A 136,231-nucleotide genomic window follows, 5' to 3' on the forward strand; every position below is an offset into this window, starting at 1 on the left:
AGATATTGGAAGATAAGCCCCTCTTCTCTCTAGCCTGACCTTTCCTTTCTAGTAATTCCATCCAGTTATTGCTCTTAAACATATTTTAACCCTTTTCTTGAGTAGTCAGTGAAGATGGGTTCACCTCTACTTTTGTGTCTTGTTTTGTTACTCATGGTATGATTTGTATTTTCCATGAAGCTATACTGTACCTTAAACCTATTATGTTTTCTTGACATCTTGCACAATGCTGCAAGGGATTCAGGTCGTAAGGGGTGACAGATCTTTTTTTACTTCCTCTTGAAGCATCTGCCATAGTAGCAAATATTTGTAAACAACATGGTAATTCATTAGTACTGCCTTGCAAAACTGTTGTGAAAACATAGCAGCCAAGACGCATACATCTACATCCTCCTGGGCTGATGTAGGAAGTGTTACTCCTTTGCCAAAAACATTACTTACCTAGGGTGGTAAAGTTTTGCAAGACTTTGTTAATAAGACTTACAAATGATTAACTTTTTTGTATTCTTGAATATGGGGTGATGTGGACGACAGATACTGTGTGTGTGGTACACCATGTGCTCATGGAGCACAGTGATGGAAACGGTACAAAGACCTAAATTGAATGTGTATAATACATTGGCAAATGGTTTTTTATTCTTCTTCAGGATGAAGAAATAATTCCACGTCTTAGGTTTTTTTTAAATAGAAAAGGAAAGCATTTAAATTCTTACGTTTAGGGCACAAAAGTAAAAATCTTGATTAAGCATATAATTCTTGCAGTATAAAAAGTTTATCTATAAACATTAATTTTTCCCATTTATCTTTGTACCAGCAATTCCGGTCCTTCTTAAGAATGTTCTGCTTTTAAAGACTATGTTGGGGGTTAACCTGGTGTAAGGGTTAAAAGGTCTGTGCCTTCTTATTTAACATCCATTATTAAAACACAATATAAGCTCACAGTTATAGAAGCATTTGTAGTACTGTAAAGTACACAAACTTACAACCATTGCTTCACTGCATGAAATATAGTCTGATTACTAGTGATGAAATATTGTAAGAATGAATTGCCAAGCTTATGAATGTTTTGAGACTTGATTTTTTTTTTTTTTTTTTACGGTCTTCTCTTGGGCTGGTCCTGAGAGTGTACACAGTAAGTCTGTATTGTTGGTTTGTAGATGCTAATGAAAGCTAGACTTCTGATCTCTTTTTCGTTTGTATGGTTATAGTACATACTCTGCAAACGAGTTGGCATATTGTAAACTGCTTTGTTTCAGCTTAATCATTCATAATAAACTTTTATAATGTAACAACATACAAAATCACTACCAATGTGATGTATTGTGCAAAAAAGGTGTAAACATTTTATTAATAAAATGTTTTTATAAATGCGCTGGCTTGGTTTCAACAGTTTCCCTAGCTAAGTCCTCAAAAATATTGTTATATCTCAGTATGTACAGCATAGTGTGTAGGAAGAAGGTTGTAGGAAATACCCCAAGGAAAATGTGAGTACAAGTAATACTTCAAACATATAATTTTTAAAAACAATGCTACTACACCTACCATCATCCATCTAAAAGTTGAATCTTTGTTGCAGGTGCACACACCAGCAACACAAAACAAACTTGCATAAAAAGAGAATGAGTAATAACAAAGACAGGAAATGCAGCATCTGTCTTTAATGCTTCCTTTCACTTGCAGCCTAGCCTCTGAGAAAACATAGACCATCAGTGTTTTATCAGCCACTCCAAGACCTGGCAAACATTTACTAGTCTCAGGCTGTTTCATGCATTGCTTTTAGCTTGCTTTTCTAGTTGCAGGCTCACAGAAGTGTTAAACAGCTGGTATTATTTTGATTGGGTAAACCAGAACTTTTGTTAAACTGCAGTTTTTAAAAAAAAACAATGGTTTTGTATCATATCTTTAAAAAAAAAAAGAGAGAGGCATTTATTAGTCAAATGTTACCTAATGAAACTGTATATTTATGCCCAGGTCTTCAGTGTATGTACAAGAACATAGATTAAACCTGTCAATTCAACATAACATGCAGTAGGCTCTAACCAGATCAAACTTGTCTTTGGCCTGTGCAGACACCCATGTCTCATTCCCTCCTGACTGGGAGTTTTAAGGCTGCACAGTTCCTTGTCTTTTGCTGTTATATCCCCAGCAAGTTGGTCTGCTTAAAAGGCCAGTGCCTGTGTTTTGCTCACTCCAAGGGCTAGAACTAGTGTATTGCCAGCTGTTACAAGTTACCAGACAAGCTCTAAGCAAGCACATGTTTTCTTTAGGTTAAAAGCATAGCTTTTTAAAAATGTTTTCTGTGTTGTTACTATATGCATGCTAAAAGCTCAGCAGAGGTTGCTCATCAGTCTTATGGGGCCCTAGTAGGCTAAAGTCTTTCCTTCTGCAAGGTTTGGGAGTCCCTCCCTTGGGCAGAAAGTCCTGTCTGCTAGATTAGGATGAAGATCCCCGAGTCTGTTTAAACTCAGGCTATTTATCCAAAAGTCCTTTTTCGGCGGAGGGGGGGGGGGGTCTCTTGGTGGCTGGAGCATTCAGTTTGAACTAAAGTATGTGAATCTCTCTGGGAGGTGATACCTCTCTGGCAGTATTACAATCTGTGTGACCTGCCTTAATCACTACCCATTGTGTTTGGTTCCTGGCAGAGGTGTGGCAGCCCTCTCCCAAATGGTAGGACACAAAAATACATAACCTGTTCATTTATTACAATGGAACCCAAAATACTTAAATTTAATTCAGTAATGTCTTCTAAGGATATGGCAGGAAGTTGCCATGTCTGTCATAGTGACAAAGCCATGTGCCGCTGCTGTTGTGAGGTCATGCCAGCATCATGCAGCTTCTGCAAATTGTGTATGTAGTGAGTGTACTTCATCTTGATGTTTTGAGCAAGGATCACTCCTGTCCCCACCTGCTGATATAGAGGGGGAAAAATGGGCTGCAGGTGTTTGCCCAAGCCTCCATCTATCTAAGCCAGAAAGAGAAGAGGCAGTGAAGCTGACTGAAGACTATTCCTCTTACTCTCTCCACACAGCTGTTACCACTGAGAAGCAAAAAGGAGGCGGTTCCTCCACATTGATAAAGGGTGGTGCAACATCCTCATTAGCCCCAGAGGTCACATGCTGGAAAAGGCCACCAACCTAATTAACAGGCTCCTCCTTTTTCCTACAAAGGGAACTGCTATAGGCCATGACTTGAGCAACTTCCACATCCTGTATAGTCCTAGCAATGGAAGAAGAAAGGAAGTGAGAATAGGGAGGCCTACTATATTTACTCATGTCCCCTTCCTGTCTGAGCATGTCAGATGCCTGCTTGCAGCTGACACTTTTTCCCTTTGCTTGTTGGGAATCTCATCCCTCTGACTTGGTTGGCTTGATGCCGTTAGTCAGTTACTGATCCTGCTGCTGCTTATGTGCACCACTAGGTCAAAGAGTAGTTGATTAAAGCTGAACTCAGGGAAGATGGAGGTGATGCTGGTAAGAAAAAAGAAACCTTAAAGAACTGCCTCCACTAACAATAGCATCTGCCCTCCGCTTTCCCCTCTTAGTGTATCAAGCCAAGCTCTCAAAATATCTTCTGCCCTATACCTACCTAGGAACTTACTTTTAGCCAAACTTGGTTAGTGTGGGATGCTCGAATTTTAATTAAAAGGTCTGTTGCAATGTACTTCCAGTTTGAGGATTACGGTCAGTGTAACATTATACAAAACTGTCAGTACAGTCTGCATAGGCTCATTTATAAATTTATATAGAAGATGGAAATGAAACCCTCTCCTTAGTTACTACCTGGTACTAATGCCATAAGCATGCAGTATTCCCCTTCTAGCTTTTGATACTACACGTTAGGATGTTTATCCAACAGCAGACTTCACAAAGGCAAGACATTTTGGAGAAAAAATAGTCTATTAATGATAATGCTATTTCACTTTGTTTCAAGATCTTTATTTTGTCAAAATATATACTTCAGCATCTTTCTATCAAGGAGCGGGGTTGCAGTTGACTTGGGAAATGGATACTGGTATGTCTTGCCACAGGAGCAATAGAAAAACTTGTTTAATGCATAATGCTCTGCTCCTCTCCTACTGCCGTCATTTAAGGTATTTCTTTGGTCATGTGTATTGTTTTCAGACGTCAATGTGCTTGCAAAAATGTATGGCTAGAGCCAAATGTTCAGTGTTCAATATGAAGATAGTGACAAGAAAAATAGTATGCCCCCAAAACCACATCTTTGCGCCTGGAAGTTCAATAACTACATGCAAACAGCCTGATTTGTGCACACAACTTGTGAAGACGCAGCTTCCCCAACACAGATCAAGTCTAACTCACCATTTAAGGTACACAGTTTTATTAGTTAGAAGCTTCTACAGAAATAATTCCAGCACACAACTCCAGAAGTTTATAGTCATAGAAGGGTATTCCTCCATACTGCCATACCTCTACCTTAACAATTTGCGACAATCTGCCCGGCAACAAGTTACCATATAGTCCTACCATTACTGGATTGCTAAAAAATTCAGAGTTGAGCCTGTAGATGGTTTTGGTGTATGCCCAACTCCGTAAATTTGATCCGTACAGTGCTAAACATACATTAATCACTTGTAACAAAAGTCTGACAAACTATGTTCACATTAGGTTCCTAATTTTCACTTTCATGACTAGAATTTTTACATGCTTAAACATTTCATCCTGGAGGCGAATATAGATGAGTCCTCCACAACCAAGCATATGAGTCAGGCTGGAAGATGCCAGTCACACTGCATTCAGTAGAATAATGCAACTCTACAAATCTTTTGGATCTCTAAATGTTTTTACACATCCTTGGCTTCTCAGGCACAAGATCTTTGAAAAGGTATAAGCAGCATATTGAATGCTTGCTTATTTATTTACTTTGGGTAAATATATTTTTTTCTATACAGACAATTTTTAGGACACTTGGAAGCCTAAGACTGTCCTCTGACCTGCTCTGAATCCTGATACTATTTGATTAAAACCAAGCTCTGTACCTGTCTGCAAGCTTTCTGCTGACTGCTCTTTATGGTTATGGATTGACCCTATTAAGCTGGATGTCAATCTGTTCATGAAAATAAACAAAATAACATAAGAGGTTATCAGAACTGAAGAAGGCAAACTTCAGAGCATCATAAAATTATAATATGGAGAATGAGTGGCCTAAAGAAGTTATGTACTTTCTGGAGTAATAAACATATGAAATGTCCCCTTGTTTCAAATCTGAATGAAAGTTGCTTGATAATTTTGTTTTATGGTGGTTCAGTAAATTAAACCTGCCAAGGGGCCGTAACAGTTGGCCAGAGTGTCTCTGATTCCTAGCCAGTTGAATGGAAGCAAGGGACAGTCCAGGCACAAAAGAAGAAAAAATAAAAAGAAACCCATGCAATTCACCTTGTGGTATTATTTGACCATTTTCCTCCAATATAGAAAAAGAATTTGGGCACAATACTACTTCCTATTAAAGTCAATGGTAAAACTCCCTGACATCATGGTGCAGGTCAGTTTTGCCCATAATCAGTTGTCACTTACGCTATATAATATGTAAAATTAAATGCCATAATATTAAAAAACCAACCAAGATGAAAGATGCCTCATAGCAAACAAGAACAGGTTCTGAGTATCCAAAGAAAGACCAGGTCAGAGCAGCTGAAATGCAGCAACAACTATGGACAAGAGCAACTGAAATGTTGATATGTGGTAAAAATACTGCAGACATGTACTTGTACAGATTTCTTCAGGGTGCAGGTCATAATATAACCATTCCACTTAGAGATGCCAATTTTTTTTTACAGAACAAGAAACAATGGTCTCAAGTTGAAGTGGGGGAGGTCTAGGTTGGATAGTAGGGAAATGCTATTTCACTAGGAGGGTAGTGAAGCACTGGAATAGGTCACCTAGGGAGGTGGTGGAATCTCCATCCTTCAAGGTTTTGAAGGCCCAGCTTGACAAAAGCCCTGGCTGGGATGATTTAGTTGGTGTTGGTCCTGCTTTGAGCAGGGGATTGGACTAGATGACCTCCTGAGGTCTCTTTCAACCCTAGTATTCTACGATTCTATGTTGCCAAAGACTAGAGCCTTGTCAATGCAAACTTCAGGTCCTCTTAGCTCTGTATACATTATTCGCATGTGTCTGGATGAAAGTATTCATATTATATATAGTTATAAAATCTGTGTGTAATATACATTTCTCTTTTACATACTAAACAGATGGTGTTTGTATCAATGTGATAATTGCAGAGCATTGTGAAAAGATGAATTTAATCACCTTTTTCTGCCTATTAATCTAGTTAATTGGGACTTTAACACACCAACAGCCACCCCTTTTAAAAGTCAACCTGCCTCAAGATTTTCTCATTCTTGCAAATGGGAATCCCCCCACCTCCAAATTATACCTCTCCAAGGCCTAGGATAGGCAAAATTCAGCTCTGAATGAATGACAGTTTTTCTGTACAGTAGGTAAAATGTCAGAGTATTATAGACTATAATCTTTGCTGCTATTCCAAACTCCAACTTGATTAAACTGTTATACTGTACCATCATATATTCTGTATATGCCACATCTGTTACCAAAAAACTATTTTAGCAATGTTTTAAAGTTTTTAGAAATTGTATTAGAATTTTTTTAATTACCTGATGCATAAAGCCAGGTGCTTTAGTTACTCTGAGTCAAATTAGTATAAGGCTCAGAGAGCCTTAAAACACTAAAAATTATATAAAACTGCTTTTCCTATACATAAAAATCTCAGTATATTTTAGTCCATTCCAGGGGTAGATGTGAGTACAGGGCTCCATTGGAAAATCAGAATTTCTACTTTTCTGTGGTCTAAAAATCCAGTCTCCAGATTTATAGAGTCATGTGCTATGAGACTTTAAACTCATGATGTTATGTATAGAAAAGTTATTAACATATCTTTAATGCCTTGGACTGGGGTAATTTTGCAGACTCAAAATTCCACATTTAGAGTCAGGAGAAGGAATCATTTCTTTATCCCTTTGATTATTTTTTTTAATGATTATTATTTAAAGCTGTTCAAGAAAATGGAATGTTTGACTAAATCCTGGGGAAACAGATTAGGCAAAATACAGGTGAGGTGGTCAAAGGTGCACAATTCATTTATCATTGTGGCTCTGCAATTTATCATAAAGATACCATCTCCACCTGTAAACAAGAACCTTTCATTGCTCCTCATAATTACCTACCATACTCAGGGAACTCATTGCATAAATAAGAGTGTTTCTACAGCCCAGGTCTACAGAATCAGGTTCTAAACAAACAGGATAAAATAAAGCTACCATGAGATGATGAAGGTAAATACTTTTTCTCATCTCAGTACTACAGGAAAGAACGGAGAGTCTATTATAAATTGCATTTTCTACCCTTTTCCATATGTCATTTAAGTATTGCTTGTTGTTGGCTGGGCTTTTTCCTTTTTAAGACTAAATTTTTTTGAGCTATTTCTAGAGGCAAGTGAACACCTTACAATTCAGAATAAATACTCTTGGCCATGTGGAAGACTAATTCTTGTATCTAACCAGAATTCCCTGCTTCAGGCTGCACCCAAGTTCTGCACGTGCTATTCAAAGACTGTGCACTTAGCCTGCTGCATGCTTTACCTAGGCTCTGCACCCAACCTGCGATGTGATTTACTCAAGCATTTCACATTATCCTGGGCCAGGTTCGAGCTCTGTGAAGTTCCCACAAACTGTGCCCTGCAGACTATTCTCAAGGTATATGTCAAGTCCAGCACCTGTTTCAGCCAGGCTGAACCCTTCCTGGTCTGTGATATTCCCAGGATGCATGTCTAGCTGTCACGGAGTCCCCAGGCGGTGCTTAGGAACTGCTCCCCACAAAACCAGTCAGGACTTTGGGAAGCCTCCTCTCCCTTGGAGCAGACTGTCTTCAGGGCAAGAAGCTCACACGACTTCACCTTCCTGGGTCTGACCTTGGAGCACTCAGTATCTTTTGCCCCTCCATGCACTTCCCACAGCGAGTCTGCCCAGGAGGGGTCCTGGGGAAGCCAGGGGGTCCTGCACCCCCACTTCACAGTCAGACGTGACTGTTAGCCAGCCAGTAAAACAGAGGTTTATTAGATGACAGGAACACGGTCTAAAACAGAGCTTGTAGGTACAGAGAACAGGACTCCTCAGCTGGGTCTATTCTGGGGCCCAGCGAGCCAGACAACCCCATCTGCACTCACTTCCCATCCTCAGCCAGCACCAAAGGGAAACCCCCTCCAGCCCCTCCTTCTCTGCGGAGCTCCTTTCCCAGGCCAGGAGGTTACCTGACCTTTGTTCCCCCCCACCTTTAGCATCCCCTTGCAGGGGGGAAGGGCCCGGGCTGTTCGTTGCCAGGAGACAGAGTGTTGGCCAGAAACTGAGGCACCCACACATTATTCAGAGGAAACGTTAAAAACAGTTCCACTTCGTCACAGTAGCCTATTCCGTACTGCTCCCGGACTGTTATATTATGCACCTACCTAAATACTACTTTAAACTATGCATCTCTACTACTGCATCATATTCATATTCCCAGGCTCTGTTACCATCTGGCCATGCTGCGCCCTGGCTTAGCACTCAGCTCAGCATTCACTAGTCCTGTGGTCTGCATCATCCTAACCCCACAACCAGACAAGACCAGCCATTGGCCAGTGCTCTCAGCACCAGAATTTGGCATCCTTACTGCTACTAAGTAGCACTTTCCAAGTAGTTCAATTTAAATACATGGGGCTGCTTGCAGAGAGAGCTACAGGAGTAAGGGTGGCAGAATCCAGCCCTGGGGCTCTGTAGCCAGCCCAGCCTAGCCCTGGGTCCACCAGAATTACCTGTTGCCTTCACAACATGCTCCTCCTAAGCAGTGTACTCAGTCTGGTGCATGCTCTGCTCTGGCCCTGCCCTCCCCATTCCCCCCTGCTCAGTGTGGAGCTGACCTGGCCCTGTCTTGCGCACTCCCCTTCTCCAGAGCCAGATTAACACAGGGGCTTTAAGGGCTGCAGCCTCAGGCTAAGGGAGCCCTCTGCAAAAATAAATCCATAATATACTGGAGCACCCATGGGGAAAAATTAGCAGGTGCGTCACATCCACCTTGCCACCTCTTCCCATGTCCCTGCTCCTCCCTCTCAGTGCTTCCCCACCACCACCAAACAGCTGTTTGGCGGCACTTAGGACTTTCCTGGAGGGAGGGGGAGGAGCGGGGATGCAGCACGCTCAGGGGAGGAGGCAGAGAAGAGGCAGGGCCGGGGCAGAGACTTGGGGGAAGGGGGTGGAATGGAGGTGGGGCAAGGGCAGGGCCAGGGGTTGAGCACCTACCTGGCAGAGGTGAAGTCAGCACCTATGGCTTTCACATCTCTGCAGCCCCTGGTGGGTGGGGAAAGAGGCTCCACATGCTGCCCCCGTTCCCAGCACCATCTCTGCAGTTCCCATTGGCCAGGAACCAGGCAATGGGAGCTGTGGAGGCAGTGCTTGCAGGCACGGACAGTGCATGGAGACATGCTGTCCCCACTCCCCCCAGGGACACACAAACTTGCCAGCAGCTGTCAGCTTCCAGGAGTAGCTTAGGTTTATAGAAGGCAGGGAACCTGCCTGAGTCCTGCTGTACCATTGGAGCCTGCACGTCACACACCCTCCTGCACCCCAACCCCCTGGCCCAGATCAGAATCCCCTTTTGGATAGCTCAGTGATTAGAGCACTGGCCTGCTAAACCCAGAGTTGTGAGTTCAATCCTTGAAGGGACCATTTAGGGAACAAGGGTAAAAAAAATAAAATAAAAAAACTATCTGGGGATTTGTCCTGCTTTGAGCAGGGGGTTGCACCAGATGACCTCCTGAGGTCCCTTCTAACCCTGAGATTCTATGATTCTACACCCCTCTCACGGCCCACACCCATCACCCTCTCCAGCACCAAAACTCCCTCCCAGAAATTAATATAACAGCTGTTCTAAGGTAAGAAGTAGGCTATTTTGAATTAATTTAATTCTATATGTTTTAAGACAACTATAACCACAGACCAGCTTTATATTAATTAAAAGGCAAGGTTAGTATAACGTTAATAGCCCCAATGCCATAATTGTGATAATTTTGTCTTAAATTAGGGGAAAAAAAACTTCTACATGGGGGTCCTGCAAAATCTAATAGCCCTGGGCCCACAGGAGAGTTAATCCTGCTCTGGGTTCTTGCTCCATGTAGCACCCTGGCCCTGCCTTGCGCGCTGCGCCTGTGCCCTGGCTGGCCTTGCCTTGCGCGCTCCCTTTCCCTGCCCCGCGGGCACTGAGCCCTAGCCCTGCTCTGCGCGCTCCTCTCGCCGCTCTGCGCCCTTGCACTTCCTTGCGCGCCTTCTCCCTGCCCCGCGAGCACTGCGCTCTAGCCCCACTCCTTGGTCCCGCCCTGCCCCTGCCTGGCTTGCGCGCTCCCCTCCCGACGCTGCGCCCTGGCCCCACTCCGCCGGGCCGGGCCGGGCCGCTCTGCGCCGCGCGCGGAGGCTGTTTGCTGGGCCGGCTGGAGGGAGACGTCAGCCGCAGCCTCTCTCTGGGCCTCTCCGTGCTGCATTATCCCCGCCTCCTTCCCTGCGAGGGGAGCGTGTGCGAGCCGGGAGCCTCCTCACCGCGCAGCCGCCGCCTGACGCCCCCACCCCGCCTAGAGGCGCCGCCGCTCCCCTCCCGCCAGCCCGCCGGTTACCCGCGGCTCGGGGGTTATTAAACCCGCCGGGCGCCTCGCAGCTGCCCCCCCCCTCCCGGTGCCGCCGTGAACATGGCGAAAGTGGAGCAGGTCCTGAGCCTCGAACCGCAGCACGAGCTGAAATTCAAAGGTGAGGGGTGGCCGCGGGCCCGGCGCTCGCTGGCCGCTGCCAGGCGCTGGGCTCCGGCAGCCATTTTCCGGGGGCTGGCGCTCGGCTCCCGCGGCTCAAGTGTCCTTTGCAGGCCCTGCCCCGCAGCCCCACCGCTCTGCGGCCCTCCCGCCGCTCCCTGGGGGGGCAGGCGGCCGGGGGGCGCTGGGTGCTTCCGTCCGCCCCTAGGTCTGGACCCCCAGTGCTCTGCTCCGGCCTCGCCCCAGTCCCTGGGCACCAGACATGCCGGGAGCCCTGAAACTGCGAGACCACAAAGGGGGGGCAGGGGTGTGAAATGCTCCTTATTTTTCTGTGGGGTGTTTCCTGGGAAGGAGGGGGTGTCTTGTAATTTGTGTGTGTGTGTAACAGACACAATCGCGTAGCCTCAAGCTTCAGATTTCTCATCTTCCGCCTCCCACACCAGAGAAGCACTACATTGAAATAATCTGACCTTGCATGTCGCCTCGGTGTTATCATTAGTACAGGATGGGAAACACCCCTTCTTATCTCCTTCTGTGTGTGATTGCTCTCTGCCTTGAGTTTGTCTCGTAGTGGGTGTAATTCAGTATGACTATATATGTATGTTTGTGTTTATAATATATATAGTCTTTTATGTGAGCTGTATCCTGACATACTCCTACGGATTACATAATCTGATCGTGGTTTTAATCACTAGCTCTCTGACTGTTGTGATTTTTAGAGGTGTAGTCAAAGAATAAGAATATTTTCAGCTGAGATAGAAGCCACCACCTGGCGTAAGTAGATGGTTTTGTGGCTCCTATTTCCTGGAGCAGTTTTACAGCTATCTGAACGCTGTCAGAATTGCATGTAGCTGGTGGATACAGGGCCCTGGAACATGTGGAATGGATTTCAGTTTGTGTATGAAAGAAAATCTGGGATTTCTGGCCTTGAATCTGGCAATAGTTTTTTGTTTTTCTTTTCATTATTTTATAAGCTTCTAAGACAAACACATTCCTAATAATGTTTGGGATTTCATTTGAAAGAAGAACCCTCTTGTGAAGAGATTAACTTTATTTGCTCTTAAATTATGTTACAACCGTCCAGTCCATCAAGTTGTAACAGTCTACTTAGATTACATATCAACATTAATAAAATTTGCTTCTAGTAGAAATAAAAATATCTCCCCTTACGAAAGTATAATGCTAATATTTAGCAAATATTCGTCTAAACTTCAGTGTTATAGTAGTGATCATTTTATGTTAAAATATTAATTGCATCTTGATTGAAAGCTGCAGTTTAACTTTAAACATGGCTAAAATAACATCCCTATATATTTGTGTTATCTTGGTCATTAATAAATATCTCAAATATGTTAAACAGTTATTTAAAAGAACAAAAATATAGCAATAAATATGGTATGGAGTGAATGGTTTTTATTTTGTTGCAAATTAAGGTAGTTACATGTTGCCAAGGCAACAGTAATGAGTTAAACAAAATTTAGAAGCAAACTATTGCAGTATAATATAGTAATATAAAAATAAAAATTCATGTTTTAGCCAGTAATTTCCGTTCCAAAATTATTTCCATCAGACTTAAAAATCAGAATCTGAATGTGTGATGGACAAAAGTACTGACCTTTTAATTAGCATTGAGTTGTGAATGAAACATAATCATTATTTGTTGGGTGGCAGGGTTGTACTTTGTTTCTCTTTCACAAAACACAATCCATTTTAACAACTGCCAAGATCTGCTGGGATAGAGAGATGAACCAGTTGTTAATCAAATAACGCACAGCCTCAAGATCAGGGCTAAACTGTCAGCATCAGTGAAATTGTCGACTGCTCACTAGAATTTTTTTTTTTTTTTTAACAGCCATATGACAGGAAAAGTAATTTGTAAAGGACAGTGATTTCTGCACTTTGACATACCGTAGCATTTTGACAGGGGAAACAAACCATGCAAATGTCAAGTGACAATTTTCAGATATTAAATGACTTGATTTAAACTTGTGCTTAAACATCTACACTAGAACAAGATTTATTATAATGTATCTTTGGTGTGCAAAGATTCAATTATTAGTAATTTTTAGCCAGTTTCCCTGGGGAAAATACCACAGACTTGTTCAGAAAAGTCATATTTGAAGTAATCAGGAAGTTTATTCTGTTCTGGTTAGTGCTGATGTGACTTTTTTTATACCTATAAATGTGTCAGACATTATGTTTTTCAGGTACCCTTATTTTAGAAGGGATATTTTGCATCATATTAGTAGATAAGAATTGCTGAGAGATTTCAATAGCAGAAGACACTCCATTCCTTTCTATCATTGTGTGCTGCCATGGTGCTCTTCCCTGGAAGATCTCGGAGAACGTTGTAGACACTAGTGATGTCAGTGAAGGATTGGGATCTAAGTTCCATAATGCATGTGTTGGATGCGGAGGTATAAAGATCCCAGCACTGAAATGAGGAGTGTGGTGGCACCTTAAAGACTAACAGATTTATTTGGGCATAAGCTTTCATGGGTAAAAAACCTCACTTCAGCTGCATGGAGCCAGTTCAGAGTTGAAAACAGTAGTGAAGTCTCCAGCTCTAAAATTATTATACTGTTCTGTTACTTAGATGATTACCACCTTGAAGAATATATCCAGAGGTGGGGAGCATGCTGAGCTGTAGTATAATGTTGAGAGAAAGTCTTCCTTGGCATAGACAAAAGAGGGGTTGCTGCCAGCTCCTCATTTTCAGGTTGCCTAACACCGTCCATTATAAGAGATTTTTTTTGTATGCCATTTTTGAAAATCTCTTACACCTCCATTGTTTGCAGCAGACCTTTGAAATTCTGCTATGGTATTAGATCTCTTATTTGTCCCAGGACATGCTGTTCAGGTGTTACTAAAATCTAATCTGTTTGAAAAAATCACCATTCTTTTTCCCTCGCTTGCCATGGCAGGCTGTCAAAATAAGTGAATGTCAACTTTCTAATGCCAAGCACCCTCCACTACCAAGCTGGAACCACATACTAAGCTGGAAACTTATCTAGAGAGGGAGAAGATGGAGAGTGAGAGCAAGACCAGGTTCTCCACTCCCAACCCAGCACATGGCTACAGCAAACTATTCCTTCCACATCCCCCAGCATCACTTGGAGTAGGAGCCTGAACCCCATGTGAAGAAAGAGCCAGTCAGGCTGCCATACCCACAACCCCTTGTTAACTGCCTTCTGCTGTTGCCGGCCAATGTAGTTAGTCCTATAGCTCAAGTGGTAGAAGTTCTTGCTGAAGGTTCAGAGTTCAAACCCTAATGATGTATGATGGAGAGAATTGTTACAATTGTATTGTGTGGGTGAGTGTCTATATAGTTCCTTGTAAAAACTAGGAAATTAAATGTGTAAACTGTTTAAAAGAACATTATTTAGGTTGCATACTCAAGCACTTGAAACATTTTGATGGTTTTTAATTACGCAGTCATACTGTTTTCTCCACAGGACTCCTGCCTCATTGAGTGTACAGTATGGATCCCCAAGGGGACAAAATTAAAATTGTTTAGATACCTTATTGAAAACTAGTCTTAGAGACATGATTGGTCTGTTAATGCCAGCAAATACAATTTCATTAGGAAGTAACCATTTTAGGACTTAGCTTATTTTAAATATAATTGTAATGCTGTTGCTTCGTGTTCAGGTTGGGGGGATGTAAGGAAGCGTTCTTTAATAAAATACAGTAGAGTCTGAGAAGTTGCTAAGATAAAATGGCCTGGATTGAGCAGATTGAGCAGATGAGATGTCTTGCATCAGCTTTCTTAGAGGTTAGCCACAGGTAGGCCCTGAGTTGTGAATCAGCAGCGTGCTGTGGTGCTCCCCAGTTGGCAAATAGCAATACTGCCAAATGCTTGAGTTTAGCAACTTGGAAGACAGACTAATAAGAATTACTTCCAACTGGACATGCTGTTTTCTGTTCCCAGTGCGCAAGCACCCGCTTCTGCATATATATTTTATAACTTCATTTTCTGAAAAGAGCAGAAAAATAACCCTGGAATGAGGTGTACCCTTTACTTTTCCTGTTTAATCAAGAATGCTGCTTTGTCATTGGCTTGAGGCTTGGTAGTGTTTTTTGCAAGCTATCATCTGTCATTGGTTCAGATTTACCCTAAATCTCTTAAACCTGAAAGTGGATGTCTGATGCTTATTGTAGTTTGTGCTCTAGGTTTCTCAGTCCAGTTGCTTGTAGTCATCTTTGTCTACTTCACGCAGCTCATCAGCATAATTGACTCCATCACTGTCAGTCTCAGCAGAGAGGCTAAGGACTGAATAGGTCATGGAGATGAAACTATCCTGTCTCCTCTACATGTGGTTTCTATACTCCAAGTTCTAAGCGTGCTATTGTTAAGGGTTCTTAGGTAAGAACAATGCACATTTCCAAAATGTTGTATCTATTTCGTGGCTAAATGGGGATTTCCTGTGTTGTCACTGGAATGGGCACTGATCTGTGTACACAGAAATCATTTTAAAAATCTTCTTAAAATTGCCCTTTGAGATATGAATAAAGAACAAAACTGAAAACGCATATAGTGCTTTCTTTAAACTCTTAGAAACCATGAGCCTTTCCGGATTCATGAATAATGGCAGTCTGTACTAGGATTTCTCTACTCTCATCTATTTGAAGACTACTGTCTGAATAGCTATCCACTATTTTGTTGGAAAACTTATCAGTTCACATTTCACTTTAATTATGTAACTGTTAATCAAAGTAAATGGTTTTGTACTCTCAGCAAAACATTAATTTCTTCTTGCTCATTTGAGTTTGATTATTATAAAAACCTAATACAGTATCTAAAGAACAGCTAAACTTCCTAAATTTATACAAATCTCAACACACAACCCAAATATGAAACAAAATTAATCATTTTCCTAGCAACACTTAAATATTTATAGTTTGTTACAGTAGCTCTTTTTGCAATGCAAATAAAATCAATAACTAAATGTTTTTTACGGTAGAGCAGACATGCTGTGTAACTCCTTGAATTATACTGATTTTAAGTGCATCATTAGTATTATCTTTATAATTACCCGATCACTTTTAATCAGTTGTAACTTTATGGAAAATTAACATCACTTTTAAAAAAAAAAAAATCCTGAAGATAAAGATTGTAACTTACTTTATATCCCCTAACAGGATTCCTTCAACTTTCCATCTTTTTGGTTATGGATGTGTTAGTAACAACTGCATAGGTGAGAATGAGTGTGTGTCAATATAGAGACTAGTTAGCACAGTTTTACCATTTTGAGTCAGCTGTGTCTTGCTGTGTTTTTTTATGATTCCATGATCTAAGATTGGATTTTGAGTTGTTTTTCGAAGCAGTCTAAGAGATGTAGCCACATCTTCTATTAATTTTCATTGAAGATATATCTAAATCCCCTAGACTATTTGGAAAATCTTAACCAAGGTCTGTCTGCATTGCATACATGAAAACTAAGCCTTTATGGCTTGTGTTAGGGACCGTAGAATCATGCTGTACTGTATGATTCCTTAGGAATGGCTGCTGAAATACTTCCCTTATGGGAAGGGGAAACAGTTAGTGGTATATGGCACCTTTATACTAACTGTACTGCATCTGCTCTAGTAGTTGTACTGGTGTAATTATGTCAGGGTTGGGAAATCACTTTCCTAACCACTGATTACACTGGTTAAACTGTGAATCAGGCAAACTTGCTATACCTAATTTGTCTAAAGAGCACTAGTTTTAAACCGAAGTGCTTGTAAAAGTCTTAAAATGGTTTGGTCTAACTTGGTTTATTTGCCTTCTCAGTTACTATGGATTAAATCATGCAGCCTTCCATAGGGCAGAAGTCCCACTAACTTCAATAAAAATTTTGTTTGCATAGGGACTGCAAGATGTAGCCCTATCGCGTCTAAACGCTGGTAAAATGTTAGACTTCATACTCAGAACCATTAGTCAAAGGGGATCATAACTAGAGGCATTCTAAATATTTGTGCACAAAATATCATAGTTCTTTGGATTATGTTGAATTCTTCATAATCTGTTTTTTTTAAATAGTAATTTTAGGCCTTCTAGTTGCAAAGTAGTGGTTTATTTTCCTCTGTAAATCAGTGCATTTCTGTCTCATTTTGCAGCCGTATGAATTAAAGACGTATCAATGGTGGTCATGTGAACTCTTGATTCATATAAATTGATATGTTTTCAGAAGAATATAAAGCCAAATTCTACAGGCAGAATTTTGTTCCAAATTATCGTTTTAATGGTAATAAAACTTAGTGTAAACACTTGCTTTGAATAACTGAAGATGTAATATTGGTCTGCTGAGTTTCTCTTCGTTTTGAGGAGCCTGTAATCTCTTGGAAGACTGCAATGGAAAGTACATCTCTTAACCATTTCAAAAAGATGTAGGCATTTCTTCGTCAAGTCTAATGACCATTTTAAGTGTCAATTTAATTTTGCACAAAACTAGGTAATATTGCATCTCAGTATTTGTGCATGGGAGTTTTTTGGTTTGGGAGCTGGTAGTATTTCCTCTAAATGTAGTTTTCGCCAAGCTGGAGACAATGCAGGAATCAAATGACCCTTGCTAATTATGTCCACATCTTACTGTAACACTCGTTTTCTAATATCTCATTACCATATCAGTATTATTAGCTCACTGCAGGAAGAAAACACAAGTATTGAAAGAACCTGCCCAGTTAGTACAATAACTAACTTTTTTTTTTGTCAGTGCAGTTGGTTGTTTTTGAAAGCTTAATTGGATTAGGTTTTAAGCAGTTTTGTTGTGTCATAACTGTTGGCCAGGACTAATTTCATCTGTTGTTTATAGAGAAACAGGATGCTTCATAGAGAAACTCCCCAAACCCCTACTGTAAGCCAGATTCTTTTGTCTCTAATTAAGCACAACTCCCATTGACATAAACGGACATTTTTGCTAGATTAAGGACCTCTGTATTAGGCCTTTCTTTTTTTTTAGTGAAGAATGAACTCCAGCACGGTAGACAATTCTCATTGCTAGTACCACTTCTTTGAGACCTTTCTTTCCTTCATATCTCTCCACTGAGTGCCAGTGACAGAAGAGAGCCTGTGCTTCTGCATATGTGCAACAGTACATAAGCACAATTATCCAATTTAAGGGCAAGGCTTAAAATAAGTCTCTACAGCCTTGTGTTTTTCCCTCAACATTTGTTCAATATACAAATCTATTATAGGCCACTGCTTTACATGCCAAGGTGGAAATTTCTTGTGTGCATAAGGGACACAGGATTTTTTTTTTTTAATGTGACTGGACTAATTGTTGAGTTTGAAAACTTGGCCTGTTAGGCAGCCTTTTATAGAAAGGGGTTTATGTAATAAATCTGCAGCAGCTGTCTTGTGTTTACTGCCACTCAAAATGTTCTCCCGGTGTGACAGAGCATGACTACTTCCATATTTAATTAAAAATGGGTTTAAGACTGGATAGGAAAGAAGTGACTGAGGTTTTATGCTAACAAAAAATCATGCTCCACCATACAAAGCTGAGTAAGTTTCTCCTGTCATCGAACGTCAAAATATTGCTTTCTCCAAACACCTTTTCTAATATTTCAAAAACTGGCTCTGCTGCTTCCTGCAGTACTTTATCTCATATTATAGTAACTACTCTATGAAATGCTAAATGCCATAGTTCTTCTTTGAGCTGTAAACAAAGTCCCTCTTACATGGTGCTATGGATTAAAAATGCTGTGTTTCTGAACAATTTAATCTTGTTTTCTTGTTCAGTTTCCACAGTAGGGGTTAGAGAATTAGGGAAGGAGAGGTGGGATATGCTTGTATGCCTGGTGATCCAACAGTTATTTCCAATGCAGTTTGTAAGATTCTGAGAGTGTGGGACCTACAATGGAGGGAAATCTTGTCTTCTGCAAATAGTTTTAAGACCTAGCACGAGTCGCTTGAGCTCACTGAAAGCATGATTATCCCAGAGTCATATTAACTGGCTACACAATTCAGGAAAATGAAGGCTTTATAAAATGTCTTTTTGCTGCTTATTTATACCATGTGACTTTATACCGTTTTTCCAAATGTTTGTTCTGCTAAAGTTGAGCATGCCTTATTTTCTCTGTTTTACCTCCCATCTATTCCCAGTTTGGGGCATAAGAAGCAATAATAAAGTAAGAGAGTTTGTATGCAAACAATTGATTAACTTTAATTATTTTGGGAGAAAAGTTTAATTTTATAACCATAGTGAGGCTATAGGTACCTGCACTTACCAATTACAAACTAAACTAGATTCTGATCACTGCAGACGAAATCCTGCACTCCTGACTCATGGAGAAATTCAAATTACATCTATGGGAGTTGCTTTCATGTAAGGACTGCAGAATACTTTCCACCTCACTATCTTGAATTTTATGCTATGATTGCTCTGAAAAATAATTTTAGGGTTTTCTCTGCCTTTATTAGGCTCTCTGGTTACTCCTGCATGCTGTTCTTTATTTTTGTTTTTTTCCATCACATCCTGAAAACATCACTAATAATACAGCTCTCTAAGAGTTCAACAACAGAGCCATAGCTTCCACTGCTTGCAGAGCACAGGATTGATCTCCATTTTTAGGTCCTGAATATATTAAGAGCAGAAGTTATTTTATAATCTGCTCAATGTGCAGCCAGTCTGTGTGTATCCTGAAACCTTTAATTTTCCATCCACTGTTATTTTTATTCAGGTACTTAAAATTATACATAAATTGCATCTTTGAATCTCTTCCAATTCAGTAACGACCTTGTAGATATAAATTACATGTATAATGTATATGAACACATACAATTTGACTTGTATATAGAAAGTGAATACATTAGAACTAGATAATGAGAAGAAAATTATTCTCCATTTATTATAAAGCTGTCATGTTAATGATGATGTTGCTGTTTGTTACAGTGGCCACACATTTGATAGGGTCTTTATGGTATAAATAGATAAGGGTTATAGCGGAATGATAATGCACATTTCTTTAAATTACCATGTTGCTGTAACCTTTGTCCATTTTCTGTTCATAGTAACTGCTACTCTTCCTCCCTCCTCCAATATTTAATACATTCAGTGTTCTGAAATAGAGATTTCTGGGTAGATGGAGCTTGCATGGCCAGAAAAAAATTACTTCAGAAGAAATGTAAGAAGAAAGTATGCCCACCAAACCATGAAATTTACTCTTGGAGGAATTCTGTGCATCTGTGGGCACACAGAATTCATCTGTCCCGCATAATTTTGTATCTTCCCACATAAAATACATTTTGCCCAAGAAGTGCTGCAGTTTTGCCTTTTGCCCACCAGAGGCCATTATGGTACCAAAAGGCAGAACTGCAGTACTTCTGTTTCAGAATGTCTTTTTGGGTGGGGGGGAGAATTCTATGCCTGGTGCAGCAGAATTCCCTGAGGAGTAGACGTTCATCACAGTACCCTGCCCACGAAGCCAGGTTAGGACAGAGTGGGGCACATAGGACTCCTGGGGGGGGGGGGGTCACAGACTGGAGTTTAGAATGGCTAGTGGGGGGGATGGAACACTGGAGCATGGACTCAGGAACTAGTGGGGTGACAAGGGATATGGGAGGAGGGCTGCAGAGACCCATGAGGGTGGGAGGGTGCAGGGACAGGGGCAGATGTGTCTGACTGAATAGGGGAGACTTGAGGTCAGCCAGGGTCTGTATGAGGGAGGCTTCTCAACTCCCTAACAATTCCACCCCTTGCCCCCCCTCCCAAAAAAAACCCTTCACACCCAGCACCCTCCAGGATCACTCCTAGGCTCCCTCCCTCTCCATCAGCTCCTCCGTTACCCCTGACTCCCCCATGCCTTTGCACTGCTTCTGACAGGTGCAGGAAATATAGTTCTGTATTGTAATTTAAATGAATGATTCAAAGTTCTGTATTATGCATAGTAAGGAATCTATTTGTATAAAAAAAAAATACCAGATTGGTTTGGTTTTTTTCAGTGATCTATATTGTTACAGACATACTTGCTGACAGATATTTTGAAATAAATTACCGAAATAAATTACTGGTATGATTATATTGTGGAGTTTTGACAAAATATGCAGAATTTTCAAATATTGTGTGCAGAATTCCCTCAGGAGTAACACTAATACCACTAAGGCTTTTTAGAAAACAACTCCTGAAATATAATTTTTTGGTGCTCTAAGTCTTGTGCTGACTTCAGTGTACAGATAGCAGCATGAGGAGTGCCATTGCAGGCTCCTCCAGCCTTTGTGCTTCTCTTTGCTGTTGGAAGGACTACTTCCATACATAAGGGTGTGCTTAATTCTCTGTAGCCATTCAGTCTCTGATCACTGAGACTTAACAACAAGGTTGTATGGTGTGTTTTGAGATGCGGATATTTGGAATAGGACTGAGAACACAAATTTATTTCAGAGCTACTGAACATGTTTTAGCAACTACTGCATTGGGTCAGTACTGAAAGTCACATGTCCATAGCCCAGGATTGGCACTTCTCTAATAAATCTTAGAAGTTGTGTTGGTGAGGTGGAGAATAGCTGCAAGATGGAGCAGGTAACAAGTTGATATAACCGTAAAGACAGATTAGATAGCAAATGAAAATGCAGAAACAGTTGTCTAAACATAATTTTACAAGCAGATAGTCAGGAAAATAAATATTTGTCGTAGCAAATTCTCTTTTGGACTGAAGCTTCTAGAAACTTTATTTTAAATTGAATGTACTATCAACATTATACCTTATGTGGCTGAACTCCATCCCAACATCACCACTCCACCCAGACTAAACAAATAGGGCTTGATTTTTAAGTCCTAAGCATCTTGAACTCCAGTAAAAGTTGACATCTGAGAAAAACAGGTCCATAAGCACCTTTAATATGATCTTCACTGTCTGTGCCCTATGAACATTGTACGGTATATAAATCTCTTAGAACAGTGGTTCTCAACCAGGGGTCCAGGGCCCACTGGGGGGCTGTGAGCCGATTTCAGGGGATCTGCCATACTGGGCTGGCATTAGACTTGCTGGGGCCCAGGGCAGAAAGCCTAAGCCCCATGGCCTGGGGCTGAAGCCCCGGGCTCCAAGCCTCACTGCCTGGGGCTAAAGCCGAACCCTGAACAAATTAGCTTCGCGGGGCCCCTGGCAGTTGCCCTGCTTATTACCTCCTATGCTGGTCCTGGCTTTTATATGCGGAAAAAACATTGTTGTGACACAGATGGGCCATGGAGTTTTTGTAGCCTGTGGTGGTGGGGGCTCAGAAAGAGAGAGGTTGAGAACCTCTGTCTTAGAAGATTCATCCTACTTCATTTTGCTGTAAAGGGTTTTTTTAATATTTTTGGATGAAAAATATGTTTTCTGTAAATACCATTTTCTTTTCAAGTACAGGTAGGGTATTGGGAAGTTGTGTGGAAGGTTTTTTCTGTTCAAGATTATTTTATTCTGGTGAGTTTTTTTTTTTTTTTCCTTTTTCAATTGGAAAAATAGAAAAGTTCTATTTTGCTCCCATTATTGTTCTGACACACACATCCCCTTTCTTCTACTATAAAGCATAACTTAGTAAATGTTTATTCCATGCATCAAAAATATGATGTAATTCATTTGGAACCCAATTCTAAAAGAATGCTTACCTTTAAAAACCATGTCTAGAAGCAAAATCCGGCAAAATGTGCTGTCAATCCTTTTGTTTACTTCATCATTCATAGACAAAGCATGTTTTTAAGTTTAAGACACAAGAAAAAATATTTGCTCAAATTATTTTCTGTTTGTTGTTTAAAATTTCTAAAACTACTTAATACAACATGTTTGAATGTAATAAACTCTAAAGAAGTCAGATTGGAACAAGTAAGTGAAAATCTCATGAAAAATATTTCAGTGTTGAAGGACATGCTCATCTGTCTCTGCTGGCAAGCTTGAGTGTGACCTCACTCTTTACAGTTTTTACAACTGTGAAGTCAAACAGTTAATGATACTAAGGATATAGAAGATGATAAAGGAGCTTGCCTATTCATATACTGAAAATATTCTTTCAATATCTTAGTCATGTTTCTTTCCTTCCCCTGCCCCCATTGTGCGTGAGGCATATTCTTGGCAAAAATAGATTGTGCCAAAACAGGCAGGAGAAGGAAGGACAATGATTAATCCATCCAAACTGAATAATTTATAAACTATGAACAGCGTTACAAGTTTGGCATCTGGATCTCATAATTATGTTGGGTTTTTATACATTTCTCTTTCCTGTTGACTCTTCTTTTAATTTAAAAATTATGCAATTTTTAAACATTTTTATTCCCTGTCTTATTCCCTCGTCAGTATTTTGACATGATTAGTGCCTGTCAGTGTAACACTTTGCTTTTCCAATAGCTCTTTCCTCAAGATTACTTCAGCTGGGGATGGGAATGGGGAAGGGAAGAGAACAGGTTTTCACCAGACTGAGTTTTTCAAAGAGCTCCCATTTAAAATCTGGGTACTTGTTCATATGCCACTGATGGTGCACATGTGCCCTGTGCGCTCAAGTTAGAATTTATTTGGCCAGCGGTATGTGTTAGGATTTATGGGTATGTTTTTACTACAGAGTTAGCTCAGGAGAGGCTACCACTGGAGTAGTATCCCCACTACAAACCCCTATCTGTGCCAGGCAATTCATAGGAGCAATTTTAGATTCAACCAGCAAGGGCTTACCTGCTTCAAGAAAGATTCAGCAATATAGGATTAGTCAATCAACTGCATCAACAGCATCAAATCTCCATGAGAACTTGCCCTGGGCTTCTAGGCCGTATAGCTTTCTGCTCTGATGTAATTCAGCATACCAGACTTCATTTTCACTGCCTGCAAGAGTGATTGAAGTCATATATCAGCCCATCAGACATCACCTAGAGAAGAAAGTGCAGGTCCCACAGAAAGTCCTATAATTTTAGATTGGTAGAAGGCTCCTGAAAAAGTTTGTGAGGGAGTCCCCTTCTCTCCACCATTACATCCTAACAATAACAAATGCCTCCAATCCAAGGTGCTGGGGTTTCATCTGAACCACTTACAGACACAAGGTTATGTACAAGCCCAAGTGTACATAAACACTCTGGAATTGAGAGTAATTAGTCATGCTTGCATAGCATTGCTTCAGGCTCTCAGAGGATAATCTGTTCAGATCTTGATGACACCACAGCAATGTTTTACATAACCACACTGGGAGGAACAAGATCCACCCCTCTTTGCCAGGAAGCTGTGCATCTGTGAAACTGGTGTAAATCTAAGTAGTCTTCACTTAACAGGACTACAGAACGTTCGGGCTGATCACCTCAGGCAGTTTACGAGCAGTCATGAATGGGCAGTAAAGAATGCCGTCAAGGATTATCCAAGAAATATTTGTCAGGGTCAGTCCTCCATAGATCTGTTGTTCATTGTTGCAAACAGGAAATGTTCCAAATTCTGCTCCAGAGGAGGTCAAGGCCAAGGGCCTCTGTCAGATGCATTCCAGATTCCCTGGTCTCCAAGTCTGATATGTGCTTAGCCTCCAATTTTTTTTAAATCTAAGAATAATTAGAAAACTCAGCAAGACTTGGACAAAATGAAAGTCCTGGCACAAGCCAGGCTAAAGCAGTTTTAGTTCTTGGATCTAATGAATCTATCAGTTTGGCCCCCAATTCAGCTACTTCAACGGAACCTGATGTCACAAAGGGAGGGCCAGAGCCAACTTCCCTACTCCTTACAGGTTGCTGATAGTTGTCAGTGCTAGAGAGAAGCTGCTCACCAGAAATCTAGAATATCCTTGTAAGTGTAGAAAGGACTCTACCAGGACTATCTACTTTGCCAAATGGAAAAGGTTTATCATCTGGGCCATTCAGCAACTACAGCGTTCTTTATAGACTCGGATCCCTAGGCATACTGCTTATCATTAAAGAGATCAGGACGGGTCATAAATTCCTTAGAATCTGCTCACAAGTCATTTCAAGCTAATCCTCCAGTTCAAAGGCACTGTGTTCTCTCATCCAATAGTACTAGGTTCCTAAAGGGCCTTATCAGGGTTTATCCCCTAATAAGATGACCTATAGCCCCATGCCTCTAAGCATATTAATGGGGTTGATCGGACCACCCTTTGAGCCCCTATCATCATGCTGCTTTCTTTTTCACCGGTCCATCAAAACAATGTGGTTGGTAGCAATAATATTTGCCTAAAGGGTGGGAGAGACTCATATCCTTATGTCAAGACTGCCTTACCCTGTCTGTATAGAATACAGTATAACTTTGGATAACAAGTTGCAATTAAATCTCAGAATACCTTCCGACTTCCATCTAAATCAAGTAATTCACCACCTTCTCTTCCCCAAGTCTCACTAGAAAAGCGTAAACTAAGCTACATACTCTGGAAGTGCATAAAACACTGTCATTTGATCTAGGTCGGACTAAGCCGGTGGTGGTGGCGGTGGTATTATTTGTTTGCCTTAACATAGTGCCCAGGCACAGTGGTCATGGACTAGGACCTCATTGTGCTAGGTGCTGTACAAAGAGAACAAAAAAGCCACTGCCCCCAAGAGCTATCTTGTAGACTATTTGTAGTTTACACAGAAGGGATGAAAAGGCAACACATTTCACCTCAGACTTTCTTTGTGGATTACTGACTACATTAGACTGTGCTGTGAATATTAGCTAATTGGAAGCCTGTTCCACCAGGGCTCAGGCAGCCTCAGTAGCTTCTTTGAGAAGTGTGCCGTAGTAGAAATACATAGGTACCTGCTTCAGTACACGCATTTGCCTGTCATCACTTCTCCAGTGTAGAAGCTCCACAGTCTGGTGCTCATTCTGCTTTTCTGTGTTTTGCATGACTGCACTCCACATGGAGTAAGTTAATGGCTGGCTTTCGGCCTGCTGGGCCAGATCTTTGTGAAGTATCTATTTCCAGTGGTAGTATATACTTTTCAAAGGTAGTGAAAGAACTGCCTAGCCATAGCAGGAATTGGGAGGAGAAAGCAAGGTAGCAAAGATGTGAAGAGAATAAACCAGAGGTGAATAGGTCAGAAGTGGGTGATGCAGGCATACAGATCTGCCTAATTTTTAAAAAATTAATCTTCAAATTCAGAATAAGAGGGCTGCTTTCAACCAAGTACTTCTGAAATATGTATATAAAGAACAGATACTCTCAGCATCTCATTCCTCAACTACTTAGATTTAAAAAGTTGCTGATGCTTGCTTAATTACAAATTAAGCCACATGATAATTAAAATGTGGAATGTAGTGCTTTTAAAACATTCATCTTCACAAGATTCCCTGTGATTAGGTAAGTATTGTACTAACTTTTACAGGCAGAGAAATTTTAAGGGCACGAACCTGCTCCTGTTTAAATTGGTGTCAGCTCCCATTGATTTTAATCACAAGGCCAAGTCTTTAAGTGAACTATCTAAGGGCAAGTTAACACTACAGCGGGGATCGAGGCTTTGAGGTCGATCCATCAGCGCTCGATTTAGCAGGTCTAGTAAAGACCTGTCAGATCGACTATAGATCACTCTCTGGTCGACCTCTGTACTCTAACCCGATGAGAAGAGTAAGGTAAGCAAATAGGAGATTTTTCTCCTGTTGACCCGCCCTGGTGTAGACCCTGCGATAACTCGACCTAAGATATGTCGACTCAAGCTACGTTATTCACATAGCTGGAGTTGCATAGCATAGGTCAGCTTACTGCGGTAGTGTAGACATAGCCTAAGGATAGACAGCAAGACAGTGGTAGAGCTTTGATTGGAACTCAGGACTTCCTGACTCCCAGCCATGTTCTTGTTGTTCTAGACCATGCTGTCTCACTTGACATTTCAGCTTATTTCATTTTAAAGCTTATTCTTAAAGGACATAATAAACTTGAAAGCTAATCAAATCTTAAAAGAAAAAAATAAAGTAACAAGTGCTATACCTGTCACTGAGCCCTCCTGCCAATCTTTGTGGTTTTACAATCAACCATTTTTTATATATATATATATATATATATATATATATATAAAATAAAAAAAAAAATGGTTGATTGTAAAACCACAAAGATTGGTATATTATATAAATATAATCTCTTATTTCTGTGAGAAGATGCACACAAACTAAAAGAGGGAAAGTAGTATGCAAGGGAAAGAGAGTAACGGACTCCAAGATCTGTGAAATGCATAGTAAACAAACTGAGAAAATAGGCTTTATCTAGTCTTCTTCCAGTTAAATTAATCATAGGTGTTACTATTTATAACAGGTTTTAAAATATTCAGATAGAAGTGTGATTGTGTTTTTGTTTTGGGTTTTTCCCTTTAAGCTGAGGCTGTCCCTATAAAACTCTTATGGGAGGATAAGTCAAGCTGCCGCCCATGCTGCTGTGGTCACACTTCTGTTTATAAAAAGAACAGGAGTACTTGTGGCACCTTAGAGACTAACAAATTTATTTCAGCATGAGCTTTCGTGAGCTACAGCTCACTTCTTCAGATGCATAGAATGGAACACACAGACAGGAGATATTTATACATACAGAGAACATGAAAAGGTGGAAGTATTCATACTAACAGGAAGAGTCTAATCAATTGAGATGAGCTATCATCAGCAGGAGAAAAAAAACTTTTGAAGTGATAATTAAGATGACCCATAGAAGGTGTGAGGAGAACTTAACATAGGGAAATAGATTGTTAGTGTAATGACCCAACCATTCCCAGTCTCTGTTTAAGCCTGAGTTATTTGTATCTAATTTGCATATTAATTCAAGTTCAGCAGTCTCTCTTTGAAGTCTGTTTGCAGTTTTTTTGTTGCCAAATTGCCACCTTCAAGTCTGTCACTGAGTGGTTAGAGAGGTTGAAGTGCTCTCCCACTGGTTTTTGAATGTTATGTTTCCTGATGTCAGATTTGTGTCCATTTTATTCTTTTGCATAGAGACTGTCCGGTTTGGCCAATGTACATGGCAGAGGGGCATTGCTGGCACCTGATGGCATATATCACGTTGTTAGATGTGCAGGTGAACGAGCCCCTGATGACGTGGCTGATGTGATTAGGTCCTATGATGGTGTCACTTGAATAGATATGTGGACAGAGCTGGCATCGGGCTTTGTTGCAAGGATAGGTTCCTGGGTTAGTGTTTGTTGTATGGCGTGCGGTTGCTGTTGAGTATTTGCTTCAGGTTGGGAGGCTGTCTATAAGCAAGGACTGGCCTGTCTCCCAAGATCTGTGAGAGTGAGGGATCACCTTTAAGGATAGATTGTAGATCTTTGATGTTGCGCTGGAGAGGTTTTAGTTGGGGGCTGTAGGTGATGGCTAGTGGCGTTCTGTTGTTTTCTTTGTTGGGCCTGTCCTGTAGTAGGTGGCTTCTGGATACTCTTCTGACTCTGTCAATCTGTTTTTTCACTTCAGCAGGTGGGTATTGTAGTTTTAAGAATGCTTGATAGAGATCTTGTAGGTGTTTATCTCTGCCTCTGTCTGAGGGATTGAGACTGGGAATGGTTGGGTCATTACACTATTTGAATCTATTTCCCTAGTTCTCCTCACACCTTCTATGGGTCATCTTAATTATCACTTCAAAAGTTTTTTTTTCTCCTGCTGATGATAGCTCATCTCAATTGATTAGACTCTTCCTGTTGGTATGCATACTTCCACCTTTTCATGTTCTCTGTATGTATAAATATCTCCTTCAGATGCATAGAATGGAACACACAGAAGTGAGCTGTAGCTTATGAAAGCTCATGCTGAAATACATTTGTTAGTCCCTAAGGTGCCACAAGTACTCCTGTTCTTTTTGCGGATACAGACTAACAGGGCTGCTACTCTGAAACCTGACTTCTGTTTATAGCTCAAGTAGAACTAGCTCCTGTATTGCCTGAGTTGGAAATCTCACCTCCCAGTTGCAGTGTAGACATACAAGTGAGAAGTTTCACTGACTGCAAGTACATGAGTAGTCAGTCCCATTTTTGCAGTTAGACATGTGCTTAAGTACCTTGCTGAATCAGGGCTAGAGAACAGAAGTGATTAAAGATGTTAGTATGGGGTATGTGTACATAGAACCGGCGCTAGGGGTTTGAGCACCCTAGGCGGACGGCAATTTCGCCGTCCTGCAGCTCCAGTGGAGCTGCCGCAGTGGTGCCTGCGGAGGGTCTGGTGCCGGTGGAGCTGCCGCAGTGGTGCCTGCGGGCAGTCCACCGGAGCTGCCCAAGGAGCCGATCGTCCGCAGGCACGACTGCGGCAGCTCCACCGGAGCCGCGGACCAGCAGACCCTCCGCAGGCACCACTGCGGCAGCGCCACCAGAGCTGTCTGCCGCCCCCTCTGGCAAAATGCCGCCCACCAATTATTCTGGCGCCCTAGACGATTGCCTAGGCTGCCTAAATGGTAGCGCCGGCCCTGTGTGTACACTATTAGCTGGGGGTGTGATTCCCAGCTTGAGGAGATACCCTTTATCAAGCTAATGAACTAAAAATAATGCCGCTGTAGCAACACGAGTACTAGAAGGAGTTAACTGCCTTGAGACAGTAGATACATCCTTGGAGCAGCTAGCCCCTCCCACCACTTGTGCTTCCGCAGCTATACTATTTTTAGCACACTGGTTTGATGGCTATCCCGTCCCCAGCTCAAAGTGTAGGCATACCCTATATGTGAGGATTGTTTGCTTTTTTCCCCCAGTGTAAGGGGCTTTGACTAGGATACAATAATTTCATAAAGGGCACACAAATAGAAGCCATCTGAGTGAAATGACAATGTGGTAATGTATTTGCCATGATAATTGGCGATGGAATAGCACGTGTACTGCACTATTCGGCAAACTGATATTAGCCCATAGCTCGCTATCATGAATTTGTGTGCTGCATTTGTAGGATAGCAAGTCTTTATTAAATGTTAAATAGTTGACATAATAGTCTCTTGACTTAATTCTCAACCACTTTTTCTTACTGAAATAATCATCTTATGAATTGCAAAATGCTACAGTGTAGAATGATACTTTTAGATAAGATTGATATCACACTGGTGTTTCAGTAGGAAACGGAGCGTGGCAAATTGAGATAATGCAGTGATCTTCAAATGTGAAGGGTTGCATGCATAGCTTCTGGGTGGAAAGCCACAGAAACAGTTTTAAAATAACTGGTGGGAAAATATGTTGGAGTACATATGAAAGTCAGATACCTCCTGGTCCTTGGTAATATACGCTTGTGACCTGAGATACAAACTAGGTGGTACTGGGTTTTTTTAAACTTCGCTAGATACTGCATGCACATACCAGTTGCCTGTTTGTATTAATACAAATCAGCTCTTTTCTAACTGGCTGAAGAAATTCAAAGGACCCCAGCAGAACATTCCAAACTTTTCACCACCAAATTCAGCTTGTTACATTCTTCCTTTTAGATAGCTTGCATGACAGCCCCATATCAGATTACGTACAGACAGATTTTCCATTTTTTTCATGGTGTTTAAAGAATAGAAAAAGCTTCCTAGTTTTAGAAATAAATTTCATGGGGGGGCGGCATTCTGTGAGTATACTTAGACTTGCTGGGTAATTTATAGAAGTAGAATCTAATTTTTCTGGAAATAATGCCAGTAACCATGAATGTTTTTTGTCATTTGTCTGAATCTTTTGATAAACCAGGCCAGATTTTTAGTAGAGCTCAGTTTTCAGTAGCTCCCATCTAGGCACTTAAGAGTTTGTCTTCCCTGCAGAGTTGACTCAGGCTCTTATTATGTTGTTGCCCCTAGCCTAGCTCCTGTTCTCCTAAACAAAACTCTCACCTAAATATGGTGGTACTTTTCACCCTAACTAGCTAGCCTGCCTTGGGATAGAGGCTGAAGCCCAAATGCTGCTTATGCTTGGGCTAGTGACCGACTCACTTGGCAGTGAGAACACAGGCATGCTTGCATGCTGATAGTCCTTGGGTGCCTTTTGACAGTTTCTCTCCTCTCCCCCTCCCACCAGCCCCCGTGTGCCCAGTACACACACACCCCACAACTCGCTGGGAAAAAATCTGAGGGGCTTACTGGAGCCCTGAGAACCGTGGGGCAATCCCCCAGAAGTCCTAGAGATACATGAGTGAGTGCAGCACCAGTGTGGATGCAATTAAGTGGACACATTCAAGTTTAGTTTTGCACTGTGGCTGCTTGCAGCCTGGCTAGTCAAACATAAGTACCAGTTGCCCAAGTTTAACGCTGCAGTAAAGTCATAACCTGAATGGCCAGATTTTCAGAAGTGCTCAGCACCCAGAAATTTCTGTTTAGAGTATTAAACAGTACATTTCCCCGTCAGGTACTAAGGTGCCTAACTGAGTGCTGAGCTCCTTTGAAAATCTGTCCCCAAAATCTATTTCAGAATTTGTTCTATTGCTCCCAACTATAACCCCTTGTCTCTGTTTTCAAAGTGGGGGCTGGAATCATGGACTCTATTCCAATGGGGAAGGCTAAGGGAATTTAGTGGTTACACATATGACTGAGTAGAGCCAGAATTTGGTGCATTGAGGGACTGCTTCATGTCATGAAACTTGTGTGTCCAGCCCTAAATTCCACTGGCTTCCCCTTTTGCTGCCATCTTGCATAGCAAATACACGTCTAATGTGCTGTTCACGGAGCACGCAGAACTGATGCTATATTGACGTTGGAGGGTGTATTGTATTTTTCTTTTTAAACTACACCTCTACCTCAATATAACGCTGTCCTTGGGAGCCAAAAAATCTAACTGCGTTGTAGATGAAACCGCATTATATTGAACTTGCTTTGATCCGCCAGAGTGCGCAGCCCCTTCACCCCGGAGCACTGCTTTACCGTGTTATATCCGAATTCATGTTATATCAGACCGTGTTATATCAGGGTAGAGGTGTATTTGCGTCAAGGACATTGGCTTTAAGCCTGTAGGATTTTTACAACACTATCATACATCACCTTAAAAGACCAGTTTTGTAGGAGGTGAGGTGAGCCCATAATTTAATCTGTTAATTATTTCAAGCTGAAGGTGCTGTGGTCTGGAACAAGTCCCATCTTCCTGAAGGAGCAGCAGTTATATAAAGAAACATAACATTTAAAAAAAAAAAGTACTAAAACAAATGATCACTTCTGTATCTGGTTGAAAATCTATTTAGTCTCCTTTTTTGGGAGTTTCTTCATATTTTACAGTTCAAAATATGAGGAAAATTTGCCTACTGCAGTGTTAAATGTTCATGCCCATTTGGCTTTTATTCTCTAGGATTTTTGGTAATTCCCTCCGATGATTATGCACCAAGTTTTCTTGTTTTGTAGCCTTTGTCAGAAGCCAGTTAATCATTTAATGTTTTCACGTCTATAATTGTCTTGGTCCGTTAATATGAAGAACAGAGAAATGAGTGCAGTAGCACACTAGCTAGTATTTGGACAGACAGCCATCTATAGCTCTGATCCAATTAGAAATCCATAGTGTGTCCTTTGAATAACATGCTTTCACTGGGACACCCTGGTTGAATCTTGTACTAACCACTCTTATAAGTCTTCCTTTCCTTTTAATATGAGCAGTATTCACTTTTTTGTCAATTAGACAGTTTTAAGATTTCTTAATGGTTGACTTTCCTTCTAAAACAAACTTTCTCTTCCATACAGCCTAGAATAAAGTGGGTCAAACTCTCTGCTCTTATATCTGTGAACATCCAAAATAACTCTTACTTCAGTATTTACTTCACAATTACAACAGTGTAAGACAGCGAAATTCAGCTGCTAAGTTTTCATGATGTACCAATTATGCTTCCTTGTAGTTTATTAGTCATTAAAGGTAAAGCACAACTATTGATATGCATTCAAGAATAACATGGGTCAGATTTTCAGAGGCCTCAACCCATCCTCAGTTCTGTATGCACAGTTAATTGTAGATGCTGCTAATGGAAGCTGAATATCTAACTATATCAGTGGTTCTCAAACTTTTGTACTGGTGACCCCTTTCACACAGCAACCCTCTGAGTGCGACCCTCATCATAAATTAAAAAACACTTTTTTTTTGTATATTTAACACAATTATAAATGCTGGAGGCAAAATGGGGTTTGGGTGGAGGCTGACAGCTCGTGACCTCCCATATAATAACCTTGCAACCCTTTGAGGGGTCCTGACCCCCAGTTTGAGAACCTCTGAACTATATGATTTGTAGATACAAATTTAAAGTCTGTTTAAACTCAAAGTTTAGAGAGTATTTTTAATATAATTTAAAATCATTGCTGTGTTCTGCAGGTCCTTTCACCGATGTTGTCACCACAAACCTGAAACTTGGTAATCCTACAGACAGAAATGTGTGCTTCAAAGTGAAAACTACGGCACCACGCAGATACTGCGTAAGGCCTAACAGTGGAATTATTGATGCAGGAACATCAATTAATGTTTCCGGTAAGTCATTCAAAATGGCTTGTTTTGTAATTGAAGCTGGTCTAATCAAATCAGTGATTATTTTCAGAACACTGTGTGAACTTAATATATACTGGGAAAGTGGAGAGACAAGCAAGCAGGAGAGCATGATTTCATATTTATTTTATCTCCATGAAAAACAAACTGTTTCATAAACCTCTACTTATTGCTGGTGGCATAATTTTTAAAGCTTTTATATTTTGATAAAAGCAAAAACAAATCAATGTAAACAATGCAGATAATTACTTTCAGAATCACCTGTTTTGTACTCTAAGGGTATGGCTACACTTGCGCGGCAGCGCTTTGAAGTTTCCAGTGTGGTCGCAGCGCCAGCGCTGGGAGAGAGCTCTCCTAGCGCTGCACGTACTCCACATCCTCTACGGGTGTAGCTTGCCGCGCTGGGAGCCGCGCTCCCAGCGCTGCGGCACTGTTTACACTGAGGCTTTACAGCGCTGTATCTTGCAGCGCTCTGGAGGGTGTGTTTTTTCACACCTCTGAGCGCGAAAGTTGCAGCGCTGTAAAGCGCTAGTGTAGCCATGGCCTGAAAATGCAATGTGTGCTTTGGCACAAAAAAAAAAACTTTACATTGTAAGGGGGAAAGCGTAACTGATTTATTCACTTGTCTGTTTATTGGGAAGTGATAGCTGAATTTTTAACTTGTATAAATCCTCAGAAGTTTGGTAACTGAATTATAGCAATCATAAAAAGACAAAGCAGACTGGTATGCTGTAAGTTTACGGAGCTGAATATATTTCCCACTGAAATTGGAGGGTTTTGTAACTATTTAATTATACCACTGCAACCCAGAGAAAAATTTGGCCCTTCAAGATAAATGTGTAACTTTAAATTACATCTCTCTGACTATTTTGCTAACGTTTGCAGATGTATTGGAACAGTCAGATAATATTCCATAAACCCAGTGTCACAATAGTAGTGGAGAATTTGACTTAATCTCTCTTTCAGTTTTGTGGATTTCACACCAATCATTGCTCCTTTTTTGAAGCTTTTATCCTTTAAGAGGGGCATAATTGTACCAGTCTCTTAGATTTCAATGGCGGTTTCATTCCTGGAATGAGGAATATGTAGCTGTGACTTAGCAATAAAATATTAACCCTATTTATACATGGTAGTATAGTCTTCAGTGCTTATAAAAATATATGGAAATACTTATTGAATCAGTTCTACTAAGTCAGTTTTTAGTGACTGTTTATTTGAAATAACTTTAAAACATGCATGGGTTTTTCATGCAGTTTTTTATATCTGAGTTTTGTATGCTTTGACTCAGAATTGCATGTCCTAATTGTAATGGCTGCAAATTGGGTAGTTAAATTCCAAGTTTTTTCAGGTGATTACATGTATATTCCACCTCAGGGTCGGGGGGGGGGGGAGGGTGCGTGCGTGTGTGCGCGTGCCAAGTGCACAGTTGTTGGAGATTTATCCCTCAGTGGGACCTGTCAGGGAGGCACATGCACCATCATCTGTCTTGTGCCACCACGCAAAGGCGTAAAGGACAGAGTTGCCATGACTCCTCTCAGTTCCTTCTTATTGCCCTTAACGGTTGTTGAAACATGTCTTGGTGTTGCACTTTTTTCTTATTTGTGTATAGTTGGTAGTGTTTTAGTAGTTTAGACTCTTCGTTAGTAATAGACATAAGTTTTCCTTTAAAGTGTATTTTGAACACTTTTTGGTTCCTGTTGCTGGGTACCTTGAACTCCGGGTTTCAAGCCTTGCAATTCTTGCAAGAAACTGATACCAGTGAGCGACCTGCTGGTTGCCTGAGGTGTCTCAGGGAGTCTCATATCAGGAATCTGTGTTAAATGCTCAGAATCTGGGAGTTTGAGAACATTGGCACCAAAGTCCAGGAAGCTTCTGGGCAAGAACACAAGAGTGCACTCAGGGCCAAGGTACTCTCCGAGGCAGTCATCTGCTTAAAAGAGACCATCAGCTCCAGTGCTGGCACCATGGAGACTAGCCCCTGAAGTGGCTCCATTTCGTTCAGTGGTATGGGAGACTATGCTGGAGGCTTATGCAGCAGCATGGTATAAGAACGGCCATACTGGATCATACCAGTGGTCTGTCTAGCCTAGTATCCTGTCTTCTGACAGTGACCAATGCCATGTGCTTCAGAGGTAGTGAACAGAGCAGGTAATCAAGTGATCCATCCCCTGTCATTCATTCTGGCAAACAGAGGCTAGGGACACTCAGTGCATGGTGTTGCATGGATCTAGTGAGTCTGAGCACTGGCTTTGCCAGCTATCCAAGATACTTCTCACTCAGTACTGGCACCTGCTGTAACTGTGTCATCCCAGTGCGCAGTATCGTGAGTTCCTCTGGTTCGCTGCATCCCTCTTTGTGTGGTGCCAATCATGATCTCACTGGGACTGCCATCACCAGGCTCCGGACATCAGTCTGTGGCATCAATGGCAACAGTCCTCCCTTCTTGGTCAGAAGTTGACTCCAACCTGTCGCTGATGTGCCATGAACATCACTTTTCCCTTTCCACTACCTACCATCCTCGGTATCCTCTGGAGGCTTTGTCTTGGCCCTCAAGGAGCGACCTGTGTCTGGGAAGAAATTGGACTCTGAGGCCTTATCCATGGCAATTTGAACTCCTTGGGGGTTTCCACCTGCATCCAAATAGTCTCCACATCCTCCCTGCTCTGCTTTATAAAGTAGGCACCAACACACACCAGATGCAGCAGGAGACCTCGCTCAGTACCGGGCTCAATACTGAGTGGGATGTAATTGCTCTGGTGGATCTACCTTTAGAGGAATCAATGGGGCTCCACAGCACTTGCCTTCGATCTCCTCCTCTTCATCACCCATGAAGCAGTGGTGTCAGAAGGTTCCTCATCTCCCTTAAAGGACTACAGGGCTCAGCAGTACTATTAAAGAGGGTGGCTTCTGGTCTGAATATCCAGGTGGGAGGGGTTGGAGAAAGGTCTCTCAAGCTAGTCAACATCTTAGTTTCTTAGGAACCATCTAGAGCTGAGCTTCATTAATTGGGAGCAGTCTGAAGTCCATCAAGGTGCTATGGCAGACACAGTCTTTCTTCACCCCCATCCCACAGCAAAAAGTTCTAAGGACAGATATCCTGTCCCCTCACAGGGATTTGAACATTGTTACACCCACCGTCCAGGGTCATTGTTGGTCTCAGCTGCCAATGAGAGAGAACGCCAAGGTTAGCAGGAAGGAACGGAAAGGATGCAAAGAAGCTGGATCTCTTTGGCAGAAAACTTTATTTGCCAGTGAGTCTGCAGTTTAGGATTGCTAACCAGCAGTATTTGCTCGGTCTCTATATAGCCTCTTGGACAATACATTTAAATTTAAAGACAAATTGCTAGAGGATACAAGTCAGGAATTTCTCGCCCTGGTGCTTGAGGGTAAAGTGATGGCCAAAACCTCCCTTCAGGCTGGTTTGAACACTGCTGACTTTGTATCTGCAGCCCAGGCATCGACCATTATTCAGCTCACATGGTTATGGCTCCAGTCATCAGGTAGTCTTCAAGAAGTCCAACAGACTATACAGTATCTGCCTCTTGAGATGTCATCACTCTTCTCTGAGCAGACCGATGACAAGCTGCATAGCCTAAAGGACTCCAGGGTCATACTCAAATCTTTGGGCATTTACACACCTGCACCAAAGAGGAAGCAGTTCTGTCCTCATCAGCCTCACTGGTATCCTGTTTTCACGCCTTGTCACCAAAACCTAGCCAGGAAAAAGAACAGAAATTATAAGCGAAAACCACCTCTACCCCCTTTATCCAATAGCGCCTGATTCACCCAGACAGCCTGAGAGTTGTAAGCAAACATTTTGTTGTTTGTCAAAGACAGCCTACCAATTTCTGGAGTGCCAGCTTCTCTATCCCACCAGTTTACAAACTGACTATCCCACTACCTAAGTGCTCAGTCCTACATCACTACAGATCAGTGCGTGGTGGAATTGGGACTACACCCTTCATTTTCTTTCTTTCCCCCTTCCCACCCCTGTTTTCCATCCGTTTTCAGGGACCATTGTCATGAGGACGTTCTCCTTTGGGGGGGTGCTATCTCTACTTCAGTAAGGATGATAGAGGAAGTTTCTCAATTATACAAGGGGAAGGGTTTCCTTCCCAATATTTCCTGACCCCAAAAGCAAAAGGAGGTCTCAGACCCATACTAGACCTGTGATAGTTCAAACATCTGAACAAAGTAGTTTTGCATGGTCATGCTGGCTTCCATTATCTGGTATACGGCCCTCAGCTTAAAAGACACATTTCTGTGTGGCAATACATCAGAGCCACAGGAAATTCCTCAGGTTTCTGGTAAATAAGACCCACTACCAGTTTACAGTACTGCAGTTCGGCCTATCTGCAGCTCCATGGGTATTCACATAGTGTATAGTAGTGCTGGCAGCATTCCTGAGGAAGTCAGGAATTCAAGTGTTTCCTACTTGGATGACTGGCTAGTGAGAGGCCAATCTGAGGCTCAGAAGCTGCCCTTTATGTCAATCATCCAATCCACCTTAGATGCACTAGGGTTGCTCATCAACATGGAGAAGTCAATCCTGTCACTTATATAAAATAAAGTTGATAGGAGCAGTCTTGGACTCTGTGGAAGCCAATGCCTTTGTTCCACATATAAGATTGCAGATGATGCTTGCCGTTGTGTTAGACCTGAAGGTCCATCCTACCGTGAGGAGTATAGACTTGCCTCAGGCATCTGGGGTATATGGGCTCAGACACTTATGTAGTTCAGCTTGCCAGGTGCCATTTTCAGGAGCTGCAAGAGTAGCTGGCATCTGTGTACTCTCTGTAGAAATGATGGTTTGGATGCCTTCTGAAATCTTGGCCTCTCTAGACTGGTGGACAGATCCTTCAAGGGTGGAGTGGGAGGTCCATTTGCTCCTTCTCAGTCAGCTTTATGGGTTTAACTGGGGCACTTAAATGCCTCTGAGCCGGATTTGCTTTCACACTGAAATTCACATCATGATGGTGATAAACTCAATCCTAAAATGCCTACCCCAAATTAACAACGTATTTTTAAACTATGCCTGATAAATCTGAAGAACGCTTAAGTATTTCTTTCCTGTGACAAGTACCATTTGAGGTTAAGGAAGCAGGATTCTGGGATTACAAATGTTAGTTCATTTCCTTAGAAAAGCTATAGTGACCTTTCAGCTGTAAGCTTTTTTTATTACTATTTAATAATGGCCCATTTGCACTCCAGCGTTTTTCAAAAAGAGCTGTGCATCCCTTTTGTTCATGGTAGTTTCCTTAAAGCACAAAACCTGGAGGGGGACTGCACACAAAAAGTAGCACAGCCACCTTGGCTCTGGTGTCCAAAGGGTAATACAAAAAGACCATGTCAGAGGGTCTGCATATTGAAAGGGGTGTGCAAGAGAAGATTGAGGGAGGAGGGGGCAAGTGATGAATAGTAGGTTTCCAACAATTTTTGGGTAAGTGCACCAGGTACTGCTATATGTAGAACTATAGTAGCAGCCATGGAAGTAGTATGTTGTGCTCTGGTACCACGCTGGGGTGGGTTGAGGGAAAGGATTTAAAATATCCCCAACTCGTGCTGAAAAGCAGATTTCCGTAAATTGCATAGCAAGTTGCCTGTGTTTTAGCCTGTTGGGAGAAGCCTGTGTAGAATTTACTGCTGCTAGTCACCATCTTGCCAAGTGTTGGTTTAGTTGCAATATGTGAACTAAGCACCAAATGTGGCAAACCCGTTTCCATCCTGCCTTAATACTTGAAATAGGGCCTAAACAGTGTGAACTGCACTAAGTAAGGTCAGCATGCAGTCAGGTGATTAATCACTGGAACAATTCACGAAGAGTTATGGTAGATTCACAGTCATTGGCCATTTGTAAATCAAGAGTGGATGTTTTTCAAAAAGATATGCTGTAGTTCAACAAGAATTACTTGAGGGAAGTTAGGTGGCCTGTGTTATGTAGAAGGGCAAACTAGATGATTAGTAATCCCTTCTGGCCTTATATTCAGACCCTCATGTCTGGAACTTTCCATCTACACAGATCCAGTTTACAGACTCGGGGCCTGAAATATGAAGTTTGGAGAAGAAAAGGCCAATCGGTGCTATGCTGTTTGAATCTTGCATTCTGGTTTTCATGATCTTGCCTACATTAACTCGCCCCTCCCCCCATATTTTCCAAAATATGCAATTAAAGTAGTTTAATTCTCAAAACCACTTCTTGGGCATGCTGTCTAATTGTCAAACACGCAGCAGTTTAAAAAGCAGGATTTGAATTGATATTCTGAACCATGTTTGTTCATGGATCAAGAGAAGTAACAAAACTTTAGGTCCATCAAAAATACTTCTGCTTCTTGCAGCATGTTACTGGGGTTAGCACTTTTAACCTTCACCAAATTTTGATTTCATGAAAATGTAAGTAATTATTGCAACACTTGTAGTGAGGTGGCGGATCTACTGATTTGCTACCACACAAAATAAATTAGAGGCTATGGGGAGGGTTGCATATATATTTTACTTTAGTATAATTTTGCTCAGCACTGATACTTGTCAGTAGCTATATCAAATAGCATATATTCAATTTGTTAAATGTGCAAAAAAAAATCATATATTAGTGTCCTAAGATCTAAGAAGTAAAAATAGCTTTCTGAAGCAAGGTATTTTCAGTCTTGTAATTTAAATCATATATAAGGCATAAAACAGCACTTTGGATTCTCCAAAACCTAATAAGAAAATATTGGAGTATAACGGTTTGGATGATAACTTCCAGCCAATAAAACTAAAAGGACTGTATTTACAATCTCTGCTCCATCCTCCTGAGTTTCTGCTGACTAGGTTTAACGTGGCCATTTGGTTGCACTAGAGTGGCATTGCATTTCATTTTTTAAAGGATCCATGCCAAAGTCTAACTGCATAAAGATTTTGGACAAGTTGTTGTTGTTGTAGTTTATCAGAAAATTACTATCTGAAGCTGAAATTGGGGCTGTTGTATCTTCCCAATGCTACCACTTGTCTTCCATTAAAACAGTACAATATGGTTTGAAGTGTCTCGTAGGAATGTAAGCTTATAAGCGGATAACTCTCTTTTCTCAGATAAGAGAATCCAGTCATATATTATCACTATATTCTGCTTTACTTGAGCTCGCATGATAGCTCCCTTAAAACACACCTACAATGGTTGAAAATCAAGCTTTCCATTCTCCAACAGCGTGGCAAATCTCCAACCTCTAGAGGCTGTTTTATGTGTATTTCAGAGCACTACTTAAATACCAGAACATTTTTAAGCATTCCCATCCCTATCAGCACATCTTAACTACAATTCCAGGCTTGTAGCCCAGATTTTTTTTAAAAAGCTGAGTACATAAATGTACATACAGTGTGTCTGATTATGACAATTGAGTGCAAATGACCATCAGCAGCTATTTGCATTACGAGTGGACTGACTTTTGGTCTTAACTACTGTGTGTGTGTGTGTGTGTGTGTGTGTTTTTGAGTTTGTGTTGCTTCTTTGACAGAGACTTTCTTCCTTCTGGTTTTGTAACTGCCTGGAGTGTGCAATCTGTAAAAGATGCACATGAAGATATGGGGTTCAGTTGCTGTCAAAATTTGAAAATTTCACCAGATGCTGATATGCGGCAAGGAGTGGGGGTTGGGGAGGGGTTTACAATCTGGCATATGCAAAGTTTGCTACATAATTCCTGTCAGTATAATTTTCACGTATTGATCTGAAAGAACAAGTATAACAACACTTACACCATCAAACCTTCTCTAGAATCTTGCTGTTATGAAGCAGTGAATTAAATTCAGAACAGCAATCTGTTTGGCATTCAAAACAGATTCAAAGTTGTACCTTGGGGAAATAATTACTTTTAAATGAGCTTATAGCTGCACTGAACTAAGCAAACTGATATGAACCACAGGCCTACAGAATTTTTTCCATAAATGGATAAGTATTAAACTACCCAGTTAGTCCTCACCCACTATAGAGATTCAAGCAGCAGAGAAGACAGCTGAGCAACAATGGAGGAAGTACTGATCTTAATTACCACGCTTCTTAAGTCTGTTACACGTTGTGTAGTATTGAAACAAATGCTGTCACAGTTCGTTTTCATTTTGACCAACATTTTAAAAAATGTTTTCAACTTCACTGCATCTCAATCATTTTAAATTTAGCACTTCATATAAGAAGATTTCAGTGTCTAGCTCATTCTACCATTTTTAAAAGGCACACAGTTGCTAATGGCAAGAGACTCTGTGTGTTGTATTTGTGTGTAAGAATGTGATGGCATAGTCCTCTTAAGAAAACAGATTGGTTTGGCTGGTTTTACTCTAAAGTAAGGGACATCCTTGGACATAGCTTTCTTGTAACAAAACCTTTAGATATCCAGTGTATAGCTTTATGTGCATATATCAGTTGTTAACTGAAAGTTCTTTCCTGTAGTTCGTCTAATAAGCAGCTCATAATTTTTTTTAACTGTGCTAGTAGATCAGAGTACACTTAAATCTGGGACTCTGCATGAACTAAATGATGGGGTAAGAGAGACTTTTTGGTCGTAAAATGTACCTTCTGAAATTTTACATGGGCTATCTTTTAGTCAGGTTAATAATTGTAATTGTGGCATTATACAAGTTTAGTTTTGGATTGCAGTTTGTAACTTGGAGCTGTCTGCACCATCTAGTTACATGTATTCATATTCAAACTTGGTTTTGCTTTTGAAATTGAATGTGGTATTTTAATTGACCAATGGACTGCAATCAAAATATAGTTGTTAGCAGTCTCTCCAAGATAATCTGAGACTCACAATACAATTTGCAACAACAGAGGTGTTCCCAGATGACTTCTGTGATTAAAAATTGTGTCAGTAATTGAAGCACAGGGATTCCCCTCTGTTAATCACTCTTAGAAGGGAATTTTCTGTTTTTTAAAAAAAACACAAAAAAAGACGACTCCTGAGTTCCTTCGCCACCCTAATCCTCACCACCTTCCAACTCACGGAAAGGTGATTTGACAGGTAGTGACCTCTTCCTGGATGGAACTAGTGGGAGTTGGTCACATCCTTTCTGTGGGCCTCTTCCCATAATGTTCTGCATGTCTACAAACTTAAGCCTGATATACACTACAAAGTAAAGTCGCCACAAAGCAGTTTACATCAACCTAGTTGTGCATGTGTCTGCACTTAAACTTATGTCCCACCACTGTATGTACCCTGTTACACTGACATATTTACACAGTCTGCCCAAGCAGTGTTCAGCTGCAGTTGAAATGCCTAATTCAGTGCAGTGCATGAGTAGATACTGTGTTGCTTATGTTGACCTTGTCTTCCAGCAGTTGTCCTGCAGTGCCACACACTGACCACTCTGTTCATCATTGTGAACTCCACTGCCCTGGGTCATGGAGACCGGAAGCCCCTCTCCCCTTTAAAGCCCTGCAAATTTTTGAATTTTGTTTTCCTGATTGCCCTACTTAGCAAGTGAACCTAGCAGGTCTCCATTGTTGAGTGAAACGGCCCAGCTGACCATGCTGGCAGCATGATCCAGACACTCTCCTCCCTGGAGTAGACAGGAGATAACTGAATCTCTTGGGCCTGGGGTTGAAGAGGCTGTGTGGGCACAGCTCTAGCCAGCTGTAAAAATGTAGACCCCTACGAGCAGATTGCTCAGGGGATGCAGGAAAAGGGGTACAGCAGGGACCAGCAGCAGTGCACGTGAAAGCCGAGGGGCTACGATGGGCATTCCAGAAGGCCAGGGAGGCCAACAGTTGATCCAGTGCCAAGCCACAGACCTGCCACATTTACAAAGAGCTGCATGCTGTACTGGACAGAGACATCACCTCCATCCCCCCACAGCATTTGTGGATACCTTCTGAGGAGCTCAAGTCATAGGCCCCTGCCATGAACAGTAAGGAGAAGGTGGTGGTGGATAAGGAAGAGGATGACCATGGGAGACAGCTGACTGGGGAGTCCAGCTGTGCAGCAAGCCTGTTTATGACTCCACTGCAGTCCAGCCAGTACCGCCAGTTGAGCACAGGCAAATCCGGGTCAGGGGAAGGAACGTCGGGTAAGTGGTATAGATAAACTTTCAATTACAGGGATGGCATCTCCAAAGTAACAGGACATATCTTTTGACTTTTCCTTAATTTACTCGCTCCTAGAAGAGGTAGTGATACAAGCAGTAGAGGTAGAGCTTCTATCTGCTTTTCATTCCCCTCTAGTGTTGGGTGCAGGGAGGGCAGGGGGAAGGAGATGTGGAGCAGTTTGGTTATGTACACAGGGATGTTTCCTAAATCCTTTTGAGCGATCTCGATGAAACTTTCACAGAGGTACCTGCAATCCTCTGCCAAAAGTTTCTCGAGAGATCTGCCTTATTTCCATCTCCACAATAGAACACTTTCCCACGCCACTCATCGATAACTTTAGCAGGCACCATTCCAGTACACAGGCTAGCAGCATCTGGGCCTAGGTGGCTTTGGGACACTGGCAGCACCTATGCTCTCCCTGTGTTTGTTACCCTCAGGAGTGAGATGTCAGATAAAATCGCCACTACATGTGGGAAATGGTGCCATTATTCAGTGTCATTGCCTCATACTCAGTTTCAAGCAACTAAGCAATTCGTTCTTCATTTTGTCAATCCCCAGCAGGCCATAATCCCTTCTCTCTCTCACTCTCACACTCACACACACCCCATGGCTGGTGCTGTGACTGGCACCATACACAAGCAAAAGCAGAGGTGAGAGTGTAGTGCTTAACACTTGAGGGGAACAAGGGTGAGTGAGTTCAGCATTTTAAGTTTCACTTTCTGTAATGAATACACTGACAATAGTACCTCAGTGTGTGTTTTATCTGCAACTGCTGCCCCGGCATCCTTCATGACTTTCCCCCTCCACTCCCACAGAACACTCAAGCCAGATAAGGAGAAGAAAGAAGAGGACTCAGGATGACACATTCAGTAAGATCCTTCAAGCCAATGCTGCATCAGACTGTGAGCACAGGGCCTGGAGGATGAACATGGCGGCCAGCTTGAAGAAGGAAAAAATAGAGAGGAGAGAGGCCCAGGAATCCCAGCAGGAAAAAGGGAGGGAGTCGCATCAGGATGCAGTGGAGCTCTTCAGCCAGCAAACAGATGCTGCAGATTTTGTTGAACTTGTAGGTCCACCAGTCCTGGGCTCACCTCCCTCTGCAGCCCCTTGAGAACTCGGTATCAGAACCTCCCTATACCGTTCCCCCAACTTTCCACATGGCATTTGGGGTTGCTGCACTATTCTTACCACTCAACAGCGGAGAACATTAGACATTCACAGCTTCGCATATACTGACCTGTGAAAGCCACAGTTGGTGTATATGTAGCTGAAATGGATGTGATTGTTTAGTTTTTAATGTATTTGTTTTAAAATTGCATTTTTTTTGCACTTATTTGTTAAAGAATAAACTTCTATTTGGAACATAATTCATCTTTATTAGTTCATAATGGATGCTGCTGAATGCTCAGTAGTTCTGAAAGCAGTCAATTACCTGTTGTTTCACACTCACACAACTCATAGGATCAGTCACAAATAAAATTAATAGATGCACTGACAATGTTATATTCCTACATGTACAGCAATCACTACACAATTCCTACCAGGCCACACACGAGCAGGGCCAGATAGTGCATACACCACCACCACACATTACTCTGGCTCACTGTTAACATGGTTTTCCAAAGACTCCCTGAGCTGTGTAGCTCCATGTCGAGCTCTTCTAATAGCCCTTGTGTCTGGCTGTTCAAATTCAGCAGACAGCTGTGCTGCCTGTGCCCTCTCTCCCAGAAGAAACGTTCCCTTTTTGCTTCACAGATATCATGGAGGACACAGCAGGCAGTTAATGCCATTAGGATACTTTTCTCACTGAGGTCCAATCTTGTGAGTAGACAACACCAGTAGTCAAATTATTCCTTGGTGCTGTCATGGTGGCCAGTGTACAGCTTCATGAGCCAGGGAGCAAGGGATAGGCTGGGTCTCTGCCAGGATCACTACTGGCATTCCAACATTACCAATGGTAATCTGCCTGTCAGAAAGAAAGTCCATGCTTGTAGCTTTCTGAACTGTTCTGTGTTCTTAAAGATGTTAGTGTCATGCACCTTCTCAGACCAGCCTACATTGATGTCACTGAAAGAATCCCTGGTCCACCAATGCTTGTACTGTGTGTAACCATAGAAAAGTAGCTCTTTCTGTTAATATACTCAGTGGTAAGGTGGTCTGGTACCCGAACAGTGATATGGGTGCCATCTGTTGCTCCACCACAGTTTGGGAACCCCATTGCTGCAAAGCCATCCCCTATGTCCTACACATTGCTGAGAGTCAGTCCTGCATAGCAGAAGGCAATTTAATGGCCCCGCACACTTGCGTGACAGTGGCCCCCACAGTGAATTTCCGGGTTCCAAATTGATTCCTGACTGACCAGGAACAATCTAGCATTGCAAGTTTCCAGAGTCGCCAGTTACTTCTCCAATATCAGTTCAGCTCTCATTTTGGTGTCCCTGCGCTGGAGTGCTGGGGCAAGCTCAGCACACAGATCCAGGACTATGGTCTTGTGCATCTGAAAGTTCTGCAGCTGCTACTCATCGTCCCAAACCTGCATTACAATGCAATCCCACCAGTCAGTGCTTGTGTCTGGGGACAGAAGGAGTACTCCCCAATCTGCAGCTGCTGCATGAATACCACTATCAACCTTGAATTGGTTTTGCCATGTCTCACAGCAATCTGTCCTCCAAGGAATCGTCATGTTTCCCACTCATTCGATGGTTCTTGCAGCTCTGCAAATACTGCAAGATTGTGTACCCTGTGCTTACAACGCTCATGACAGCTTGTGCAGATTCCATGCTTCTTTCTCAGATGGTAGACAATGAGGAGGGGCATATGGGTTCGTGGAATTTTGAAAAAGCATGAAAATTATGGGATGCAGATACTATTACTAGATGGAGACAGTTGCAAATTGGGAAGTTGACCCCACCATGCATCCCTGCCTGTTTCTACCCCATCATGCATTGCCAAAACTTCCCAAGTCAGTGCACTGGATGGTGGCAAGTTGCATAGTGGTCTACCTATGGTGTACAACACTGCATCAGCACAAGCACTCCTAGTGAATATGCACGTCACCAGCTCAAGGACCCAAATATGCATGCTCACAAACAATATACTAACTGTGATGGCTGTTTGCTGATGTAACTTGAGTTTTTGACATATGTTTGTAGTGTAGACATAACCTTGTTCTTGTCATTGGCCTCTCAGCCCTTTTGAAAGACACTCACCCGACAGTGGTGGGTGCCATTCCAAGAGCCTAGAGATATGATGTACCATAAATTAGAAGGCTGGAGTGCTTAGTGTGATGAGCATTCTGCATTCATGTTACTCCTAGGTTCATGGAGCCATGATGCCTGAAAAATAGTTTGAGTACCTATTGCCTTACTTCCTGAGAGCTGCTTATAAAAGATTAAGAACAAAGGGCTTTTTTTCATATGTGCACAAAGAAAGGTATCTTAAGCCATAGCTGCATCTAGGAAAACATCTGTCATAGATCTTAATTAGGAAGGCAGAATATGAGTACTGGATTATTCTAGCAGATTAAAATTTTAATGCAAGGGGGAGGATGGGCAGATATGGTCCTCATTCTCCACAATCAATTCTCAAATACATTAATTTCGGCATTATAATGTAATTCTAACTCCACTTATTACGAAGTTGATTAAGCCTTTCTGTAGTTTTGGGGAAGATTGTGCTATAAATTACAGCAAATTAAAATGTGTATAACATTTTTAATGTGAAACATCTCTGCTGTAAAATACCATCCTGAGACTTCTGAGCATTCCAAAGAGAACCTACATCTTTAAACTTTAATCTCAACCTCTAAAATAGCCTTATGTCTTAGTCTGGCTCTGTGCAGTTTTCTTTTAGACTCATTAGCAATACGGTGTATGAGTAATCAGAATGCACGGTCATTACTTTGTTCTAGATGCTCTTTTCCACATCTTTCCCCCTCCCGTATATAAAACATAGATTCTCCTGCTGTGTACAAACTACTATCATTCTTCTTCTGGGGTTTTGTACAGAAAGTTGCTGTGATTCTTAAATGTAAATTTTTGTTTGAGGAGTCTGAACTTTCACAAATTATTGATTTAATTTTGAATTTAGAATCTCAGCCAGATCTATGCAGTGTGTTTCAGCATAAGGGCATGCAACTTAGAATCCAGTTTAACCTAGTATATTATTTAAGATACCATATAGTCATGGGGAATCATTAGTGATTCTAATGTAACTTTTTTTTTTTTTTTTTTTTTTTGCAGTGATGCTACAACCTTTCGATTACGACCCTAACGAGAAAAGTAAACACAAGTTTATGGTACAGTCTATGTTTGCTCCAGCTGATACTTCAGATATGGAAGCAGTAGTAAGTATTGAAACTAATTTATAGAGACTGTCCTTTATTTGTATAGTTTTATAAAGAGAGAACATCTTAAAGAGAAACAATCAAATTTTTCTAGCATTGCTTGTAGGTTGACTTAATGAACTTCATGGTTTTCCCGATGACTCTAAAGGGTGATGATCTCTACTCTCATTCCCATGTTTCTTGTGCTAGAAGTCTCAGCATTGCAGAGTTGGATGGTGCACTATGGGGAGAGTTGCCTTCCTCAGAAACAGATGATAGCTGCTCTGTCAGTGGTAGGACACCAGGCTGGATCCAAATTTTAAAAAAGGGGTGAGGAGGGAGCCCACAAGGCTAATGGTCTGATTTTTGTTTTGCATCTCCTGTGCTCTATGAAACATTTCCCTCAAGTCGCAGTCTCTCAATCCTCCTTAATGTATACTAGGACTCCCCTAGACCAGCCTCCATCTTTTCAGTGGGAACCAGGATCTTTCCTAGTATTGTAGAGTTTTCTTTATCCTTTCCCTTGTTTGTTTGCCCATATGTGGTCCTTACCCCAGAGATCTTAAAGTACAGCATTAAATGGGTTATAAATGAGGAAAACAGAGGTAGGTAGAGGCTGGGGTGAGGAAAGACGAAGGATATAGCAATTAAATTGTTGACTACTTTAAGGAAGCTTGGAAAGAAGCAAAGCAAGCAGCACTGACTGTTAAAGACTCACCGGTATTCTTGTCTCTCCACTGATGGCACTTCCTATAATAGTAAGAGTCTTGCTGTTGAATCCTTCTCCACCCTTGCTTTTATTACTTTAAACATTTGACAGGTGAAAAACCCTAAAAGTAGCCTATGTACTTTTTGTTGAAAACATATTTCCTTGCACAAACTCCTAGCTATTTAACATAGTTTTTGTGCAGTATACTTTTTCACTAACCACCTGCTTTTAAACTCTTGTCCATTTAAATTAAGCTTATTTCATATAAACTCATCTATGAAAAAATGCATCTGAAGGGACAGCATGAGCACAAGTCTTTCTTTCTTTAAGAAAAGGAGGATTTTTGTAAATATCTCCTTAGTTGAGCCTTTTTTTTAAACTAGTACACTTTTTAAAAATTATGTAAAAATAAATGGTAGGTACACATCCCATCTTGTTACACATTTGATTTCATGATAAAGTAAACTGTTAAAATAAAAAAAAACCCTATAAGATACTTATTGTTCTTCTTCGAGTGATTGCTCACATCCATTCCAGTTAGGTGTGCGCGCTGCGCGTGCACGTTCGTCGGAAACTTTTTACCCTAGCAACTCCAGTGGGCCGGCAGGTCGCCCCCTGGAGTGGCGCCGCCATGGCGCCCAATATATATCCCTGCCGGCCCGCCCGCTCCTCAGTTCCTTCTTACCGCCGTGTCGTTCGTTGGAACTGTGGAGCGCGGCATAGCTGTCCTCCACGTCCCTAGCTCTCCTCGTTATCTCTCGATTATCTCTAGTACTATTATAGTTGTTAATTAGATTGTTAAGTGTAGATAATAGTAGTTAAGTTAAGTAAGTTGTAAATAGTTCTTCGCCGGGGGCTTAGCCCTTCCGGCACCGGGCTCATGCCCTGGTTCGCCGGCTTCAAGCAGTGTGCGGCCTGCAAGAAGCCTATGCCCACCAGCGACCCCCCACGACGCGTGCCAGAAGTGCCTGGGGAATCGCACAGATCGGACAAGTGCCGCATCTGCAAGGCTTTTAAGCCAAGAACAAAGAAGGAGAGGGATCAAAGACTCCGAACTCTCCTTATGGAAGGCGGCACTTGACCCGGCGGCTTCGCAGGCCGTGATATCGGGGCCGGCACCGGATCGCGCCGGCACCGGAAAAGACTCCCCAGCACCGACCTTCTCCGGCACCGGGGACAGAGCCGAGGCCGTCGAAGTCTGCTACTCCGGCCAGGCAGACCCGACTGGAGCGCCCGGCCTCAATATCGGCTGCGGCGCCGCCGGCACCGTCGACTCCGGGCCCGGCGGGTCCGTCGAGTCCGGTGCCGCCAAGCTCCCCCATAAGATCTGGGGTTGAGATAGTGGGTCCCATCCACACCGGAGACCTTCGCCTCGGCTCGGGACCTCATAGCTCTGACTGAGTCCACTCAGCTGCCTCCCCCGGTACCGTCCGGTGCGGGTCGTGTCCAGAGGCAAGCCCATGATGTCGGCACCGTCTCGGACTCACGCTCACGATCCAGGTCCCGACGCCACGGGTCGCTCCAGATCCCGACGCCGCTCGCAGTCCCGGCACCGCTCCCCTCGGCGGTACCGGTCGCACTCGCGGCGCCGGTCGACATCAAGACGATCGCGGTCGGACCTCCAGCCGCCGATACCGGCACCGCGACTCCAGGAGCCAGTCCCGGCGTTACTCGCCGCACCGGTCGACCTCCCGGCACCGAGCTGGTGGCAGGTCCCGGTCCCGGTCGACCTCCCGGCACCGAGCTGGTGGCAGGTCCCGATCCCGGCACCGAAGCGGCGCCCGGTACCGGTCCAGATCCCGGCACCATGACAGAAACCGGTCCCGGTCCCGATCCCGGCACCGATATGACTCCCCGGCACCGGTCCCCGGCACTGAGGACGTTCGTCCGTGCCGACCCGCGCAGACCCTTACCATCCAGGGTCAGCCCCACCATGGCCCTCTAGACAGCCGTCCGTATCTTCCCAAACGGACAGTGGGTATGCGCTGGGCACCGACCGGCAGGCGGCGCTGTTTAGCGATCCGCCACAACAAGACCAAGGCCCGCAGCAATGGGGATTCTGGACACCCTGGGCATACCATCAGGCCCAGGGCCCCCAACAGCTCCCTGCTAGGCTGGCGACGGCGGAGCGCAGAGCACCAGAAGCCTCATTATCTCGCCCCCCTCCCTCCCCGGATGGGGAGGAAGGGTCCAAGCAACAAGACTCCGCTTTGGCTCCTGAGGCAGAAGCGAGGCCGAAGGAGACCCGCCGTTAGACACTCTCTTGCCGGGGGTCTCCTCATCCTCATCCCCGGATGAAGCGGTGGCTGGTACCTCCTCCAACAGCCCCCCCCCCGCTGGATCTCAGGGCGCACCAAGACCTCCTCAGGGCGAGTAGCTCAAAATCTGAGTCTGCAAGCCGAGGAGGTCTCGGAAATAGAGGATCCAATCGTCACCATCCTCTCAGCAGATGCTCCCACCAGGGTCGCCCTACCCTTCATAAGAACCATCCAGGCCAACGCCAACACCATCTGGCAGTCTCCGGCCTCCATCCCTCCTACTGCGAAGGGCGTCGAGAGGAAGTACATGGCCCCTTCCAAAGGCTATGAGTACCTCCATGTGCACCCGACACCGTGTTCCCTGGTGGTTCAATCGGTGAACGATAAAGAGCGTCATGGGCAGGAGGCTCCAGCCCCCAAATCCAGAGAGGCCAGGCGAATGGACCTCCTCGGCCGTAAGGTGTTCTCGGCTGGGGCGCTGCAGCTCAGGGTCTCCAACCAGCAAGCCCTGCTGAGCAGATACGCCTTCAACTCCTGGGTGGCAGCAGACAAATTCAAGGAGCTGCTGCCACAAGACGCTCGCCAAGAGTTTGCAGCCATCTTGGATGAAGGCAAGAAGGGTTGCACGCACGTCCTTGCAAGCCTCCTTGGACGCTGCAGACTCGGCTGCCCGTACCCTCGCGGCGGGGAGTAACAATGCGTCACATCTCCTGGCTGCAGGTTTCTGGCCTTCCCGCCGGAGCTCCAGCATACCATACAGGGACCTCCCTTTCGAAGGCCAGGGCCTGTTCTCTGAAAAGACAGACCCCAGGCTCAAGAGCCTGAAAGATAACCGAGTCATTATGCGGTCCCTCGGGATGCACACACCCGGGGACGCAACGCAGACCCTTCCGGCCGCAGCAACAACAACAGCGCAGGCCGTATTCCCCAATTCCGCCAGCGGCAGGACCTTAACAGGCGCCGCGGCAGGAATGGAAGGCGCAGGCATTCGGGGAACCAAGGGGGGCAGAACCAAGGCTCCTCTAAGCCTCCGCCTGGACCTAAGGCCTTCATTTTGAAGGTGCGCCGAGGGCGCAGTAACAGTTTCCCCCATGGATCCTTCCCCCCCGTTTTCCAACCGCCTTTCGTTTTCCTCCCGGCGTGGTCCCAAATAACATCGGACCGCTGGGTCTTAAGCACGGTGCAGACGGGGATACCGCCTGCAGTTTGTTTCATTTCCTCCTTCCCCGCCCCCCTTCCTCGTCCCTCTTCAGGGACCCCTCTCACGAGCAATTCCTTCGACAGGAGGTGCAGACGCTCCTCAGCAAAGGAGCTATAGAGGCGGTTCCGGAAAACGAGAAAGGCAAGGGGTTTTATTCCCGCTACTTTCTGATCCCCAAGGCCAAGGGGGGCCTCAGGCCTATCCTCGACCTGCGAGAGCTCAACAAATACCTGGTGAAGTTGAAGTTCCGCATGGTATCCCTGGGGACCATTATCCCATCCCTGGATCCGGGAGACTGGTACGCCGCCCTCGACATGCAGGACGCGTATTTTCACATTGCCATTTGGCCACACCACAGACGTTTCCTCCGCTTCGTGGTGGGCCCCCTTCATTATCAATTTGCAGTCCTTCCATTTGGCCTGTCCACGGCCCCGAGAGTGTTTACAAAATGCATGGCAGTTGTTGTAGCGCATCTTCGGCGCAATCGTATCCACGTGTTTCCTTATCTGGACGATTGGTTGATTCGGGGCACGTCGGAACAACAAGTCTGCAGCCATGTCCGCGTGATCACCGGCATGTTCGCCACTCTGGGCCTCTTGATAAACACGGACAAGTCCACCCTGATTCCCACACAGAGGGTGGAATTCGTCGGGGCCGTCCTGGACGCCACTGTGGGCAGGGCCTTGCTGCCATTGCAGCGGTTCCAGGCCTTGTCGGCGATCGTTCAACGACTGCGGACAGCCCCCTTGACGTCAGTGCGGACATGTCTAACCCTGTTAGGCCACATGGCGGCTTGCACCTTTGTGACCGGTTACGCTCGGCTCCGCATGAGGCCCCTCCAGTTGTGGCTCATCAGTCATTACAGGCCGTCAAGACAGCCGCTAGACATGTTAATCACAATCCCCCAGAGGGTGTTAGATTCTCTCGGCTGGTGGCTAGACTAGTCCGTGTTATGTGCGGGTCTCCCTTTCCACCCACCTCAGCCCTCGGTGTCCCTAACAACGGATGCCTCGGATCTAGGCTGGGGGGCCCACCTAGGGACCCTGAGGACGCAGGGCCTGTGGTCCCAGGAGGAGGTGGGGTTACACATCAACATGCGGGAGTTGAGAGCGGTCCGCCTTGCTTGTCAAACGTTCTGTCATCAGCTTCAGGGTCGCTGTGTCGCGGTGTTCACCGACAACACGACGACCATGTATTATATCAACAAGCAAGGAGGCACCAGATCCTCCTCCTGTGCCACGAGGCAATGCGACTCTGGGACTTTTGTGTAGCCCACTCCATTCACCTCATAGCTTCCTTCCTCCCCGGAGTACGGAACACGCTGGCGGATCGATTGAGCAGATCCTTCCTGTCGCACGAGTGGTCCCTTCGCCCGGACGTCGCCCTCTCCATCTTCCGGAGGTGGGGTTATCCCCGGGTGGACCTCTTCGCGTCCAAGGGGAACAGGAAGTGCCAAGCGTTCTGCTCCTTTCAGGGCAGGGAGCCCGGGGTCGATAGCGGATGCCTTCCTTATTCAGTGGTCGACCCACCTGTACTATGCGTTTCCCCCGTTCCCTCTGGTCCACAGGGTCCTTCTGAAGGTGCGCAGGGACAGGGCTCACGTGATCATGGTAGCCCCGGCATGGCCCAGACAGCACTGGTACCCCATGCTGCTGGACCTGACCATAGCCGACCCAGTTCCCCTGCCCCTTCATCCGGACCTGATTACCCAGGAGCACGGGACCCTCTGTCACCCGGACCTGCAGTCGCTGCACCTAGCGGCGTGGCTCCTGCGTGGCTGACTGGCTCCGAGCTGCGCTGCTCCACGCCGGTGAGGGAGGTGCTCTTGGGCAGCAGGAAGCCGTCCACGAGAGCGACATATTCGGCCAAGTGGAAGCGTTTCTCCTGTTGGTGCGTGGAGAGAAATCTCCGCCCTATGGAAGTTTCGGTGGCCGACATCCTAGACTACATTTGGTCCCTCAAACAGCAAGGTCTGGCCATATCGTCGTTGCGAGTCCACCTGGCAGCTATCTCCACCTTTCACCCGGGTGCGGATGGTCGCTCTGTTTTTTCTCACCCAACGGTGTCTAGATTCCTTAAGGGGCTGGAACGTTTATACCCTAACGTCCGTCCCCCTGCTCCAACCTGGGATCTTAACCTGGTGTTGTCCCGGCTCATGGGACCCCCCTTTGAGCCGTTAGCTACTTGCTCCCTGCTTTACCTATCTTGGAAGACTGCCTTTCTAGTAGCTATCACCTCAGCTAGACGGGTGTCGGAACTCCGGGCTCTTGTGGTAGACCCCCCATATACGGTCTTCCACAAAGATAAGGTGCAGCTGAGACCACACCCTGCCTTTCTCCCCAAGGTGGTCTCAGCCTTCCACGTCAACCAAGAGATATTCCTCCCGGTTTTTTTCCCGAAACCTCACTCCTCAGGCGGGGAGCAGCAGCTCCACTCGCTTGATGTCCGTAGGGCTCTCGCGTTCTACGTGGAGAGGACCAAGCCCTTCCGCAAATCCCCCCAGCTTTTCGTGGCGGTAGCGGACCGCATGAAAGGGCTTCCTATCTCCTCCCAGAGGTTATCCTCTTGGGTAACGTCCTGCATCAGGACCTGTTATGACTTGGCCCATGTCCCTACGGGCCGTGTGACTGCGCATTCTACCAGGGCGCAGGCGTCGTCGCTGGCTTTCCTCGCCCGTGTGCCCATCCAGGAAATCTGTCGGGCAGCGACCTGGTCATCGGTCCACACCTTTGCTTCCCACTACGCCCTGGTCCAGCAGTCAAGAGAGGATGCGGCCTTCGGAACTGCAGTGCTCCATGCCGCGACTTCTCACTCCGACCCCACCGCCTAGGTATGGCTTGGGATTCACCTAACTGGAATGGATGTGAGCAATCACTCGAAGAAGAAAAGACGGTTACTCACCTTTGTAACTGTTGTTCTTCGAGATGTGTTGCTCACATCCATTCCACACCCGCCCTCCTTCCCCACTGTCGGAGTCGCCGGCAAGAAGGAACTGAGGAGCGGGCGGGCCGGCAGGGATATATATTGGGCGCCATGGCGGCGCCACTCCAGGGGGAAACCTGCCGGCCCACTGGAGTTGCTAGGGTAAAAAGTTTCCGACGAACGTGCACGCGCGGCGCGCACACCTAACTGGAATGGATGTGAGCAACACATCTCGAAGAACAACAGTTACAAAGGTGAGTAACCGTCTTATTCTCTTCGCTTGCAGCAGTGGTTTTGCTAGCTAAACGAGAGCATGCTCATTGTACTAGGGTTTTTGTAGTGGTTCCATTGAAGAGAACTACTCCCTTTTCTATATTATTTGAGAAACTGATGTCTCTTTTCCCATCCTCTGTTTCTGTGAGGGTATGGTGAGTTTGCAGTGCAGACAGGCTAGCTCTTTTGCCAAGTAGAAATCGCATAGTAGAAGAGAACAAATGTGTGTAGTTCTATGAAGATAACTAGGTTGATCTTAGATTGTCTTTATTGGACTGGCCAGAAAACCATACAGATGACTTACTGTCACATAATCTTACTCGTGTCTACAATGTCGTCCTCTTGGATGGTTTCACAGGCTCTAAACCTTTAAGCATGCCAGAACTCATGCTTCCACAGGAAGTCATTGAAGCCCCTTAGTTTAGCACGTTTTAGAAGGCTGCTAGATGAAACAATAGCCTCTACCTGGTTAGAAACATTCCTGCTTTGGCAGAGAGATTTACTAGTCAAATTTTTGTGCACTATTTTATATCATCAGAAATATATCTCCACACCATGGAGCCTATAGGGGTGTTTCAGTTTTCCAGAACTCTCCAGGCCAACATAATTTTTTCTTCCTGCAGTACTCCCTCAGTCCTTCAGTATGTTACCACAATACATATCTTCCTATTCTGGATAAACAGATGACAGATTTCAAGAGTTCTCTAAAGCTTTCAACACTTCACAGCCAGCCAACAATTTCAAAAGAGAATCCTGATTTCAGCAACAGAAAAGTGACAGAACAATTCAGCTATCTACCTGGGTCAAATCCTTACTCAGACTGTATGTGTGTGGGCCACAATCTGCAGGTGTTGAGATGTGCTGATTATCTAAAACAGAGGTGGGCAAACTGTGGCCCGCAGGACCACCCTGCCCGGCCCCTGAGCTCCCGGCCAGGGAGGCTAGCCCCAGGCCCCTCCCCTGCTGTCCTCCCCTCCCCACAGCCACGCTGCCAGCACTCTGGGCGGCAGGCTGCACGCTCACACATGGCAGCAAGCCTGGGCGGCGCGCCTCCAGATAGCATGCTGCTCTGAGCAGCATGGTAAGGGGGTTGGGGGGTTGGATATGGGGCAGGCGGTCCTGGGGGGCAGTCGGGACAGGGAACGGGGCAGTTAGATGGGGCAGCAGTTTAGGAAGAGGTGGGGTGGAATGGGGACTGGATAGGAGGTGGGGTCCCAGGGCCTGTGAGGGGGCAGGGGTATGGATAGGGGTCGGGGCAGTCAGGGGACAGGGAGCAGGGGTGGTTGGATGGGGGTGGGGGTCCCAAGGAGTAGGAGGGTGGGGGAGAGGTTCTGAGAGGGGCAGTCAGGGGGCAGAAAGTGGGAGGGGTTGGATGAGGGCACAGCCCTCCCTACCCAGCCCTCCCTACAGTTTCGCATCCCGATGTGGCCCTTGGGCCAAAAACTTTGCCCACCACTAACAAAAATATATTAAAGGAGAAAAATGTACACACACACGTACACACACACAATTATGGACCTTCCTAGCTAGAAAGTATTCTTGTAAGCCAGCCACTTCAGTTATAGGTTATCATTTGTATCAGGCAAGAACTTCTGATTTGTAACCCTGTACATAAAATGTTGCGGAAGTGTATTGTTAGTCTGCTTAGATGGTATAAGGGCTGTATCACCTATGCACAACTGAATACATTGGACTTCAGCAGGTAACTAACAAATATGTATGAACATGTGTGATTGAGTTCACTTACCAGAATGACAGTGCCTCCTGCTGGCTGTCTCAAGGATTAGTTCTCAACCTGCATGCCCTCTTCTGTAGATGCTGTGTTTCCTGGGCTGAGACAGGTCCTTTTCATGAGTCAGTCCTCCAGCCATGTCACTATCTGCGTTTTTCCCCCTTCCCAGGGGAGGAAGGATTTCCCAGTTCTATATTGCAGCCACTTCCCCAGTGGCAAGCCGGGGAGGCAGGGCAGGGGGAGGCTCAGGCCCAGGCGCTACTCTGGGTTGCGGATCCTGTGGGATAGCAGCATCCTGCTTCCTTTCCTTAACTTCTCTGCCAGAGCTGGATCAATTCTCTGGGCCACTTCCCCAAGGCACTAGCAGCTTCTTCACTCTGTTCTGAGGGCTTCCAGCCAGGAGCACCTGCTTTGCTTCCCTCTTTCTGTGCCAGCAACTGCTTTGTACAATGTGCTACTTTCCTGCTGCCAGCTAGGAACACCAGCCTCGCTCCTCAGGCTCCCTGCATCAACTGACTGTCTCCTGCCCTGCAGCTCCTTTTTATGTAAGCCTGCTGGGCCCTGATTGACTGCTCCATGTGGCCTCTCAACAATTGGTTGCTCCCTGCACAGCCTCCCTAGGTTGCTTTTAATCCCTTCCCTTCTGCTGTGGTGTGAATACCCCCATCACAACATGAATTTGAATTTACCAGTGAACAATGGGAAATCGGTTCTTATTTTGAGGAAATGGACACAGTTCTAAAAGGGATTTGAACACCCCGTTTGAAATAAACTAGAAAACAAATCACTGATATTGTTAATAAATTATTGTTCAATCCGTACAGCCTGTGCATTGGTTAAGAATGCTAACCTTCCTGAATTGGATTATTAGTTTTGTTTTTGGTAACTTCGCCTTTCTTTTGAGCCTTCTCCTTGCATCTCTTGTGTTTAATCTAGACGGTAGATATCCCTGAGAAGTAGGGTGACCAGACGTCCTGATAAAATCGGGACCATCCCAATTTTTAGGCGTTTGTCCCGCGTCCCGATCAATGTTTGGTCGGGACACAATTCATCCCGATTATTTTGCACTCCTGTGCTCCTTTTTCTTTTTCTTTTCTTTTCTTGTTCCGCCAGTGGGACTCCAGTTTTTTTTGTTCTCTCTCTCTCTCTCTCTGCCAGCGGGACTCCGTTTGTTTTTTTTTCTTTCTTGCTTTTTTTTTGCTTTGCTGGCGGGACTCTCTCCCCCCTCCACCTGCCCCCCCATGTGTCCTGATATTTTCTTCATCTCATCTGGTCACCCTACTGAGAAGTGTTTGTGCGTCTTACCCTCTAGAGCAAATTAGTTTATTACAGATAGCTTTAATTTTTATACAAATTCTCAATATAAATTTCTGAATGCCATGAATTTTTACACCACCTCTAGAGAGTCATATTTTGTACCTTCCTATCCCTTTCAGGATAGTTTTAACAAGTATCTTAAGAATTATATGCTTGGCGGAGTGGAAGTAAAACACTTGTTGTTGTTGAAAGCCTTGATATGATAAACACCCTGTACCTTTATACCAAGTGTGTTTTTTCTGAACCAGACAGTGCAACAAGGAATCAAATTACATTACCTTTTTCATAAGCCTCATTGTGACTATGTTGTTGTTTTTAAATTTTTAGTGGAAAGAAGCAAAACCAGAAGAACTCATGGATTCTAAACTTAGATGTGTATTTGAGCTACCAGCAGAAAATGATAAACCTGTGAGTATTTTCAACAATGTGGTGGGCAATTTAACTTAATACCACAGCTAGAACATATAAAAATGCATGTTCATACAGATCAACCCTATAACATCCCCTTTAGGGAAAAAACACACTAATTAGAATCTTCATGCTGCGTAATCCAACTAGAGGTTAATTTGCACAACAGAAGTGCAGCAAAACTACGAAAATTATTTCTCAATGGATTTGGGGTTTGTCTTTGTTCCTTAATGAAAGATGGCATTTAAAAAAAAAAAAAAAAAAAAAAAAGGCCTTGTTAAAGGTGCTGTTTGATATCCCAGAAGTCCTCGGTTTATCCCCAGAGAGGATACAACACAAGCATCAGCAGTACAAGCTTCCATTTGTTGCCCTTCCAGTTTACCTTCTTCGTGATCTGATGGGGTTTCCTGAGAGTGAAATGGTGTTTTAAAAGTAGAAGGCTAGCAAGGGGTCAAGTGCAAAGATGGCAGTTGTGGCATGGGATCCCTGCTGGTTAGGAGCTGAGCTGTGTTGTTTCCTGTTGGGGCAGAGAAGATAACTGATTAATTCATGATGGAAATAAGTGTCCTCAGATGATAAATTAAGATCTGCCTATAATGTGTATCTAGTGCATTCACCTCATGTACAGGAAGCACAAGAGCAGACTGTTCTCCCTTGCATTCAAGCTTGTGCAATTACAATTATGTATCTGTAACAAGCCATACAATTGGCCCGCCTTCTGTGGTCACTTTTATACCTCTTTCTGTTCATCTGTGGACCAGACTTGTAATATTCTGCATGTGCAGACCCCACATTGTGCACATTCACACTGGGATTTATGTGCACATGTGTCAGGCCGATGCACTTTTGTGTGCACACTCTTTGGGAGCTGAGAGAAATATGGTCCTGTATTTATGTGAAACATGCAACCTGATATGTCTGAACATCACTCATGAAGTTGCAGTTTTGGTTTTTCTTTAATCCCTAAAACTCATTAGGACAAAATAGACCTTAAGTAGCAACAAGATCCTATTCTTTATTCTTATAACCTGTATTCCTTGTGACAAGGCTTTTACCAGTATGTGTGCCAAAGTTCAGAATATGCAAGAAGTTCAAAGGGAAGGGTGTGGGAAGAAATCCCTGAGATCCTTCTGTCCAGGCTTGTATTTGGAATGGCGAATAGGGAGTTGTTTCTTCACCTACATCTTTATTACAAATGAGTGGTGTTTAAAATATCAACTCCTGTTCTCTAAACTTGCTTGAAGGGTGGTTTCCCGCTTCTACGCTACAGAAGTATAGGAGGAGGGTAGAGAAGTGGTGGCCAGCTGAGGGTAGTGAGGGTGTTCAGCAGGGTAAAGAGGTGGCTTCCTGACAATGAGCCAGGTGCAGCTTGGGCAGAGATGCTGCCCCAGTTCCTCAGCATGTATAGGAAGCAGCCATTTGCTATTCTGTGCTCTCCATGCTTCCCTTCTGCTCAAACTCATGGTGGCACTAATGCCTCCTGAACAGGTTCTGTTAGTGAATTGGGGCAGTGGGGGAGGGAGAGCAAACAGCAAATCAAACATGAGTGTCCCAGCCCCCTCACCCTCATTGTGAGAGACAGAGGCCTGGTCTAGGGATCTCCCTGTCTGTGGTTTGCTGCTCTTGCTCTGACTTTTGCCCTAAACCAGGAAGCGGAGATAAAGCCTGCAGAAAAGAAAACTTAAGATTTTTTTTAAGATAGGCACAGTTCAGGGATGCAGAGTAGTTTGTTCTCTCAATATAAGGTGTGGTTTTTTCTTTTTTTTTAATATCACCCTAAGATCACTGTCCTTTTTTTGACAGCAAGATATAGAAATAAATAAAATTATATCCGCAACTGCAAAGACAGAATCCTCTGTAATGTCTAAATCAATAAGTTCTTCCTTGGATGACACTGAAGTTAAGAAAGTAATGGAAGATTATAAGAGGCTTCAAGTAGAAGTTCAGAGGTTACGGGAGGAGAGTAAACAGTTTAAGGTAAAGATCTTTCTTTTGAGTTCTGCCCATTTGAGTTTGAAGCCCTCTTTGTGGGTGGGAGTGGTTGCATGGGCCATGGTACTTAAATATTAGTTACACATGTAAGGAGAACACAAATTCTTATCTGCAAATTTAGTTTTTGCAATCAAAATGAAGTACATAAATCCATGCACTCTTGGGGCATGGACTGAAGTCTGAAGCATACAGCCTGGCAAAGTGAAATGACAGTGACCCAAAATGATTCATTCTCTTCTCCCCTCTTTTGTAGAAGGAATTTAGAGCAGAATTTTTAAAAGCAGTCCGCATTGGGCAAAGTCTGCTTCCATCTACATCAGTTGGGAGCTTTACCACTGAGTTCAGCCTGAGCAGAGTTAGGCCAATACTGAGCACTTTTGGAAATCCCTCTTATAATGTCCAAAGCTATTACAACGCATACTCTAAACTGTTAGCCAAAGTGCAAGAGGACTGCTGGTTTGTGCCTTGACCAGCCCAGCAATATGAAAGCTCAGTATATAAGAACCACTTGTCACTGTTTTGAAGTACTTTTTTTAAATCAGTTTTTAATTGCTCTCTAGATCTAGGCCTAGAAGTAGCTATAAAGCTAAAAATGGTAATATGGGGCACAGCTACATTGAAAGAGATTGTATGTTCATCCTGCTTTAATATTCGTTTAAGTGTGAAATAAATCTTTACCATTTAAAATGTTTTGTTTTTCCTCCATTTTTATGTCTCTTAAAGCATGCTAGATGCTGGTTTAGTCTATCATTATGATCTCACTTTGCCCAGGTCTCATAAGATGACTGTCTGAAATGCCATGTGATTTTCAAAAAAATCTTTCTTAAATACATTTCTCATAGAAATGTACACTTAAAGCTAAGTGTGCTTCATACTATGGACTGTTCATACTGCTATGCTGAGCCTTTCTTTTAAGTTATTTCAATTATAAGGGGAAAGCTTGATCTGATTTTTGCTTTAACCAAAGACCTATGAAGAATAACTAAAGATTGAAGCCAAAATTGGAGGATAATGTGCAGTGTGGCAGGCCAGGGTTACATGGGTCAGAACTTGGTTTGTTCATTTATTTTCCTTTTATGGATCTGGACTGTCCACCTCTAGCAGTAAATCCATATTCTTCAGTACAGCATATTGAAGGCTCGCAGCAAACATTTGCAAAGTGTTCTGTTACAATCTTGTAGAGCATTTTGAAACCTTAGTACATATTCTTAGTCCTCGCGTTCACCAAGCCTTCATAATAGTTTTCTCTCTGCATTTTCTTTTTTTTAAGATGAACATAGATCCATATTGTCAATTATATAACTAGTATTAGGCCTGCCTTCCGAAAATCCCTTCAGAAATGTCTGCTTTTGCAGCAGTACAGCAACAGTTATTTGTACCTCAGTATAACAGATTATACTATGTGCCAGATCTTCCAACATACAGTAGATGCACAGCTGTGTGCAGAGTAGCTCCTACTTAACCTAATTGTGCATGCAAATGGGGTGTCTAACTTGTCTGAGAATCTGGCCTTCAGTGCCTAAGACATGAACTATAAAATCTTTAACTATCTGTGACCTGCTTCGTTTGGCAAATAGTAAGTGGTATAAGACTCTAGTTTTAAAAAAAAAACCAAAACTCCACAGCTCCTAAGGAGCAGTGCTGCAGACTGAACGTCTTGTTGGAATGAGCAAATGCTAAAAACATAAGTCAAAAGTAAGGAAATGGCTAACTTGCCCTGTGAATTTTTGAAGTTTTAGGAATTTTATTTTAATTTTAAAAAAAAGCTTAATTTTATTTTCCCAAACTTGATTCTACTTCCATGTTGCAACTATTTGACACTCACGCCTTTTGTAATTCCATGTACAGTGTTAGAGATATTCAGCTACAGCCTAACACCAGCCTTCTGATAATTGAATGGTATGGGCACAAAGGGGTTGCTTTATCCACCCCTGAATACAGTCTTTCTGACATGTTAACAGCCTGTAGCACTGGTACACAACTGTTTAAGTCAGGAAGCAATGAATACTGTATCCAATTAAAATTAAAGCTCCTTCATCAGCAGCTGTAATATAGGTATCTCATCCAATCACTAACCTGACTCTTCTTAGATCAAGAGCGCTGATAAGATTGTAGGACAATGTGTGCCAGTAATTCCCAGTAGTATCAGTGAGATGTCATTTAATATTACCATGTATATGAAAAGTAAAAATGGAAATACTTTGCTCAAGTACCTGAGAAAAATTGCTACTTCGTAATTCAAGGCTATTCCATTTGTGATTGGCATCTTCATAAGAACAAGATAGTGTTCAAATGTGCACAACTTGTATGCACAGTACTGAAAATCAGGCCCTCAAAGTTGCTGTCCCCCTGTACATATATATTTGTGAGATACTTCTTGAATGAATTAATTTTTATTTTTTTAATCCACATTCAAATGGACTGCTAGGAATAGAATGGAGACGAGTTGTCATACTTCTTCTGCATCAAAATTGCACGCCTTTCCAAAGAAATTCATCTAATAGGCTTAATTAACAATAGGGTCTTGGGGTTTGGGGTTTTTTTTGTTTGTTCGTTCGTTCGGTGTGTTTTTTGTATGCAGCTTTTTTTGGTCAAAACTAATCATTAGGATTCCTTCCTGTAGGAAGAAGATGGTCTGCGGATGAGGAAGGCTCCCCAGACAAACAACCCAATATCTGCATCTGCTGTCAAGGAGGAAGGGCTCAGCACTAGACTACTTGCTCTGGTGGTTTTGTTCTTTATCATTGGTGTAATTATAGGAAAAATAGCCTTGTAGAGGCAGCATGCTGAGGATTGTAAATTGGCTTGATGGTTCTGCCATATCATTGGATTAAATTTATTCATAACAATGTTTTAAAAAAATTAATGTATGACATCTCACAGGTCTTGCCTTTAAATTACCCTGCACAAATATAACATAATGTAATCCTCTTGAAAGTTTAAAATGTACAATGAGTGAATGAATGAAAAAGAATGTTCTTTATTAAGGGATGAGGAAAAAATCATGAGTTAACACTACAATGGCATATTGTAAATGTCATTTTAAACATTCTTAGACCTTGGTACATGTTGCTGTCCCCCTGTCCATTTTAAAAAACAAACAAACAATTATTCTTCCACTGCTGGAGCTGGCCCTTTTGGATGTTTGGAGCTGGGTTAGGCAGGAGAGGTTGATAACTTCTGTAAAATACGTTGATCCACCATTCTGCTCATAAAGTTAACAGTTTGTCAGTGTCTTCAACTCTGTGCAAATTAACAATCTATTGGCACTTAAATTAATAGAAGCTGAAAAGAATTGTATGTGGCAGCGCTGAATGTGCTAGGCATCATTAAGAGGCATATATTGACTGGTATGACACCCATTTGGAATAAAGGTCAATGCCTTGTTCTCTTAAAGGGACCAAGCTACATTGCTGTTGGTTCATTTAGTTGAATTGAAATGTTATTCAGAGATGTTTAATGCATATTTAACTTATTTAATGTATTTCATCTCATGTTTCCTTATTGTCACATATTGACTAATACTATGGTATAAAAAGGCACCTGTTCTAAAACCAGTGGATAGAACTAAAAAATTACTGCTGTAGTGATGCGAGATTCTTCTGCCTCCTCATGTTTTGGGCACTATGTAATTGTTAAAGTTTTGATCACTTAAACACTGGGGAAACAGCAGTCAGGAAACTGTTTTTTGTATGTAAATAAATAAGTCTATCTAGCAAAACAATTAGTAGTAAACTAGTTCTATGCCGTAAAAAGACCAATCCTGTTTGACTATGTAGCATCTTAAAAAAAAAAAAATTAAATAAAGCCCAGAGATCAAAGTTCAATTAGTTACTTTTGTCAAAGTCAATTAATTTTTTTTAAAGGACCTGCAGTTAGTCACTTTGATGGAGCTTATGTACGGCATCAGGAAGTTGCTAGCCTTACCTCAACGCTGTTTCCTCCAGCCCCATTTTAGTCTCCAGCACCAATCTCCAGAGAAGCACATTTGATGGAATACTGATGTTTAGAATAACCACATTGTCAGTCTGTTTATTTACTAGGTATCCTCTGCTGTTTTTCAGACTCCCATGATTGGAGTCAGTAGTCAGTAAGCCTGAGAATTTATGCGAAGTGACACTCTAAGGCAGTAATATTAGTAATAGTGATAATACTATTAATAGTAATGTTACTATAAGTCAGTAATAATAATAGTACTAACTATAAGGCATATATCTTCACTATATTCAAGCATGATATGTAGATGACCTATTCTTTTCAGCCAACTACTCATATAATCTTAGTTGGATTCCAGTTTCAGAAGCCATCAGGGTAAGATGTGCAATAGATTGAAACTTAGTCACACACCTCTGACTCCTGAAGCACTTAAAAAGATGGCTTCCCTTTCTATTTCTTCATTATTCCTAAATCAGGCTGGGGGAGAGGAGGAGGGGAGGGAGTGTTTGGATTGGTAGATTTTTGCTGCCATCTACTTTTCCACCCTTGCCGCCATAATCAAAATGCTAATGGATATTTACTTATCTATCAAATGGTTGCCTCTGCCCTACATCGTGCAGATGAGCAGAATTTTCCAGTGCTACCCTTGCAGGTCAAGTAAAATCCCAACATGTCCTCTGCGTATGTATGTGTTTCTGTGGAGACTTCTTGCAGAATAGCCGACAAAAACAAGAAGAGGTGCATCTTCAGACAGGATATGAAGATAGACCAGAGTCAAATCTGTTCCATATGGTAGGGGCAAAGCAATTATAGTCTCCATTTTTTGCATGAGTGCAAGACGGGTTGGAAACAGTGCAAAGGAAGAAGGTAGGTAGTAGTGAGATCAGCAAGGTAGGATGGGGCATGATTGTACAAGGATTTAAAAAGCTACAGCTTTGCTCTTTAGGGACTAATAACTAATGGAAGCCTTCTGAAACTCTTCAACTTCTGTTAACCAAATGACCGATCAACATAGGAAGCATTCTGAAAGGGAGAGTTGTCTTTTAAAAGACATAGGATAAATATGATGCCTGAAGGATTCACTTTCATGGCTTTGTAGGATGTATCGGGAAGAACCTGGACTAAAGAGCGACTGAAGGCAAATGTTTGGGTGGCTGTGGCCATTGGAACATTGTGGCTCTTCTAAAAGCAGAGGCAGCTTCACAAGTGCAATTTTAAACACAAGCCGGCATTGCAGGGTAACGATGGAGGATAAGCGTTAATGTTGGCCTGTTTTGTTGGGGGTCGGACGAGTTGTATTTTTTTGGCTTTTTTTTTTTTTTTTTTGGCTGGTGCACTGAGCAACTGTCACGCACCTTATCGACCAACATTGACTTTGCTGGCACAGATGATTTATGGCTAAAGAAGAAAGCCAGAAGTGTGCGTTGGTATCCTCAGGCCGTAGCTTGTTTAATGGCCATGCCTCTGAATGTCTCTGAAAACTTAACATTTTAAACAATTTATGAGTGAAGTTGCTTTTGTTAGTTTTTGTGTTACCGTAGCACCTAAGGGACCCCAAACAAAGATACCCCTATTGTACTAGGCACTGTACAAAGACAATCCCTACCTTGAGGCGTTTACAATCTAAGTCGCTAGCTAGCTAGCTATTGATCCATCAGAACTGGCTGCTATGATCATACGGGTGTGTTCCATGGTACTACCTGAGCCATGGTATCACTCTGTTCTGTAAGCGCCTTAAATAACTCGTTACTATTAGAACTTGGAATTTAACAAAACTCTGAAGTGTCTCATATCCTGCCTGACAGCGGCCTAACAAACAGAAGCCTGGAAATGTCTAGTGTAGGCCCCAAGTCCTTCAAAAAATTAGTCCAAGCAAAGGATAGCCAGTGTCAATTGAATTCTTATTACCCGCTTGTTGGACAGAAAGCTACTGTATTCCCACCTACTGGAGACAAGAAATCTCACAACATTTCAAAAAGACTGGTATTCTTTTGCAAATGCGCAGTGTTCCCTTTTTCCACCCTCTTTGAAGAAAACACTCTATATACACCTGTATTTACTGGTACAAGATCTCTGATAGAGCTATCTTTCAGGTAAGAGACCCATTATGGAAATAAGTCCTTAAACTGCTTGGACATTTATGAAGCTTTCATGTACTTTTATGCCATCTGAAGAAATGCTTCATCAGAGTTGTAGAAAGTGAAGTATTCTGATGTCTAGGAGATGTATAAAATTAAAAATATAGAGGACAGCAGGAAAGGACATGTAAGACTAAGGATGCAATGGAAAGACTCTGAAGAGAAGTTTGAAGAGGACTGGAACTGCAGGACCTATGAACCCATGCCTTGAACGTGAAGGAGTGGCAAATAATTGTGGGCAGCTCTGAGCCTGTGTAAATGAGAAAAGGAGTGAATGTGTAACTTTTTATTATATAAAAACTATGCAGAGCATGAAGTTTATAAATCACGTTCATAGTGTATATACCTGTAATTTCACACTCATGATATAACACCCAGGTGTGAGCAAACTACTGCTTAATCTCTGTGTCTGTGGAATCCACACACTAAAAATTAACCATCCACTATTCTTGGTTTTAAAATAATCCCTTAGAATGCCTCACTCCCATGGAGGTTTTGCTATTAATTTCAGTGGAAGCAGGAAAAGTGTCTAATCAGAATTTTCACTTTGTAGAACTTGAGAATATGTTTCCCCTTTAGACACAAGCTTTAAATTTACTTGCAAGGAAGCTAACATATCTTTCCGTGAAGTCTGTGGAATGCAAATAAATAAAAGGAACTTTTTCCTATTTTCACACTGAAGCCCATGTTTTCAAATGAGGGGATTCCATGCATAAATTATCAGAATTGTCTTTGTGTTGGCAGTCCCCTAATTTACACACACACCTATAGCAATTGCATATGCAGGTTAAGCACCAAACTTTTGTGTGCATGTTTTCACATATGGAATGATTTTTAATTGATGACCTGTGTCATTAGGGAACAAGGTAGTGCTCAGTACGTAACAGGGATTGGTATACCATAATGTAGTTCCCTAAAAACATGAAATTTTATGTAAGATGCCTGCTAATAGTATTCAATGTTAGTTCACTTTCTCTGAAGTGCTGCCGGTGGAGTACAATTTGAAATCCATTCTGCAAATTGTTAGTGTCTCCTCACCAGTACACTATAAAGGGATTATATCTTCTGTGCTCATACACCTGAATTATTATAAAAATCTTGCCTTGGCAGCTAACAAATATATATACAGTTGTACATGTTTGTATCTGCATACTTAACAATGGCATTTTACAATCTTAAAATGTTTAATATTGCAATTCTTAATACAAGAAAGCCAAGGGAATTCAGAACAGTGGCTTAATTTTTGTAGTTATCACTCCTCTTTCAGGAAATATGTTAATGTTCTTTTGTCCCTCTTAACTGGACATCATTCCTAATTCTTAGGCACAATAGACAAATTTCAAGACAGTGTTTTCAGCCTTCAAAGCTACTTATTTTGCTTATTGCAGTGTCATGAAGCTTGTCCTGAGGACTGTTGTTTGTATTGGCTGTACGTATGCACTCTTTGATTTTGAAGAATATATAAAACATTCTGAACGTCCATGTTCGTAGTGACTCCGTTAACAGCAATGCCACTTCACAGCAGCAGTATAGAACTGGAGAGCTGTTTTTCCACTCTAATTCAACACAAGTTTGCAGCTATTATTGAAAATCTCTGGTGGCCAGTTTGAGAGAGAAGTGGTAAATTGTGTTCATTTTCAGGTAACGGGTGCAAGGACTGCATTCCAGAAAACGTGAAGGGGAGACTTCGACATGCCCAGCTGATGCAGGTGCACAGTTATACATTAAAATAACTGGATGCATTTCTATGTGCAATTTTTGAGTTGTGTGCACAATTCCAGTACAAATAAGGCAGGCCTGAAGCAGCTAAGCTTTAAAGTATGGGATATCTGCATGCCTTTAAGAAACATTATTAGACTTCTACACTGTTCATAGGTCCCTTAATTTTTAAACTCTGGCAGCGATAAGCAGAAAGCACAAACAGCAATTTGGAGTATACATTTCACTTTCAGATACAAGTGCTGTATCGTGCATGGTGAGAAATGTATCCCACTCTACCATCATGCTGTGCTGGGGAGAACGGGCTTACAGCAATTCCTTGATTTTTTTATTTTTTTTTAATTTTAAATTGGCCCATTTTAAGATAGGAGCTTTTATTTTGTTACAGAAGTACTATTACAAAGAGCTTCTATTATGATTTGTGAAGGAGATGAGTCCACTGCATGTGGAAGCTGTTGTGGCTTATTATGCAATAACATAATTATATGTGCTTCTCTAAAAATGTAATTTTACTCATTAGAAAATGTTCATAGAAATCCATCAGGCACTTCATAGAAACAAGTGACTTTAACAACATGCTGTGCCTGATCGTTCATGTAGCTTGAAACATAGCCATACTAAAGATTGACTAGATTAAAAGATGACAATGGAATACAACACTAGCATAAATAATCTCCTGCTGCTAAATAGAGTTATAGATCCTTTGACCATGTCTGATTAAGATTACTTTGTATTATACCCACAGATTGATGTCTACTTAATCACTTGCTCTAAGGGATGTTGGTACAGAAGTGACACTGTTCAGTGTACCATTACTGACTTGTGTTTTGATTAGCTGTAAAGAACAAAGTAACTGTGTGCTTTAGCCACCCAGAGTAGCTTAATCATAAAACTGCTGCTTTATGAATAGGCTGATTTTATTATTGGGTGAAGCTAGGGGTTCTAGTACCTCTAAGTAACAGCCACCCAGGAATCTATTACATGATATAAACCATTTCACCATTGCTGTAGTCATTCATTTGCAAACTAACTGCAGTTATTGTGCATAGATCATTAACTCCACCATACTCTGCCATTTACTGTGATCTTGCTTCCTGTATAAACTACCTGCAAATGTTCACTTGGAAAATAAATTTTGATGTAAATCTGTTGTCCCCAATCCTGACCAAAGCTTACACTTAAGCTTCTGTTTTGCGATAAATTTATCAAATGTAATCCTGAATCCAGGAATGCAAAACAGGCTGTTCTTTCCTTGAAACAAATTATGCTTTTTCATCTTGTATTGTCATCTACTGCTGTCAGACCCCCCAAACAGGAAAATGAAGGAAGTTAAAAGGAATTAATTTTTTTGAATGAATTACAGCTACATACCAGAAGCAGACATTGTGCATCTGGTATCTCTGTTTACAACTCGAAATAAACACATTTCATTCTTATTTATGGAGTTAAATTTCTTGGCTATATGATCCTCCAACTTTCATCCTTGGCTATGAAAACTCAAGAATGATCTCCTTATTGTATAGTCTTCACTTTAGAATTGAAGGCTATACACAAAACTCCATTAAAAGAACATTAATGTTGCAAAGTCAAGCACTCCAAACATAGGAAATGCCAGAATTTTGGTTGCCAGGCAAGATAAGGGCCACATTGTGTACGAACAATTAGTGAGAGAGAGTCCCTACCCCAAAGATCTTACAGTCAAAACAGCCAAAAGACTGACAAACAGTGAGAGGCAAAACAGATAGATGAAGTGATTGTTCAGCAGGGACATAAGGGAGCCAGGAATAAGAACTGAGGTCATAGGTTCCAGGTTTGTTTACTTAACGGTTTTTTGGTAGCTGATTTTTATTTGAGAATTGTGGAGGAATGCTAAGACTAAAAAACATATCCCAACACGATTTTAAAATGAAAGGCATAAAGATAGTTGACAGAAAACTACTTGTTTTTAATTGGACTGGTGAGGAAGAAGCAACAGAGCCCAGTTTAAAAACTTCTTGTCCAAGTTTCAACCCAGCCTGTTTTCACATACCACTGGAAAAGCAGGAATTTAGAAAAGCAACTTTTAATAAATATCTTCTGCTGTTAAAATAAGAAGGCATGAACAGTTTCATACTAACCAATGTTAATACAGACAGTAACTAATAATGCATGAGGAATAAAAAATGCACGTATACCTTTTTTAAAAAAAGCTGAGATGTACAAAGAATTTTAACATGAAAAGTTTTTAAACAGGGTTGACTTTTCAGAGACACAAAAGTCCACTCTTATGGACTTTCATTCTGTGCCTAAATGCCCTTTGAAATGTCCTGACTCTCCGAAACGCTTGCTTGGTTATTCTTTTTAAAACAGTTGAAAGCAGCTGTTTAAGAAAAAGGAATCCAGTAGTTAGTTGTCATTGTTCTTTTCCATGTAAGACTGCTTTTTCTAACACTTGCCGTATTTACTGTACTCAATGTGGGGGAGTTCTATTTTGGATTTCATTATGACAGCTAGAGATATTGATTAGCAAGTGCTGAATAAATTGCATCCAAAAGTCCTAAATGTTGGCTAAGGCAATACCTGGTTGATCATTTTGAATAAATTTGGGAATACAAGGGATATTCCAGAAGCCTGGAAAAGGGATACAGTTGAGCCAATATTCAAAAAAGACAGGCAAGATGACATGAGTAACTCTTGATTGATTAGTCTGACATCTGTCCTGGGCAAAATAATGGAAAAGCTGATACAGGATTCAGTTAAAGAATTAAATGATAGAAATAGAAATTAATGCCATCCAACAAAGTTTTTTTATGGAAAATAGAATTTGTCAAACAAAATAGAATTAACTCTTTGAGATTACAGACTTGGTAGATAAAAAACCTCTATAGATGTAATACAATTAGATTCTTGTAAAGTGTTTGACTTAATACTGCATGACATTCTGAGCTTAAAAAATAAGCACTCTACAATATCACTAAAGCATATGTTAAATGGATAACAAGCTAATCAAAAGAGCTTTCAGTAGTTGGCAATGGTGAATTATCACATGAGGGAGTTTCTAGTGGTATTCAACAGGGATGAATACTAGACCCAAAGCTGGTTAATATTTTCATCTGTCAGTTGGAAGTAAATATAAAATCACTGCTGCTAACAGATAAGTGACACACAGTTTGGCAGACTGGTAAATGAAGTTGAGGACAGGGCAGACATACAGAGCCATCCGAGTTGCTTGGTAATCTGGGCCCATTCAGACAAAATATTTTAATACAGCCATACCTACCCATGGGTAACTGTATCCTGGAAGACAAATTCTGAAAAAGATGCAAGAGTTGTAGTGATCAAGCAACTGAACGTAAGCCTCCAGTGTAATGTTGTAGCACAAAGGTTTTAATGCTATCTTTGGATGTAGAAACAAGGAAGTAGTGAGTAGGCATATGGAAGAGATTAACCACTGTATAGAGCATTTATGAGGTGGATGCTGAATTACTGTGTGCAGTTCTGTCCATATTTTTAAACAGATTTTGAAAAAAGGAGTGGATGCACAAGAGCCACATCTGAGGATGGGAGAAAATACCTTAGCGTTAGGAATTTAAAGAGTTCTATCTGTTTAGCTCATCTTAAAAAGAGAGCATACAGTGTGTAAATACATTTGCAGGGAGAAAATACTGGGTGTTAGGACACTGTGTGATAGCTGAAAAGGCATAAGAAGTATCAATGGCTGAAAGCTGAAGTCAAACAAATTCCAAATAGAATTTAAGTACATTTGTTCCAATGGTTAATCACCCTCACTCGTAAAACTAACTGCCAAGAGAAGTGGATTCTCCATCTCTTCAAATCAAGTCTAGATTCCTTTCTGGAGGATATACTTTAGCCACATACAAGTTATTAGGCTCAATACAGTGGTGAAATTTAGTTGTGTGTGATATACAAGAGGTCACATGAGATAATCTGTGAATTTATTATTTCATTCAAACTTAAGGCCTGATTCTGCAAGCCTCTCCTAAATAGTCACTCTTGATTTGCAGTAAACTACAGAATAGTTTGGGAATGGCTTTCCAAAAACTATATCGAACACAAGTTTTTTTCCCTTTATGCAGAAATCTTTGTGTCTCCACCCCTCTTCCCTTTGTTAAAAGTTTCTTAAGGAAAAGAGTTGTGAAAAGGTTCCTGCCTGGGTTTTGGTAGGGAAAGGGGTAACGCCTCTCTCCAAACAGCCAATAAGCGTCATCACTGCTGCTGTTGTTAAGTGGATCGGGATGTACTCTCCACAGGAATGCTGCTGAACTTTGTTGGCAGTGACTCCCCGGAGGGTGAGGTGGATAAGCCTACAGGAATAGAATTGGAAGTGCTCCTAGTATAAACATTTCACTAATTTGTTTATGTACCAGATTCCTTTAGTGCCTTTGTATGCGATAGTACCATGTTTACTTTCGTAGCTTTGTCATATAATTGCAGTCTTGCCACCATGCTTGAGACTGACCGTCTAGGTTTTTATGCTACACCCATTGCTCTAGTCTCTGAACACATGGTCAAGTCTGATTAACAGTGTACATAGTGACAGTATTATGCAAGTTGCATTATGTAAATATCTGTGCCTGCACCTGGTGGTATTTGCATACAAAATTCATTGATGACACTGGGCCTGACTTTAGCACTTCCCTGAGTAGCTCAGGCTATGACTTCACCAAATCTCACCATCAAAACAATATCAGACGTGAGCAGTGCTTGAAAAGGAGGCTACCAAAGAAATCCCTGGCTGTTGCAGAAGGTGGCAGTTGTGGTGATGAAAGTAGCGGTCCTCTTTCCTCTAAGCCATTAGTGAATTGGTGCATGGGCGGGTTCTGTTTGAGATGCGAGAGAATAAAAACTTGGGCGTGTGTGTCTAATTGTTAGCTACATCATCCTGGGTCTCATGGATCAGTTACTTGAGTTGCAAACTTGAACTGTGTTATTGGGGAAAAAAAGGTTTCATGAACTGAGACAAACCTAAAAAGTCTAATCCTTAAACCACAAGAAAAGTAGCATTGTCATTTTTAGGGGGTATCAAAATAACAATTTCTCTTTTGATCTGATGGAGTGGTTGAGCAGACTGCAAACTCTCCATTGCACCCAAGAGAAAAGTATAGGAAATTTGATTAACAGTCATTGCACTGTAGCTCACACAGTTCCTTTTTAAACATATGCATTTGACCTTGGATACTTGTACATAGCAGGCATGAAAACCCAGTAATCTTCAAACAGAGAAAGCATTTTCAAAGGTATTTATGTATATGATATTTTCTGTGGCAGGTATGTGATAACATGCTGAAAATCATTTGTATCACTGTTAGATGAGAATCTTATTAAATGTGTATGTGTTAAAAACCCAGAAATTGTCCATGGGGTTGTCTACCAGAGGTCAACCAGAAAAAAATTATCTAAAGGTGTGAATTTTAAATGGATTAGTTTAGTAGTAGTAAATCCTTGTGTGGATGCTGTTGTTCAGAATTAAAGTGGTTTTAATGTGATTTATCTTAATTCATTTTGGAAGTGAATTAAACTAAACATATTAAAGCCAATTTAATTCTGAATGCGGATGTTCACAGTGGGGTTTAATTAATCCACTTCAGATATACTTTGTTAATTAGGATTCATTTTCCTGGATAGCCCTGTGTAAACAAGCCCTAAGTACAGCTTCAGTTTTGTACATACAGCATTAAGTGTAGCTATTGCATAGTTTGGTTAAAAAATATCCTTTTCAGATCAAATATGTAGGATTAGGTGAAGAGGATTTAACTATCACAAGGTGTCTTCAACTTAAGTGTCCTCTTAGCTGCAGTAGGCTAGGGAGTATAATTCCATACCTTGCTCGCTTTGTAGGCAGAAATTCATAGAATATCAGGGTTGGAAGGGACTTCAGGAGCTCATCTAGTCTAACCCCCTGCTCAAAGCAGAACCAATCCCCAACTAAATCATCCCAGCCAGGGCTTTGTCAAGCCTGACCTTAAAAACCTCTAAGGAAGGTGATACCTCTCTAGATAACCCATTCCAGTGCTTCACCACCCTCTTAGTGAAAAAGTGTTTAGATATTAGGAAAAAATCTCCCACACTGCAATTTGAGACCATTACTCCTTGTTCTGTCATCTGGTAACACTGAGAACAGTCTAGATCCATCCTCTTTGGAACCCCCTTTCAGGTAGTTGAAAGCAGCTATCAAACCCCCCTCACTCGTCTCTTCTGCAGACTAAATAATCCCAGTCTCTAAGCTTCTCATAACTCATGTGCTCCAGACCCCTAATAATTTTTGGTGCCAGGACTTGACTGTGGTGTCTGATTATAGTCTCTCGTCTGCACCCCTCACATTTAATTTACCTGAGTCAAGTTTATCAGATGTTATCCTTGCACTTGTGTGGTATTTTTATGTTTGAGATCTAATCCAGAGTTGGATTGATGACCCTTGTTCAGGGAATGTGCCAACAAACACACGCAGGATTGTGCCAAAGTGGAGGCAGAGGTAACACAGGGTTGGTATAGTGTTTTTTTGCACCTATGTGTGTGTCCGACCTGGTGAGTGCTCCAGTCATAAATCATCTGGTTATGTCTCAGAACATTTGGGCTAAGTGATAACACAGAGAGGTGGAACAGAGTGAATCCAACCCTTATGAAGTCAGTGTAATATGACAGGGGCAAAGTAGTAACAAAAAAGTGGGGAGGGGGCAGGGTCACTTGTATCTCACCCATTGTTAGCTTATGAACAGAAGTGGACTAGGACCATCACAGCCCAGAGCCTGGGAAAGCTAACACACACATACACACAAGAAGAAAGTAGAGTTTGCAAATTGTAGGTTGCAAGGATGGCATCAAGCCTGCCACGAAGAGCCCTTCCTGAATTCAAGGAAGAGAGATTGACAGAGGGTGTGTGGGGTATGAGTTTCTGTGACTGAGCCAAAGCCAGCTACCTGAACTTACGGAAGTAGGGGGGAAATCAGTTTCAGAGAGACTGAGCCCTCAATGCTTTGGTAATTTGACTTTTGTGTGAATAGAGCCCTCAGTTACATCCTAGCAATGCTGAAAGCTAGAATCAGCAGTTCTAATTTAACACGTCTTTTTTGTATTGCTAAATTATCTGACAATGTGCAATGGATCCATGTCACTACATTAGATTTATGCCTAATGAAGGTCAGTTAGGAAGTATACGCATAGTACACATCATGCATAATCAGGCATGTTATGCAGGGAAAACCTCTTGCTTTGTCCATTTTTTTTAATGTGTACAGAATCTAAGCAAAGCTGATTCCAGATGTGCTTATCTAAAGAGGATATAAAATTGTCTTAGCACCCAGTGTCTGAATTCTGTGCTGCACAGCTGGAGTCATCTAGTCCCATCTTAAAAACTGCATTGCCATAAGTGATGATAAAAATGCCATAGGCAAAGGTTTTAGTGCTTCATTCCCATTATTATCCTCTTTTCCCAGGTAGCGTGGACTGATGTGTTTAGAAAAGACGCCGGTAGCCCCGACACACTGAATAAGTGGTGCCTGGTATGAGGTGGGCCGCTTCTCCGGTCTGTCAGGGCTGGATCCGTCTGTGGGCCTTTCGCCAATGAACAGCAAGCTGCGATCTTTCATGTCTTGCTCCATTTTAAAGAGTTCATATTCTGTGTGGGGCAGCTTGATGCCCAAAGCCAGACACCCATTGGTCAGCGTTATATCCTGCTCCAGCCCGGCACTCCAGAAGCCTGTCTCCCCGCAGGTCCCTGGCTCTGAGGAGTTTAGCATGGTCACTGTTACCTGATCTATTGCTGTAACCCGAGCATGGGTCACTTTAAATGCCAGCTCTGTGCCTCCTCTCACTATAAAGGATGGGACACCCTTGGTGTAGTGCCCAGATGCATAGATGGTAAAAGTAGGCTGCTTGCAGAGTGGGTCAGAGTAGTGATAATAGTACCCTTCCCAGGTGCGATTGGTGCCATGAAATATGAAGTACCTGGTAAGAAAAAGCACAGCTGGCCGGATTTCACAGTGAGCACTCACCCACCTGCCACTTAACTGCATCGGCAGCTCGGCTTTAGCTGGTAGTATAGGTGGATGGTGCTCATCAGATCTGTATATAATCCCACAAGCAGGGCAAGGATGCACATGATGCTGTTGGAGGCAAACAAACAAAAAGTAAGTGAAAAATATTACATTGCAAACCCCCATTCAAAATATCTAAACAATAATAGGCCAATCTCCATCCCTGGTGCAACTTCACTGAGGTCCTGGAGGCTGCATCAGGGATGAATTTGGCCCAATGGGTCCAAGCAGTTAAGTAAGGTAAAGGGCTGCCTCGATCCCCTGCCCTTCTAGGGAAAAACAAGAAGGGCCAAATTCTGCCTTTGGAGATGAGCACCTGGCTCTTCTCGAAGGCCAGGGGGAGCCGTGTGCATACACCTCAGGGCAGCAGTTGGTCCAAGAGGAGTGCTGCAAGCAGGACAAGGGATGCACTTCTGGAATGCCCTGGTTTTCTTTCACTACAAGATTTGTGTGACTATTTGAGAGGTTAGGATCAGGGCACAAATGCTGATGTTTTGCTCCCACAGTACCATGTGCTTAGTGAAAAGGCCTGGACCTAAAGAAAATGCCACCAGTTAAGGTTATTTAGGCAGTCTCTGGTGCTGCTGGGAGTTGTCAAATAGGCTAGTACATTTTTATATCCATTCAGATGGTGCCAGAAAAGCCAATGCACTGCTGAGACCCTCAGAAGGAGGGCTAAGAAATGGTGCTGCATCTCCTAGAAGAGTCCATGAAACCCAGCATCAAAACTTAAACTCTGTGAAAAGCATGGATCCAACCAACATGCGTTTAATTTTGAAGGCCCTGCAGGATGCCTGAGCATTGCCCAAAGCTCTACATCAAACCAATCCTGTGTCCATTCTAATTCTCTAAGAGCTTTGTGCAAAGTTGAAAGCTTTTCCTATATTTCATATGGAAAAGTGTCAGTTCATGGTGACTTTTTTTTTTAAATATGTATAACATTTGATCATTTTCTGAAATTCTAGATAATCTAACTTTGCATGGAACAAGATTACATAACTCAGGTAACAGAGTGGGTAATTTACATGCATGTTGATTGGAGTCTACTGTAATTTAGTCATTTTCAGCTTGCTTTACTGCTACTGTCACACTAACGAGTGCTGACAGTACACAGTACATTATTGCTAAATAATCCCAGAAGTTGGCAAATATATATATTCTCTGAAGACAAGAAATTCTTTGATAATGGAGGTAATTTGGGGGAGAGTGGGTTTCTTAAAAACAGTTATAGATTTAAGGAAGTAAGAGTAGTATTTCCCTATAGCAGGTTAAAAAATAGCTCCTAGCTGTCAGGACCAGGATGTAGGTAGCCAGGCCTATTGGTCTGCATAAGGCAGCGGGGCAGGTTCCCACACTAGCCATGATTCAGAACCAGGAGGTCAGGTCAGGAATCAAGAGTCAGACTAGGAACCAGGAGTGCAGGGTCAGTAGACAAGCCAGAGGTCAGAAAACCAAGAGATCAGAAGACAGGAATAGATAGCACTGGGTGAGCAGACCAAAGCAGGGTACACCCCAATTGTACAGACTTCCTGCTCCTCCTTCTGTCTTAAGTAGGAGGAGCAAGCCAATCAGGTGTGCTGTTTTTCCACCAATCAGGGCTTACGGTAGAGTCTTTCAGCTGAGTTAGACTTCAAGGAATCCTGGTTCTAGCTGGTAATAGTAAAGTGTCAGGTGAAGGGTTGGCACATGATTAACACCCACCTCAGGCATCTCCTAGACCTGGGTTTGAGACCTGCAGGTCATGACATCAGCAAAGTTGAATGAATCGCTTGCTAGTGCAGGCTAACGTTGCATGTTAGTTAATTAAAAGAGAAGGCTGTGTCCAACAAAATTAATATTGTGAAGCCAACAATCTTACTTGTTTAAACCAGTCACATGAAGTTATTTCTAATGTATGGTAGCTTCTAATTATCCCCAAGTGGTGACATCATGTGCTGGGGAGCTTTACAGAGCTGTTTGCTGATTAATTACAGCACTATCTTTAAAAAAAATGAGAACTTGTGGTATATTTAAATTCAATTAATTTGCAAACTGGACACCATTAAATTAGGCTTGAATAAAGACTGGGAGTGGATGAGTCATTACACAAACTAAAAACTATTTCCCCATGCTAATTTTTCCCCTACTGTTACTCACACCTTCTTGTCAACTGTTTGAAATGGGCCATCCTGATTATCACTACAAATGTTTTTTTCTCCTGCTGATAATATCCCACCTTAATTGATTAGTTTTGTTAGAGTTGATATGGCAACCCCCATATTTTCATGTTCTCTGTGTATGTGTCTTCCTACTGTATTTTCCACTGCATGCATCTGATGAAGTGGGTTTTAGCCCATGAAAGCTTATGCCCAAATAAATGTTAGTCTCTAAGGTGCCACAAGGACTCCTCGTTCTTTTTGCTGATACAGACTAACACGGCTACCACTCTGAAACCTAGCACTATATTTAGAGAGTGAATTTCAGTATCTTAGGTTTGTTTTAAATTAACGTTTAAAATTGTGTATCTTTACCCTCTGGTTTAGATAACACCCAGCTTTATACCAATCCAAGCATGTTACTTGGCGGTTTGTCATTTTGTGTTTTTCTTTTTCTCTCTTAAATTCCAGTTGTTGCAGTATCACAAGGGTGGAAACCTTCTCCCAAAAGAAGCATTTTATGAGAGTTAGTCCTGTTCCAGCTGGTAATGTTCACAAGTGGCTTTTTTGCCCTATCTCGCTGCTCAATCTCATTTAGTTATCATTTAGATAAATAATACCGTTTTTTCCCCTGGAAATAAACCAAGCTACTGGCGAAAAATAAAAATAAATCAGGGCTGCTGTATAATATTATTTATGTTGAAGTAAAGTGATTTCTGTAGAATAACATAATTGTATTCAGGGCAATTTCCCCTGCTAATGGCATTATATTGTGGAATAATGATTTAATGGAAGATGCTTGTTTCCTCATTCCTCTTTCAACCTGAAGGACAGGACAAAGAAATAAGATGAGGGATGCAAGACAAATAACAGCACACAGAGCTTATAATGATCTGGGACTTTTCATCTCAGGACAGGATCTGAGTCTGCATTTCTAGTGCAAACATAGCGGGCAAAGGAAATCTATTAGCTCCATGCGCCAGCTGTGGAGGACTGATCCCTCTATTATGTTTTCTTTGCTGCTTAGTCCAGGCTAGCTACAAGGCCACATGCTTAGTAAGGGGAAGAGTCAGATTCACGTACAACTGTGCACCTTGCACAAGACACAATTTTGTCTTTTCTAAACCAGGCTCTCTGCCCATCACCTCTGTCTGTATCATTATAATACTGAGGTGACCTATTGCAGGTGGGGTAAATAATTTAAGAACCTCACTTTATACGGGCTGCAGACAGACATGCATCAAAAAACAGGGGACACCGGGGAAGCTGGGCTTCCATTTTTTAATGTGACCCAGGAGTAAGTGATGTTCTTACCACAGCACTCTGCAAAGGGCGTTGATACCCTGTTGGTCGATAATGGAGTCTCTCAGACCACTTGGTGTGAATGTCCCCTAGGTACAGCTCCTCCACCGTCCTGCTGCCGTTCGGCTGAGTTTGCAGTGGGGGCTCGTAATGCTTCTCCACCCGCACCAGGCTGAGTTCATGCATGGCAAAGCCCAGGGCTGTGGTGCAATCTCGCCCCTCCTTGGCACTCAGCACCTCGTAGAGGACTCCGGGAGCCCAGGACCGTCCAGGTGGAAAGAATCCACTGCAGTCCCCTCCTGACGTCTGATTGATCCGGGCAGAAATCTCCTGCATGGCCTTCTGGCTGTGGAAAACAATACCCACTTTGTGCAGGTGGTAGTCTGCCTCAGTTGCCCCTCGGGTGATCCAGGAGGCCTGGCGCAGCCTGAGCTTGCCTTTGATGACCAAGGAATAGGACGGATTGTGGCAGGAGGGGTCCCAGTAGTAGAACTGATAAGCCTTGAACAAGCGGTTGTAGTAAAACAGGTAGGATCTGGTGAGAAACTCCGGTCCCGGACGTACCTCACAGCTAAGAGCAGAGAAGAGATTGGTGGTAGAATCTTTAGTCACGTATCAAGTGGAAGAGCTGGGGTTTGAATTCCTGCCTGACTTTTTGCACAGAAAAATTAATGGCTCATTAATTTCTGTTGACCCCAGGATGAGAGGGTCTCACCTTTGCATTGCTCCCTTCCCCATTAACTCCAAGGCCCCACATCTTACCCCAGTGACACAATTATTCCTGCAATGGTGATTTTTATTTCACTGCACCCTGAGCAAAGAGATATTAAAAAAATACAGCCACTAACAAATCAGAGTTTCTTTGCACAGAAGAACTCTGTGGAGCATCACCCCATCCTATCCCCAGGGCATATTGCCATAAGACTAAGGGGAGGGGAGAATCTCAATCCATTGCTCCTTACCCTCACCCAAGTGGTATTAAATAGAAGTGGTTTCACAAATGATCCAGTAGTGTTTCCTCTGTTAGGTGGCACAGAGCAATGGGGCAACTCAGTACCATGTGAATGCCAGAGACTTGCCAATAAGGGACCACATAAGAAAGAGCATCACCCCACGTCCATCATCACAAGGTAGTGATGGAGTTGTCCACCACAGCGAGGGTGGAGGTCCAGTGGGGAGGTTTGTGAATGAGATTCAATGGGTAGCCTAAGCAGTTTGTATTAAAGTTCCTCACTGAGTCCCATCTAGAGACAGGAAAGTCAGACCCATGTCTGCCAATGCCCATGATTTTGTCAGGATATTTGATGTTATTCTTACAGCCCCCAACTCCTGGCATCATGTGATTGCATGAGAATCCCACCTTTCATTTAAAAAAAATAAGTAAGTGTCTACGCTCATGGCTGCTGAGAAAAGCTTGAAAACGTGAACCTTCAAGGCTTAAATACCAGAAGGCAAATAAAAAGAAAGCCTTTGTTATTAATGAGAATCTTATGCTCATTTGAAGACGGACTCCTGATTTTTCAACACTTGGGGTTAGTAATAATGAGACTCCTACAGCAGAATCCACATTGCAGGGATGGGTGCATCTCCTTTTCATTGCCCTTGTTAGGATAAACACAGAGACCATGGCTGGAAGAGAATGCAGAGCTAATGCTGCCTGCAAGACTCCATTTTGGGGCAGGTGAAAGGGGCTGATTAGCCAAAACCAATCAGGGGTGGGGCTAAGAGACTATAAAGTTGGTCTCTCTGCCTGTGCTATCACTCCAGTTGGGAGCTCATACTATTTACAAGCCTGTTCTAGCTGTGAGGGGGGGGGGCGGGTGTTTACTATCTAGTTCAGGTGCTTACTTCAGGCTGTATGTGTAGCACTACTCAGAAGCTCACTTGCCAGTGGAAGTTTGCTGTGGTTCAGATGCTTGCTCTGGCCTGGGAGATTAATAATTCAGGAGTTTATGCCAATCCCCAGAACTCAGCCCAATCTCAGAAGTTTAGTTTAGGAGTTTGGCCTGGGCTAGGATTTAGGGGCGATAATTTCAGCAAGATGCCCCTTTGCCATTAAATGGGAGTCTGTTTTTCATGAAGCTGCTAATGAAAATGTTTGTGAGGTAAACTAGCATGCTTCCTGTGAGATAAACTAGCATGCTTCCTGTGAGATCTTAAACTGAAAATCCCTTATTTTCTTACCCTTTCGCTGCACCTATGAGTTTATGACCCACTGTTCATCTCCTGGTCGTAGTGAGAGGTGCACTGGAGCCTGTTCCATTGTGTACAATAGAAGCTGGTAGTCAGAACTGTGCCTTTGCCAAAGTCCGTTCACATAAGGACGTTGTAAATAATGTGTAGGCAGTGGCGTGTTTTAAAGATGTGCTGCTGTGTTTTCAAACCTCAGCCTGTGTATTGTGCGTGCCCTCAGCCCAGAGGGCATTGATGGGGCAATGTCTGCAGCTTTGGTATGGCACACATGGCAAATTAAGAAAGAGATGGAGGAAGTCCTAGAGGGAGTATTTGGATCTGGATTTAGAGCACATCCCAAATTGATAATATCAAGGATTTTGATTTGGCCCCTTAATTTGGTAATGGGCTATCTGCGAATGGTAGCTCTGGGAGTGCATTTCGAACCACCCCAAAATTAAAGGATATTCAGCTCTTTAATTTGGGGCCTTCTTCCAGCCACAAACAATACATGACCCTTTCCCCACGAAGGAAAATCACCAACAGCAGGCACACTCTACAGTTTAACAGTGTGTGCCCATCAGTGCACCATGATGATGCTATTTAGTAAGGTGACCGCACCCTGTTGGCAGAGTCTAGCAAAGAGGCAAGACGTACAATCTGCAAACTCCTCTGGGCTACTGGGATCCTTACCCTGTAGAAATCCAGTGACCTTCCAGCCGGGGAGGCAGAAGAGCTGAAATTCTAGCGCTGTCCTGTAGGTGGCGCAGTTGGTACTGGCACTGTGGCTCCCAGAGCAGTTTTCCAGTGCTGTGCTGCTGAGCCTGAGACACAGGCACGTCCCATAGCTTCTTGCCAGATGCACAGGCTTAAAATGAGACAGATGTTTTCAGAACACAGATGCAGTCGCTTCTGCACTTTACAATTAAATGGGTTAGTTTGACTAAAGATTTTTTTTTTTTTAAAGACCAAATGGGACCTGCCTGTTCCAGGAATTGCTCTTCAATGGGTCACACCAGGCCTTTCTGGTGCATTCTTTGGTCCTTTTGCTAAGTTTCTGGACAGGGTGCTTTAGCTCCAGTCCTGTAACTCTGCCAGGAAGGGATTGTTTCTCCTGTCCTAGAGCTACAGATGGAGCCGCTTGTTTCAAGGGTAGTGATTATCGTCACAGAGACAGCTTGAAAAGCCCTGGTAGTATCCAGCCTTTCACAGCTATTTCATGATCCCCAGTATTATCAGTTCATGCATTTATTATTCCCTCTTGAGTTCAGATGAAACCGTGAGAAAGCCTCTTAAGTCAAAAAAGTCAATTTCTTTATGGCTCTTGATCAGATAAATAAGATAAATTCAGAGAACAAAGCAATTTCTGGGCTCTGCAGTCTCAAAAGCCCAACAAACAACAGAATTATTTTGGGAAGGGGGCAACACAAGTCCCTTAAAAATGCCCACAAGTTGGCTCATATTCTGTCCATGACATGAGTGACTTTAGTGTTCATTAAAATGTACTTACCTATGCCTTTAATAATGACGCTATATTTTCTCTCTAAGGTACATAGCACATTGAAAAAGAACCTTATACAGCTGTGTTTAAACTGTGTAGTGTTTTAAGGGACATTTTACTGCATGTTTTTGTTGTATCTAGCTACTTTTTTTTCTCAGTTTGGGACTAATTTTAACCCACTCTTCTCAGGAAGCTAAATGACAAATGCCAAGATACTTATCAGAACTGAATGCAGGGACAAAGCTGAGAATTTTAATTTTAAATCAGAAGCCATTACTGCCATTACGTCCATTACGCAGCAGGTTTAGTCATTTTGCCTGCAGCAGATTTAGTCATTCGCTGCATCCTGATTAGCTTGGACAGCAAGCCTGCTGAATGCACCAACAGCACAGAGAAGAGCTCATTCACAAAAGCCTGGTCCTCTTAATCACATATTGTATTGCTGTGGATTAGCTTGTCTTTTCGCACAACATGGTTGCTCTAGCACTCAGTCTGGATGCTGGCTTATGAGAGTGTGAAATCTTGTTGTTACAACCAGCCTGGATGGTGCCCATATTCTGATCCATGGAGATCACTGCAGGCCCATAAAATGGCAAACCTCACAGCTCAAACTCTGTATGTGCAGAAGAGCAACAGACCCACATTAGAAAGGCTGAGAGAGATCTGCTAGCCCAGGGGTAGGCAATCTATGGCACATGTGCCAAAGGCGGCACGCGAGCTGATTTTCAGTGGCACTCACACTGCCTGGGTCCTGGCCACCTGTCCGGATGACTCTGCATTTTAATTTAATTTTAAATGAAGCTTCTTAAACATTTTTAAAACCTTATTTGCTTTACATACAACAATAGTTTAGTTATATATTATAGACTTATAGAGAGAGATCTTCTAAAAACGTTAAAATGTATGACTGGCACATAAAACCTTAACTCAGAGTGAATAAATGAAGACTCAGCACACCACTTCTGAAAGGTTGCCAAACCCTGGCATCTGAGGTCTGATCCTGCAAGGTGCTCAGTACCCACAGTTCCCATTCGCTTCATGTTTTAATTCACACAGCCTGAATATTCACTGGCTAAGCTCTGTTCACAGACCTCAAGAAGAACTAGTTCAAACACAGAAACCAAATGATTGTAACTAAGGCCACTAGTTCATTAGTACTTGTGAATAATTTTATTTTATTTTATTTGTTGCTCAGTTAGGGATTCCTCTGAACCCACTCAGTTCACAGCTGAAATCTTCAGATATGACTGAGAGCTCTTTGTCTTCACTCAGTTTTTAATCTATTGTTGAGACAGCCACTGAACCAGGGAATTACAACATGGGAACGTTAGCCTCTCCTGTCGCCCACCATAAGGACAGTAACTCTGTCACTTACCTCATTTCCCATAACAACGGATGTTACTGGCTTAGGGAATGTGTGAACACTCAGCTAAATCCCAAAGACTTTTTTTTTGGATGTTTATTCACTCTTTGCTCAGGCAAAACTCCTGCTGGAGCCATTGGCAGTTTGCCTGGGTAAGACCTAAATGAGAACCTGCAGGATTCGGCCCACTATAAATAAATGATATGCCTTCTAATTAAAACACCTGAAACCCTGGCTTATATTGATCCATCTAGCAAAATAATGTCCCTGGGTTAGGTGTCCCTGCAGACTTGCACTGGGCTGCATTCGTTTTATTATTCCACTGGGGGCTGGCTTACTCTAACTCTGTTTTATAATTTACCTAGCAGTACGCTGGAAGATTTCATTCAAAGACTGGTGCAGATGACAGAGGTTGCTCACTCACCTGTCTATCAAAGAAAGCTGAGGAGACAGTTTATATCTTCTGAGCAAGCATCTACAGAGCAAGACTTGCTGGATGTTGGCCAATGCCAAACATTTGAACTGGTTTTACTGCAATTTAAGCACCAAGTTGTCTCTTTCTAAAAGCTGTAGGAGGGGCCTTTTTTCTGTGAGGTTTCCCTTCTGGAGATTACCTCATCATCACCTCAGAGGGGCAGGGTTTGCCCTACCCCAATCTCCTATGGAAAACAAGCAGACCTCACACCTAGTAGAAGCCAGGGCCATCTTTATGGCTGTGACCTTGTGAGGACTCTAGACGTCTGGGATAGGACTCTGAAAGGAGGAAATGGTGAGACTGGAACATTCCTGCTGTCTGGAGGACGGGAATTATGCCTGGGTAACACCCCAACCCATAAGTAGACCTAAGGGGCCAAAAATCTGACCCGTTACATGTATGTCACACACAAAAAAGCAATTGTTCCTCTTTTTGCCTGCAAAGTGCCACTGACATATACATATATACATACTATATATATTTTAAAACAAGCAGAACTCTCCGTTGACTTCACTGGGGAGTTCTGCTTAAATTATTTGGGGGGGGGTGCGGGAATTGTTACAACAGGGCCCTTAATTTGGGAAGAGAAACCAAATCATCCAACAGCGTATCACTGAAGGGCCAGCTCAAATGACCCGGGATCTGAGCCTGGCTTGTGGAATCAAATAAGGCCTTAAATCTTCTCATTAGGAATATGTCTTCGAACAAAGCCAGCACATAAAGACATGGGATGTTCTTCAAGATTATAAGTGAAAATTCCACAGCGCAGTCACTCAGTGTATAAAACAAATGTAGACACCATGGGCCAGAGCCTTAGCGCCATTGATTTCAATAGAATAATGCCGATTTACACTAGCTGAGGATCCGGCCACTGGCAGGGCATTAATAGATCTCCCCCCGCCCCAAAAAACCCTTAGTCTGATCTAAGGTACAAATCCCTAATGAAACAGCTTCAATGCTCGTTCTTCAGGACTAAGCTTGGCCACTGCTCAGCAGATGAACCCTAGATCAAGTCAAGCGGCAACAGGAGCAATTAAGCTTCTGTCGTGCAATGCAAAGTCTTCTGAACACCCAGGGAAGCGAGGCCTCCCTACCCAGCGTCTGTTATTCTGTCTACAAGTTCAGACACCTTGCTGTAAAACTGCCGTTTTCTCTAGGAAAAGCTCATTGGATCTTAAACATCACTGCGACAGAGCCCTTGGGGATGTGCTTGAATGACTTTGAGACTGTGGGTGCTGAAAGCACTATGAGGGGTCCAATGGGAATAGACTCCAACTAAACAGGAAAGTCATCAGATTCGGAAGCCAGCCTGCCAAAAGACAAGTGGAACAGGGCCTTGGGTTTTCTGTTACTGCTCTAAGTACCAAAGTACTGGGGCTAGTTGGAAAACTATCTTATGAGAGCTCTGGGGTCTTTCTTGCAGCAGGCTCATTGATATGCTGTTTTTCTAATTTTTAAAGCCCTTTATGTTCAGCAAGGGAGCTGCTACATCCCCACTCTATGGCTTGCACCAGCCTTTCCCGTCTCTGATCTGGTACACAAAATCTAGTCCAATTGGTTAGTCTTTTAATTTTGAAATATTAGCATCCACTACAGGATTAGCTGACATTGACTCCATATTAAAGCGGCATGATGGCTATTTTATGGTCAAAGGAGACTGGGAGGCACGCCTGCAAATTCTAATCCTAACTCTGCCATGGATTTTCTTTGTATTCCTAGGCAAATTACTTACTCCTGTGTCTCATTATATGCAAAACGGGCAAGATTCCATGCACAGAGGTGTCATGAGGCCTAATTAACAGATGTTGGCAAAGTGAACATAAGAACGGAAATATCTGGTCAGACCAAAGGTCCGTCTAGCCCAGAATCCTGTCTTCCGACCGTGGCCAATGCCAGGTGACCCAGAGGGGATGAACAGAACAGGTAATCATCAAGTGATCCATCCCCTGTCACCCATTCCCAGCTTCTGGCAAACAAAGACTAGGGACACCATCCCTGCCCATCCTGGCTAATAGCCATTGATTGATCTCTCCTCCATGAATTTATCTAGTTCTTTTTTGAACCCTCATATGGAAGCTGTTCCATACCCCAAATCATTTTTGTTGCCCTTTTCTGAATCTTTTCCAATTCCAATATATTTTTTTTGAGATGGGGTGACCACATCTGCACGCAGTATTCAAGATGTGGACGTACCATGGATTTATATAGAGGCAGTATGATATTTTCTGTCTTATTATTTACCCCTTTCTTAATGATTCCCATCATTCTGTTTGCTTTTTTGACTGCCGCTGCACATTAAGTGGATGTTTTCAGAGAACTATCCACAATGACTCCAAGATCTCTTTCTTGAGTGGTAACAGCTAATTTAGATTCCATCATTTAATATGTATAGTTGGGATTATGTTTTCCAATGTGCATTACTTTGCATTTATCAACATTGAATTTCATCTTCCATTTTGTTGCCCAGTCACCCAGTTTTGAGAGATTCCTTTGTAGCTCTGACATCCTTCAGTGAAACAAGAATCTGACTTTAGCTACATTTCAAAATATATGAATTAATTATTCTACAGCATACAGTGAAATATGCTGATTTGACCAGAGGTACTAGAGTTACAGGGCCAAATTATGGTCCTGTAAATGTGGATCCAATAATGTGATTCAGTTGTGAAAAAGACTGATATAATTCTGGCACATATTAACACAAGGGTAGTATGTAAGACACAGTAGGTAACTGTCCTGCTCTGCTTGGCACTGGTGAGGCCTCAGATGGAGTAGTGTGTCCAGTTTTGGACACCACACTTTAAGAAAGATGGGGACAAATTGAAGAGAGTCCAGAAAAGAGCAACAAAAATGATAAAGGGTTTAGAAAACCTGATCTATGAGGAAAGGTTAAAAAAACTGGACATGTTTAGTATTGAGAAAAGAAGACTGAGGGGATACCCAATAAGAGTCTTCAAATGTGTTAAGGGCTGTTATAGAGAAGACTGTGATCAATTGTTCTCCAGGACCATTGAAGGTAGGACAAGAAGTAATCAGCTTAATGAGCAGTAAGGGAGATTTAGGTTAGATATTAGAGAAAACTTTCTAACTATAAGTACTTAGAGAGGCTACCAAAGGACATTGTGAAATCCACATCACTAAAGGTTTTTAAGAATATTTTAGACAAAACCTGTCAGGAATGGGCTAGGTTGTCTCTGTGCAGGGGCCTGGACATGATGACCTCTTGAGGACCCTTCTAGCCCTACATTTCTATGATTCTATGTCTTGAATGCTCTGAACCAAACACCCCCAAAGTTGGAAGAGTTCGGATCCAGGTCTGAATTTTGTAGCTTGAGCTCATTTCTACTCTACTTATTTATTACACCTTCTACTTCCTCATTTCTACCTGAGATCATTTCTGCTCTAACTAAGAACAGCATAAAGTCCTATCACTCACCTGTCCTCCTTTCATTCAGGTGACTGCCAAGAGTAGTCAGAGCAGTTCCTTTTTCCACCTCAAAACAGACATTTCAGTGAAACTGCATATACTTTGGTTTAAGGGGGGGCAGGAGAGAAGATTCAAACAGGGGAGAAGGAAAGGTATCACACTTGAGCTACAGAGCAAAAGCAATCACTAAAAGGAGAATCCCTCACTGTGACCCCTGCTATATATTAATTGCACCATCCATCCATATCTGTTAACCACAGGAATTTCCAAAGGACCCATCACTGTGTTAGCTAAGCACCACAATATGTTTTTCCAGCTCTCTACTAAGTAACAGCTACCTGTGCCACATCCAAAGTACCTGCCCCCGGCCCCCAAATAATGGAGCCAATTATGTGCACAATTATAATGATCGCACATCTAGATCAAGCAATTGTAAATGCCAGTTACTGGAAGTGGGGCCTGATCTAATGCCTATCGTTGTAGATGGGAGTTTGATCAGGCCCGTAGTCATTTGCCCTTGCAGTAGCCAAACACACATGCACAAATTAGGTAGGTATTTTGCACACTCATTTGCACATGCAGCTTTTTAAAAATCAGGAGCGTAATATAAACTCATGAAGGGGCAGATCTTGCCATCCTTAGTCAAGCTAAATTCCTGTTAAAATTAAGAGAAGATTTTGAGAGCTGCACGTTTGGACCTCTAAACTAGAACCCATTTCATGAGAGGTTATGCTGCATACATCTCTCTTCCACTTGGTCTGGTTGGCCTCCTACATTGATTCAGATCCACTTCTCAACTTTTAAATAAATAATTAAAGAACCCAGGAGAGAAATAGCTTAATACGCCTTGCTGGAGGCAAATTCTGTTTGTGTTCTACCAAGCAAATTGACTTTGGAAGAAAAGTTGAGTTTAGTCATACATCTTTGTTTCTTATCAATAAATGAGAAGAAATTGCCCACATTACAGCTTGCAACAAAATTAGACACTGTAGATCAACTCTTCTCCAGGGCTAGATTGCTACATGCTGTTGCTTCCTATGGCCAAAGTTGTTATTTCCATTTATAATTCTAATGTTTCACTGTCACCCAGTCACATGGATAAGATCAATGCCTACAGTCATGGGGAATTACGTAGCTCTTTATTTAAGAATGACACAAAACTTTTGATATTTGGCAGGGAATGTTCAGACTGGAGCAAAACTATGGATAAGAAACATACAAATGTATTCTGCATAAGTGAATTACACTTATCCGCACAGACGTTATTAACAAAGCATTCCTCTGCCTTTCTTCTTCCCTGAGAAAGCATGCAGAATGGATTTGGGGTTAGCTGCTAAAAGAATGACCATTCTTCTAAATGCGAGGAAAATGTTTGTAGTTTACCAAATTAATTTATCTTGAATTTGTGTTGAGATTAAGTTAGCAGTCTTTTTAATATGCTCAAAATAAAGAATTTCCCAAGAGCACAATTTTGTGGGGAAGGCCTTTGTTATGTATTAAAATGAGTTACAAAATTAACTATAATACAATGAATCTCAGCACTACTTTGCATTTTCTGCAAACAGAGGTTCCAGCTCAGGAAAGCACTTGAAGACACGCTTAAGTCCTACTGGCTTCAATGTGACATAAGCATGCCCTTGAAGTTAAGCATGTGCTTAAGCACCCTTCTTGATTAGTGATGCTTTCTTGACTTGAGATCAGAGTGTAGTCTAGTAAGTTGGAGGAGGAAATTGTTTGCCAGGATGCCAGTTCTATATAACTTTGCAGATAATATAAAATTATTATTATTATTATTCACAATATTGAAGTCCAAAGCTGCCTGCAAAGAGTTACCAGGGAATCACAAAAAACTGGATGACTGGGCAAGAAAATGGCAGATGTAATTCAATGTTGATAAATGCAAAATAATGCGCATTGGAAAACATAATCCCAACAATACATACAAAATAAAGGGGTCTAAACTAGCTATTTCCATTCAAGAAAGAGATCTTAGCATCATCATGGATAGTTCTCTGAAAACATCTTCTCGGTGTACAACAGCAGTCAAAACAATCTAACAATATTAGGAAGAATTTAAAAAGGGATAGAAAATATCATAATGCCACTATATAAATCAATAGTACACCCACACCTTGAATACTGTGTGCAGTTCTCTTTGCCCGTCTCAAAAAATTAGAATTGGAAAAAGTACAGAGAAGGTTAACAAGAATGATTAGGGGTATGGAACAGCTTCCATATGAGGAGAGATTAAAAAGTCTGGAAGTTTAGTTTAGAAAAGAGACGATTAAGAGGAGATATGATAGAGGTCTATAAAATCATGAATGGTACGGAGAAAGTGAAAAAGAACGTGTTATTTACCCCTTCATATAACACAAGAACCAGGGGTCACCCGAGGAAATCAATAGCCAGCAGATTTAAATAAACATAAGGAAGTATTTATTCATACAACACACAATCACCCTGTGTAACTCATTGCCAGGGGATGTGAAGGCCAAAAGTATAACTGGATTCAAAAAAGAATTAGATAAGTTCACGCAGAATAAATCCATCAATGACTTTTAGCTAAGATGGTCAGCGATGCAACCCCATGCTCTGGGTGTCCCTAAACCTCTGACTGCCTGAAACTGGGACTGGATGACAAGGGATGGCTCACTCAGTGATTGCCCTGTTCTGTTCATTGCCTCTGAGGCATCTGGCACCAGCCACTGTCAGAAGACAGGATACTGGGTTAGATGGACCTTTGGCTTGACCCAGCATAGCCATTCTTATGTTAATCACAGAAAAGGATTTATTATTGCCAGAGATACCATCCTATGAAAGCAGGAGCTCTAGGAAATCCATCACACATTTTCAGATAACTGTGACTGGCTGGCTGGCTGGCAGAGTGATGCCATTCCAGCAGTAAAAAGCAATGTAAAGATTGAAAAAAAGAAGTTTAATATATTTCTTTCAGAGCTGTTTTCTAAGTGATCAAACAAACCCAATATCCCCAGGTAGGATATAGGGCCTGTTGTATTTGTAATGTTTCAATCAATATTTGCTTCTGTTTTAAATACCAACCTCAAATTATTTTACTTCAGTCAAAAGGTGCAATTATAAAACAGTATGAATACAACTATGGGCCTGATTCTACTCTCCTTATCTACCTAGACACCATATTGACTTCAACCTGGGTGTAAGTGAAGACAGAATTTGGCCCTATTCTTTTGTAACTTAGTGTTTCATTTGGATTAATACCCTGGTGAACTGACTTCTACAGAGACACTGGTGTTACAGTACAGCTTTTCCTTCTAAAATATGCCAGACTCTATAGAGTCAAGATAAATAAGATAAAAGTTAGAACAGTCACAGACATCCTCAGTCTCTATTCCTGCTGAGCTTACTGATCAATCCCACAAGTCTTCAGTGGGAATTCTGCCTGAGCTAGGCTGGCAGGATTTGACCTACACATCTGAAACAGAAAACAGAGAAGAGCATGTCAGACAAGACAGATGGTATTTGGGCTACAGAGGGTGGGAGTGAAGGAGACACTCTCTTCTGTAGCTTCAGGGTCTTCTTTAGTGTTGACCATGTTAAATCTGATTATCTATGTTTAAAATGCCTTCTCTGGTAGTTTACCAAGAGAAAAAAACAGGGCCTGACACAATGTATAAATGGGGTTACTCTTTCTCCTGCGCTCATTGAGCTCAATAGTAAAGCTCCCATTGCATTTAGTGGTGCAGGATCAGGGATTTACTCAGGAAACACTCACTTTGAATATTTTAACATGAAACTGATGGAAAAAACCCAGTCCACAATGAAGTCAGTTTTGAGAATAAAGGGATTCACAGAAGGAAACAGATATAGAGCATTCTGTACCAAAATACAGTATACAAAGCAAGGGGCACGCGCAGACTCCACTTCAGAGGGCCATAGAGATATACTAATAAAATTCTGTTCTAGTGGCAGAGAGCACATTTCACTGAGACCCCAGCGTGCTTTAATCAAAGAATTTTATATTTATCATCGTCCACCGTATTTTAATTGCACAAGTATTATTCATTTTTATATGTAAATATATTTGAAACACCTGGCAAATAACTTATTTTCCTGATTGGCTGTGGTCCAGGCGGAGCTGCTCTACTAAACTTTTTTTAACCAAAATATTATGTGGACCCAGGAACTAGAGACAATCTCCCATAGCCAATTGGTCAATGGCAAAAAGTCAAACAACGGAACCTCTGTGCAATACCATCTGGGAATATGGTCCTTCGTAGGTTTAGCCATTGTGGTTCGGTCAATGCCAACGTGTATTTAGCTATGCCCTTGCCCAGTTGACACAGGCCAGTGTAGCTGGGGTGCTTTCAGTATAATTAGGGCCCCATCAAACTTACGGTCCATTTTGGTCAATTTCATGGTCATAGGATTTTTTAAATCATAAATGTCATGAGTTTAGCCAGGGCCATCCTTACCCACACGCAAAGTACGCAGCTGCATGCTGCTCCAGCCCCTGCTCCGGCTCTTCCCCAGGGCCCCTGCCCCTGCTCTGCCCGGCCTCTTCCCGCCCTACCCCTAGTCCCCTGAGGACTCCAGAAGCAGTCGGGCACTCACCAGTAAATAGAGCGCCCCAGACCCAGCCTGCTCCACTCCCCTGGCTCCCAGCCACGCTGCCAGCGAGTGCTGGGGGGCGGTTCCTCCCTCCCCCAAGTCTGAGAGCCAGGGGAGCACAGCAGGCTGGGGCTGGGTCACTCCACTTCCCACAGGAAGTGCCCAGCCCCCTGACTCCCATGGAGGCCTGGGGCCAGCCCCCCACCTCCACTCCATGGAAGCCTGGAGCCGGACCCCAAACAGCCCCTGCCCTTTCAGAGGCCTGGGGCCAGCCCCCCCCCACTCCCTCTTGCAGAGGACTGGGGCCCCACATAGCCCCCCCATGAGGGGGCTGAGTAGGGCACCAGAATAGCTAGGGACAGCCCTGAGTTCAGCTATTTAAATCTGAAATTTCATGGTGTTGTAATTGTAGGGGTCCTGACCCAAAAACAAGTTGTGAGGGGGTGTTGCAAGGTTACTGCAGGGGGGAGCTTCAGTACTGCTACCCTTACTTGTGTGCTGCTGCTGGCGGCGGCACTGCCTTCAGAGCAAGGCAGCTGGAGAGCGGTGGCTGCTGGCTGGGAGCCCAGCTCTGAAGGCAGAGTATTGCCATCCTTGCTTCTGCGTTGCTGCGTGCAGAGCTGGGCCCTAAGTCAGCAGCCACTACTCTCTGACCATCCAGCTCTGAAGGCAGCAGCGCAGACGTAAGGGTGGCATGGCATGGTATTGGCACACTTACTTCTGCACTGCTGCTGGCGGGGCACTGCCTTCAGAACTGGGCACCTGGCCAACAGCTGCCGCTCTCCGGCTGCCCAGCTCTGAAGGCAGCACAGAAGTAAGGGTGGCAATACCATGACCTCCCTAAAATAACCTTGTGGCCCCCCTGCAACTCCCTTTTGAGTCAAGACCTCCAAATTGAGAACACTAGTTTCCCCCATGAAATCTGTATAGTATAGGGTAAAAGTACACAAAAGATATTTGTCACGACTGTGAATTTGTTGGGGCCCTAAGTACAATGAACAAGTTGGGGGGAAGGGATAGCTCAGTGGTTTGAGCATTGGCCTGCTAAACCCAGGATTATAATGTCAATCTTTGAAGGGGCCACTTAGGGATCTGGGGCAAAATCAGTACTTGGTCCTGCTAGTGAAGGCAGGGGGCTGGACTCAATGACCTTTCAGGTTCCCTTCCAGTTCTGTGAGATAGGTACATCTCCATATATTTAATGTGTCCTGCTGTGGGCTTAGAACATATACACAGAGCTCCCCTTGGGAAATGCCTGATAATTACATGGACCTGCCTAACAATATGGAGAGAGGAGGGTAAATTAGGAGACATAAGAATAGACGAGAGAACTGATTTGCTTTGAGTTTAGTCTCAGCAAGCATTGAAGTAAGCCAACAGACTGAGGCAGCAGTGCTGCTTTGTGAGCTGTCAAACTCTGACCTAGCTTATTGTAAAAGTTTGGCACTGATAAATCTATGAGAAACCCCAAACACAAAGAAATAACTAGGAAACTCAAGGTTTTTTCCCTAGAGTACCAGTGAGGGTGCAGGTTTGCTTTTAGTTACATGGGTTGAATTACTGAGAGCCATTTCCACTCTCCTGCATGCCTAGCTGGTGGGATTTGGGTGCCAACATTCTGCTTCATACACACACACACAAGATGGGGCACTACTCTGGTACTGTCATTGTGACTAGATAAAAGAAAAACCTTCATTAGAAACCATATTTTTGTACCGAACCGCACCTATTTCCCTTCATTTAGAAGAGATGGAAACTCAGCAGAAAACAAGACACACCTTTTGAAATGACTGGCACTCAGCCATTTCAAGCTTATAAAATGCCTATGCATTGGCAGATCCCGTGTAACCTCTCCACGGAGACGCTTTATTAGTGGCCATCCTGGCCCTGTTTAATAGTGATTCCTAAGCATATTTTTTCCCAGCGAGCTTTCAAGAGTGGAACTGGTAATCGGACGACAGCTTAGCTATGAAATGCCAACCTTATTTCAAATGTCTAAATCATTTCTGTGGCTCCTGAGCACAAGGGACCACCTACTGTATAATATTAACATAAATATAGCATTTGCTCAATGTAGAGGGCAGAGCAACAAAAATGATTAGGGGGTGGGAGGGATTGAGTTACAATGAAAGATTTAGAGAGCTCAACACAAGTGGCTGTGGGGGATGGATATGATGAGTCTATAAATATTCAGAGGCTAAAAACACCTAGGAAGGGGAGGAATTCCTTACAGTGAATAAAGAGGTTCTGTTGGGAGGGAATTAAGAAAGGAAAAATGTAGCCTGAACATTGGGATACACTTCATGACACTGAAATCTATTAAACTGTAGTAACCCATTCCCTTGGCATATTTTAGAGTAGACTGCACATAGTATTAGTGAGTCTACAGTAGGGAATAAGCCAGCCTTGGCAGGGAGCGGGCCTGGATATCTAACAGGCCTTTGCATCTCAGACTGCTATGGGCCTTGCTCCCAGAGGTTCACAATCACCTGAGTAATCCTATTGTCTTCAAGGGAACTGCCTGTGTAAGTAATGGCTCATCAGTGGGAGCAAGGGGGTTCACAGCCTGGTTCTATAAAACCAGAATCATAGGAATTGGGGAATGAGTTTCTGAAAGGTATTTAGGTGCCTAAAGATTCACATTGGCACCTAATGGGGATCAGATGACAAATCTATTTAAGTGCTCTTGTAAATCCCATTAGGCACCTAAATACCTTTGAAAATCAGACTATAGGAACATAGATTGTAAGCTCTGTGGGGCAAGAACCATTTTTTGTTCTGTGTATGTACAGCACCTAGCACGATGGGGCCCTGGTCCATGAATGGGGCTCCCAGGCATTACAATAATAGAGAGTTGAATAATAGGAACAAACAGAATTATTTCAAAAGGACACAGGTCTCTCCTCAGCTCCACGAGTGAGGTCTGCAGGGTGTAGAATGATGAAAAGCCGGAGACTGTCCCTAAAGAAAAATGTGAGCCACTCAGTTGCGGAACTTTATCTGGCTTGATGGTGGAAGTTGTCTCAAAGAGATTCCACAGTAAGGTATTAAACTGACACATGTCACCAAATCAGTAACATGTACCAAAATAAAGACACAAGGGAACATATTTAACTCAGTCACCAGTGACCAAAGAAAATGATTGCTCGTTCAGTTAAAGCGTAGAATTAGAGTTGTTTTAACATGTGTATTTTGGGGTCTGGGTGTGGTTTCTAGATAGTCTGAAATTTCAGTCTACCATTTTGCCTGTCAATATTAGCCAACTTTTGATGCATTCCAGTTCTCTTAAATGCTACCGACAGATGCTGAAATTAAAGCTGACGTTCAACCTACATGCTGCATAATCTAGGACTTGCACTTGCACTATTAAATTAACAAAGTTTAGGACTTTCTTGACACAAATTTCTGCTGTCATCTATATTTTCACTGGCCTTTTCAAAGTGGCCTAACTGAAAAATTATATGAAAAACATGGAAAACAAAGTATCGTGTTTTATTTCAAGAGGGGAAATAAAAAATCCATCCCCCACATAACCTCACTCATACCTCATGGACTTCAGTGTGAGAGCTGAGGTGAATTCCGCTGAGGCCAGTGGGGGTTTTTGGTGTGAACTGATCCCAAGATACAGGGTGAAGTCCTGGCTCAGTGTACGTTTTGCCTTTCACTTCAGTGGGGCCAAAAGTTCAGTACTGAAAGTTATTTCAGTGGGAGTTGTGAGTGAATCTTGAGTGGTTGTTTGGGGAATTGACTAAGGACAGACTATGACTTCTATTGGCAGTGGATGTTTTGCATGTTTCAATGGCAGGATATAGCTTTATTATTATCAATACCCAAAGTGAGCAAAAGCACACTAGCATTAAGTGCCTGCAAATGTTTTCTATCAGACCCTGTATGACCTGGCATATCTGTTAGTGTAAAAAATCTTTGTGCTGATAAAATCAAAAGATTGGCCGAGATTGGTTAAAAATACATATGAAAGAAGGAGTTAGAGGGAGGAGTTAATCCAGGAATCAACGGGACCTGTTCTGCAGAACGTAAGTCTTCCAGAGCTCTGCAGTGTCCCTTATTTTCCTGATGTCACTTAATTGAGTCATCGTTGAGTCAAAAGATACCTACTCACTTTTACTCTTGAACATTGGTTACATTAGAAATAAAGGATCATGAAGTTGGGCCTATGAAAAAAGTTATTTACTTTAAAAGAATGAATCCAGCAGCATTTTAAGATTCTTGCAAGAACACTTTTAGTGTCCCTCATGTAGGGTTTTTGTGACATGTTGCATCCCACATTTGGGGCTTGGCAGGTTGAGATATGCATTCTTCCTTTCCCATATATTTCCTTTGTTCAGTTCCCCCGCTCAGATCCATAGTGCCCATTACAAGAGTTACCCCACTTCAGTCATTCTATTTTGAACACTGTTTGCTTGAATCCTTTTGCAATTTCTCATAGTTTACTCTAAATTAGGCCCCAATCTTTCTCCCACTGATATCAGTGACAAAACGTCTATTGACTTCTATAAGAGCAGAAATGGACCCTTAAAATATATAGAGAGACAACTCAGGCCAGATCCTAAACTTGTTAAAGTCAATGGAAGGTCTCCTATTGACTTCAATGGGGCCCAGAGCTGGATCTCTCTTTTGTATAATGCTGAAGGTAAGGAGGGGGTCCAGGGAATAATAACTAATAATAGAAATCAATCTCCTTTCTTTGAGTTAGATAACAACTCTGATTTCTGATTCTTCTTCACCAAAGAACCACTCTTTCTTGGAAACATAGGAGCATAAGAGGCTTGCTCAATTTCTATCTAAACTTTCATTAAAGTTTTTACATTCCAATACACCATGCCGATATTTTCCATGGGTAGCTTCTCTGAAATGGTTTAGAACCTAGCCAGTTTTAAAATAAAAAGACTTCTTGCCTTTCACTGTTTATTTTTAAGTTTGAAAATTATGGGGTCAGGAGTAAGATAAAATCAAGAGTTGAGTTCAATTATATGATTAGAAAGCGAATCCCATCAAAAGATAATACCAAGTTTATACATATTTTACTGACAATGTAATAATACTGCCTTCTGTTCATGTTTAATATAGACCAAGTTTGCTTGCTAATTTGTCTGTTTTGGGGGGGTTTTTTACTCTTTATTTCAAAGCAACCCAAAAAAATCAACAACTAATGTGCTATGATCCTGCTATTTGATTCTGTTTGCTCTTTCCTTAATGATAGTTTAGCCATGTTGCAAAGTATATGGATATAGATAAAGATAGGGCTGAGATGTAAAAAGAAAAAAGAAAAAAGCATACGTGAAAAATATATTGTGGTTTCTATATTTTCTCCACAAGCACAAATTGTTGAGTAAGGAAATTTTCAAAAGCCAGAAATTGCTATGGAGAAAACCAAAGCTGGAATCCAGTCCTAAAGAGGCTGCATCTGGCAGAACCAAGTCTGGAAAGAGGTTTTACTTTCAGTGGGTTCCCATATTTGCCCACAACATAGCACATGTCATTTATAAAAACAATGTTTTCATGGATGATATACAACTGCTGTGAAAGTCAACCTCGAAATTAGAAAGCACCTAAGTGAGGCTGTTATACAGTCCCTTTGGTTTCCTTATCCTTTTGCTATGGCACACCCCCAAAATATTCATAATAATTTTTAAAAATCCCTACCTTCCTAATTCTGAGATGATGTATTGCAAATATAACAACGCTGAGAAATCAACAGCTAGAAAGTGCTAATTTACTGTATAACCCTCCTTATCCAAACAAACAGGGCTGCCAGACGTTGAAAATACAATGCATACAGCCGGTCCCTGTTTACCAGTGTATGTTCTGTGAGATGGGAAGGGTTAGTTATGTACAATCCATGCTTTTTTGAACATCATCTTTTAACGATGCACCATTAATGAATTTCAGTTCCTAGGCACTAGTGGCAAAATGCTGCCATCAGTTTGAGCTACAGATTATAAATTGGTAAGGAAGGGGACAAAAGTCAAGTTTTGGCACAGGCAAGGTGGAGTAAAAATGAAATCTTTCTACATCCACCTCTTGCCCATTTGTGTTATCTTATGAAATGTGTTTGGTCTGAATCTAAAGCACAAATCGAAACTCTAAGGCTGTGGAGTTCAGCTGAGACGGTACAGCTGGCCGGGCAACTGGTCAATCCACTGTTAGCTTTAATCTCGTTTACACGTTAAGGTCTGATGGTACGTTCCTTTAAACATCATTATCGGGCGTTGTGACAGATGCCACACAAAACCAGATCGTCTCACAACTAAGTATTTTAAAAGGCTGAGTTGAGTTCTTACTGACTGTATTTAGTGCTTTAAATGCTTTGAACGTATAGATTGCCTTTCCCCCATTGATCTCAAAGTACTCGACAAGCATGAATGATCTGAGTCTCCCAACGCCCTTGGAGGTAGGTCGTAATTTTCTCCACATTTTTCAGAGGGGGAAACTTAAGTCACAGAGAGCGGAAGTCTCTGCAGGTCTCTAGCCCCCCAGCCTAGCCTCAAGATCACCCGTTCTCCCTTCAATGCTGTTATCTTACTCTGCCTTTTTCTGTTGAGCAGTTCACGTCGGACCTGGACAAACAGTTTCAGCTGTCTCCCTTGTGTTTTCTAGGGAAACATGCTATCCAAGCAGGGGCGACAAGGAGAGTTTCCTTCCCTCCCCCAGGCTCACGTCTTTTTAACGGGGAACCATGTAGCCCTGTGACTATGTTCTCTAACTCTGAGCGTCCGGGGACATCTCTTGCTAAAGCGGTGCTGGCTGAGATGTGAACCTTGCCAGTTCTAAAACTGGGGCGCAAATATACCGGCAGCCAGGTTCGGAGTGTCTAGGAGCTGTCCTGGAGGTCAGTGGGGAAATCGATGTGTCTCCTCTTGGAGAAGTGAGACACTTCTGATGTATTTCACCTCCAAGCCTGGTGCCTCTGGGATTCTTCCTGGAAAATGGTCCCAGGAATCCAGCCCTGGCGGTTGAAAATAGCATCAGGAAGAGTCTCCCGGCCCTTGCTAGAGTTACACACTGGGGCTCGGACTCCTATCTTGCGCCACTGTCTGGAACTGGAGTGAAAGCTCGTTAGAGGCGGTCTGCGGGGTAATGATCAGCAGCAGCTAGGGAGCTTTGGGTGGGAGCCAGCGGCTGTCTCTCTTCTCGGTGTTAGCCCAACATGTGGGCTTCGGTTGACAGATCCCTCTCCACGAGCTATCCCTGAGCAGATCAATACCAGCTCCCGGTCCACTTAGGGATTTCCTGCCCCCCACTACAGGAAATAGCTCTAGAAAGTATCGCAAAGTCCGTTCAAATCAAAGGATGGAAACCCTCCATCCCCGGGTCATTCTTAGCGCGAGACAAGCCTGGGGAGATCGGGGGGACCCCAATAAAGCCAAGAGCTCCCCCCATCACCAGCCACTTCAGGGGGCTGGACGGTCTCCTGGCTCTTCGTTGTTATTAACTCGGCTCTTCTACTGAATGTCTGGCGAGCGGTTACAGATCGGAGCTGGAAGGGGACAAGCACATCCCTGCCCGGGTGCACATCCAGTCCGGTGAGCCGCGGAGCGTCACTTTTCCTTGCGCAGTAAAAGTCTCAGCGCCCTGAGCCCTCTGGCGGATCGGACCCCAGGGAGCGCTCCCCGCTGGGCTTGCGGAAAGGCCCCCCCCCTCCAGTGCCACCCCGAGGTACCCCCGGGAGAGAGCCAGGGAGGAACTTGAAGGCCAAAAGGACCCAGCCTGGGTGCTGGCTGACCCTTATCTATTGGGGGGGACACATATCTGCCACCGCTCTCCAGAACCCACCCGCCCCCGGGTCCCTTCCTCCCCTCCAGTGCACGGCCCCGAAGTGTCACCTACCTAGAAGCAGCCCAATGAAGAAGCCCCAGGAGAGGCCCATGGTGGTATCCAGCCGGCTTCCTTCCCAACTGCCCGCCGAGGAGGAGCGGAGCCCGCTGGCTGGCCGGGGCAGATCGCTGGCTCGGGTTCTCAGTGGAGCGGGACCCTGCGGGCAAGCCGCGGAGCCATGTGGGGCTAGGAGGAGCCCTTAGAAGTTCATCTGCCCGGAGGAGGGAGGATGTCAGCCCCAGCACAGGCTGCTCCGGAGCTCCGCGGCTGTTCTGCCTTCGTGCAGCCCTCCGGGAGGGACAGCGGGGCGAGGGGGCTCATTAACCACCCCCCCGTGTCTCTCTCGGCAGGACTCCGATCCGAGAGGCCCCCGCTCAGCCCCCGCTTTGCAGGAATGCCTGCGCCCCCCGCCCCGCGCTGCTGATCGTTTTAATGGAGCTTGGCAGCTACAGGTTCAAGCTGCCAGAGGAGGTGGAGACTTCCTCGTCTTAACCCCGTCTGCAGCTGCACAGCGCAATGCACCCCCCGGCCACGCACCGAGATCTGCCCCGGCTTGGCCCGGCCGCCCCGCAGCACCCCTGGGCACCGGGCCGCGCCGCTTCCCTGTGCCAGGAGGCAGGGAAGGGGGCTGCCTATCCCCCCACCCGCGGAAAGCCCCGTGGGTTACCGGGAACGGGCCACCTCCTCCCCTTGCCAACAGCCCGCCCCACCTCTTCTGCTTCGCCATCCCCCGGGGGCTGCCTAGCAGCCCTGCAGGGCTCTGCTGCCTTCCCGCTCCGGCCGAGAGCTCAGCTCCAGCGGCCAGGCCACTGCCCGCGGCCCGGGACGTCTCTCCTGCCCTGGCCGGTCCGGCGCGGGGCTGCGGGAGCGCCCCGGGGTGCCCCGGGAGGGACGGAGGGCAGAGGCGCCAGGGCTCCGGGCGGGCAGGGAGATGGCTCTGCGGGGCAGGTGTGGCCAGCAGGGACTCGGGAGGGGAGGAGCGAGGCGCAGGGGAGACCAGAGCGGCCGCCCGGGGGGTGGAAGGCGCCCCGGGCTGTCAAACGAGCCCCCTGCCCTGCCCCGGAGGCGGGATGAAATCCACCCCCGTGGGCCGCGCCACTCGCCAGTCCCTGGGTGTGCTCGGCAGCCCCTGAGCGGGCCGAGCCCTGGCAGAGCCCTGGAGCCCGGCCCGTGACTGCGGGCAGGCTCCCACTGACTGACGGTCAGTCCAGACGTGCCTCCGCCAGGTGCTTTCACTAGGGGAAGTGTCTGAAGCAGAGCCCCGGCCCCTCCCTCGCCGCACAGCGCAGGATGGATCGGTGGGTTGGGAGCCGCTCTTGGCAGGATATAAAACACCTGGATTTCAGCTCGTCCCGGACAAATCCCCTCCTTTCTACCCGGGACGAGCCGTGGGTCGGACACAAAGGGTTGAGGAAAGGTGAAACTGGAAGCATTTTCTACAGTCAAACACTGGGGGACCTATCGAGGGAAGAGGTGAGCGGGCACAGACCAAGATATAACGACTCTGGTAGTGTAATTGTCGTTCCAGTGTCTGCACCGAAGGCTGAGGTTAGGAAATAGACACACATGCTCATCACACTCAAACCAAAATATTGATCAGTGCTGAGCAGATCTCCTCCCCCCGCTGGGGAAAGTTTAGGGCTAGATCCTAGATTGCCCAGACTCACAATAGTAACCCCAGATTATTTGCCTGAATAAGGGGAGCAAAACTAGAGCCCAATCGAGCCGCCCCTGGCTCCCAGGTGTGGTTTCGCTGACTTCAGGCTACTGTCCTGAGCTTTCATATTACTAAAGGTTTCATTATTTGACAAAATATCACACAGTTCCTTTACTATGAAGTCCTAATCTAAAGTACAACCATAAATCATTAAACCTACATTACATGTGTCAAAATAAATTATCAAAGTCCATTTTGTGGTGCAAGCACTTTTTGTTTATTTTATTGTATTTGTTTCACAAATTCACAAAATCCAGTAATTCACAATGGCTCTCGCAGTCATTAATCCAAATCACTGCACTCACAACTGTATCTTTTATCTAATGCATTAGCAGAAAAAACCCAAATCCAAACCAGCTAACCATGATGTCAAAGAAGTTTTGCAAGGAGCAGCTTTGAAAAGCAGGACAGGCCACTGTTGGGATCCATTCAACTAAAACCAAACACATTGCTCTGGAAAAATTATGGTGCAAATAACTTTATAAGAACAACCATCTCACTTTTAAGTTGTGCATCTGATCTCTCACATACAGTGCTTCCAATGAACTCTCTAAGTTGACTCTAATATGGTCTTACTGCAGTCAGAGTTCTTTTGGGATATTTTGACAGCAATTCTTTTAAAAACTCAAACCAATTTTCAAACCGCTTCTTACACAGGTGTTTGAAAACTCTCACCATCAGGGGCAATAGATTCTCTAAGACTTCACTGTAAAACAGAGTAATAATAATAATGTTTCATACATATGGCTCCTTTCATCCCCAAAGATCCTGAAGGACTTTGCAAATATAACAAAATGATATACATGTTTTATTTAAAAGAATCACTTCTGCAGCCTGGACAGAGCATGGCAGCTGTTCCACAGCACACAATAACATTAGTATGAGAAGAATATTATACCCAATTAAAACTGCAGGGAGGCTTTAGGTAGGAAGAATATAGTTCTCCAAGATGGAAGTCTGCCAGGACATCAAGCTGCACTTCCCTAAAGTTGGTGGGGAATCTTTTATTACTGCAGCTGGCCAGGACTTCAGTTTCACTTCTTATCTAAATGACATAAACATGGCTATTTTTTGATGATTATATATGTCTCAACCATGTAAGCTGTTGTCCTAGATTTATAAAACCAGAAGAGACCATTGTGATCATCTTGTCTGACCTGGTGTATAACAGGCCATAGGACTTCCCTGAACAAATTCCTGTTTGAACTAGCAAAGCAGGCCAAGGGAAGTATATTATTGCAATGACTCTGTAGTTCCAATGGGACTCTGGAACCAGATTCTCCAAAGTCCCTTACTCCAGTGCAAAGTGGGTGCAAACCATCACCATTCTGATTTAGTAGCATTTTACACACTGTCTGTACTAGTGTCAATGCCAATACAAGGTGCAGGGCAATGGAGAATCAGACCTTCAGTCTTAGTTTGGCCTGGCCTACACTTAAAATAGCCATGTCGCCCAAAGGTGTGAACAATCCACACCACTGAATGATATATAGATAAGCTATGCTGGCCTAACCCCCAGTGTAGAGGCAGCTAGGTCAATGGAATAATGCTTCTGTTGACCTAGTGACAGGGGCTTGTGGAGGTAGTGTTCCTACACTGATAGAAAACCCCCTTTCATTGGTGTAGGCTGCATCTACATTACAGGGTTATGCTGACACCATAGCTATGTCAATATTATCCCTGTGATGTAGACATTGCCTTGCATGCCCCTACTGCCTTGCACCCTATGTCATCATTTACATAAGTGCAAAGTGGGAGCAGACACTACCATTTTGATTTAGTAGCATTTTACTCTGGTGTAAATGACAACCTAAGATGCAAGGCAATGGAGAATCTGGTGTGTGAAGTCTAAGTATTCTCCCCTCTCCCTCCAGACCAGCACGGATGTAGAGTGGGTGGTTGGAAGGGTCAGCATGCAAAAGAAGAGGAAAGCCAAGGATCTAGACATATCCAGGCCTCCAGCCTTGATAATTCTGCTCAGCTGAATGGAGGGACTCCTCCACCACCTGCTTTGCATCTCCAGCCAGCCCTGGCAATGAGCAGTAGCAACTTTACCCTTGAAGTTCGGGCCCCAAAGAAATAACAGTGAATATATTTGGGCATTCACTACAAATCATAGCAAAAAAATTATTGAATGCGCACAATCAAAAATATCTTCCTCGCCTCTTTCTTTTCATGGCAGTAATGTTGACTATTGTGGATGGGTCACTTGTGAAATGTCCTCCTTGTGGCTGGACAGAACTTAACTACAAACACAGTGATCTTTCTCAATGTCTGTAAAACGCCTTCCCCCAATCTGAGACTTCCTTTGTCAAGTTTCAATCAATAATGAGTGTTTATAACTGAATGATAAACTCCTTCTAGCTCGGGATCTGTAGTAAAAATACTAGGAGTCCCTTATGACTGCAACTGCAGGGAATCTCAATGAGAAACTCTGGAGGGAGTTGTATACATTCAACACTCCTTGGCTTGTCATCAGGTTTGCCATGATGCAGGGCCTGGAGAGTGGGGACCAAAAGGGAGATAAAAAACAAATAGGAACTGTGGGGAGATTCTTGGGTATCAGAGATTCCCCAGGGCAGAAAACAAACAGAAGATGCAAATTCTGTTTCTTTCATTCTCTAATAAAAATGCTTAGCACATACCAATCCCTTTTATCTTCAAAGCAAAGCATTTACTCATTAGTTTGCATAACACCCTTACGGCAGCTAGTGGTGTTTTCTCCACTGGGATGCTGGGGTAGAGATGACTCAGGATTTCTCTCAACTGGAACACAAGGTTACAAGTTTCTTATTTTTCTTGATTCACACCACAAGAAAGAACCCATTCCTCCTGCCCCTTCCCCTGCATAATGCTGTAAAAGTAAATGACACTATCCAGCGGACTAGTGGTGACATAAGATTCCCTTTGATGGCCCCACATCCAGCAGGTGAATTTCTCATGGCTTCCTCCTGGGAGGAATGAGAGTATTTTGACCTGCAGAGTGAGAATAACTGTCTAGTCAGCTAATGGTCAACTGCAGAGCTCCCTAAAATAAGTGTCACAATACTTCAGTCTGTTAGTTTGGTTTGAGCTTTTCAGTGGGAGGTAGCTTTTAAAAACTAATACCCGCTAAAGTCCCAGTGTACATACTTAATGTACTTTATAAGATAACAATAGAGAAATGTGAATAGGCCTTTTAGGGTACCTGGCTGGCTCAGTCTATGTGTTTATATGATAAAAAGCACCAGAGTATTATTTACATACTTAGTTGGGGTTTATCCTTTTTAGACAAGTCTGGACTGCTACCTGTTATACTTGGCTCGTGATGGTTTAAATAAGAATTTATAGACCCTAAGCCATCTGCAATATGTCCCAGTTCTTCAAGGCCAATGTAAATGCAATGAGGAGGAAAAAAACACACAATGAAAAGGTTAACACGTTTTTCCCCTTGGCACATTTTATAATTGACTCTCTAGAGGTTTAGAGTAAAGATTTGAAGCAGATCAAGCTCATGTGCTCTCTCACATCCTCACAGATCATCACAGCAGTTTGCATAGCGCACACACCAGGAGTGACTTTCTTAAGTTTCATTTCATTTTAACTTGTTGAGAATACGTGCCCTCCAGGACACTGCAGAGAACTGGCTTCGTATCTCAATGTGAAAGCAGGCCGGTGTGATTTATATCACTACCTTTATCAGGAATGAGCATTAATTCAAGGTTCCTTTTTGGGGAAAGCAAGAAAGGGTAGAAAATAAACCAGCTTCCCATTTTGTGCAAGGTGCCTCTGATTTCCAAAAGGCAAGGGAATTTACTAGCATATCATTTGTTTTAACAGACACTTTGGAAAGCAAGGAGAGGAGCTATCTCACTGCTGTGAGAGTCACAGGCGTAGGAGCCTTCTCCTGCCCCTTGGGCCCTATCAGTATTAAAGAAAGAAATTTGAAATTAAAATATATCTGGAAACTCTAGCCTACGTTTTTGCATGAATGACAGATCCTTCCTGCCCTCAGCTCACCACATTTCTCCAGTCTTGAAAACTGAAGCTTCCGTCTTAACAGCAAAGAGTTGGAAAGACATTTGTGGTCTGGTGGTTACAGCAAAGGGATGGGAGGTAGGAGGGCTGTTGGTTCAAATCTGGGCCAAGTTTTTCATTTGCTGTGGGCTCTGTTCAGCTAGGGGCTGAGCCCCCAAGAATCCCATTGACTTTGCAATCCCATGCCTTTATGTAATCTGAGGGGGGTCCAGTTTCTTGTTCCTCAGCAAACCTGGGTAAAAGAAAGATGCTGATTCTCAGCTAGAGATGGCTGGCAGCATCAGAGAGGTTACACTACACTGGTCAAATCTCCTTCCTCCATGATCTCTGGAATCCCAAGTTTATTTTCATTGTCACAATAACCCCTGCTGACGATGGAGGAGCTGAGATGCTCAGTCCTACTCTGTCGCACTTGACACCTCCAAAAAGCCTCTGATTCCTCATTAGAATTTAGAGAGTAGTTCTCATTTTACTGCAGTCTGGGGCTTGGATTCTTGCAGTCAGTGGCAACTCCAGTTGTCTTCAGTTTTTGCCCACACCCAGCACAGGGAGGGGAATAACAATCTGGAAAGTGGCTGTTTTAGGCCTGAACTCCACTACGCGTTCAAACCGATTTTAGCAGCGTTAAACCGATTTAACGCTGTACCCGTCCACACAACAAGGCCCTTTATATCGATATAAAGGGCTCTTTAAATCGGTTTCTGTACTCCTCCCCAACAAGAGGAGTAGCGCTAAAATCAGTATTACCATATCGGATTAGGGTTAGTGTGGCCGCAAATAGACGGTATTGGCCTCTGGATGGTATCCCACAGTGCTCCACTGTGACCACTCTGGACAGCAATCTGAACTCAGATGCGTGGCCAGGTAACCAGGAAAAGCCCCGCGAACTTTTGAATTTCATTTCCTGTTTGCCCAGCGTGGAGCTCTGATCAGCACGGGTGGCGATGCAGTCCCAAGTCCAAAAAGAGCTCCAGCATGGACTGTATGGGAGATACTGGATCTGACCGCTGTATGGGGAGACAAATCTGTTCTATCAGAGCTCCGTTATAGAAGACGAAATGCCAAAGCATTTAAAAAAAAAATCTCCAGGCTATGATACAGAGTCCACAGCACAGCGCTGCGTGACAAGCGTAACGGAAAGTCAAATGGACGCTCATGGAGGGAGGGAGGGGGTACCGAGGACTCCAGCTATCCCACAGTCCCAGCAGTCTCCAAAAATTATTTGCATTCTTGGCTGAGCTCCCAGTGCCTGTAGGGTCAAACACATTGTCCGGGGTGGTTCAGGGTCTATCGTGTCATTTTACCCTCCCTCCCCCTCCGTGATAGAAAAGGGGAAAAATCATTTCTTGACTTTTTTATATGTCACCCTATGTATACTGCATGCTGCTAGTAGACACGATGCTGCAGCAGTAAACAGTAGCATCCTCTCTCCACCACTCCCCGGTGGCAGATGGTACAGTGCAGAAGGACTGATAGCCATCTTCGTCACGAGCCCGTGAGTGCTCCTGGCTGGCGTCAGGTGAGGCCGGCCGGGGGCGCCTGGATAAAAATAGGAATGATTCCCGGTCATTCCCAGTAGATGGTACAGAACGGCTGGTAACTGTCCTCATCATAGCAACTGGGGCTGAGCTCCATCAGCCCCCTCCTTTCATGTGTAAAGAAAAGATTCTGTACTGCCTGGACTATTATAGAAGCGGGATGCTGAGCTCCTCTCCCCCACACCGCTTAATGTCCTGCCTGGACTATCATAGCAGCTGGAGGCTGCCTCCCCCTCATTTTATCTCACTAACAAGTCAGTGTTTCTTATTCCTGCATTCTTTATTATTTCATCACACAAATAGGGGGTGCACTGCCACGGTAGCCCAGGAAGGTTGGGGGAGGAGGGAAGCAACGGGTGGGGTTGTTGCAGGGGCACTCGCCGTGAATGGCAAGCAGCTCATCATTTCTGCGGGATCTGACACGGAGCGGCTGTGCTCTCTGGTTCTCTGGTACACTGGTTCTCTAGTACACTTGCCCCATATTCTAGGCAGGACTGACTATTTTTAGATACCATAAAGGAGGGATTGACTCAGGGAGTCATTCCCATTTTTGTCTTTGCACCCCCGGCCGACCTCAGCCAGGGGCACCCATGACAGCAGCAGATGGTACAGAATGACAGATAACCGTCATCTCATTGCCAATTTACAGTGGCACAGCAGACGGTACAGAAAGACTGATAACCATCTCTGCTATCATGCAAAGGCAAATGAATGCTGCTGTGTAGCACTGCGGTACCGCGTCTGTTAGCAACATCCAGTAGATGTACGGTGCCAGTAAAAAACAAGCTGAACGGGCTCCATGGTTGCTGTGCTATGGCGTCTGCCATGGCAATCCAGGGAAAAAGGGCGCGAAATGATTGTCTGCCGTTGCTTTCCCGGAGAAAGGAATGACTGACGACATTTACCTAGAACCACCCACGACAATGATTTTTGCCCCATCAGCCACTGGGATCTCCATCCAGAATTCCAAGGGGCAGGGGAGACTGTGGGAACTATGGGATAGCTATGGAATAGCTACCCACAGTGCAATGCTCCAGAAATCGACACTAGCCTCGGACCACGGACACACACCGCCGAATTATTGTGCTTAGTTTGGCCGCGTGCACTCGACTTTATACAATCTGTTTTACAAAACCGGTTTTGTGTAAAATCAGAATAATCCCATAGTGTAGACGTACCCTTATTCCAAGGCTAGATCCACAGCACTGCTAGCTCTGAGTGGGGGGAGGAGAGATTAAACATGTTCATCAGAAGTGGTATAAATGTAGCCAGCACAACCGCAGTAACATTATGCCAATATGTGGCTTGCTGCTGAGTACAAAGGCACAGATTGCGCATCCAGTCTATTCCCTGGGCTAGAACATTCTCATTATTAATGAGTGTCCTCTTCCAAGCTTAGAAACCTAGGTAATGGGTGCATTATAAATAGCTTGGCTAGATAGGTAGGTTACAAAAGTGCATTCATTCCATATCATCACGCAGCTCTTGTCCCTTTCCAGACTTTAGTACAAGATTAAGAAGAACCAGTTGCACCACTTTGTGAGAGTGACTGAGCGGCGTGGTGGCTCCAAGCACAGCCGCTGCCAGTCTGCCCAGAGAGAGGAAATAAGATGGAGCCTGGGCCATCAATAAAGAAAGGTAAAATAACTTCATGTTTGCTCAGCGGCTGTAGTAACCATAAGCCAGCTGTGAAAACACCTCGAAGCATGCTAAAAATCCAAACCTTACTGTGGTCCTGGGTCCAGGGCCATTATAATAAGGGTTGTTTTCTGCTCCTTGAACTGGTGGTAATTTTTTTTTAGATTCGGAAAGAAAAATGTTCTCAGGGCACATAAAGATATTGGTGAAGATAAATTACAAAGGCCACCAGCCAAATTCAAGCTACTGTGGGGAAAGCATCATAAATTGCCCCAGCAGTCATGTCCATTCTGAAAGCTGTGTTAATATGCACCTGTTCATTGCTTCAGACTGACCCATTCCATGTAATATTCTGCTAGGAATAAGAACAGTCCTTACAGAGGCCTATGCACATTAACCATTATGCACTCATGTCCCAATTCAGCAAAGCACTTCATCACGTCTACTTCCATTTCTGTTCAACAAAGCATGTAAGCATATGCTTAACTTTAATGGGAATCTTATACTCGCAGGCTTTATATATCCAGAGTTTTGTTCCACTGTGCGATTCATTGATGATAATATTAGCAGAGTGGTCTCTCATCAGCTTTTCAAAGGAGAATGAGCTGGGGTGACTGACTTACACTGTGCATTTCTGCTGCTTCCTTTCTGGTGCGTGTGAGTGCACAGCGCCTGCTACTCTTCAAACCAATCATTGCATTTTCAAAGCATATTTCTTTGAAAATATGTATTTTGAGGGCAGGGATAGACAGATTATTTTGATCCATTGACTCCTGGGTACGGATTAGTCATTGGGACCTCTGATCACACTGCACATCTGTACAGTGTGTCTTTCTTTGCTGCCCTGTAACAACTAGCAACTGCCCCAAACAGCTGACTGATTACCCAAACAAACTCAGCTAAATACTGCCATCTGTAAGTGGTCCACTATTTCTGTAATTGCTCAAAGTATGTCCTTCCTGCCCTGCATGGTGTCTATTAGGGATTGTTACCATCTGGATTATTGGTACAATAGATTCTTTGGACTTAAAGGAACATTATCCAGGATAAACAGTGAATCCGGCCTTATGCATTTAAAAAAGAATCATTACCTGTGTTATATTTAATCCTTAGATTACCAAATCTAAAAGGGCTTAAATCAGGAGGCAACATGGCCCAATAGAGAAGGAACAGCAAGGAGAGTCAGGAGCCAGGGATCCTATTCCTGGCATGGTGTGCGACTTCCATTGGATACCTCATTTTACCCCTCTGGGTATGTTTACATTGCAATAAAAAGTTTGCAGACCAAGGCTGAGCCCAGGTCAATTGACTCGGGCTTGTAGGGCTCTGGCTGTGGGGCTAAAAATTGCAGTGGAGATGTTTGGGCTCTGAGACTCACCTTCCACATGGGGTTTGAGAGCCCTGGCTCTAGTCCTAAACCAAGCTCAAATGTCTATGCTGCAATTTTTAGCCCAGCAGCTCGAGCCCTATGAGCCAAGTCAGCTGATCCGAGCCAGCTGCAGCCATGCCAAAGATCTTTTATTGCAGTGTAGATGTACCCTCTATGTCTCCATTTGACCATCTGTAAAATAGGGATAATGATACTTAACCTCTATTGTGAAAGGTTTAATAATCAATGGATGAAAAATCCTACATACAGTAAGTTCGGTCATTGACTTCAGTGGAGCCAGGACTTTGCCCTAAATGCTTAAATGTGGCTAAAATAATTTGTCAATGTTACTACTCACCATTAATTCTGAAATTTACTTTTTGCATTTCACCCTGCCTGGATGATGAAAATAGACTAGTCAGTTTCACATCCTATAGCCCTCTTCGTGAACTAACCCAATACCTCGGAGTTTGGACTGACAGCACTTAAAGGGAATGTCGAAAGGGGGGAAAACCTATTTTCATTGGAAAAATATATATATGGACACACTTCTACTGATCTTAGATTTTGTAAAACCTTGTTTTTACAAAAACTTAAATTTCAGCCTTAAATCAAGCTGAATTTCCCATTAATAACATTGGTACTTTGGAGCTTATACAGTACATCATATCACTGGCAGTTTAGGTATTTCAAAATAAGACTGTGCCATAAATCTATCCACCCTATTGTGCATGTGTAGAAAGTTTGCATACTCAAAATCCTTGGGAAAAAACAGAGATGCTCTGCATACACCGAAGCCAGTATGTCAAGCTTTGTATCTCAGACAGTTTAATTTTATGCTGGAACCAATGGAACTATCCAGTTCAGGAATCAGGGCTGTGCATAGAGGAGAGAGATGTCTTTCTCTGTGAATGGCCTTCAAATCTGGAATTTGTTCCCAGGAGATGTTGAGTGACCACAAGCCACAGCTCCTTCAGACCTAAACACCAAACCTATTTCTTTGCTCTCTATAACACCAGCACCACCATCAATAACCATAAAAACAGAGTCTAGTCCCTGCACTCTGAAGAGAGAGAGATTAGGCTTCCAAACCTACAACTGGATCTGTGTAGGTGGGCCCCGTAGAGCCGCAATCACCTGCCCAGGGTGAAGTTGCAGGATTGGGGCCTGTCTGTGGGGAACTTCATAATTTCTGAGGTGCTCGGAGACCACGGTGATGTGTGCTGTATGAGTAGATAGATGCTATCCTTTGTGTCTCCTTCTACTCATTTGTGCACCTTCTTCCATATCCCCAAACAACCTCCCTTTCCTTCTTCATATTCATTTTCCATGAAGACAGTCAGTGAGGACTCCTCCTAGCTACTGTATTGGGAACTGTAGGGTCATTTTGCTCAGAGAAGTGGTTGTATTATCAATGAGTGTTCAGATACCACAGTGGTGTATGCCTAGACAAGCAGATAGTGTAGTTTTAGCCATTACGGTCCCAGGATATTAGAGAGACAAGACCCGCCTTGTTTCTATAGACAAGCAAACAGCATGAGTTTGAAGGACTGGACCCCAGACATGATGCAGCACAGAGGTTCGTGAGGTACTGCACCAAGATACCAGTTCCGTGAGTAAATGGCAGCCTGAAATTTAGAGGGGTACCTTTGAGCTGCTGAAGCCAGAATACGAAATTGATTCTTTTCACTTGGAGGCATGACTAGTGTTACATTTCCTAAGCTGGATAAGGGTGGTCCAGATGTCCATGATGGTTTTTTGCATGGCCACTTTACATTTTTTTCCTTGCTGTTCAGTTTTTCCCTCTTGTAGAAAGACTTTCCACAAACAGTTGCTGCTATTTGAATCACTGCCTAGAAAAAATGTATTTGCATAAGTAACATCAAACTTTATTCTTCATTAGTCTATTGGAGCTCCACTTTCTATTCAGCGGCATGCTTCAGCCAAGCAGAAATTAACAGACAGCTAGGGATTACAGTTTATTTTGCTACAGGAAAGTAAACATAATTGCTACAGATTGGACAGCTAAAAAAACAATCCATGTATATTCTACTCTTGACCAATAAAAATATGAAGGTTTTGCTGTTTCAAAAAGGTGGACAGAGGGCAAGATTTAAACAAAACAATTACTTTTTGTTTACATGAAAATCTGATGAAATTAATATTGGGCCCAATCTTAAAGTCTCACTCAGCTTTTAATTTAAGTGGAAATGTTGTCTAGGTAAGTGACTTAGAATTCTAACTTCGATTTCCAAAAGTGGTTTAGGCACTTAGGGAATGGGATTTTCAAGATTGCCAAATGAGTTAGACACCGACTTTCACTGAAAGTCCATTGGAGTTAGGCACTTTGGAAAATGGGACTTTAGGCACCTTTGAAAACTTTTTGCCCAAAATAAAAAATGAAGTACAGATTTCCAGATTTGGTCCAATGTGTATATTTCAACAATCTCTTTCTTTTTCAGATATGCAGCTGCATTGAGCCACAACAGTTTGGAGACTCCTGCTCACTCTTTTGCAGTGGTAGCTCTAAAAGCTACCAAATAAAATAATAAGTAAATTGTTCAAAACAGAAAAACACAGAGAAATAACTGGAAGGACTGTTACTTGTAGCTGTAATTAGAAGGTGAATGTCTATTACAACCTTTTGATGTAGATGATGAAGAAGCTTGCTAATTCTTTCTCTGTCTGATATTCTTCCTCAATCTGTGGGTACAACATGCTGGGTGAACACAGAGTGATCAAAATTGGATTCAAAATACAAATACAAAATACAAACATGGGCCTCAGTACAAGAGAGGAGTATGTCTTTGATGGCATTTATTTCTGTCTAGTGGTGGCTCCAGCAAGGGTGGTAATTGGTATTATATTTGCTGGTGTGGCTTTTATAGCATTTTAGGCTTTCTTGAGCTGTGGCTAATTCACACGAACACACAAGGTCAGTCTTGAACTGACTGTCTTACCAGCAAGCAGGAAGAACAGTACACAAGAGCTTCCTGGAACTTGCTGTAAATATAGATACACCATTTGGAAGAGATGGATTGTCATCCCTATTCCTAGATCTGAGATGTTGGCGTGACTCCTTGTCAACCAGCACCTATATGCGGAACATGGCGTGGGAAAGACACAGAATGAAGAGCATAAGAAAATGTTATTGTTCTACAATATTATGATAGGCTCAAAACACTGGGCCATACTTTCAAGCAGGTGAGGAAGTACAACTGCATGCCTCAAATCTGTGGCAAATGTACAGCTAGTTTGCAAACATAATTATAGCAAAGGCACTTAAAAATGAGATAATTGCATATACAAACTAGGTAATCAATTGCATGTGCCTTTTGGGGAAGAAATGGTATGTCCAAGCTATTTGAAAATCATTTGAAAACATTGTTTCTATGGGCCAGATCCCCATGGTCTATACTTAGCTTCTACTCAGTCCTCATTCAAACAATGTCCATTGAGTAAAAACTGAATGAAAACCTCAGGATCGGGCCCTGCGGTTTTACTTTGATGATTATGGCTGTTTCAAAACCAGTAATCATTCTGTGTGTGGAACTCCCAGTTCCATGTGCCATGCCCATCACTGGTATAGAAACAGCGTAAGTAAGAGGCACAGCTCTAGATTTGTGTAGTGGTGGTGGCCAGATCTAAAATGTAGGTCCTCCTTAAGAAAGAGGGATGGTACAGATGGTGGAAGAAGTTCTTTATCTTGAATAGGTGGTAAAATTGTCCTTCTCTTACTGTATTTGATCTAAGTGCATGCCCTGCTATTGAAAGTTGGTTGCTCCCGGCCTCAGATAGGGCCTCATTTGATCAAAAATACATCCAACTGCAGATGCTACTGCAAATGCTTTCTGTCAGCTGATCCCAGCTTCTGGAGACCAGAACCCATGGATATAGTTGGTACTGAATTTGTGTGGCACCTTTCCCAAAGCATTTCTGACTTTGGGCCCTGTCACTCGAATGATCCGTTCACGTTGAGGATGATGGCTTCAGTTTTTAAAAACAGAAGGACTCCATTCTACAAGCATCCCGCTGACGTCAGTTTGGGTCACTTATAGGATTGGACCCAACTTCTCTTCTATGTGGAAAGATGCTCATCTCCAGCCAAATACTAATTTGTAGTAAGTAGCTATTCATCTAGGCAATCTCTTGGTGATATATTAAACGAAGCTGGTGATATAGTCTAAAAAGCCTTTGCCAATATTCATTTGAATGTTAAAATTAATTGACTTCAGCCAGGCCACGTCTCTTAGCATTTGCTTTCTGCTAATGTTCAGTTACGTATATTTACTCTCACAAATATACATGCAGGGAATAATTTACTGCTGTGCAGAAAGCCAGCACAAACATCTATGCACCATGGGAGTGCTATTTAAACTTTGAGGATTGGGGTAGAATTTACATGGGTCACAGACCTTAATGCAGAGAGGTGAATTTTACGCTTAGATTTTATTTTTTCCCCTCATTTTTAACAGAAGTTCATATTATTAGGAAAACAGGAATGCTGGGGGTTTTTTAAATGATTTGTAATATTTATTATTTGTATTGTCTTAGTGCCTAGAATCCCCAGTCCAGACCAGAACCCCACTGAGCTAAGTACGCAACAGAAAGATAGTCCTTGCCTATGACCAGGTGACTGGCCCATTTAAGGGAAATCAGGGCCAAGTCTGTCCACAACTGCCTTCTGAAGCCCCACCTGGGGGTCATTGACTACCCAGGTGGCTAATCAATGGTTAATTGGTAAACAAACCAATGGACCTAGTTAAAAAGTTATCTGAGCTTAGTTAGGGTGGGTATTCTCAGGGAGAAGGTGCTTCTGCAGAGAAGGCGTGCTCCTAAGGACAAGCTGCTTGCAAGAGAGCTCACTGGAGTAAGGAGCCTTGCACGTATGCTCCTAGAAAGAGGAGATCTTTAAGGCGAGAACTATGCTACCAGGAAGGCCTGGTCCCACCAAAGGGATCTCCCAAACAGGGGCAGGAAGCCAGGAACTATGGGCTGTCCTTGAGAAGAGCTGCTGTTGGCAGGTTGACCCCTATCTCCAGAGAAGGATTCTCCCCAGCTAGTGGCAAAAGATTGGACTTCAGAAAAGGGACTTGAGTGAAGAGAACCCTGCTGGTAAAGGGCCTGGACAGAGGCTAGCAGTGGGCTAAGGCGAGGTGAATAAAATAAGACTGATTCTGTGTCCCAGCTAAGACACTGGGCTGAAGGCTGAAGACCCTCCATGCTCTTTGATACCCACTTGTACTTGTTTATTCCCTGGGGTGAAGGGAAATCGAGGTAGGCCTCATCTGTGCTGCCAGACCTGACCACAACGGATGTGCTGGGACAGTCTGCACTGTGATACTGCCCCAAAGACCTTATAATCTAAATACAAGACAAGAGACAATAGTTGGATACAGACAAACTAAAACGGGGGATGGGCGAATACAAGGAAACAATGACAGTGGCCCCTTAACTAATGCATGATCATGGCCAACAGTAGTGTGTTTCTTGCATGAATTCTTGCAGGGTGATTTCTTATTATCCCTGTGTGCAAATCCTTTAAATAAAGAATAATGAAATTCAGACATCTCCCTGTTCAATGCAGGAAAACAAAGGGTTTCGCAATGTAATGGGAAAATATGGAAACATTCAGCTTTTCTAAGCAACATCCATCCAGAGATGTCCAAAGTGACACACAAGTGATTATCTGGTGATAGTAATAACAACAGATGATGATGATGCAATGAAGGGAGGCCATCAAATTAATACTAGCTGCAGAATCTGGACCTTGCAGGGGATGTCCATTTAAATCCTTTCTTTCTTCGATCTCGGATAGTCAAATCCAATTACATATAAGAAACACAAAATGTGATGTGCCTGAACAATTGTTCTGCTCTCTGGTGCTCCTGTATATAGGCCTGATCCGAAGCCCACTGAAATCATTGGAAAGACCCCTCATCAGCTTCAGTGGGCTTTGGAATAGGCCTTACTTTGCTACTGCACTAACACACCGTTTTATTTTGTTAATAGCAAAAATTAAGTTGAAACAGCAGTAGAGCCACATGCATTTCTGGAACATCAAACACAGGTTTTCAGTCTCACATTGCTTGATTAGTCTGTTGACCATGACTTTCTGGTCACTCCTACACTTTAATCAAGGAGAAATTACCTAATAGCTGAGCATTTTAATTTGCTGTGTATTGTCACAGGAGAGTAAACGTAATTGCTACTATGTGAATTAGTCCAAAACAATTAATTTCAACTCATCTCACAAGCAATGAGAAAATGAAAATAATTGTGTGGCATTTCCTATTGAATTTTCAAAGCAAGGGTTTTTTCAAACACTATTTTTTTAAATCAAATGTTTGTCAAGATTATTAATATTGTATATATCAGAGGTGGCACGAGCCACATGCAGTTCTTTTACAGTTAAAATACGGCTCACAGAGTCCATTCTCCACCCACCAGACTTGGGGGGAAGTTGGGACCTCTGCCTTGCAGTGGGGTAGTGGGTTAGAGGCTTCTGTCCAGTGGGGAGGAGGAATCGTGGGGCTTCAGCCCTGCAGGGTGCACTTGCCCAAGCCTGGGGCTTCAGCAGGAGTGGGGGTGAAGCCCAAAGCCCTAGCAGATACGCGCCGGCTTTTGAACTTCTGAAGATTGTTGTATGCAGCTTGGAGGGTCAGTAAGTTTGGTATATATTGTTGCTGTACATGTGAAGGGCTCTTGCCTTCACACATATAGCTAAGCTGATTGCAATAATTGTTGGGAAAATATTTCTCTCTCTCTCTGAGATGGCTTTTTGAGAACTATGCCTTTGTTTAAAAAGAGATTGAAAAGTAACAAGAAATTGCCATGGGTACAATGGGCCATCACAGCCTTCTGCAGGTATAAAGTCCATCAGCAGTTGATTTGTATTATTATACTTGTGACAGTCACCCTGAGATAGTAAATGGACCAGTATGGCACCTTTGAGGTCAGTTATAAAAATTGGAGCAGGATTTGCCCTACAGCTTGTATCAGAAATTCCATTACAAATCTATAGGCAAGTTTTCAAAAGGGACCATTGATTTTGGGTGTCTCCATTTTGACATGCCCCTTCTCATGTTCCAAAATGCTAAACATTCCCTTTTGACAGCTGGGGCTTTAAGAATATGTCCACACTGCAGCTGAGGCTGTGCCTCCCAGCCCGGGTGGACAGATATGCACTAGCTCTGCTTGAGCTAACACACTAAAAATGGCAGCATGGCACAATGTGGCTTGTACCCAGGTGGCTAGCCCATGCTGCCACCGGTGACACAATGTCTAAGCTGCTGTTTTTAGCATGCTAGCAAAAATCTGTCCCCCTGGGCTGAGAGACTCACTGCTAGCTGTAGTTGCAAGTTGGGCACCTGGAAGTTGAAAAACCCCAAATCAGTGGCTAGCATTGAAAATTTTGGCCTTGGCTCCTAATTTTGCAATAGGGCTAGTCATCTGAGTAAGAAATACAGGATTGGCACTTGTGCTTCTGGGGTACATCTACACTGCAGTTAAAAACCCCTGGCTGACCCATACCTGCTGACTTGGGCTCATGGGGCTAGAGCTAAGGAGCTGTTTAATTGCAGTACAGATGTTTGAGCTTAGGCTGGGGCCTGGGCTTTAGGACCCTGTGAAGGGGGAGGGTCCAAGAGCTCAGGCTGCAGCCCAAGCCCAAATATCTATACCTCAATTAAACAATCCCTTAGCCTGAGCCCCTTAGCCCAAGTCAGCTGTCACTGGCCAGCCATAGGTTTCTAACTGCAGTGTAGACAGACATTAAGAGTTTATACTAATACATTTCAGGACCTGCGCTGTTCTGAAACATTTATATAATGTTCCAGTTTGAGAGTAAATTGTGTTTATGCAAAATAATTTTTTAAAAAAGCCTTAAACTCTGTAAATTACAGGCAAAATGTTTATGGGTTTCAACATTACTTTTCAATCCCTTCACTTAAAAATGGCTTTAATCTGCAAGGCAAAAGACATGGCTGTGAAGACTACACTATTCTGGAGTGATGTTTTCATCAGTACCATCATAAAAGATCACAAAAGTTTTTTTTTAATAAGCTGCAAAAAAATAAAAGGAAAATGTCTCTATTATATAATCTGCCCATTAACAGTTGGAAAAATGGTAGCATAAATTAGCTTTTGACAGAAACATCTTCCTCACAGCCAAGCAAATTTATTTGTGGTGTTTGAGCACTGGAAACATTTCAGACTAGTCTGTAATGGGAATCCAGTGGAAAATTGGGGGAAGAATATCCCATTCAAAACTGAACAAGGGTTAAAAATGTATGGATTTAGGGAGCAATTCCATCATATGAATAGCAATGGGAATTTTGCCTGAGAAAGGAGTGCAGGGAGAATCCTCCTACATTTGCTTCTGAGAGACCTGCTCTATTTTGTGTCTCATCACCAGTTTGAGAATGACAGATGATTTATACATCTTTTCCTTACAGTTTTGTGATCAGTAAGCATTCTGATTGGGTCATTACAGATGGTTCATTCAGTCAGGGATTCTTGCACAGATGGGCTTTGTATATGGCTTAGAAAATCTCAGCCAACTAGCCCAAATATGCAAGAATCCTTGATTGAGCGAACAGTCTAATGACTCAGCACATTTACACATCATGTAATCATTTTAGCCTTGAACTTTGGGGTTGTCACTACTGCTGACACGTATGAGAGTGTTAAACTTTAGACACACAAAAGGTCCCATGGGACTACTGAGATGCAGAAATTAAATGTGTATATAAGAGTTTGCAGGATCAGGGTTTAGGCTTGGAGTTGATTAACAAACCCACTCAAGGTTCAGAAGTTGTAGAAGTTAATATATCATGAATGGTGTTGGGAAAGTGAATAAAGTGTTATTTACTCCTTCACATAACACAAGAACCAACAGGTCACCCAATGAAATTAATAGGCAGCAGGTTTTAAACAAACCTTAGGAAGTATTTCTTTACACAACACACAGCCTGTGGGACTCGTAGCCAGAGAATGTTGTGAAGGCAAAAATTATAACTGCGTTAAAACAAGAATTAGGTAAGTTCAGGGAGGATGGGTCCATCAATGGCTATTAGCCAAGATGCTCAGGGACATAACCCCATGCCCTGTGTGCCCCTAGCTAAGCCTTTGATTGCCAGAATGACTGAGCCTGGATGACAGGGGATGGATCACTAGATAATTGCCCTGTTCTGTTCATTTCCCCAGAAGCATCTGGCATTGGCTACTGTCAGAAGACAGGATACTGGGCTAGACAGACCATTGGTCTGACCCAGTGTGGCCATTCTTATGTTCTTATCTCTTCATTTTTAACTTCCGATGCAACTTTTAAGCTTGAGATCCTCTAAGAAGGCTAATGAGAGCTAGGAGCCCAACTGCCATTGAACTTTAATGGGACTTAGATTCCTGGACTCCTTATGCTCTTTTGAACATTCTATCTGTAAAGTGTTATCACGTGGAAGGTGAATATACTTGGGTCAGCATGGCAGGGAAAAGATGTTCCACCCCAGGAAAACTAAAGCCAGCCAGAAGCTCCCCCCACTCCCCTGTTTTTGACTGGCTTCACTAAAACTTGAAGCCTCTACATATAAACGACTTTTCAGCTTTATCCTTCAGGATAGGCTATCAACTCTCTGCCCCACCGTGGATCAAAAATCTGTTAAGTAGGGTGATACAATGTTCAACATTTAACAACAAGATTATTCCTGTCTAATCAATCTCTCCTCTACCAAAGCAAATGTAGTTATTTTAATGGAGTGCCAAGATAAGTAAGAAACTGAAATTAATCTGAAAATTCCTGTTCCTGCCTGTTAATTGGGAACTTTCATGCATTTTCTACTTTGAAAACTTTCCCAGATTGTTCTGAGCTTGACTGAAATATCTTATTAAACCATCGCCTGAGAATTACTTTTGTGCTGGTTTAAAAAACAATTATCTAAAAGCTATACAGGGGCTTTATTTTTGTAATGACCTTAAAAGATATTAGTACTTATCTCTAGTTAGCATTGATAAATATTTTAATTAGGGCACTAACAATTGAGTACATGGTCTTTTTACCATTAGTGTATTACCCAGGAAAATTTAGTAACACAAATAAAAATGTAGGAAGAGAAAATATAAATGTAATTATCCGAGAAGTTAGATATAAATAAAAATCAAATACTTGCTACATCTACATTATAGAGGACCAACTAACTCAGTGCAATAGCAGCACTTTGCTGAATGGTGGACTCCAATTTACAACCAGATATTAAAAATGATAAAACTGCATTGACTATTAGAGAACACACGAAGCATAAGTATACATGAAACTAAAACAAAAATAGTCATGATTGACTAATACATGAAGTCCATTCAGTGCCAAACATAATGAGGAATTTTATTAATAACCTCAGATGAAGAATTGGGCTGGGATAACTGGATAGCTAAGGGGATTGGTAATAAGAGGTCACATTTTTCTCCCTGGGTCAGCCGTTCAAGTTCAATCCAGGTTAGTCATTACCGGCTGATATTCAAGCTGATTGTGGGTTGGTTGCCTGTTCCATTGAATTGCCGTGTCATCACAAAGAAACCACCACCTGAATGGGCACTCATGTTTTTTATTGAGATATATGGGGCCAGATTCTCACGTACTCCCAAAATGCACAGAGGAGAAGCTAGGGGCAAAGCTGGTATATAACTGCTTCCTGCAGTACCATCATCCCAGTGCAGCTCTGTGCACACACACCTGATCACGTGTGATAGTAGAGCAGCCTGAAGGCTGCTTTAAATTACCTTGGCTCACAAAAGGTTGAGCACCTTGCCCAAGTTCAGCTTAGCAGAGTTGTGTCCCAACTGAACCATACTCCCACTTCTCTGCTGTGCGAACAACAAGGAAGGTGTTTGATTCAGAAGACCTTACCTTAGGCATATCCTTACACTGGGGTAATCTGTCCTTGGCCATATGCTCAGATTTCACAGCCAAAGTACACCAGTGTTGCAGTGCAAAGTGGCTGCAAGACATTCAAGGACCTGCCCCAATTAATAGACAGTTTCCATTTTGGAAACATTGTTTTAGTAATTGTTGTCAACAATTTCATAATAAAAAATACCTAGACAATATAATCAGGACGTCAGATTATCCTGGATAAGGGAAGATCTCTCACCAGCCCACCCAAAACACATACACATTGGCATGCTAAATGACTTCCCGCAGGGCATGCACAAGTAGGAATTGACCATTTCCCTTAGTAAATATCATCTGTGTATAAATTAGATTCACTAAACAACATGCAGATCATGTCATAATACAACACAGTTGGGACTGCAAAATCTTTTACTCCTCATGATCAGAATTGCTGCTGTGGCCAACCACCTCAAAGTATGAAATAGATCAGATACTCAGATACCACCAGGAAAATGCAACTAAAGTCAATTTGTGCTGTATTTACAATGGATTTTAAAGTCTAGGCAATGCCTTTTTTAATAAACCCTAACACATTTGAAAAGGTACCAGGAAGCACCTAGTAGGCTAATGTCTCAGTGACAAACAGCAAGAAATCCAGTGACGGTCTCCACTTGCACTAGCATAACTGTCAGCCATTCAGCACTGCCAGTCAGGAGCTGCCAGCCTTTGATGGAAAATGCATTAGCAATTTGCAGTCAGATCAGTGAATCTGCCAGCACCCTGGGGTTACTAGACAGTAGACATAGTTAGAGAGGATATAGAATGAATTAAAACTCTGTGCCCTGGCTTTTTTAGGGCAGGAAATATGCAGTCACCATCTTTTTCTTTCTCATCTGGAATGCCAGAACACAGCACGCCATTACTAGACGTTATTATTACAGCCCCTGATAAGTTTCAAGAGTTGCTACTGCTATTAGCTACTCAGAAGCAGACGTCTTCAGTGTGATGCCTTCGGGCTCAAAGCCTGCCATAATTCCATTGCTTATGCCCAGCTTCTTAGACTCAGATCTATTGGCAAAGCCGATAATGACTCTCGGGGTAAAATTAATAAAATGTGCATGTTTTTTAAGCATTATCGTTTCCTGGTAGCTAAAAACCAAGTGCCAGCAATCAGTGGGATAAAATAGTCCCACTGTCTCCCACTTGTTTTTACCTATCACACTACCAAAAGAACTACCCAAGACTCAAGCCTCAATCTAACTAGGGCTGGGAGAGGCTCAGCTGTTCGGTTTGCAGAAGGGTTCATGCAAACATTTTGTTGGTTCTCAGTCTACATGGCTTCTCCTCTTGAGATTAATGTTATAAGGAGTAAAACTTTTATACAGAGTCTTTGGTAAACTGAGAGGTTGGGAAGAAAGTACTGTGCATCAGATAATAAATAAGCCTTTCATCTGTGGATCTCAAAGCACTTAGCAAGCGCTCAGTCATAATGAAAACCCACAACATCCCTATGTGATAGGGAAGTTTTCTGGTACCATGGAAAGATTAAGGGACTCACCCAAGGTCACTCTATGAGTCAGTGGCAAAGTAGAAAACAGAACCGTAGGAGTCTTGTGTCTCAGTTCTGTGGAGTAACTACAAGGCACAGAGGTTTTAGGAGAAGAGCCAGCCGTGAAACTTCTATTGCTCTAATAAATCTGTATTATAGAGTCACTAACCAACTAAACTCTCTAAATGGAATCAGATCTTTGAGAGCTTGCAATTTTGATTGTCCATTTTACTTTTTGTCCTAATGTGGTGTTTTGTTTGGAGTGGCCTGTTTAGCAGCAAGAGGCCTGATCCACAACCAGCTAGCACTCCAGTCTTTCACCATAAGCTCAGCCATGTGTCCCTAGTACTCTCGCTGTATGTGTTTTTCATGAATTTTCCTTTGCAAAACTACCCCAAGTGCAACAGCCGCAGATCAGATAAGGGAACTCCCTCTCACTACCTAGCTGTTCAGACTATATATAAAACAAAGTGTAGGGGCACATGCTCATTTTGACAGTCAGTGTCAAAGGGACTGAGCTGAGATATCCCCTGTAGTATTAATACAGTAATCACAGGTCTCCCTAAGAAGGGATAATTGTATGCTATTGCCCTGGTAAACCTAAATCACTATTAAAACCTACAATAAATATTTTTATCACAGTTTCAGTGCAAGGTGGGTGGGAATAATTTTGTGAAAACACAGCGTACAGCAAAGAATAGAAAAAACTAATCAGTCACATTTTGACTTCACAAACAATGACAATTGTATATTTGGAAACCAAAATACAATGCAAATCACAGGGGAAACGTGAAGGCCTCTTAGATCTACCGACTTTCCCCTTCTTTCCTATAGTTTTGTTGCAAGAAAAATCCCTTTCTTCAGACATTTGACACCATTTATCTCTTTATCTAAATCTGATCACATCAGCTAAAATTATCTAGGACTTGTGGGTGGCAGCATGGCTATGACAGCAGAAGAGAGCTCGTCCTAAGTGACTTGGATTTGTGAGCGTTTATTTGTCCAAGGATATCTGAGCACTTACACAACCCAGCACTTCACACCTACAGAATCAGGGTCATCAATAAAAAGATGCTTTGCTGGTATTACTTTGATAAATCACATGAAAAAAATAAAAAGCCTCAGTGCTATGAAGAAGATGCAGGAGTGTAGGAGACAAAGAAAGGGAAATATTTTTGTTGGTGTTTGGTTTGTGGGGAGAGGAATTTAAAAGCCACCTTTTCAAAAGTGATTCAATTTTTGGGTACCCCAGCTTGAGGCACCTCAAGGAAGCCTGATTTTCAGAATGAAGGGTTTCATTTCTTTCTGGGGATCAGCCTCCTTCACAATGGCACCCCAAATTTTTAGTCACTTTTGACTAGATGAACAATTCTGCAAGCACAGTTCTGTTCCTAGTCTCTGTATGCAGTTCTAATGAGCATGCAAATTATATTATATCCCTTTGTTCTCTTATTCTGTTTGTGTAGTACCTAGCACATCTGGGCCCCATCCTCAGCTGGCCCCTAAGCACTACAGTAATAAACATGATAGATTATAATAATAATAATTAATACATGTGGAAACAGCCGCTTCTGGTCACCTATGTGCACAATTACCCAGTCTGAGCACAAAATCACAGTAAGCATACAAGCAACATGGGCACTCAGTTGCATGCCTAAACATTCTGAGCTACATTGTGCAACTTTTGCACAGGGCATTTACTCACAGAAGTAGACACACCCATTGGGGACTGCTCCTGGGAGTCAGGGCTCGCCAACATGAGTGAGGATTGCACAATCTAGCCCTTCAGTTGTTAACGATTTTCACCTCAAAGATGCTGGTCATGAAGAAAAACTTCATGTTGAGTTAAACAATCTGTTTTTTCTCTTTTAAATGGAAAAAAAAGGAAAGTCGTTTCCCCCTCCCCCTACACCTTCAATCCCCAAATGTTACAGCAATGGTGGTGGTGGAACTTTCACTTTCACTGCCCCACCGACCTACACACCCTTGGATGCCCAGTGGTGGCACAGTTCCTAGGGACACAAGATAAAATGTGTGACTAGAGTGTTTTTTTCCATACCAAGGCTCTGAGATCCAAGTGCTTCTATTCTTCAGGCTATAACTAGCTAAATGGTACAAACATTTCAAGTAAACAGTGACTGCATATCTAAGATCCGCTTGAGACAGAAACCGAGCAGGGGTGAGTTACATTATCCTACTGGTTACAGACCAGTGGCATAAAGGGACCAGATAAAAACCAGCTCAGGCTCTAAGCACATCTTGTGGTTTGCTATATTTATATCATTGGAATCAGTTATTTTGTTCTACTGTATCTGATAGGACAGATGAACCCAACCCAAAAATAATATTGAATCCAGCTGGTTCAATATCTCAGCATGCAAGGAAACTAGTGTACAGAATGAGGGCTCTTCTGATCATTGCTTTGAATGTACCACATGCCTGTAGTTTAAGTCCAACTGAGCAGCTTGAAACTGTACTTTCCAGCTTCCTGACATAACAAAATATCAGTGATAAATTTGTACTAAAAGCAACAAATAGCCAAGATTATGGACAGTTCCCCTGGTGACTCCTTGCTCTCACCCTGATGTACATGTGCATGCGCTTTGACACACACACAGAGAAAGTAATAACAAAGATTCAGAAAACCCTTAAGCAGTTTGGACCAAAGAAAACATTTTCAAAGGCGCCTCAATTGTTGCTTGAAGCCCAGACATTATTGTTATATCCATGTCTTCTGGGAGAAAGCCAGCAGAGGCAGAGATGATGAGAATTTTTCATGGCGGCTCATAGATGTCCCTAAAGATCGTGAGATGGAGAGGTTTGAAAGCTGCAGACATAAAGACTTTCTATATCCCAATGTACCCATGAAAAGACGCCTATTTATTAAGAGGAAAAGGGAGGGGCGGGGACAAGAACTGTAGAGAATTTAAGTGATCAAGAAAAGTGCTTTCAATCAACTAGAGCGTTTATTATTGCTCTCGTCGGCTGCAGAAAGGACCTGATCCAACTACCGTTGAAGTCAATTGAAAGAATTGCCTTTGACTTCAATGGGCGTTGCTTTGAATGCCATTTGTGATCTTAAACCATTTTAAGCTGTGTGCCTTCGAATAACATTCTAAAGGGTGGTGTACAGTAGGAAAAACTTGGAAAGGGGAGAATATTCACCCAGGCGCTCTCAAATTACAACCACCACTAAGCTCTAGAATTTTATGATCTAAAAATTGATCCTCCAAGAAAGTGTGCATGTAATTTTGTAAATAAAAATGGATTCTGATGATGAAACGTTACCCAAAGCAGCAGCGCTACTCGATAATTATCCAATTAAAGAGGTAAAAGCTGACATAGTTTCAGTTACAGGATGAGTTATGGGGGTCTAATTACAGGCAGCAGGATTCTCTTTTAAAAAAGTGACATTACATAATGCACAACTGAAAGTTCTTACAATTTAGTGGCCAGCACTCCCTGCACTTTTGGGCTTCCTTAGTTACAAAGAAAAGGAATCTGTGTATTCCATGAACACAAAGCAAGAGTGAGCCAGGAGGTCCCAGGGATCTAGCGAATCTGGGAGTACAAGGGAAAGAGCAAGCATGTGACTGCCACCACCCGTGTTCCTGTGACTGCAAGGGACCCGCTGTCCTTTATAAATATGCAACCAACAAGGAAATGTAGCAACTCTAAACCTCCTTTATTTCCAAAAAGACAGAGCAGACTTCCTATAAAAATCCCTCCAAGCAGCAGTTAACCTTAATCTACTGAGTGATCCAGCTGAAGATAAAGAGCATAGTTCTTGCAGAGAGAATATCTAACCACAGTGTATCACCTCTGTGAATAAAAAGCCGACATTTGCAACTCCAGCAGAGGGCTAGAAGCAGGGGTGAACTCTTAATATCTCCACTTCTTTGGCTACGGAAGGGTTGCTAAGTATTCAGGGTCACATTTCTTTAAGTCTTCTGAACATGGACTCTGAATCTGCATGTGTAATTTTTTTCATGCAAAAACTACAGGCAAAAGTTCTATCTCAAACCTTGCAAGCAGCACCTCTAAAATTTGGAAAAGTTGAAGTCAGGATCTGGGCTTTACAAAGCAGGCATCTCTAGAGCAATGTGCACTACCAAACTCTATAGTTAAGTGTCTATGTGCTCAGTTAGAATAGACTCCCAGCAGACCGTGCATGCAGAACATGAATGTGCAACTATAGGGCTCAAACTTATAAGGTGCTGAGTTCTCCTGCAGGGTGCTGAGCACCCTCAACTGAAGTTAATGAAGGTTGCTGGTACTCAGCACCATGCAGAATCAAACTCAAAGAGGCCTTTTGTGAAAACACAGCCCTCATTGATCTGTATGAATTAAAGAGGAAAAGACAGTGAAGTGCAGTGTTTATGTGTTAATCTTCCACTGAAATGCGATAAATGTGCTGCAAGTGTCTTACAGAATTAGCTTCTTAGGCTGAATGACTGTTACATTTCTCAATATCATTTCTGAAGGTCTCTTCATAGACCAGATGGCTGCAAAGTAACAAAATGATTGGCAGGTACACAGAGATAAATGTCATATGTTCCAACCACTGCATTTCAACATATATAGTCTGCATAGCCAACAATACTGCAGAACATAACATGAGAGGACAACGTGTCTGATTTCAGCCAAAGACATGTGGAGTCCAGGAAAATATGACTCTAGCAAAGATACTTGGAGAAAATAAATCAGCTCCTTCTAACAAAATATATGCGCAGGTCCCAATGTCACCAGACAGCCTGCAGTATGTAGCATAAATCTTCAATCAGAAACTGCAAGTTCTATCAAATTTAATTGCTTCTCTCTGCAGCTTTAAACTGAGCTGGCTGCAAAATGAAGGCAGCTCCTCTTTAAAACTACACAGTAAAGGTGAGATTACTAACCACAGGCATTTACCAACAGAAGACAGCTCCTAAACAAAGATCTCTGGTATCCACAGCATGCTGCAGGATTCTTTTTGTAACTTAACCAGTCCTTTTTTACTAGGTCTAGCTGTAGGGAGCCCAGACGGTAATATATATGAGTCATCTGTAATGTTGTGTAGTGCAGCTTAAATGGTAAAAATAGCATTGGGATGTGCAAATCATTTGTCCCTAGATTACAGTATCTTGCCCACCAGTTCCGATCATTTTGTGCCAAATCTTGATCCCACTGAGATCAATGGCAAACTCCCATGGACTTCAATGGGACCAGAATTTGGCCCAGGATTAGTTTCCATGCGTTTTGGCAGAGATGAATGCACTTTTATAATGAACGATTCAGAAACTTTCCAGAGGAATTCAGTAATGAAGGATTGTCCAGCTGTCAGAAACAAGGCACTTTAGACACTTCATGAAGAGTAAAACCTTCTCTAATAAGACTTGATTTTTTTTTCAACCTGCACTTCATTCATTTGCTAGAGATCCAGGAAACATTTGAATCCATTTAGCACCAAACACTGCAAAAGGCTGAAATGTGGTTAGCATCATGTTGTGAGCAAGGCAAAGACTTAGACAAAATCCACTCCCTCCAGAATATTCCGATCAATATTAGGGGAGTGAGAAGCAGCCACAAACCATCTGGCCTTTGTTAGCTATGTTTTCAGCTTGACATGCCTGGGGTTAGAAGTCCCAAAGACACCCCGTTATAGTCAAAGAGTTCCACGAAAAGTCTGGCTAGTGGATGAATGATCCTCAAAAGCTTCCTGATGATGAAGTTCACATGGTGTGCTGTGTTGACAGTGCTGTGGAACTGACGTGCAAGTGCAGTTTATGATGATTTTTCCCAGTTTAAATGCAATAAAACAATCAGTACAATAAGTACTGTCAATTTCAAAGAGTCCATATAATCATTCATTTCCACCACCCCCTCCCCCAAAGCTTAGCAACAACAGGTCTTTCTTTAAAGTCTGTGTCTTCCTGTCACTGTAAATGCCTTGTCCTTCAGCCACTACAAAATTATTTGAGTATCAAAAGGGTAGCCAGGTTAGTCTGGATTGTAAAAAGCGACAAAGAGTCCTGTGGCACCTTATAGACTAACAGACTTATTGGAGCATGAGCTTTCGTGGGTGAATGCATTCGACGAAGTGGGTATTCACCCACGAAACCTTATGCTCCAATAAGTCTGTTAGTCTAAAAGGTGCCACAGGACTCTCTGTTGCTTTTTACAGAATTATTTGTCCTCCAAATATATCAAATTCTGCGTGCATCAACTATGATTTCCCAAAATACTGTGAGTATATATCCCATAAAAGAGCTGTCTCTCTGGGCACCCTCATCTAAATTCCTCGACAGTCAGTCACATCATACCACTTTGTTTAACAGATCAAATGATAAACTTGATTTCTCTTTGTGATGGCGTAACTTCCCCATTAAAACTTGGCCTGGGATGGAACAAAAACCATTTTAGCCTTGAACTTGCATGTCTTTGTGTTCAAAGCTCCTATTGACTTCAATGGGTGTGCCACATGTGAAAGGTTTACAAGTTAGAGGGTCTAATAGATTTTAGTCTGTGAAAACAATAAAGTGGCATCACTCCCTTTAGTCCCAAAAGTGTTCCAGGACTAAATTACAGTCAGACACATGCTTTCTCAGTGGTCAGTAGGGAATGCTAAGATTTATGTGGTGTCCTGAGAGAATAAGCAGTTACTTTATCATAGTCGTTCGCAGGATTTGTTTTCTTTTGTGCAGTGGGATGGCCATCTAATGCATCAGGGTATTCTACAAAATGCCTCCTTGAACCTGCAAATCAAGAACAGTATTTGGTCTGTAAACAGAAGGTGACAAACCTTGCAAAAGGTATTGTTGCAGTAGCTCTTCCATGGGCAAAGCACGTTGTAAGACAAGTGAATGGCATTGCCACTGAAAGCTGTGCCAGGAAAGTCAATACGTTTCCCACTGCAGTAGCTTCTTATTTCAAATTTCCTTTCCCGGCTGTAGTCTCTGGCTGCTAAGGGGAAGTGTCGTTTCATGGTTAGAGCAGGTGACGTGAGAGTCAGGAATCACAAGTTCTATTCCAGCTCTGTCCCTGAAGTGCTGTGTGACTTGGGTCAATCACATAATCTCAGTTTCCTGGCTGTAAAATGGAGATAACACCTACTTGCCAGGAGGAGGAGATGCAGGATTTAATTCATTCATATGTGTACTTCTCACTGAGATCCTCAGATGAAAAGTTCACAGTGCTATTTTTTTCTTAGCGTAATTACAGTATAGCTTGGTCAGGCACAATGAGAGACATGAACTTCACGGGGTTAACAGAGCTGCGTGGGACATGGGTTTCCTGTTCCACAAACATTTTTAAGATATTGAAAAAATTTCCCAGCCCAAATCAAAATGAAAAGTCAAAATTTTGGAAAAATGAAGATGAAAAAACAAAATAAAATTCAGTTTGGCGCAAATGAAATGTTTTGTTTCAATAATTTTGAAACATTTTGTTTTGTTTCCAACCATTTTTCATTTCAAAAGATAATTTTTGTACTATAAGTATCTGAAATTTTGAAACCCAAAAGTCATTTCAAACCAGAAAACCAGGATTTTTTGTTTCAAAAAAGGTGAAAAATGTTGACCATTTTGAAACATTTTTTTGAGTTGAACAATTTGTGAAAACTGACCCTTTTCCATGAACAGTTTGTTTTAACAGACTGGCATTTTCCAATGAAAAAATGTTTTATCAGAAAGTTCCTGGCCAGCTATAGTTAATACCATTGTTGAAAGTAGCCTCTGCAAAGGGGCTGGAGAAGCAATAGGGATGGTGAGTCCAAGACATCTCTCCTCATCTACCAGCAGATCTGGCTAGGCATGGAAGAGACTGTACACTGCACCTTCTTCAAAGGTGGCACAGCAACCACCTTGCTCAAGTACACAATATTTGCAATCACTCCTCTTGGGGTTGTGGAGCTCCCCATTGATCCTACTGCAGGGCATGGCTTCAGGCCTTGGCAAATAGGGGCTCTTGAACCGGTCAGGAAATATTTTTCTTTGGTTGTTTTTTTCCCTGTGGACAATTTCAATGAAATTAAAAAAAAAAAGTTCTCATGAAAATTTGCTGTGGAAGATTTTCAGTTTTGTCAAAAACACCACAAAAATGCAGAGGCAGAAAACTGGAAACTTTTCAGTTTTCAATTTTTTGCTGAAAAGTTGAAATTTTCCAGTGAAAGTAGATGTTTATCTATATATATATAAATGTAATAAACTCCCCCACACACCCAATTTTCTATTGAATAACAAGGATTTGTTTTTGTTTTTTTGAGCAGACCAAAGAATCTCTCATTCCCGCTAGTTGGTGCTTCTTCTCTCTGAGTAATGTCAGCTTAGTCACACTGTACATACACAAAGAGAGCACTTTCTTCTCAGTACGTAATGCACTCTGGCTTTGTTGGCAGTCTCAGCAGAGAGGTCATGGGCTGCATGAGCCAGGCAGTCTGAACTCCTCTCAACCTAGAGGTGATCCAACAGGTCAGAGTTGAGGCACAGAGTGAGGAGATCATTCTGTGGCAAACATGGGCGGTTTATCAGTCAGTCCTCTTCCACAAGCTCTAAATTCTCTTTGAGGAACCCTCCTCCTAATTTTATCTTAACAGTCAGTGACAGCCTTCACAAATTGCCTGTGTAGCTGGTTTTATCTCTGACATTGGTCTCCTCGGCTCATCTCTCTTCCCACACTTAATGAACAGCCTGACAGCACAAAGCTAAATCAAGAAAAGAGCCAGAAATGATGCATGCTAGTGGCATCCAAGTGCACAAACAGCAAGGGCCTGAACTATGTCAAGTCATTTCTGTTCGTTTTAGGGATGAGTTTTGATGCCCCAGTAAGATACCTGAGACGACACAGCACTTATGTACTTCATTATCTGTCAGAAAGAGACTGGAAACTGATGATAGCAAAGGAGGTTGGGAAAAGAGTTTTGTTGACATTGCCAGTAAAAAGGGGTGAATAGAGATTCTCTTGGGTGGCCTTGGTGAAACACAGCACAGCCTGATTCCAAATAAAAGATGATAGCTTGCTTCAGATAAACCGAACAGTAGATATGAACAGAACCCAGATATGTGCTAAGTTCAAACCATTAGCAAAGTCGTCTCAAGATATAAGGGGACAGAAGATGTCCCTCAGTTAATACAAACTTCCAGCCAAGTAATATCTGCCAAAATAATTCAAAGGGGAAAAAGAACAGGAATTTTCACACTTACCTGAGGACTGGGAGCTGCTGTGATAACCCACACTGTAAGTAGCTTCTGTATTTTACTATGAGCAGCTGTAGAGGTTTTGGAGACTGTACCTGCTTATTGCTGTATGTGAAGTGAATGGTTCATTGTATGAGTCCACAGCCTGGGGGTTTGAAGCCCATGGGGTCACAAATAGGCCCAGAGGAGGTTGCAAGTATCCCGTACCTGCTAACTGCTGTATATGAAATGAAGGGCTTAAGAGTCCACAATGTGGAGGGTCCAACCCTCACTTTTTGTCTGTTGTAACATGGTTCATGGTGCGGAAAAGGTAGGGAAACCTTGGCTTGTCCCTCGCTCCCAGGGCTGGCTCCAGGCACCAGCCCAGCAAGCAGCTGCTTAGGGCGGCCAACGGTGAGGGGCGGCACGTCCAGGTCTTCGGCGGCGGGTCCCTTACTCCCTCTCGGAGCAAAGGACCAGCCGCCAAATTGCTGCCGAAGACTGAAGCGGCGGCAGTAGAGCTGCAGATCACAATCACGGTGTTTGGGGTTTTTTTTATTTTTGCTGCTTGGGGCAGCAAAAACCCTGGAGCCAGCCCTGTTTGCTCCTACTGTTTAGAATAGTGGTTCCCAAACTTGTTCTGCTGCTTGTGCAGGGAAAGCTCCTGGCGGGCCAGGCCAGCTTGTTTACCTGTCATGTCCTCATGTTCAGCCGATCGCAGCTGCCAGTGGCTACAATTTGCTGCTCCTGGCCAATGGGAGCTGCTGGAAGCGGTGGCCAGTACGTCCCTCAGCCCGCACCGCTTCCAGCAGCTCCCATTGGCCTGGAGCAGCGAATCGCGGCCACTGGGAGCCACGATCGGCCAAACCTGCAGACGCGGCAGGCAAACAAACCGGCCCAGCCCGCCGGGGCTTTCCCTGCACAAGTGACGGAACAAGTTTGGGAACCACTGGTTTAGAAGATGCATCAGCTGATGGTGATCTGACAAAGTCAACACATACGACAACGTCACTCTTGAGGCATAGAGACTTGCCTATATGCTGCAAGGCCAGGGGCAAAGGTAAGTATCTGCACCAAGTTCTCCCATAACAGAATCCTGGCCACGTTATCACTGGATAGGGACTTCAATTACCGTCAGCTGAGCAGGCTGTGCTTTACTGTAAGTGCATCACCCAGAGGGAACTGAGATGACTCACTGGTAACAATATTTTAATACAGTATTTAGGATGGGGCAGCAGCTCCACACTGAGTCATATTAACCCATTCTGCTTGAAAGCTAAAAAAAGGTTTGCAGCTGACAAGCTCTGTGAGGCAAACGATTTGACATGAACTCCACTGTGGCTCTGTGGATCTTCTTTGTCCTCGTGATCTTTAAAGTCACTTCCCCATGAACATCTCGATTCCGAGGGCATGGTCCAATGCTTAGGATATGAAGTGAACAGGAAAGACTACAAATAGTCACTTGGCAATAGCAACTAATACATAAATGGAGTGTGAGAAGTAAATATAACTTCCACCACAAGCTGTGCTGGAGTTTAAAGATTCTGAGGAGGGCCTCGCCATCCTTCAAGTAGCCCCAGATGTAGGGTCAGCCTCTCTTTCTCTCTGAAGACAGCAGCTGTTCCACTGATGCTAGTGGAGGAAACCACTCTGGAGCTAGGCTACTGAGGAGGTCCCCAGCAGGATGGCTGAGGTTACAGCCAATACTAATATTACAGTACAATGTTGTAAGTTTGTTTTTCACAAGGTTCTCCTAGCTAGGCGCATAACTCAAAATTAATGGAATGCAACAATTAATTTCACTTGTCAAGCCAGCATTACCATGTCTTCTGTGCTGAACGGGGTGTTGCATCACACTGTGGCTTAGTTTAGGAAGAAATTCTTAAGAAAGTTTAGTGTGAAAAAGGCATGAATCTTGGTTGCTGGCTTCAGGTTGGTACACAAGATATCTGAGGGGGGTATTTTTACTTCTGATGTTTTTCTATTAATCAAATTGGTATCTGCTAGAAAAAAATACAACTCAGGTCCCCTGTTTATTGAAAAACCATGGGACAAAGCAACATTCCATGTGTCACTTGAGGGGGAGGAAGTTTGGGGGGGCCAAGTAACCATTAGCTGAGTTAATTAGCTGCCCCATTCAACCAAATCCTTCACGATAAATACCCCCAAGATAAAAGCAATTAGTCCTCTTCTTCCACCAGTCTCTTACCTGAGCTAATGTAAGTACCAGAGGAGGTCTTCCGACTGGTGTATCAGGATGCCAGTCCCAGGTGAACATGGTGTTAACCTCAGCTCAGCTTTCCTAGTCTCCTTGCACTGGCATTGTGGGGAAGAACTATAAATTGACTTCTGAGGCCAGAGAAGGGAGAGACTGCCTGTGAGGGAGTGTGGAATGCCAGGGCTGTGGTAATTTTGGGTTACTCTGCTGAGCCATCCTAGCAGATTACAATGTTTTAATATGCCGAGCTGTGTACAGCAGTTTTAAGCAATTGGGTCAAGCACTGGAGATCAAATACTGCCAAAATCCCAGTTGCTGCCATGCAATTTCAGTCTTTAAAATATGGCAGAATTAGTCCCTAAACACATAGGGGTCAATGGACATGTTGCAAATCCTCCTACAGAGATGAACAGAAGCACCTGTAACAATGTGGTAAACTCCTGCCTCCAAGAGGGTACCAGCTTTCCCACTGTAAGAGTCTGATCCACAAAGGTACTCAGGAACCTAAATCTTGTTATAGGCACCAGTGCAATTCATACAACTCCCGCTTGGCTGTCCTGTAATCCCCGTAGGTGCCAAAACTCACTCTGCATCTACCTTTTGCCCTTGGAGCATGCACACTGCAGCCTCGCTTTAGGTGCCTATCTCCTCCCTAAGCATGCACACTGCTGCCCCTGATAGGAGCCCAGATGCCCATCTCTCACCTAAGCCCCTGAGCAACTTAGGAGAGAAAAGGTTGGGCCACCTAGGTGACATGGAGGGACCCTGATCTGATAGGTATGCTGGGGCCACCTACAAGATTAGGCTCCTCAAGCAAGTTCACAGGGTAGCTAGTGAAGCCCTCCCTTTAGCCCAGTCACAGCCAGGAGGTAGGAGGCCCTCACCACTGTTCCTGAAGGAAGAACAGGAATCTGCTACTGCTCAGGTGAGAGTCTTAACCACTGGGCTATAGAATATCCTATGGGGCTTCCCCAATCTCTCCTGTTGAAGTTGTTCTACTTTAACTGGCTAAATATTAATTGGGCCAATAAACAAGTTAGAATGACTCTAAAACCTAGTGGTTGTAGCACTCACCTGAGAAGCCACAGAGCCCTGTTTAAAACCATGCTCCTCTGTGGAAGCAGGGGAACACGGACCAGGGGTCTCCCATCTTCTGGGTGAGTACCCTAGCCACGAAGGTAAAGGTTACAAGGGAGGAGGCCTCCTCCTGCTGTTTGTTTTGGGCCCTGCACACAATGGAGGCAGCCAAATCCCTAACTTTCCCTCCCC

At 43.0% G+C, this 136,231-nt stretch overlaps 2 protein-coding genes across 4 annotated transcripts; one reads left to right on the plus strand and one right to left on the minus strand.

The window, feature by feature from the left end:
• The first annotated feature begins 10,418 nt into the window (after nt 1–10,418).
• On the plus strand, nt 10,419–64,082 carry VAPB (VAMP associated protein B and C). Of its 2 annotated transcripts, XM_050917824.1 has the most exons (6): nt 10,421–10,801; nt 32,901–33,053; nt 47,361–47,464; nt 58,183–58,263; nt 60,067–60,240; nt 62,879–64,082. In XM_050917824.1, exons 1-6 carry the CDS (start codon nt 10,744–10,746, stop codon nt 63,029–63,031), a joined length of 723 nt encoding a protein of 240 aa, XP_050773781.1. In that variant the 5' UTR covers nt 10,421–10,743; the 3' UTR covers nt 63,032–64,082. The 2 variants fall into 2 exon arrangements, with proteins under 2 accessions (XP_050773782.1, XP_050773781.1); XM_050917825.1 differs by lacking the exon at nt 60,067–60,240 and having other exon boundaries at nt 10,419–10,801.
• Nucleotides 64,083–73,168: 9,086 nt separating this feature from the next.
• On the minus strand, nt 73,169–101,718 carry APCDD1L (APC down-regulated 1 like). Of its 2 annotated transcripts, XM_050917787.1 has the most exons (5): nt 101,590–101,718; nt 100,892–101,090; nt 82,384–82,558; nt 79,531–80,089; nt 73,169–76,150 (listed from the first exon to the last, which is right to left on the minus strand). In XM_050917787.1, exons 2-5 carry the CDS (start codon nt 100,929–100,931, stop codon nt 75,383–75,385), a joined length of 1,542 nt encoding a protein of 513 aa, XP_050773744.1. In that variant the 5' UTR covers nt 100,932–101,090; nt 101,590–101,718; the 3' UTR covers nt 73,169–75,382. The 2 variants fall into 2 exon arrangements, with proteins under 2 accessions (XP_050773744.1, XP_050773743.1); XM_050917786.1 differs by lacking the exon at nt 101,590–101,718 and having other exon boundaries at nt 100,892–101,264.
• Between the last annotated feature and the right edge of the window lie 34,513 nt (nt 101,719–136,231).

The sequence above is a fragment of the Gopherus flavomarginatus genome, chromosome 11, assembly GCF_025201925.1.
Source record: "Gopherus flavomarginatus isolate rGopFla2 chromosome 11, rGopFla2.mat.asm, whole genome shotgun sequence".
Classification (NCBI taxonomy): Eukaryota; Metazoa; Chordata; order Testudines; family Testudinidae; genus Gopherus; species Gopherus flavomarginatus.

Coding starts and splice junctions, on each gene's coding strand:
- VAPB (XM_050917824.1), top strand. CDS start 10,744: ATGGCGAAAGTGGAGCAGGTCCTGAGCCTCGAACCGCAGCACGAGCTG. Junction 58,264..60,066: donor CAGCAGAAAATGATAAACCT/GTGAGTATTTTC, acceptor TTTTTTTGACAG/CAAGATATAGAAATAAATAA. Junction 60,241..62,878: donor AGGAGAGTAAACAGTTTAAG/GTAAAGATCTTT, acceptor TCCTTCCTGTAG/GAAGAAGATGGTCTGCGGAT.
- APCDD1L (XM_050917787.1), bottom strand. CDS start 100,931: ATGGGCCTCTCCTGGGGCTTCTTCATTGGGCTGCTTCTAG. Junction 82,559..100,891: donor CTTCATTGGGCTGCTTCTAG/GTAGGTGACACT, acceptor TCTCATTTTAAG/CCTGTGCATCTGGCAAGAAG. Junction 80,090..82,383: donor GGTCACTGGATTTCTACAGG/GTAAGGATCCCA, acceptor CTCTGCTCTTAG/CTGTGAGGTACGTCCGGGAC.